General features: G+C 45.6%; 4 protein-coding genes and 1 long non-coding RNA gene across 7 annotated transcripts; 2 read left to right on the top strand and 3 right to left on the bottom strand.

Moving 5' to 3' along the window:
• Window positions 1–2,700: 2,700 nt before the first annotated feature.
• waif2 (Wnt-activated inhibitory factor 2) lies at window positions 2,701–5,245 on the bottom strand. Its single transcript, XM_057054479.1, has one exon. It carries the CDS (start codon window positions 5,015–5,017, stop codon window positions 3,965–3,967), a length of 1,053 nt encoding a protein of 350 aa, XP_056910459.1. The 5' UTR covers window positions 5,018–5,245; the 3' UTR covers window positions 2,701–3,964.
• Window positions 5,246–12,908: 7,663 nt separating this feature from the next.
• smyd4 (SET and MYND domain containing 4) lies at window positions 12,909–16,729 on the bottom strand. 2 transcript variants are annotated; one of them, XM_057054435.1, is made up of 10 exons: window positions 16,505–16,729; window positions 16,286–16,430; window positions 16,070–16,159; window positions 14,846–15,815; window positions 14,450–14,704; window positions 14,173–14,333; window positions 13,943–14,090; window positions 13,737–13,853; window positions 13,458–13,581; window positions 12,909–13,332 (listed from the first exon to the last, which is right to left on the bottom strand). In XM_057054435.1, the coding sequence occupies exons 1-10, from the start codon at window positions 16,636–16,638 to the stop codon at window positions 13,209–13,211; spliced, it is 2,268 nt and encodes a 755-aa protein (XP_056910415.1). In that variant the 5' UTR covers window positions 16,639–16,729; the 3' UTR covers window positions 12,909–13,208. The 2 variants fall into 2 exon arrangements, 1 of the variants encoding a protein (XP_056910415.1); XR_008953648.1 differs by lacking the exon at window positions 12,909–13,332 and having other exon boundaries at window positions 14,016–14,090.
• A 280-nt stretch (window positions 16,730–17,009) lies between these two features.
• On the top strand, window positions 17,010–39,765 carry LOC130537547 (replication protein A 70 kDa DNA-binding subunit-like). Its single transcript, XM_057054446.1, is given in 20 exon segments — window positions 17,010–17,136; window positions 17,520–17,567; window positions 17,665–17,743; window positions 17,867–17,975; window positions 18,059–18,147; window positions 18,232–18,297; window positions 23,829–23,980; window positions 24,011–24,040; window positions 24,131–24,321; window positions 25,290–25,392; window positions 25,483–25,551; window positions 27,453–27,645; window positions 29,652–29,788; window positions 30,234–30,382; window positions 32,217–32,346; window positions 36,473–36,649; window positions 36,800–36,815; window positions 36,818–36,906; window positions 37,035–37,121; window positions 39,476–39,765. Coding segments are annotated over 20 exon segments (2,049 nt in total). The 5' UTR covers window positions 17,010–17,103; the 3' UTR covers window positions 39,578–39,765.
• Window positions 39,766–56,995: 17,230 nt separating this feature from the next.
• On the bottom strand, window positions 56,996–107,168 carry LOC130537558 (reticulon-4 receptor-like 1). Its single transcript, XM_057054466.1, has 3 exons — window positions 106,668–107,168; window positions 60,384–60,838; window positions 56,996–59,815 (listed from the first exon to the last, which is right to left on the bottom strand). The coding sequence occupies exons 1-3, from the start codon at window positions 106,678–106,680 to the stop codon at window positions 58,916–58,918; spliced, it is 1,368 nt and encodes a 455-aa protein (XP_056910446.1). The 5' UTR covers window positions 106,681–107,168; the 3' UTR covers window positions 56,996–58,915.
• On the top strand, window positions 75,366–79,147 carry LOC130537595 (uncharacterized). 2 transcript variants are annotated; one of them, XR_008953653.1, is made up of 3 exons: window positions 75,366–75,895; window positions 75,975–76,093; window positions 78,811–79,147. It is a non-coding gene; the product is annotated as an uncharacterized LOC130537595 (long non-coding RNA). The 2 variants fall into 2 exon arrangements; XR_008953652.1 differs by having other exon boundaries at window positions 75,366–75,871.
• Window positions 107,169–108,035: the final 867 nt, after the last annotated feature.

The following is a 108,035-nucleotide window of genomic DNA, read 5'->3' on the forward strand; positions in this document are numbered from 1 at the left end:
ATTAGCTCCCGTCTATCTCCACAACATTAAAGAGACATTTGTCTATCCTTACTGTTCTTAAAAAGGGAAATTGTTTAAGGAAAAAGGCTGCTCTCTCTTACCCGTTCATCTTTCACAGTTATATGATAAAGATTGTCCGCACACATCTGCCCCCTACTGGATAAAATGAATAATGCACCTCTCTTCCTGCCGTTGTACAAAACTGAAACCACTGAAGTCCAGTGATACAATAATAATATCTCCGGAGGACATTTAGAAATTTTCTCCCTCATATTAGACGTCCTCCCCATTTGGATTTGGGCCGCCCAGACGTTCCCATATAGAGCAAGATGGTGAGTCACTGCTCTGCATAAGCAAAAGGACATTTGCTGTCTGGACTCTAATGAATCTTTTCTCTGCTTCCCTTTGCTTTATCTCTTTTTTCCTGTGTCCACCCTTTTCAATGGGCTTAGCTTAAAGCCTTAGAAAGTCACTCAAGTGGATAAAATCATTTACCTGAATGAAGAGCGAGAGAGAGAAATGAAGTGAGCGAAATAAAAGATTGAGCAAGGAGAGGGTGTTTTTTACTGTTGAAGGATAGAGTAAGAAGAGATAGAGCCGATCTGGGATCACTTGAGACCAAAATAGTCAAAAATCTGAAATTTCCATTCATTTAGATGGTTTTTAGACCAATTTTGTCCTTCAACAGAGCCTTTTAACTGCTTACTAAGCTATACAAATCTGATTTGAAATATCTTGACAGTCACTTTTACCTTTATTCAAGCGAAGAATCAAGATTAAAGTATCACACAAATTTTGCCTCTTCATATGCTTCCCATCCTGTTTGGTTCTGACTTTTCAAGCTTAACTTTCAAGCGTCTCTGTGACACAGGTCAGTCATTTAATTACACACTTCATTAGCATCAATGCTAATGCGATTAGAGTTGCAGCACCTTTCTGTAGTTCAGCGATAATATAATAAACGTCAATCCCTGACTCAAATTCTTCAGCGTTACCCTCAGTTTGAAAGTCGCAACAGCAACAGACTTATTTTCAGCGGGCTTGTGTTTATTGTACCGATCAGCAGAAATGGGCTCCTGAGACGCCAGGTAGAGTTGTGCTGAATTAGTTCTAAACTTCTGTAAATAATGCAGACACATCCGCTATTCAGAGGCAGGGGGGGAAAACGTTACAGTAAGCATGTTGGTGTCGAGCTACACCATGAAATCACCATCAGTGTGAGCGGGATATAAGCGGAATCATTCATTTTTCACCACTAAATACTTTATTTTTCTGCTCTCTGCTGCCCCCCCACCCACCCCACCCCACCCCGTAGGATGTGTCTCTACTTTGTCGCGTCAGCGCTAACCAGTTTTAGCGCACCGTATTTGTGCGGCAGAGGCGGGCCGGAAGGATTTGCTGATGCCTTCACACCGCTAAGCTGACCTTTTCATGACAGAGCGGCGTGCATTCAAACATTAAATATTGTGACTTCTGTGCTGTTGCTTGCTATGATGAAAGTGTGTGAAAACAGAATTAGCTGCAGACCTCACAGTTCACCGCGTTAATGTAAGCCAGCAGCAGCAGCAGCAGCAGCCATGTCGTCGGGGGTTACTGGTGCAGTTCTGTGTGAGGAAACACTCCTGTCGCCCTCTCAAATCCCAGGCTCGTAGGCCTCCACAAGGTCGTTGTGTACCTTGAGACGCCACAACAACTTGTCGTTTACCTCCGAGTGGCCCCAGCCCAGGAAAACCACCCACATCTCACATCAGCTCCAATCATGTCCAAACAGGGGTCGTGTGTGAGGGGACAGAGGTCAATGCTAACCTTTGAGGGCTGAAAACGTGAGAGTGTTTTAGAATGAAAGCACGTAGAAGTAAAGGAAGGAGCTCTGACTGATTTCCTCATAAAATGACGTGAATACCAAAGTCTCCAGGGGCTCCTTCCTCTGCTGAAAATAAAGAAATTCCTATTTTAGCTTCACCACTGGCTGAATGTCAGCTTTTATCATCTCCCAGGAGACTCGCTATTTTTAGCTCAGTGAAAATTCCGCATCTACAACACATCAATACAATAATAACAATGATGAAAACCTCTCGCTTTGGCTCTATGGTCCCATCTCCAATGATGGAGGTCTGGTTGTTGTGGATGTGTGCAGCATCCGAAGGCGGAACCTTGCGGTTAGGCTCCCTCGGGAGGCAAGATCGGCAAGCGAGCCCCGCCAAGAAGTGCTAATAAGTGCAACAAGTCGTGCTTTCACACGTGGTGGCGAGGAGAGGGTGACAGTTCGGAGCTGCGATGTGTGGAGGGGAGGATGGGGCCACACCGCCCGTCTGCCTGGTTGGATGAAATTTCACAGCAGGAGGAACACGTCGCCGCGGGACGCGCTGCATCCTCGCTGCATCCTGGCTCTTCGGGTCCCCTCAGAGGGTCCTGCATTATCCTGCCCAGCATCGGACCCTCGCCGCCCCATCGAGGACAGAGCTGTGGAGTCGGCACATTTCCAAACACCTGCTTCCATCTGCTCGCCATCAGCGGCCTTTTCATCGTTTAAAAATCTGCCCACTGGGTAAATGTGAATGGAAGAACACATTCAGTCCTATTGAAATGATAAATGACACTGACACATTAAAATAGGACACATTTTGCTGAGTGCGTGTTGAAATGATCAAATATCTGATGCTAAACTAAGAATAAATTCAGTCCATGTTCTTATACTGTTTATTTATATCAATATATGCTTTGCCTTTGAAGAACAAAGAAAAGTGAGGAGATCTTTGGTCTCTCTGTCACTCGTGGTGCTGGAGTTGATGTGTGAAAATTCCGATTCTGCTGTATTATTGAATTGTAATTCACATTTTGGGTCTGATTATGAAAACACACAAATTATGTGTTTTTTAATGCCAAAGCTTTATTCTTTTACATGCTGAAATAAATGTGGTTGGAAGCTCTATTTCACATTTATGGAAGGACAGAACTTTACCAGTTTTTCTTTTGGAAATTTCACTTTATACCATTGTTTTTAATCACTGCTGACACTCACTTGATCACTTTGGCCACATTCACCTCATCGGGCTCCCAACAGGCTCACAACCTAATAACAATGGAAACAAATCTTTACAAAAAAAGCGACTAAATAATAAACCCATCGACAAACTCGTGAACTACCTTGTTAATATAGGTTCTGCCACTCATACGTTCTACGTTATTCTCCATTAAGAATTGTTAAGAAACCACTAAATTCTCAAATTTCCTCAGCGGTTCCCTGCACAATGCACATTTCTTTCTACGCCTTTAAACCCTCACATGCTTATTTTATTTACAAAACCCCACCGAGGAGTCGTGCGCTCGTCTATGGCACGGTGATAGATGGAGTCCTGACAGTGATGGTGAAGCGTACTGACAAAAAGAACACTGCTAACGCGCCACTTTCTTCATTATGACCTTTAGCTTCGGGTCGGCTTCGGATGCAGCCGCACTGGGAGGAAGGAAGCATTGCCTTTGAGCACATGCGTCGCTCTTGGAGATCAGTAGCTGCTCCTTAGGAGGAGGTCGATGGTGTGAACCATGTGGTTGACGAGAGGGATGTTTACTCGAGCGTGGCTTCCTTCTGCCAGCCTAAGTCTCTTTCCCTCCCTGCAGGGTTTCCTGGATGAACTACTGCTTTGCAAAGGCTGCAGTTTTCAGCCCTTTTACTGTATGCGGGCCTCTATTAGGATGAATAATACTACGTTAATCTGACAAGCTGCTGCAGACTGTAAGATGACATGATGCCTTCTTGCCTCTAGGATATACGTCTATATACGACACTATATGTGCAGCTGAAGTCTCCTATAGTCCTCTTATGTCTTTGGCTCTGCTTCCACATGTGGGGATACTTGCAGTTTATTGACCAGCTGTTGGAAGTGATCAATCTGGGCTTTAAAACTGGTGATTTGGATCGGGACCCCATCACCAGGTCACTGTCTCCGTTTGCTTGGGCAGGTTAAACAGCCACGTTGGCCAGCCTGGGATCCGAGTCCTGCTCGTAACGGTAATGGTAGACCTCCATGTGGTCTCTGCATGCCTCCCTGATGTTATTCAGCCATCGCTTGATGCCCCCCCGGTTGAGGTAGAGCACCATGAGGAAGACCACGCCGATCAGTGCCAACACAATCCCGAGGAACACGTACGAAACCGTTTCCAGGTTCTCGTTCATGCAGTCCACATCGGCCGGCCGGAGCATCTCCAGTGGAAGACCTTTCTTGGTCTCTGGGTCGCTGCACAGGAGCTGCCCCACGTCTGGACACTGGGAGGAGTTCTTCAACCAGTAATAAAACACCTCCAGGTCACAGGTGCACCTGAACGGGTTAAAGGACAGGTAGACCTGGAGGTTTCTCTGCTGGTACAAGTTGGTGACGTTTTCCCACCCGATGCTCTGTATAGAGTTGTTCACCAAGACCAGCGTGTGCAGGTTGTAGATGTCAAATCTCATCAGAAGCACAGATTTTAACCGGTTTCCCGCCAACTCTAGTCTGCGGAGGTTGCGCAAACTTTGGGTGTTGAGCGCAATAGAGAGCTGCGTCACAGCCGCGGGCGAAACGGTGTCATTCAGGTAAAGAGAGCGCAGCTCGGGTAACCCGTGAAACGCCGTGGCTGAGATAGAGCTCAGCTGATTGTGGCTCAGATCCAGTACGCGCAATCCGGGGAGTCCCAGGAATGCGTAGGGTTCAATGACCTGCATTCCATTGTCGGACAGCGACAGGGTTGCCATGTCTAACTTCGTGCCGTTGTCCACGAACGCACCGCGCTGCAAAGTTGAAATGTTTCTCCCCGTGACTGTCAGGGTGGACGTCCACTCCGGTATGTCACCTGGCGCCTCGGTGTCCTCCCCATCCTGGCAGGTAACCGTCCCCGAGTCTCTGGCACAGATGCAGGATGACGGGCAAGCGTCATCCGTCCTGACAGGAGGAAGGAGCGACCACAGCAGCGCCACACAGCACAAACACCGCGGAATCCAGGAGGGGAAAAGACTCTTGGAAAGGCGGAACAGCCTCATCTTCTCCCCCGAGTTGGTCTCAAGACAAATCTGCGCCTATGCGTCTGGCAAAGAAGGTGGCTGACAGCAATCCTCTCAGGCATTTACAGTCGGATCTGCCCGGTTACTTTGAACAAGAAACGCGCACTTTCCACGGTCATGATGCGCGTCTACGTGTCCCGACAAAAAGAGTTATTTTACCGGCAGACTGCGAGGGAAGCTGCAAAAGCTGGAGCGAGCTGAGCTCCCTTGGTGGTATTTTTGACAACTGTCACAGAGAGAGAGAGGGGGGGAGCGAGGGAGGGGGTGAAGAGGGAGAGAGAGGGGAGGCGAGTATACTCCACCCCTCCACCCCATCCCATTCATCTGATTCATAGGAAAACTTTTGATTACAAGAGTCCACCACACTGGTGTAAGTGCTTAAACCACCATTAACTGTATTAATGGTGACCGGGAAGTAGGCACGAGCTCGTTCATCATCATGACCGTGCAGTCACATGACCTCCCGGACCATTTATCCTCCCGTGTCCACAAGCACACTTTCCATCAGGACCACAAATTACTGACCCGCAGTTTGTTGCAAATCAGCTACATGTAAGTGCGTAAAAGAATGAGTTTGTGTGTGTGTGTGTGTGTGTGGGGGGGGGGGGGGTTAAATGTAAGAAGGTCATCTTTTCGCCTGATGAACTGACTCTGATCCAGAGATTTGCATTCTGATGAGGCGGGATGGTTTCTGAGGGGGACCGACGGCTGATGGTTCAGCACCTCGGACAGCGGCACAAGGCTGTTTTCCAGCTGTCGTAACCCCTGGATGCAGCCTTCTGATGATGGAGATGAAAGGAAAGAAGAAGAGATGATGGAGCGTCTGTGTTTTCAAAAGATGAGTCACGAAAAAAAGGTCCTCTCAGTGGAGCATGAATAGAGGTGGAGTTGTGAGGCCTTGACTGGAAATCCCGATTAAGACGCACGTGGTGCCATGGACACTAGCATAAAAATAACTGTAAGGATGACAAAGCAGCAGATTAACAGAGAACAGATCAGAGTTTATTTAATTGGTGGAGACAAAGAGCAACAGAGCAACGGCGTCTGTTTCATGTCTCACATCAGTAATCTGGTGGTGGCTCATCTTCTTTTTCTTGGGCTCATATTGACGTCTGAGGAATCAAACGGCGCCATGTCAGGAGCCGCCCGCATGCCGCAGCCTCTTCCTGTTTGAGCAGCTGAGTACAACTAAGACCAGAACAAACAGATTAGGAGATGCTTTAAAGCCCCAGAGCCGTGGCCTCCATCAGACCCCAACCTCCCACCGGCAAAGTCAAACATGGGAGTACAAACACAAACAGGACCTGCTGAAATCGATTCTGTGTCACACGTAAACTGCCACCGGTTTCTCCGAATCATTTTTTTGGAGGGGGAGGAAAGTCGATACAACATCCGTTCATGTCTAAAAAGTTAAGCGTTAGCTCCTGAAGGACAGGTGAGGCTTCCTCTGAGGAGGCCGGTCGTATTTTCTAACCACCAAATGTCAAATGATTCATTTTGGGGGACTATTGGAGCTGTAGATGACATTTACGCTTATGGTGTTTGTTAGAATTTATAGGGGACGCGGTAGCGGAGCTGATTGTACTGTCACGCCCAAATACACTAAATCCAGAACGGGCGAAGACAAACGGCTTTGGCGCCGATTGTAAACAGATACCGAGAGATGGAGGGAAAGAGAAACCATCCAGGAAGAGACAGACAATGGTCCCTCTGCTGCCGCTCCTGATAAGCACCAGAGGCCATATTATTAAAGCATATGGGATAGTATTTCTTTCTCTGAACACACAGGAAGATCTCCCCTCCTCCTGTCCTCGTCCCTCCCTCCTCTCAGGACCCGTCTGCCCGGCTCCACAGATGTCCTCTCTATCTGCTGGAGCAGAGTGCTGATTTAGGAGTGGCTCCCGTTCACGGGCCGTTGCCGGGACATTGTTATCACGCCCTCTTGGAGGCCTTCAAATTGACACTGCACCCGGTAATTGATTTTCCCGTGGCTGCCCGTTCCCCTCTCCTGACTTAGCCGCGCGGAAACTTTGGGGAAAGCGTCCAGTCGCCAGCAGCCTTGGCACACTTCCTCCTGCCCTACAGCATATTTTTAATAGTGCAGTCGCAGATGCTAAAATTGCAATTAGCTTAACTGGTATTTACAGAAATGATGATTAATACCCTTGTAAACAGAAATTTCGTCCTCCGTGCTCGCATGCATCATTTATTAACCTTGCTTTAACGTCCGGCCTGACTGGTCTTTCCATCCTCCCTCCAGCTGTTGCATGAATGTCAGATGCTGGATGCACTCGCCGATATGACCCAAGGACACGATTGCACACGCACGGTCCACCACGATGCTACCAGCAGAGAATAACTAGGATCAAAGAGGAAAAATTGGAGGCTGTTTTACATTTTTATAGAATGCCTGACTTAGTGGTGTCCTTCCATCCTCCAAGGACTCGCAGAAACCTCCTCATCTAGTCCCCAAAATAATGGATTGTTCTTTTTCTCCTCCTTTCTAAAACAACGTCTTCTGTATATTTTCTGAGTTTCTGTTTAGCTATGATGGATTACCAATTGGACTCTGTGGGAAGAATTCTCATCTCAGGGAATAACTTTGGTGAAAGAAGAAGTTTGTTTCCCGTCTCAAGGAAGGTTGGGGGCTCACAGTGGGGCTCCATCTAAACTCTCCTGCCATCTATCGCTGCCACGCTGATGTTTGTGTGCATTTGTCTGTTCAGAACCGTCAACAGTGTGTTGCCGGAGGACGCGCACGCCTGCCCGACGCCGTAAATCTGAGCAGCAAACTCTTCGGAGTCACGCGCAGGCAGAGATAAGCGTTCATTTATCTCCGCCCTTTGGACAATCTACAGCGGAAAAGAGCCAAGAGGTCCACACTCCCCCCTCCACCCCCAATCCCTCCACCTCGCTGGCAGCCCAATCATTCATTTGTGGGGCCTCTCAATCTGCCTGCGCGTCTATCTGCAGACCTGCTCCTTAAACAGTACTCCACCGCTGGATGAATAAAAGATAAAGCCGTGAGTGAGGAGAAGAGGGGACGGAGGCGAGGCGGGAGCGAAGACGGCCTCCGCTGCGAGCCTCGTGGTGATGATGAGGGTGTAAATGGATCTTGAGGAGCTGGTGTCACTTGTCTGTGGGGCCATTAATTAGTCATTTAGATTTGTAATGGAGTGAGCCGGAGCCAGACGGACACGGGCGGCCCAACAAAGCCAAGTCACTCAGTCAGAGGAGTTAGCTGTGGGTGATGATCACTGTGTGTGGCCCCAGTGGAAGGCTTGATCATGGAGACAAAAAATAAGGCATTTTAAAAAAGACGACATTGTTTCCTCGTCTTGGTATTGACAACTGAATCTGTTCTTCTCGTCTACGTGATATTCTGCATTTAATAAAAAGTTAATGTAGTGTTTCAAGGTTCGAGATGAAGGATGTCAACCTTTACAGTCCCAGTGAGGCGTAAATTCCTCTCTTCTTTACATTAGCAGAGGGGATGCAGCGTGACTGAGTAAAAAGGCCTGTGGTGGCCCTGGGAAGAGCACACAGATCCTCTGTGTTGCTTTTCTCAGACCATTTAACCACAAGAGACCCCACCAGGAGGCCTGGACTAATTAGGGTCTCTTAAAGGTGGTTGGACAGGAAGCTGCAATGCTGCCTTTTTAGCCAAACGAGTTGTGTTCAGCTGCAATTTAATGATCGACCCCAAGATAAAGTATTTGTTACTAAAATGGACAAATTAATCTATTCAGGAGTGATCTGAGACATGTTAACAGATATCTGTGACCTTTTGCCCACTTTTTAACCCCTGTGAGCCCCGCGACCACACACAGTTTATGTTACATGAGTCATGTGGATTAGATTATGAACTCGGAGTTTCTGATGAGCAATCAGTAAATGATATGGATACTTGGCTTGCATTGTCTGGCTTTGGATTGAGTTACAAAAACACTTGATATCTGATGTTCAGGTGGCCACCGCGCGTCCTCCTGGCTGTCATTGACTGACACTGAGGCCCCCGTGGCGGTTAAGACACTCATGCCGAAGGGCGAAGTGTATCAGTGACACCTTGGAAAGTGAACCAAGTGCATTAGTCCTGCCGGTGGGGGGCTAGAGGGTTCCTGCAGTTGGGCGATTGAGTTTCATATTAACTGCAGGGTTATTATTCCCCTTAATCAAATAATTTTCTCAGTACTGCTTTATGTGTTTGCTCTTTTTCGAATTAAATCTAATTTTCAGAATGAGATTCAGGAGTCCAGAGAGGTCATCAGATAATCAGGCGAGGTCGTGCTGCAACCGGTTAGCTAATCACTAAACACCGGCTCAGAGATGGATAGCATTCAAGGACAAAGTAAAGGTAAAGTCATAAACTTTCTAAAACTCCTCAGAATAATCCACAGTGCTGTCAGGATGTCCCGAAGTGGCAAAATAAGAGGTGATATTTATGATTGGCGACGCCGGGAACTCATGGCGCTTGCACCCTCCATCCATCAGCTCAAGTGTTCATCATTTCCACCCAGTCAGGGTGAACTTTCCAGAGCAAACTGCTGCTATTCTGCTCTGCAGTCAGCCCAGAGGATGGAGGAGCCTGGCGCTCTTGTCTCTCATTTCCTCAATAATTTATGTTTTTCTAAGCTGGCGCGAGTTGTGGGATGATAACGTGACAACTGGGAGGAACCGCTTCCGTAGAGTGGTCGAAGATGTTAACCAGTTTTAGCAGAATGATCCTTCAAGTGTGTTTAAGTACATGTTTGGGAAGTATGGACTAAATTATTCCTATTTATTTATTGATGCTATCTTTATTTACCCGGCATGGATGAGCATTTCCTACGTTAGCATGGCTGCTCGTTAGGGTGAGCAGATGATTTCACATCAGACTGTAGTGCCTGATGTGTTTAAATGTGTTTAGATTCCCAGCGATATCACATCCTGACAGGCCTCTGCACTCCGACTGGAAATCCTTTCCAAAAACTCTGGAGAGGTAAAAAAAAAATGTCGGGAGGTGGGGGGGGACTATAAATGAGCTCATTACACAGATGAGGGAAACATCTTCATCATCCATCCAAAAATTTTGCCACTGTGCTGAAAATACTCCAGCCATTAAGGAGGACATTTGCAGGAAAAAAACGGAAAAGTTGGCATGGATAGATGAACAAGTGGGAGATTTTCTTGCATTTATCATGGCGGAGCTTATTACAAAGAGGTCTTTTCTTTTTTTTGGAGGAGACGAGGAACCTATTCTTAGCTTTTAGCCCCATGGCTCAGGAAGAGAGTCCGAAGGTTGGGGGGGGGGGGGGAATCCAATGCTGACTAACATTTCTTACTGAGAAGCAGGCAGTGATATGACAGATATTAAAAAAGAGAAAGTGAAGATTTTGTGTCATCAGCATTCACTGAAAATATCAGATCAGAAAATTAGCCCCACCCCCACCCACCTCGCCAAGGGCATGTTCCTCCAAAACATTCTTTATTTGCTTTTCCGGGCCAGAAGTGTGTCCCCTGGGTAATCATTCCTCAGAGAAGGATAAATAAAGTCAGCAATATTCAGCTTCCTTATTGACAGCAGTTCCTCAAAGGTTATAACGATGGAGATATTATTTAAAATGATACAAAAATAGCTCCAAATCAATCAACACAAGGTGGCCAGAGTCTGCAGCCATGATGTGACCTGAGCAAAAAGTCATCAGGGGATCAACAAGATACAATAAGTCTGGAGAAAAGGCTGGAAATGGAAGTTTCTGCTATAATGTAGAGTCACATTAGAGTGGCCGTTCCAGCGAGGTGAGCAGTATCAGGAGAGCCATTGCTCATGGGCTGCAGGCACTGACCCCTGCCCTGACCATCAGCATGCACATTTCTCTCCCACCTCTGCCAAATTTAGCTACCCCCTTCCTGCAGCCTAAATTAAGAAGGCATTGAAACTAATTGGCAGCCATTTTAATCAACCCAGTGGAAGTTTCACACTCTTTTAACCATAATTTGGATGTTGAATCTTCAGCCTGAGAGTTCAATGAACTTGCTGTCAGAGACGTTCTGAGATTTTCTCTGTGCCTGTATTTATTTTCATCCTTTTCCACAACAGTCTAATAGCCGTGCCTGTGTAACAGAGCGATGGGCTTTATTTTTACATGAGCTCTGCCCACATTTCCATCGTCTGCATCGAGTATCATCTGTCCTTTGACGTGGCGAGAGGAGGTGAAAAACGGAGCAGCGGGGCGGCTGACTGAAGAAACGGATCCACTTAAAGGCAGAACTTGAGGGGCCCAACTTTTTCTTTCATTAACAGAGGGAGTGGGCTGGTGTGACGACCAAAAGAATGACAGGAAAAAGCAGTAGGAATGGTTTAATTGGCTCCCATTGATCCTAATTTCCTGTTTTATTTTTTAAATCAACATTGAGCTTCAATTGTGTGGGGAATTCCATCCATCCATCCATCCATCCATCCCTCCATCCATCCATCCATCCATCCATTACCTGAAGGTTGTGTGGCTTTTCCCAACAGTCCCAGGCAGGAATACACACCTCAAAAAGCTAATGTTCCTGAAGGAGATGCGCACCACCGCGCTGCTCATGACAAATGCTGTTATTTAGATGCAATGATGCTGATGGTTTGTGTTCAGAGGCAGACTCAAATTCCAAAAAGAAAGTGGCCCCCTCCTAGAGTGAGGCAGGGACTTCTGTTCTATAATATTTAGGGTCAGTCTTTAGTTTTGCTCCATCAGTGTGTAGAAATGGTTAAAACAACCAATCCCAGAAGACACAGTGAGTCAGAACACAACAGTGCATTAGTGTCCTCACAGGAGCTGCAGTGTGTTTGCGGTCGCACTCCTTTTGATTGCATTACAGTTCGTAAAGCAAATTATCTGGGAGGATCAACCACTGGAAATGCTTTTGAATGGCATCAGAGCAAAAGAAGCTGAGATCCGACACCACGCAGCAAGCTCAGTCCTGCACACTGCCTCTATTTATCATAATCAGGTTTTGTTACACTCTAAAAAGCTGAATTTGAAAAAAGAGCGAACATTTAGCCAGTGAAGTGAGCAGAAAGTGTGCTGGGATGCAAATGGAGGCTGATTTTAAATATTTTAATGTTGTTTCTTGAGCCCTCAGTATGGATGGTTGTGTTGGTCACTTTAGAAATGTTCTATCATCAGATAAAATGAGTATAACTTGCTGCCATCACCTCAGAGCAATTTCAAGATGTCTTTGATCCCTTTGATATGCTTTGATTTTCAAAAACTTCACGCTGTCAAAGAAGCCAGCAGAGGCTTTTGAATTCACCGTTTCATGACTCCTCTGTGGGTCTCACCACCAGCTGCCTGCTTTCCTTTTTAGCTTGACCTTGACTTGAAGTGCGCTTCTGTTGTGTTGGCCTTCCTCCAGATCCTGACGTCTAAGCGGCAGCTGGCAGATGCCTCAGAAGATCCAGCTGCGATCGAGATTTGATTGTTTTTCGCTCAGCAGGAGCGTTCCCCGAATCCAATGAAGCCCTATGCTTCCACACCCAACGCGCAGCTTTCGAAGCCCCTGTTTTCTGTTTATAGGACGCAGCAGAAACGATGCTCCCAGGGGGGTTTGAAATGGTTTATAAGTTCAGGGAAATAGTCGTGAAAGTGGTGCTTTAAGATGCTCGCAAAGCTGTTGTACAGTAAATGGAGGGTAGAGAGGTCTTAAAGGACGTGCAGTGGGGTTCAAGAGTCAGAGCCGTTTCTTGCTTTCCAGGCACTGAGGCATGAAATTGAATTTGTCAAGTGGATAACTAGTGCCCCCTAAAGGTCAGAAGACTAACTTTGCCTACTGTACCTGTAGTTGCACTTTGTTTATATTGATCAGCTGTTTGTAGGGCGAGCCCCTCAATAAGAATCAGCTCTAATTAATAAACACACTTCCTCTTTATTTATGCAGTCTGAGAGTACACAGTTGATAAGTCGCTTCATGTCGCGAGACCTCCAGTGGAGCATGAAATTGAAATTATTGATGGATACATTCTGACACCAAGAGGTCAGGCAGCCACAGTCAGCTGTGGAAACACGGCAGCAGAGGTGCGCGTGGCCACAAGAAATCCGACAAAAACACGTCCAGGTTATATACACACGCCTTCAACAGCTGTTTCATTAAAAAAAGAGGCAGGAAAAACTAGATCTCGGGATTGACTTGAAGATTTTGGCTCAGGCTACCCTCGTAGACAATCCTCCATAGCTTGTAGCTCCTGTAGCTCCTGACACTGAGGACCTAAGTGAAGGCAGAGGAGGCGCCTGACCTTGGAGATGACGGAGAGGGCCGGTCCTCTGGCTCCACTAGGAGAGGAGAGAAGAGCTGTTATTTATTTAAACGATGACAGTTTAAGTCACTTCAGGAGACCCTAATTAGTGCATTCATCATTTCAAACAGCATTTTTCTGCACTCTGTATGGCTGTCATACCCGTTAAAGTGTAGCTGAGCTAATTTGAAGAGTTGATGACCCAGTTCAATGCTGTCCTCTCCATACTGGGATGCGGTGGCTAGAGCGCTTCGCTCCAGGTGAGAGGATGCATTTTTCCAGTCGCCTGCATGAACATTAGAGGGAAAAGTTTAAGCAGGGCTGCAGATCATGGTGATTGTTCTAAACCTCTCTTTTAAGTAGAAGTTAAAGTCAGCTTTGTAAACAAACATGCATGATTTGGATGACCAGACCTTCTCTATGTATTAGCCGCGTGCTCACCCATCGTAGCGTACGCTCTGGCCGTAGCATCTGCCAGCTCGCCCTGCAGCGGGTGCGTCTCTGCGAGGATCGCTCCTGACTGACACTGTGTCCGTCTCAGCAGCCTGAGAGCCTCATCTGAGGGAGGACAGAGAGGGAGATTTAACGCGGCCCATCAACAGGGCGGTCTCATGGGGACACATCCATGCTTATGTGATCACAGTCACCAGGCCTCTCGCTCTCCATGAGGTTCACGGCCTTCTCCAGGTCATCTTTAATCCCCTGCAGCCGGCGACTCACTTCTGAAGACGACACGCTGTGACCGCAAGCCGCCCGCACACACATGTACCTGATCCCAGCATCCTCACGGCTTTTCTGGAAAATCACACGAAAACTCGTTAATGAAAGGCCCACAGAAAAGGAATATGCAATTCATTTAATGACAACGATCACCTACTTCAAATTGGCCTTTGCATTTTCCACACTGAAGACCCGAAGGCTGGTCTTGGCCCAGCGGCTCCGTCGGCAGACTGCAGGCTCGGCACTGACAGAGGAAGTAGTACTGCTCCTGCAGGAGCCGCTGGCGGTCTGAGGTGCTCATCCTCCTGCTGTGGGGACCTGAGGGCCACAGTGACAGAACAACACTGCAGTTTATTCTGGTTTATGTTTGAATCATCTTTTCACCTAAAACATCCCTCAAACCCATCTATGGATTGAACTTTTGTTTTTTTTACCATAACAATGCAGGATCTCTTGCCCAGCAGTGATAACTTTGGCGGCTCTGACAGTTACTGTGACGCCACGGGAGGATCTTTCTGCAGATACACCCTCTGGGGATGGCTCTGAAGCAAGAGGAGCGCCACTGGTGCCGGTGCTGAACAACAGGCTGGTGTTCGGACAGCAGGAATGATTGAGAAGACTAAGAGTTGGGAATATCGCAGTGGCGACGCGGATCTCCTGGTTGGCCTGTACTGGAGATTTCTCACTTCCTGTAAAATTCATAAAATATATACATTTATTTAATTCCAATGCCCAAGCCCAGCTACAAATAAATTATATCTTTCTAGTCCAATGCAAAGAATTACTAATGCCTCCTTTATTTTATTAACAGACAGAAAGGTAGTAGTCACCTGACTCTTGCAGCGTGACGACTGCCTGAGCATTACACCTCAGCTGCAGGAGGTGTCTGAGAGCTGCACTTCCAAGAATCCACGACTCCTGGTCCCCATCTGATACCCCTTTCTTCTCCTCTGGTAATTGGCTGTTTAACTGACCTCCTAAGTGTTCGCTGGGGTCCCGGGATGCAAGTGAAGGCACAGCTATGCTGAGCTTTAGGTACAACATTGCAACCGTGAAGGCACACAGGAAACGCAGCCTTGGGCTGTGCAGATTCAGGTGGTGCAACAGGTGGAACACACTCAGGTAAGAACCACCGTCGTGTGAAGTTTGAAAGGAGGGATTGCTAGATTTTGAGTTTGCATGCACCCTCCCTCTTTGGATGTCTTTCTTCCCTGCTTTGAGTGCTACCCTTAAAGCAAGCTGTGACAACACACCCATAACCATCAGCTCAGCTCCCAGAGGACATTCCCAGCGGTGATGCTCTTCCCAGGCTTCTTGCTGGCATGAAGCTGAGCAATAACGGCTGTAACTACACCCATCACAAGGCAAGGGACAGAGTGTTTCAGCCAAGCATCTGTGACAGAGCTTGTGCTCCATTCCAAACAGAACGTCCCCATCGTTGCTGTGCTTTATTTCTTTCCCTTGCACCTCCTTCCTCCCTGGTATGAGCACACAACTATAAGGCCTGTCACGGAGAATTACATCTCCAGCTGCAACTTTTTCTGTAGCCACTAGGTGTCGTCCTTTCTCAGGATTGAAGCCAACAGCAGCTTGAGAACAAATGCCAAAAGTTCCGAATGTGACATTTCCGTCACTAACAGGTTTTGAACCTTTCTTTAAAGCAGGATTAATGTCCACCTTTTTTGCATTTTCACCTAAGGTTAGATGTTTGATGCACTGTGTGCGACGCTGTTCTAATTTGTGTAAAAGATGAGAGGGATAACCGTGGTTGAGAGCCTTGTCCATGTCACCAATGGATTCCTGAGGAGATTTTGAAAGCCATTTTACCTTTTAACTTGTACCAACATTTTAGGTTCAATATGTTAAATCGTGACCGCAGATACAACAGTAATCCCAGGTGTGTTAGTCCAGATAGATGAAGGAGAAAATAACACTGATTTTTGTTGTAGCAGTATTAGTAAATATTAAATTAGTTTAATTCCTTTAGTGAATGAGGATTTGAGGGAAATTTAACAGATTGCATCTCATCTATAATGACAGTGATGCCATTTTACCTGGTACTGCTGCAGGTAGAAGAGTGCAGCCGAGCGGTTGGCATAACACAGAGAGAGCTGCTCAGAACCTGGAGGGGCAGAACACACACCCTGCAATGGCAAAACAGTAGGAAGATGCAGCTGAGGAGTACCTTCCGGTTTGGAACGGCAGTTACAATAATCTGAAATACATGTATCTGTTTTTCGATGGAGACATTACATCCGATATAATGTCACCTGTGAGTAGTGCAGAACTGCTGCGGTATAGTCTCGACTCTTGAAGCTGCAGTTCCCTCTTTCTCTGCATTTTGCTGCTTGATCAGCATCCTTCTGTACAGAGTGATCTGCAGAGAGTGACTGCAAAACATCCAGATCATCTGGGCTATAAAACACACGCAAAGAACATTAAAACACACCACCTGCATGGTCAGCGTAAACTTTCCTTTAGCCACTCACGTTATTAGTGCTCGGGCATAATTGAAAACATCATCTATTTCCTCAAAGGAAATGAACTGCTCCCTTTGTTCAGTCTCCAGTCCAATCCATTTCTGTGCAACATGTTCTTGCCACCGCAGGCACGGAAGATCCATCTGGAGAAACAAAATCGCATCGAATCTGTTTTGAGGTTGTTTTTAGCGTGGAGCCGCGCTTCACGCAAATTTCTCAGCGCACTAAAAGTTTTCGTACATCACAATATTATTTCCGACAATAGCGTTATAACCTTCACAATACAGTATAAAAAATCTTAATGAAAATTTAATTAAGATGGTTTCGCCTCATCCATTGTTCAGAAAACAAATAAGAAAATAAGAAAATCAAATACAATGGAATATTTTGTGTTATTTTAATCTATAAAACGTATAACAAATGTAAACTTGACCATAGTACTACTTTATTTTGAAAGTTACCACGACCATTTCCGTTTTTAGTTCTATTTTGGCAATAAAGAAAGTATCGTTTGTCCCTCTTCTCTCGCGATAATCTCCGTGTTTTTAACTCATGGGCTTTAACTCGAATACGTCTCAGAAAATTCAGACCCACTTTAACAAGTAAACATGGATATAAATCTCACTCAGGGCGCAGTTGAAGTAAGCACAGATATCAGCGGCACTAAAGTGTTTTTTAGAATATGTTATAGTTTTTTAAACTGCCAGTAACGACAATTATCTTCTAGTTGCTGTTGCTAACACCGTGAGCTAACGCAACGATATTATTGAAAGATCTGTAATCAGGAGCTGTCATGAACTGAAAAATGTCAGAAATACTTCGCCTAAGAGTAGCTGACTGTAGCTGGTCAGCTCAATTCAGTCTTTTTGTGGTTGTTGTTTAAATTTTGGATCTTTAAGTAATTTGTTTTGACACACTGTTGGACTATTTCAGCCCTGTTTTTCAGTATCATTTCTGATATGTAATGAACGTGATGAACAGGATAAGATTCCAACAATGGCTGAACCCATGTGTTATTGTCTAGGATCTGGTTGAAGGAAGACCAGTCAATGATCCTGTCCTGCAGCTGGTAGTAAGTGAAATTTAAGGTGTTGGATCACCAGTAGATTGAACCTGTTATGGGTTCCTCTCAAATCTTCTCATCTTTACACTTCCACTGTTTTTTTCAGGACACTCTTCAGATCACCAAGGGATCTGGTCCAACCAGGTACCGTGTCAGAATGAGTGATGGACGGCATTTGTGGTCAGGCAAGTATCTTCATCACTGGCAGTCATTTTGATTCAGAGAATGATTGTGCTTAATTATTTTATTTTCCAAAGATGTACATTAGTGTGTGTGTGTGTGTGTGTGTGTGTGTGTTTTATGTGCAGCGTTCCTGCTCGCCACACAATTAAACCATCTTTCGGAAGAGAACCTGTTGGTTCCACACTGTGTGTGTTTGCTCAAGAAGACCACAACCAACACATTATCAGATGGCAGGTATGTATTTTCATATTTATGTGCCCTCCATCTTCTCTTCTGCCTTTGCAATATGTTTTTGCCACATTTCTGTATCCCTTCAGACGTGTAGTTATCATCTTGGACATGGAAATATTACAGTCGGCTGAGAAAACTGGAGGTTTGATTGGAAATCCCACCACTTATAAAGAAAGTATGATTTTCATTATGTAAATGTAGTAAAGTGATGACCACGGTTGACAACCTTTGTGTTCATATTCTTTCATTTTTTTTAAAGGATCAAAGTCATCCCCTGAAGAGCCTACATCTGCTGCACAACTGGGAAATTCCTCCGACAACAGTAGTAAGCACATATCAATGTTTTTTTAATGGGATTCTCATGACATTAGTTATTATTCTAACACTTAAATGTCATAATGTGCATTTGTTAGTATCTGTTATTGTGATCTGATACATTTAAACAGGTTGATATGTGTTTGTGTGTGTGTGGTATTATCATCATAATTAATAATAAAGTAAATTCTAGCATTATGTTTATTTACAGCAGCAGAGAAAGATGCAGATTTGTGGTAAAAACAGATGTCTGGTCAGATGCCACCAAATGCCTTTTAGATTTCCACCAACAGAGGGAGCCATGTACCTTCAGAAAGAAATTCCTGCAGAGGATTCGAAAGATTTGCAATGCTTGCACTCTTTTCTGCTCTGAACTAGTTCTTTGCTAATACAGTTTGGCACCAGCAGATCTTTTCATGCATTTCAGTGTTTTAAATAAATAAGCTTGAGTTCAGATCTAGATCGAACAGAGGCCACACGTAGCGCCAAATGAATGTCAGTCCCTTTGGCCTCAGTGTGCTATTGTCATATCACAACATGCAATTTTACTTCCTTGATTGTGGAAAAGAAAACCAGCTACTTCAGCCAACCAACTCGCCACCAGTGACAGTTTCAAAACACAATATTTCCTCCAAATTCAAGTTTCAGCCCAAATGTATCATAAGCCAGTTTATTGAATCTTTTTTATTATTAGCTTTGCCTTTGTTCCTCTCAGTTCTGGAATACCACCAACTGTTCTCAGTGCTGACATTGATTTTGTTATTTGGCTGAAACATAGCAGCAGTCCTCCCCAGTGGATCGTGTCACCACGTGGGTGGATAATGAGTGCCTGGTATATACCGTAATGTGTGTTGGGAGGTGTGAGTATAGGTGTTGTGACTGCGTGAGTTTGTGTGGGCTGATAGCTCCTCCAGTTCATGGTTTCATGAATATTTTGTTGTGGACTCAATACCCTTGTAGCGATGCACAGATGGATGCGGGATGTGAAAGGCAACTAATTTGAGTCAGCAAAGACGAGAGGCTGCATTAAATAGTTCATCAGATTCCTTGTTTTCTCACAGATCCCAGCAGATGCAGGAAAAAAAACTGCTGCTCTGTTTTGCTCGACTGTTTCTGAAGAAGCTGAAAGTCTTCTATCAAACATGTCTGAGTTTGTTTTCCAGTGGTTTTGAATGCTGCATTTATAGTAAATTGATTAATGTTTGTTTACAGGATTGCTAAATGTCACAAATTAAGCACTCCCATGAGATGTGGATGGTTAAATTTTGCTGTTTTATTGAAAAATTATACCCGGGCGTAATGGTTTTCCACTATTGAAAGGCGCTCTCTATCCCTGGGTACATGGCTTAAATGATTATATGATTGATGTTTCATCCTGTAACTATATTAATAACATCGAATTAGGGGTAAACCACTGTCGAATATAATTCAGACCATGGCTGCTGTTCTTCATGTAACTCCTGTAACGGTTAATCCATGTGGACCTTTCCTGCATTCAGGTTTGGTTTTGGTTTTGGTTTTTCACTAGTTTTCCTGGTGCGACCCTACGTTACTTTAGTGTCATGGCTCAGTAGGCCACCTAAACCACACCCCAACACAGTGCTTTTTAAAGAGTAAAATGACAGTTAGAGCATAATAGAGAGAGGCATAATTGGTGGGAAAGAGAAAAGTCAAAAGCTGTAGATATAAAAACATGACTAAATTATCTTATTTTATTTCATGACTGCAGCACAGCAGCACTTTCCATGTCACAAACAAAAGGGCAGTGGAGTGAATTAAGGAGGAAGCAGAATGGGCTGGCTATAAATTATACAGTACCAGTTCATATGAAACAGTGGCCTCGGCGCCTGATAGTGGGTAGATGAGATCAGGGATCAGATTATTAAACAAAGGAGTAGAAAGAAGGCATTTTTTAAGTGCTCTAAAGCATGGCTCCTAGGTCTCCAGAGGGAAACTCTGATATATTAACAGTGTTAAAATTCTAAAATAACAATCTTGCACCCGCAGGTGAGGAGTCATGACTCGGGTACTTCTGTATTTCATATGGAATATTAATGAGAAGCTGTCCTTGACTTCCTTCAAACTGTGAGATTTAAAGTCCAAAAAAGAAACATTGTACATTCTAAAGAGCTTTTCTGAAACACAGCATTCATTACTAACTAGTCTCTGGAGGGTTCTTTTATCCTGTTCCTGTTCATTTTTTTAATTTCTTTGCATCGTTGTGTGTTTCTCACATGCAGTCCTCATTTCCTTATCACCACACGCTTCTACAACAACACTTTGTTACCTTCGTGTCCATCTGGACAGTGAAATTAAACCTGGAAAGAAAACACCCAGGCCTCACTGATGAAGACTCTAGGCTTTTCTTTTGCTCAGATCTGTCAATGTCAGCGAAAGGCTTGTGGATGCTTTTTACAAAGGATCCTGGCCAGTGTCCTGTTTTATGCGGTACTTTCTCGGGGGAGGGGGGGGGCAGCATATCAGCTGAAGACAAAAATAGGATCAATAAGATGATCAAAAAGGCCGGACCAGTTATTGGCCTAATCCCAGCGACTCTTGAGGCCACTGTTGAGATGAGAGCCAGATCTAAATTAAAACTGCTCCTAGCTTACAAAAACCATCCATTGCGCAATGTTTTTAAGGGTCTTGGAAGCTCATTCAGTGAGCGACTGGCGATGCCTCAGTGCTCCACTGAACAACTCAGAAAGTTCTTCGTTCCAGCAGCAGTCAGAAATCTTAACAAGCATTGTTAGGCTCAGACCTGGCACTGCTGCCTAGAATTTAGTGCTATTTGTTTGCTATTTATTTACCTTTATCAGACTCTTGTGGTATTTATTATATTCTTCTCCTTTTAATCATATCCTACCTTTTTTGTTTCATTGGCCTTTAATGTGTTTGTTGTGCACCTGGTGTTGTGCTTCTGTTGTGTGATATCTCTGTGGTGTTTGCTGGCTCTGAGTTTTTGTTCTTGACCTGGTAGTAAAATAGTTCCCCCTATGCGGGATCAAGAAGCGAACTTAACATAACCTGCCTAAGCTGTTGCACATGTTTGGCACTGATCTTAATCGCTACAAATGAGAGTCCTGTGAGAAACTGGGAGCCTCTTCATTTCTCTGCTCATCACCCCGCCCGCCGGGTCCCCACCTCTCATCTCTGCTCCCCACCAGCTCCTTCCCTGCACCCCTCCATCCGGCCTGCATGCGTATAAATATTTATGTTAATTACCGCTTGCCTCAAAATCGCTGTTCAATCTGTGATTTCCCTGTGGAATTATCCCCCGACACACACCCGCACGTACACACCTGCAAATTAAGGTATCATAGAAGCGAGTGTTTGTTGTGCTCTAACAGGAGCTAAAACCAGGGGAGTGGTCTCTGTGGAATTGCATCTTTTTAACTTTTAGAATTCCTCCGCGTAAAGGCTGTTTCTCGGCACCGTAGATCATCATTACCAGACTGATGCATTGCACTAATGTGTTTAATAATGTTGCAGCCGACTATTCTAGTCTGATTCACCACTGACAGGACCGGTGCTACTTTATTGTGGGAGGTGAGCTAACGCCACGTGATTGTGTGGGCGAATCTGACCTGATTGTTTGGGCATTGAGTTACAGAAAAAACAGTAAAAGATTATTGATGATGGTGACGATGGTTTATTTATAGACGGGTGACATTTCTAGGAAGATTTTCCTACATTTCGAGACAGGGATTTTTTTTCTGTTATCAATGGCACAGATCCAGTGAAATGTGATGCATTTCAAAGTCCCTTTCATGTTACTTCTCTGCTCACAGGAGTAAAGACATATTTTGCTTTTGCTGATACTAAATATAGAATATCCATCCTTGATGCATCAATTGCTCTCACAGATTCTTGCTAGATTTCTTTCTCCACAACATGGATGCTGTTAGAATCTCTCTTCGTTTTAGTAGAGCTATTCTAAAATGTATTAGTTGATTGACAGTCTGAGAAGAAAAAGACGATTACAGCCGTTGGCACAATGGCGCTAGCCAGGATTTGAGCATCTTTACAGAGTGATCTGTGGGGACAGTTTAGCTTCCTGAGGCTTTTTATCATTTTGGCAGCATCTCATATAATCAGTTAGCAGAACTACTACTGTTGTGTAATTAACATTCTGCTGCCTTGTGTGGCTGACTGGTACTTAACCAGCTTTGTGTTTCCCTGAATAAATCAACTAATTTATTATTTTATACATACATGCATAAAACAAATGAACTAATTACAGATTAGTTAAAGACAAATGAATTAAAGATCACCTCAGGCACATTACAGTGTGTTTACATGGTTCAGAGTGGGAACAAGTGGGATCGAACCATTTGTGGCTCCAGAGGGAACTATATGCAATCTGATGACATCTGATTGTGTCAGGAAAGGAAATGTTTGAGGATGAAACTAAATCTGACCTTACCTGCTGCTCAGTCCTCATCTATAATGTATCATTATGAGGCAAACTGTCAGCTGTTCAGGAGTGGTGTGAATAATCTAGACTGCAGGTTTGGACAAGAACATTATATCATGAAGGATCATTCCCTGCCTTTCATGGCTGGAACAATCATTTCAGTGAAAATCTGTATGTAGAAGGTAATAGAGTCAGGAGAGATTGATGATTTAATATTTAACTGCACAATAAGGGAGATTTTATCCATTCTAAGATGATTTTGACACATTTCTAAAAGGATCCTATACACAGGACACAGTTGAGTGGCAAATTTGTATTGTGATTTTGACAACACGATGACGTACTTATTTCTTCCACCTTTCTCTGAAGCTATAAGGGGTGGTAGGAAAGTTTTCCCACTGGGGTTTCATTCCTACCTGCATAACCTTTGAGGTCGACAGTGTGTAATTTTCACGAATTATTAATGGCTTGAAGGAGAAGTTGATTGTGTGATGAAATATAAAAGTATTTCTGATTAGTAACTTGTTCAGAATTTTGTTCAACAATGCCATTGCAGACACCAAGATTAATTCTGTGAGTTTCTTCTGCAAGTTCTAACTGGTTGTAGTCATCTTCCTTATAAGGGTAATTATTAGTATTGATCTATGATTAAAAAGGAGGGATTTGTGAAGGAAAAATGACTACTTCTCCATAAATTGTCCTATAGATTTTTACTTTATTTATTGTTCTGAAATAGTTTCTGAACACTCAGGGACCATATTTTGTTTTCCATTGTTTCCATAAATTAAACAGTGCTGAAGGCACAAACAGGAGATTCTGTTCTATCCAAGGTTAGCATTTTCTGTTTGGGCTAGCCAAAGACAGACTGGCTTTACACCATACAAGGTGTTGCCCCGCCAGTGACCTTCCTTATGCCTCATATACCTCTCAGTACAAATGTGTCATCAGGATTGATGCTGATGCTGCATGCATGAACTGCTGCTGTGTTGGTGTCACTTCCCCTGATATCAGTAAACTTCATTTCAACACAAATCATCTGATTCTCCTGTGTGTCACTTCCAGCTTCCAGAGAGAATTCCCCCAACAGTTGCTTTATTATTTTATCTCACTATGCTTTTGTCTAGGAGCTGCCTTCTCTCCCCGAGGTGGTGGAACAGCTTCCCCCATGAAAACATCAGCAGAAAAGCCTTCTCCCTCCAAGTTTTCACCCTCTGAGGCTTCATCATCTAAGTTCTCACCTATGAAGGGCTCATCATTTAAATTTTCTCCTGCAAAGGCTTCCTCGTCCACATTTTCTCCTGCAAAGGCTTCGCCGACCACATTTTCTCCTGCAAAGGCTTCGCCATCCACATTTTCTCCTGCAAAGGGATTCCCAGCTAAATTTTCTCCTGCAAAGGCTTCCTCCTCCACATTTTCTCCTGCAAAGGGATCCCCAGCTAAATTTTCTCCTACAAAGGCTTCGCCATCCACATTTTCTCCTGCAAAGGCTTCCACATCGAAATTTTCCCCTGTGAAAGGTTCCCCGTCCAAGTTTTCACCCACCAAGGCTTCCAGCAGTTCTCCAGGCGCTTCGTCAAACATGATCCCTATCGCTCAGCTCAACCCCTACCAAAGCAAGTAAGTTTTTTTTAATGTTGCTTTTATAGATTCTGTTTCCGTGTGGCTTATAGCTCTAAGTGGATTTATTTCAAATATTTAACCTAATATGCATTTGCTTTCCACTGGGCAGGTGACTGTGGCACTCTGATTTCATTTTGATTTGCTTTGCCCCCCGTTATTCATCAGCTAAACCATTTTCTCTCACGCTATTAGTATATTCTGTGTTTGGTGATATTTCTGAGGAGCACTTTAGGTAATGTTTAAAATGTGTGTGCTGGTGTGTGCCTGCGCACGATTCTCGGGGAGAGAGAGAGACAGCGAGAGAGCGCCCTGCTGTGTGTCGCTGTGTGCATTTGAACTGGTGAATTACATCTGCATGGAAATGAAATGACAGCTTTGGCTTTTAGAAATGAGCATTTTAACTGCAGGTACTGCTGGGTCGGTCTGCTGCTGAAGGTTTGACTGTCATTTGTGCTGATAGGAATGTGGTCAAGTTTGTTTCAGCCCCATTTCTAAAGGTTTAACTTCACCAAAGGCTCCATTTTACTGCTGTTTCATCAATTCGTGTCATTTTGAGTTGATTCTGACAAAAAATGAGACTTTGTTCCATGAAATGACAAAAGAATCCTGTCTGAAGTTGCTCATTTAGATAATTAGGTGCATCTCTAATTAGATGAAGCCTACATGCAACTTAAACTCTTTCAAATACAGCTCGTATTATATTGGAGTATACTGCAATAAATCTCAGCGTATTGGATATGTGCCAACGTAAAATGAGTCCACCTGGTTATTTTCCACCTTTATTAAACAATTATTGGAGTATTGATTGATATCAGTAGCAGACTGTAATTGGGTTTTAGCTGCATAACTGTTGGTGAAGCAAGGTTTCCACCTTAAACTGAGATTCAAGGCTCTGCAGCATTTGTTTGGCTTGCACCCCTGCTGCTATGGTGCAAAGTTATTATCACAAGGGTCTTCTCTCCTAGATGGACCATCAGAGCCAGAGTCATGAACAAGTCCAGTATCCGCAACTGGAATAACTCCAGAGGAGAAGGGAAGCTCTTCTCCTTTGAGATAGTAGATGAGAGTGTGAGTATTGGAATTCAAGGCAAAAGTACTTGTTTATCAGTGGACATTCTGTTTATGTTTTCATGTTTCATGGAATCCTCTGATCAACAGGGTGAAATGAAGATTACAGCCTTCAACAAAGAAGTGGATAAGTTCTTCTCTTTAGTGGAGCAAGGAAAGGTGAGCAAGTGCCTTTAAGTACCTGACTTCAAAATGTTAAATCTCATATCTTTCAAAATGTCAGTGGTTTAATACCCTGAAGGAAGCAGTTTGTTCCCAAAAGCCTGTGTTGTTTTGATTGAGCTGACTTTAGTTAAATACAATACCTGAGAAATAAAAAGAACCATAAAACTCTGCAGTTTGACATTTAGACATGCTTTAGTGGTGGCACCAGCATGCCCACTGAGCCCATCCATCAGCACAAGTGATGAGAGTTTGAGCTGCTAAATACCAGCAGGCCTTCTGCAGCTCTGTTGTCCATATGTCTCTTCCCCAAACTTCAGCTCTCTGGCGCGAGGGTTACTTTTATTCGACAGATTGGCTCTCAGTTTAATCATTACAGCTCTCTATACTCCTTTATCTGCTGCTTCATAGTCTTTCAGTGCTTTTTTCAGCTTTGTCTGTCTTTGTTTAACTCATTAAGTCAAAAGCTGACTTTGGATGAGCAATGCACAAACTAGCATTCAACTGTTGTGAAACATTTCATAACTGCATGTCAAGAATGGTGAAAGACTTGGTTTAAATATATTTTGCAAAGATGAATGTAAATGTCTGACTTCAGCTTTAAATGCGGTGTTCAGGCCTAATTAGGAATGTGCTGTATAAATAATCTACATTTTGCAGCCTTGGCAGAGCCGTGCGTGCTGCTGTCTGGACAGTCAGGCACCACACACACACACACACAGATGAGACACACACGCACACACACACACATGCACACACACACAAACACACACAGACACACAAACACACACAGACATGCACCGTTTGTGAATTGCTGACCCACATTTCCCTTAAGGCCCACTGCTGGATTCAGCAATTCTTCAAGTTTATTTTCCAAAATGCAAAGTTGTTTTTGTTGTTTCTTGTTGTGCGACTGTTTGTAACGCATACGGTTGTGTTGGCAATTATACTTTATCAGTAAAAAATAAAGCGAGGCCATGCTGCCATTCCATTTACTCTATTATTTATAAAGGTGATTAAAAAGCATTTTTAATGGCATTAAGGCAGCGTTGAGCGGCTATTAAAATTTAAACAGATCCAGGCCTCAGTCTCTGTCATCTAATTTGTTTGGATGATTGATAAAACAGCATAATTAGCTAAATTTGCATGATTGATAAAACATCGCGAATATGCATGTGTGTATGTGTGTTTGTGTCTGTCCTCAACGTTACCAAATGACAGTGATGTCTATATTTGATGTTGCTTGAGGGATAAAAAGCAGAATTTGAGGCACCAACAGAAGTCTGACAGGATGGGGTTGAGACTGTTGAGACATGGTCCCTTCACTTGTTCTGATTCACCCATGTGATTACATTGAGGCATAACACGTGTTAAAGCTTGTTGTGTCCCAGGGAGCTTGATACCTCAATTAACCTTCAGCCTTATTTTGAGTCCCACCGGCTCCGGTATCAACTACCGGAATTGGATTTCAATATGGCCCCATATCCAATTTATGATGCCTGGCCTCAAAAGCTAAATAAACAGATGAATCCATCCTCCTCCTGTGATTTGAGTATTGACGACCCAGGGAGGGGGTGTGACTGACTCTGAGCAGCCAGGAAGCTTTTTCATTAGATTCAGGTGGATTTAACACAAAGTGAGATACCCGGTGAGACTGAAAGAGCAAGGGATAAGAGGGGTACTGGAGAGTTGGGCAATTCAAGTTTTCCTTGCAGCGGTTGCCTCATTTGCATCTTATCTTCTGGTGAATTAGACAATTGATTGCCGGTATGGCACCACATCTTGGTTGGACTTCCCCATTCTCATTAACATTTAGTCAAATAAGAGCTATAATGTAATCGTGTTTCTCATTGACTCACTTCATAAGTCTAGCTGACTTCACCTTCCACTCTTTGCAGGTTTACTATATCTCCAAGGCTACTCTGAAAGTGGCAAACAAGCAATACAACACTTTAAAGCATGATTACGAGATGACCCTCCACGCTCATTCCTCCATCGTGCCATGTGCTGACGGTCAGGACATCCCAGCAGTGCAGTGTGACTTTGTGCCGATTGCCGAGCTAGAAAACAGAGACAAGGATGCCATCATCGGTAAGAAAAACAAGATTTTAATGGGGCATTAGGAACATCGAGCTTTTAATATGTGACAGGGTTGCAATCACAGGGTCGCAACCGACAGGAACATTTAATCTGAAAACCACAACATTTCACAACTGCAATTTAGAATTTTACTTGGAGAAATGACACACAGTTTTCTATCCTTTTTAAGCTTGAACACAAAGAAGCTGCATAGCTCGTCAGTCTCTCCGTGGCCGCTGAAGGCTGCCTGGGCGTGGGTCGTCAAGGCAGAACATGCTAGTAGTCGTCATTTGACATCATCTGGGTTATCGTCTGGGTCATCTCTCACATCGCAGACAGCTGTACGATACTGACGCACATGTTATGAGCACGCAGAACTGATACGAGACGCACGTGGGTGAATCCTGCAACAGGATAATGTGCATTGATGGGGTCAGAAGAGAGGTTAATTCAGGTGTAGAGGTAAGGGAAGAGATAAAACAACAGGAGGATAATGCTCACACCACTTTTTTTATGAGGTCACTCACCTCTGTGCCTGACAGGAATGCCTTATCTGTGGGACAGGTTAATTGGGATGGTCCAAGTGTAGATTGCAGATGAAAGTGATGATTCAGTGTTTCTGCTTTTAGCAGTCTGGGGAAAAGTATTAGAAATAGACTGCATAGATGGATGAGGATATCTTTTTTGATATGCAAAGCATCAAATGAGAGTCTGACTGTTTGTTGTCATCATTATATAGATACATAGGAGAATATCCAATTTGTTTGACGATGTTGCACGCTAAACCCTCCACCATGCCAGCCTACAGCACACAAAAACATATACAGGGAAGATTTGTAATTGCTTTTTTGTCAGAAAGAAGCAATTAAAGTGGGCAGACACAGAGTTAACCAGGAGGAGGGTGACGGCGCTGGCTGCAGAGGGGTAGCCTTATGTCCAGTGTCTGATGTTGTGTCTTAATTCTCTCCGTCTTTACGCTCCTGTCCCAGTTACTTTGTTGAACAGGGATTACAGCACGATAATGAGAACTGTCGTCCTGTCGCTGCGACGATAATGGAGTTCAGAGATGGATGTCATCATCTCAATCATAATGGAATTAAAGAGGGCGGACAGGGCACAGATTGAAAACAAGACATGGGGTTGGGGGCTTAGATAAAGCTTTACAGAGGGAGCAAAGATTGATGAAGTGCACAGAAAGACTTACTCACTAAACCATAGCCAGAATTCTGGCCAGCTATTAGAATTTAAAGCATGGTGGTTGTGCTTTAACAACATATTTCTGTTCCACTGATGGCCAGATGGAGGCAGTAACATATAAAGTAATTAATGACATTATGCATTAGGCTGCAGTAAAGCTAAATACAATTAGAGATCATTTCATAAATATTGAAATAACAGTACACCAGTGGTCGTAATCCACTCTGCAGAGGTCGTCTGACTCCTTCCAATAATGTGTTATAAAGATGGACTTAATGGTCATATTACAGACTGAAGAGCTTTTAATGAAACTGTTAGCATGCTCACAACAGTTTTTGGTTAGAACTTGCTTTGTTTTCATTAATCTCACAATAATCCTCTTCGCTGTGCAATAAACATACAAATAATCATTTCTTTTGTTCTGATTTAATTAAAATCGGTCGTGGCCAGCCAGACTCTTCACACTGCTGAGTGACGCCGGAGGCTGACACAGAACATGAACGAGGATCAAATGTGTTTGCTTTGTTTTTCATCTGGATGTGGTCCTGAGAGCAAGCCGGCATTTTATGACATTTGTGTCATTCTGCTCCAGTTTGGCAAATTCAGCTCAGGGTTGTTTGCTCTCTGCTCTTGTACCTTTTTACTGCTTATGGTTTCATGCTGCAGCATATTTATGCACCGTGTATCCAGAAAGCCTATTCACACATTATGTCACATTTGAAACTTGAAATATATTGATAACTAAACATGTATTACTTTTATCCGCATCTCTTCTTGTTTTGACTTTAATATTACTCATTATTACCTTCTTCAATCATTAGACGTGATTGGAGTGTGTAAGACTGCTGAGGATGTTTCCCGCATCACCACTAAAAGCAGCAGAGAGGTTTCCAAGAGGACTCTTCACCTAATAGACACTACTGGAAAAATGGTGGCAGCCACACTGTGGGGAGAAGAGGTAATAATTAAAGGCTCTCTTTTTCTTTCTTTTTCTTTTTCAGACTACTGATGGATTTGCAAGTAAAAATGTGAATCTCTACCTCTCATCTAAAGCATTTGAATTTTGTTTTTTGACCTTTGAACAATTATCTTTTCAGTGACCTTCAGAGTAAGTTCCTGATTTTAGACAATAGGCTGAATAACTTTCAAGTCTTTCCATGAAATGGCTATATTCTCTAAGCTTCAGTTTCCTAAAGCTAATCCCTTCTCTCAGAACAAATCCAAAAATGACTTTCTAATTAACTGGTAGGTTGGCCCATTATGAATGTATACTAAACCACATATTAATTTCTTGTCTCTCAATCGGACTGCAGACGGAGCATTTGAAGCGTTGCATCGTCTTTTGTCATCTTTTTCCTTCCTCCCTCTCTTCCTGTCCTCAATTACTGCCTTCTTCTCCTCAGGCGGAGAAGTTTGAAGGCTCTGAACAGCCTGTGGTCGCCATCAAAGGAGCTCGCTTGTCTGATTTTGGAGGCAGATCTCTGTCTGCTTTGTTCAGTTCAACAGTCATGGTCAATCCAGACATACCAGAGGCTTTCAGGCTAAGGGCATGGTGAGTCACGGTGACATACTCATACACACACACACGAACACACACAAACACAATTATACTTGCATATCCAATCATTTTAGTGCCACACAACCCAGTGGATGTTATAAGACATTAGCCGATTGTGTATTGTGATTGCTATGACGCAGGCACACGCAGGGGGACAGGGTAATGCTTTGATAATCATGTGTGAGTAGAAGTAGCCTTATCAGCCCCAGCAGGACTCCCGGGGCCGTATAGAAAGGACTCAATAGATGGAATTTCAGGACTAAAAGAACACTGGTATTTCTGTTCCTGCTATTTTTATACACACAGAAAGATCAAGCTACGTCAAACTGGAACGTTATTAACAGCCTCCGTGGCAGGTTTTATTGTGACTCATTCACTCATTAAATCCAGTCCCAACTCTGACCACCACTAATCCAGATCTGTTTATTTTTAACCATTTTTCAGTTATAATGAAATTCATTTTAAGGCATACACATCAAACAGTCTTGTAAATATGAGGTGTGTGGCTGAATAGAGATGGGCAATTCTGTTTTGGTGAAAGCGAATGGGCAGTCACAATCGCGCCATCTTGGCCATATTAGTCTCCAGTCAATACACCATTTCAGCCTGACATTTCAAGGGCTAAAAATCTAAACACAACAATCCTTTTTCCCCCTCTTATTCCTCCTTTCATTCTGCTGTAATCCCAGGCTTTCCACCCTGATCTCGGCAGCTGTTTGCTCCTCTCACCAGTTTACCTGCTAACAGCACTGAATGACAATGAACATGATTCAAGCAAACGACTGTGCTGCGTTTCATTCCTTTTAGCATTTAGGTCTGCGCTTTACAAAGACAAAGAGAGTCTGTCTGAGGTGAGCTCCCATGGTGACGGGGATCTGTGGGATTGTTGCGACCACGTTTGCATAAATGAAGCAAACTGATGAATTTGGTGGTGTCTTGATTAAATAATTCTTCTCTGTTAGAATACAGAGCAGAGGTCACATGAATATATTAAGGTTTTAATTGAAAAATTTCAAGTGTCAAGTAGATATTGAAATGAGTGCTATAGGAGTTAAATGGTAGAAAGCTGTCGTTTTAATGTATGCAAATAAAGGGGAAAAAAGGATTGACAAAAAAAATCTAATTGTCTATGACAGCCACACTGCAGATAAAACAGATTTAGAATATGGATGATGTGGCTGTAAATCAGTTAAGAGATTATGGGAGTGATTTAGTCATGGATGAGTATATTCTTCTTAAATTGACTCCAGCGCGGTGGCTAATATCATGCAGCATCTTATTCACAGGAATGAAAAAGTCAATTAAAAGATCAAGTCTCCAAAAATTTAAATTCAGTTATCTATTTACCTGTTAAGAGCAATAGTCAGGTAAAGTTCCTTTATCTCTGAAATCCTTCTGGCCAGACTGCATTGCAGCATTCTATGGAGGAATCCAATAAACTGAAGAGTTGTTTTAAAAATGCAAATAAACAGCAAAACTCAAAACCCATGAAATGACTGCATACAACTGCTGATATAATCCTGTGGTGCCCAGAAACTCCTCTATCCAGCCTGAATTTAAAAAAAATTTTAAACTCCTAGTTGTCTCTTTTGGGGGTTTTGCTCGCACTTTGGGCCAAGTTGTGAATATTTCAGCTGATTCAAGGATTTAAGGGTTGTTTTGCCATATCAGCATCAGATCTCAACTCTACCTCGGAGAATCGCCCCAATAATGCTTTCTTTCTGAGGCTACATGTGCTTCCTTTTTATATTTGTCTTTTTGACATTTGACTGTTGCTTTTTCATTCGTACAGTTCCTACATGTGTGTGATTTCCTGTCCAAATTGTAGGTATGACCAGGGAGGCTATGCGCTCGCCAGCCAGTCTCTGAGCGAGACAAAATCAGGGGGGAGCGGCATGAGGATGAACTGGAAAACACTGAGCGACGTCAAAAATGAAAATATGGGACATGGAGAGAAGGTGCAGAACACATACATGCTCTATCCGTCAGTACACACATAAGTTAAGAGTCAGTATGAGAACTGAGCACACGCAGCAGATCACATAGGAATGTAAAGAAAAAATCTAATTTGTCGGGGGGGGGGGGGGTGGTTGGGGTGTTGTGTCTCTGAGGTGGTTCTTTATGGATAGCGCTACTGGAGCAAGACTGATGTGAGAGTCAGGAAATCCTCTTTCTCTGGCAGCTGGCCACTGTTTACTGATAAAGGAGCGGGCGCATCGATGAAACATCAACACAGCAACAGTACAACAGACTTTGATAGAGAAAAATCTCTGCGTTGGAGCAGAAAGACAGAAAGCACCAGGGTTTGCTGTCAGTTGCTCAGCATCAGTGAGGTGGAGTGCCAGCAGAATTTTGCTATCACACAGGGACCAGTCCATCATGTTTACAGACAGTTGACATTACAGATTTGACTATCAACACTAACTTCCTGTCATTTCACTCCAGCTACTAACAGCACAGCTCCACTAACAGTGAGCAGTAGTGTTAATAACAATTCTGGCTGAATGTAGATTCTGTGCAGAGGCGCTGTTTACACGAACTTTACAGTCGGCCTGTGTGAGCCTGACTGAACACAGAAGAACCTCCAGAGTCTTGTGAGCAGCAGCATCTGGGTATGTGGATGACTGGCGCTCATCTTAAATGTCAACAGCAAGCTCATGTCAGACTGGCAAAATGAAGAGTATCTGGTAGTTCGGGGGGACTTTAAAGGGTTAGGTTTATGGGGAGGATACTGCACACAATCATTTGGTGAGTATAGCCTATAGGGACTCTAGGAGGGGGAATATCCTATATTTAGCTACATGTGGGATCAGACACGTGGATTCTCTGGAGAACGTCTGAAATGTTCGTGTGAAAGGGCCTTAACAATAACATGTATCCACTCTTATTCATTGTGAATAATGTATATGCATCCGTGTGGCTTCATAGAATAGACTAATGCTTTTTTGTTTAGCTGTGGGGGGTTAATAGTGAAGCTGATACTGAAAGTATAAGTCTGTGTTATGGTATCTCCTAATAAAAAAAGTATAATGGATGCTAATGATTAGTGTCACTCTAAACTTTCTGCCTAATTAATTGGATTCCCTAGACCACTCTCCCTCTGCTCACAGTTAATTAGAAGCCACTTGTGAATAAACTTCAAGATCAGTTTAGTTTCTGGCAAGAAAATCGGGTCGTATGTCAAAGTTGGAGGAAGGCTGTCGGGCGTAACATTACTGGAAGCACAGCAGCAGGGACAGAGGACAGAGGAGAGTGAGAGGCAGGTCAAAAGGGCCGGGCCAGTCACTTAAGCTTCTCTTTGCTCACAAACTTGAGTTGACAGTCAGAGGGGAAGAAGGGCACAAGGGGAAGAAGAACAAATGACTGAGTGCAGCGACAAGTGACTCGGGTATTAACTTGAGAGGAGGATGCACACTGGGGCATTTCAATAGTGAAAATGTGCCAATAACCCAGGCTCTGTTATTGTCCCACCTTTTTCTATATCATGATAGATGGATTTACCACCAAAGAAGATAAAAACGACATACAAACCTAAATGCATTCAGAGTTTACAGCAGACGACACCAACCTATCTGTATTTTTAATGGTATTTTCAATTAATTTAATAATGTTCCAACTTTTTTCAGAAATCTGTGAAAGACTTTTGCTCCAGTGTGTGTCGGCATGTGCAGCCATATCAATTATGTGAAGTAAATTTCCACTTGGTTGCTCTTCTGTAATTTGTAATTTCATTTAGGTGCCAGAAGGTGACACGGGGATGGGGAGCGATAAGACCAAAGGCTGTTTCCTTATGTTGTGTGCATGTGTGCGTAAACCTGCGTCTGTCTGCGCATGTTTCTCTGTTCCTGTAGGTTTGTGCCACATTACTCATGCTGCTCTTCGAGGTTCTCCTCTGTGTGCTTAAGGTTAAGACTTTGCCCCAAGGCGTCTTTGTACACGGAGGAGAAGGGGAGCAATGATGACACGTGCACTGGGATTTATTTGGAGTGCTCTGATCGTGATGGAATAACGATGGTCTGGATCCTGCTGACCTCTAGCTTCACTTTCCCTCTGTTATGTGCCAGCATCACAGGCCCTTAACAAGCCCTCTGTTTCATCCACCACGTGCACCCTCCCACCACCACCTTCCCCCTCACCCATCACCCTCCCACCTTCTTCTACCCTTCCAGCATTTCAGTCTGCTCAAGTCTGCAAAATGTGATGAGGCAGGCAAGCAGGCGGAAACATGGGAGCGGAGTGTTGAGGGGGATTGTTGCTATCGGGAAAATATGTCCTAATTAAAAAAAATCCCTCCATAGTAAGTGTTTTGGAAGGGGTTCTCGCTGGGTGACATGGGTGCTGGGTGGATGGCTGAGCAGACTGATTATAGAGCAGTGAGTCAGTGTTGGCTAGTGGGGAAGAAGTGTCAGAGAGTGCTAAGTCTGAATGACAGTATCCTCAGAGGTCATTTGGTCTTAGAGAGGTTGCAGGAAACACAATGGCCTTTTCACATTTGGCGTTCTTGCCGAGCATGTTCAGATTGTGTGGGCTGCGTGAAGCAAGAACAGCGCCGCTCAGTCAGTTTGGCTGGCATCCTGGAGAGAGTCTTTGATAGACTCATTTAGGCCAACGTTGGTAATGAGTCTGGCTTGTAGTTGTTATTCAGAATGCATTTTAAAGCATTTCCCTGTTACATTCTGCCTCTAAAGCCAAAATTGGGTTTAAGGCTGCCTCTCCTGGTAACAATATGCCCTCTGGTGAGAGGAAGAAATGGGATGTTTATCACCTCATGCTATATCCACGTGTACGTACAATTCCCACAGTTGATGTGCTGTGTGTTCTTTATTTATATGGAAATCATCTACCGCTCCTCCACACTGTGGAGGAGTGTGTCTGATGCTGAATGACTATTTAACGTGCACATAATTGCAGTTTACTTACAGAAGTGTTGAGGTCAATACAAACGGTGCACGGGCCAGTTAGATGGACTTTTCTGCCAACAGTTTTACAAACAAAGTTTGAGACAACTCAAATAATGGATCAATTCCTTTATTTAATCTCTTTGTGTTCTTATTGTCTCAGTTTTCTTTGATCTGAGCTCAGTTTAAATGCTGGATTTAACCGAGTGCTGCAAAATTAGATCCCTCAAACATCATTTTTTGAAACAAGTAGTTTCATTTTACTTTTGTAAGCATGACGTTAGAATTCAAACAGTGAAGAGGTGGGTTTAAAAGGGAAACAGAGGTCACTTGCTCTTTACAGCTGAACTCGCTCCCCCATCCAGACCCCACCGTTTGTCCTGCCACAGTCTTCTTCATGCCGCAGTACAATATATTTCCACAATTCTCCACCCATGAATGAAAACACACCCTGTCCTTTATTTTACGTTTGACTTTCACTGTCGTCATGGTTAGTCGGCTCTAAAGTGAACAGAAAGTGGAGAAATAGTTTGTCTGTTCTCTAATACACTAGTGTTTAGTCACTTGTAGCCTGAGCCATTCTCAGCCTCCCACACAACACTGGGATGAGATGTCCTGTTCTGGTTCTTGCCGTCTACACCTTTACAAGCTTTTTTCCGCAACGCTCTGACTATTTTTGAATATCCTGCTCAAGAAAGAAGGGACACATTTCATCATTTTTCTTCCACCCTGACATTCTGAATTTCGAACCAAACAAGGCTGTGCGACTGTTATTTTCGGAGCGGAGAGCTGAACAAAGTTGCTCCGTGGCTCTTCTGCAGCAACCATCCCATATGCTGTGATCATGTGCCTTATTTTTTAATGAACTCTTTAATGCCGGTGTAGGTTGGTAAGATGGAACTGTGTATCCCAGAAGCATTTCACTGTCACGGTGATAAATTTAACACAGTGCTCCGTTTGAAAAATGTGTGTTGGCGAGTCTTTGCCAGACTGCATGTGTCGACGGGATTTTTCATTACGGGTTTTGATATGCAGGTTCGACTCCACCTCAGCACATTTCCCAGCACTGCCTGAGGCATCACCTGCAGATTTCCTGCCATCTGATGCACCAGAATACAACAGTTTTATAAGCCGACATGATTTGATCTCGCTGCTCTCCCCTCATTACGGCATCCTCTCCTCTCAGGCGGACTACTTCAGCTGCGTGGCGACACTACTGTACTCTCGGAAGGACACTTGCCTGTACCAGGCATGTCCGTCTGTAGACTGTAACAAGAAGGTCCTGGACCAGCACAACGGCTGGTTCCGCTGTGAAAAGTGTAACCGAGAATTCCCCAACTTTAAATACAGACTCCTGCTTTCTGTAAGTCCACGGAATGTTTAATGTTTGGTTTTCCCGCTCATGTCTGGCTTTGAGAAATACATTCAAATGCACAGGATTACACAGACTCCAATCCACACACACGTGATTAATCCCTCATTTGTTCCCTTCATCTTTGTCTGGCTGTCTCAGGCCAACTTGGCTGACTTAGGGATAACCAGTGGGTGACGTGTTTCCAGGAGACGGCTGAGGCCCTGCTGGGTCACAGTGCAGAAACGCTGGGACAGCTCAGAGATACAGTGAGACTCTCACACACACTCATAATTTGGCTGTTTTGTACCTGTGAGGACTCTAATCTACCTTTGCTGGACTCCTTCCTGTAATCTCCTGACAACGACCTCTATTTTATTATCCTTTGTCTTCCCAGGATGAGGCAGCATTTGATGCTGTCTTCCAAAAAGCCAACTTCACAACTCACATCTTCAAAAACAGAGTCAAGCTGGAGACTTACAACGTAAGTAGCTACGGTTTATGCAAGCACAAAGGAATCCATAAGAGTTTTGTGCACTCGTATGTAGTTTTTTCAGAATAAAAGAGTAGAAAAATGGAACACCAGAAAAATCCAGAAGTAAAGGCCTTGAAATAATCTCTTTATTTGCTGTGATTTCATATGATTTTGAAACAAGCTGCGAAGAGCCTGTGTTTATTTCACTTTTTTTATGCAGATAATGCTGAATTTAAAGTTTTTGTTTACGCTGAGAAACCTAGAGTACATATTCCGTTGTCAAGTGTCTGACTGTTCCAATATTTTGAGTGTTGACTGTTGCTGGTGTACACATGGGAGGCTTTTTTATGAATCTTTTTAGGGCACCCCTGGCGTGAAAGCAGTTTTATGTATTGCAGTGTGATTTATCCTCTCGGTGAACTGAGACTAAATACCGACTCCAACATAATGGCTGCCATCCAACATTAATCTGTAATCACACTGTCCTGTTGCCACGACACTTTGAAAACATAAACAAGTACAACTGTGATTTTATTTCTCTTAATTAGGCACTAATTAGCTTTTAGCTGCTGAATGTTTAAGCCTAATTAGCTCCATTGTTTATATGCTAATGTGTGACTGGAAGCACGTCGTATGATGTGAAATGAACTGTGATCGATCCTGGTCCTGACCTTAAAGGAGAAGTTCTGTCGTCATCGTTTCAGGGCTGGGCCTCGGTCTGATTGGTTCAGCCTTTATTTAGCCCAAGAGTCTCTTTTTGTCAGGATTCAGTCGGTGTTAATCCAGCTTCAGACACAGGAGTGTTTGGTGCGTGTTATCTGGTTCATGCCTGCCAAAGAGCGGTACAAAAAACCACGGCAAACCTCAGGGATGAGGCTCTTTTTCATGTAAAGTTGTTCAGATGTGATGTATTCTATCTGTACACTGTATTCTTGTAATGTCTTGTTTTTAATCTTTGGAATGCTGAATCTCTAATCAGCAGACAGACCCTGGGATGATTACTAATTAATCTGTAGAGTGCTTTTCATCCCATGTCTAGCTGGAGTCTCAGTGATGTTAGGCCGTCCATTAACACTGTATAGCACATTTTTATTAATGCATCAGACTGACCGTAGCTGCTGCTGTTGCTCTTCTAAAAGCATCTGCTCTGTTTTGTATGATGTGCTCTGGACTTTTGAAGTTGTTCCCTACTTAAACTCACCCTCTAAAAACAGCCATCTGCATAAATCCTGATGTATTTAACAAGACCTCTATCATTTTTATAACTTTTCTTTATTTAGAACTCTAGAAGAAGAGATATGTTTGTGTATGTGTGATATCAAAGTTCAGAGTCTTTTAGGAAAAGAACTTCACTACCCACAATCCCACAGTCCCAAACGACAAACATTGAGTCTGTGAGTGCTGGGGCTCAAACTACACGTGAAGGCTGACTGTCTTTAGAATTCGGATCCATCCATCCTGAATTTGGGTGTCTGGAGCTGCTGTTCTGTCGTTGATATAATAATAATAAGCAAGCAACGACAAAGCTGCGACAGAAACTTGACTTTAACTTCACTCAAGTTAGTTCCTCTTCTTAATATGCAGCTGCTGTTTTTATTCAATTCCTTTGTTACTTTTTTTTTTACGTTTTGTTATGAAGCGACCTTTACATGCAAGACTCATCACCAGGGGGAGTCGGTCTGTCTCTGGCACCATTTTAAATCATTCAAGGTTCTTTTTATGAACATACGTGCTCTTGTGTTGCGTTTTTGCCTTGTATATGTGCGATTTATTCAGGATTACCTTTAGAACAGGGTCTCGGAACCATCTGTGTGTTCCATTATTTATAGCTTCATTATCCTCATTGCTCTGCAGGGATCCTCCACTTTTTAATCAGGTTTATTTTCCACTGTCTCATTAATTCTCTATGAAGTTGTGGCATCAGTTAAGAGTTGCGTGTTTGCTCCCTGTCTACCGTTGTAAAGCGTGTGTTAGAACTCTGCTGTGAGGCTGAAACATCCGAACTGTACCGGTGTGACTGTTGGGTCGCTGACTGATCGCTTCCTCTTTACGTGATTAGAATATTTGTGTATGCAGATTCAATTAATAAGCATCCCCGTTTACACTGGTACAGAAGAGTTTGGAAATCAGTTGTCATCAGTTCTAAAGCTTTCGCTCAGCAGTGACGCCCCCCCGCCTGCTTTAATTCACCTTTTGCGCAGACTTTTAAAATAACTCAAATCCTGTATTTGTTTGGCAACGCTGGGTGCGTTTTACACCATTGAACCATGTTTCACACTGCTCAGACAGTGAAGCCAGTGGGCTCCTCTCACCTGAGGTTTGACTCACTCTGTTTTCTTTGTTCTTTTCTTTGTTCTCCTCAGGATGAGAGCCGGGTGAAGGTAACAGTGATGGAGGTCCAGCCGGTGAACCACAGAGAGTACAGCAGGATGCTCCTCAGCAACATCCACAACCTCACCCAATGATCCTGGGGGGGGGCAGTGGGTGAGAGCAGCCTGTCCATCAGAGGGGGCAGATGGACCGACGGACAGCCATTCAACGGGTTGAGTGGCAGCCACGAAGACGTTTAGATGTAGAAATGTGGTGGAGACGGAATCACATTGTAATTTAAGAGAAACTGTCTGAGTGTAAATAGATTTTAAGGTTGTTTTCATTTGGTCGTGTGAAATTTCTTCAACTTTCTATAGAGAGGTTGGTTCTTCTTGTTATTTTAGCACTTTGCATCTTAAAAATTGAAATTTCTGTTCCCAGGATATAAAAGGTTGCACAAGGAAGACTGGAATTAAACGATGTGGGATGAAAGCGGGATGTTCCCCTCGTTAAAAGTAGTGTGCACATCAGCGTCGTGTTCATGTCCTCCTGCTGCTCAGAGAGTCTTTTCTGTCCTAAACAATGTTGACCGTGTGGTTCAGATGTGGCATCTGCCTGCTCGGAACATCAGCACCAGGGCCGGGTCGCCGCCTGCCCCGCTCAGCGCTCTGCTCCTCCTGTTGGGCTCCGTCTCCTCGCTCTCTCCTTAACTTGAATAGAAATGTGAGTCGGGTTTTCAAGCCTTGCTTTGACACTGGCGTCACATGACTGATGCTCTCCGCTGTCCCATCACACGCCCTGACGCCAGCAGGTGCCGGCCCGACCCGTTCACATCCAGAACAAGGACGTTTTCTGACCTCACGCCTACAGGTGACGGCGGTCTGCCACCCCGAGGCATGATGGGACGGAGGAGGACATGGGGAAGAGATTAGGAGAAATCCTTTTTATTATTATTATCCTTGAAGAACTTTATCTGACTGTGACGCCCGCCGCCGTCCTATCGCCTTCCTGGGAATGTGGGACCTTCAGCCCACCGACTCGACGTGCGGGTTGTCTCTATCTGCAGACGGCGTGCGGCGCTACAAGGGCGGCGAATGGAAATGAGCTAGCTGTTATCGCAGAGGTCGCAGCCCTGATCACAGTCTATCTGACCACAGTCTTATCTCAGCTGACTTCATCCTGGGGGAGGTGAGAGGGAGACCTGGCGCTGCTCAAACCTTAATTAGATAATAATTGATTCCGGACAGGTTTGAACTTATTTGAAGAAACTTGCATGAGCATATGCTATCTTGCAAAATCACAATTTGACTCAAAAATAGACCAAGAGCTGCTCGGTGATATTGAATAATTGTGAAGAATTAAATTATAATCGCTGCCGAGTAAGGTGAGAAGAGGTGGTTTAATAAGTAAAATCAAGGTCTGTGTGAATAGGAAAACCCGTTCGTGCAGCAGTGCATCATTTTTAGATGTGTCTCCTCTGCCGGATGAGTTCTGAGCAGTTCAGGTTCTGACACTGTAGGAACAGGCACAACAAGAACAATCAACTAACACCTCGCAGAAAAGGAAAAAGAAATGGGCACCCGGTGCTCTGGGAGGCTGTGAAACACACGCTTGTCTCTTTCAGTGATAGATGACTCGATGACTCGGCCTTAAATAACATAGAAACATGGTTTTAACGATTTGGCTCCACTAAATGCAGCAAACTGGAGAACAATGTTTTGTTCCATTGTTTGCCTAATCAATTATTGTAGTTAAAGATTGATTACAGTCAATAAAGCACAATTTAAAATGGGGGGGAAACGAAAACAACAATAATAGAGGCGCGTTCAGAAGCACAATCGATCAAAGTCGAATGTTTTGCTCCAGTTTTGCATCTTTAATGGAGCTGAAGAACGACCCTGAAGGGCCCTGATCCACCCGGGGCTTCCAGAGAGGGAAAGACCAGGAAAGTGCTGCAGCCTGCCTGGATTGGGGTCCCTAAATCTACATCTGGGCCTCTCGAGAACATCTGCAACATAAAGCGTGGATGTTTATTGATGTTCAAAACCAGCTTAATAACTGAGCATTCTATTCAAACGTTTTTATGACCAAGGATTTTTTTTTTTTAAAAAGGAATATTTGAGTGTTAAGCCTACATCTAACAAAAATATCCAATTATTTCTAAATAAATGAGGGACATGAAGGGCCAGACTGGCTAATTAGCTCCGTGCTAGTTAAATGCAGGTTATGTAAGATTTTAGTCTAATCAACACTCGTCAGGAGAGGGAACGGTGCGTTTAAATGCCAGCGATGACAGTGCACATCACATCTGTGCAGCCTGTACAGACAGAAAGGCTTCCCGCTGGCATCAAGGACGCGCTGTTCTTGCAGGGATATTTATAGTCTGTGTGTGAACGTGGACCAAAGGTGTCACATGACGTGTAACCAGGAAATAGGAGAGTTCCTCAGGTTCTGCAGCTCTCATCCCTTGAGGACTCTGAAGTTTCCACCCTTGTTGGAAACTGTTCTGTCTTTTCCTCTTTCCTTTCTTACATAAACGAAGCCCCCCCCCCCCCCCCCCCCCACACACACACACACACACCCGTTCCACTCTTTGTTCGCTAATAAAACCTGTTGTTTTCATACTGCTTCCACCAGCAGCATCATCTCGCATCGATCCAAGTGTCTCATCTTTTGAAAACCAACACCTCTTGAATGAACCCTCCCCACCACGCACACACACACACACACACACACACACCACACACACACACACACACACACACACACACACACACTATCTCTGCCATGAACAGAACTGGCCAGAAGGCATTTATGTATGTTTTTGTCTGCTACCAGCTCAGTTCTGTGGATGTTCCTATGCAGGATGATGCTTCGGGGGGTGGGGGCGGGGGGGATTTATGGATCGTTATGCATTTAGTGGTCTTTAAGGAAACTTTTATGTGCTTTCAGTTTGACATTGAGGTTTATGTTTGGGATGGCTCTCTTTCTGAAGCTACTTGGGCGACGTTTGCTTTGAGCATTTTTATGGATTTTGACTCGATGCTGCATCATTAGCAGCCATCAGCTGCCTGTTTCCCTGCCATTCTTCCACTCTATTTGAAGGATTCTTTGGGTCAAGAAAACATGGCGTTCGATCGGCGTTTGCATCGTACAAGTGTTGACTTTGAATGTTTGAAGAGGCGACCTCAGTTCAAGTGGGTTGGATTTGGCTGCCATGCCTCCATTGATGGAGAAAGAAAAGCATTTTTGAAATGACTTTCCCTTCATCACTCTGCATCTGATATATTTTAATTGAATGAACTGGATTTCGGCTAAATCGGCTAATTGAGATTTAATCATTAATGAATCAACCAAACTTTAGCCCCCCCAAAAAACCCGTAAAGTTCAGTGAAACAAGTTACAAAACTGAGGAATGGAGAATTTCCTCTTCATATTAATCAGAGCAGCACAGAGGAATCTGTGATCTTAAAGAAGGAAAACAAGTGATAATCTAAGCTAAATCTAATTTGAGTAGATCAGAAAGACAGAAATAATGGTTAAAAATGCCCCATAAAGGCTTTTATGTGTGGATTTATCAAACAAAACGTCGCTCTTTGCTTAATGAACTTCTTGCACTTTGAGAGAAAGATGATGGCAACAACAGAAGATTCATGAATAAGAGAGAAACTGATGGTGGGAGCAGCAGCAGCAGCAGCAGCATCGCTCAAAACACGATCACATTTGCTGCTGTCTCAGGACAAATTGGTGTCTCGCGGCGCTTCTGTGGAGATTTAACGGCGGGCCGATCTAGCAGCGCGTAAATGGCGGATGTCTCACGACCGGAGGCCTAACTGATTATGAGCAACAGATTATTGACAGGATTCATCGGTCAAATTAGCTTTTTGCTGCTTTTTTGTGCTGTCTGCAGATGTCTGTATTGCAGAGCCACTCAATAAAGGTCAAGTCACTGCGGATGAATACGCCAGAAAATAGATCCATTTTAAAGTAGAACCAGCTGATGAGGTTGGATCAGACCGGAGACCAAAACAGCCGGGACAGATCGAGCAGAGTTAAATATTCCACCCATTGTAGTTTATAATTACATCACAGTTAAGAACTCCATGATGTAATTCCTCATTTTTAGGTGGATCTGTGTGGTTCTGTCTCTCTCCAGTGTCCTACGTCTGCAAATGATCTCAATGTCACTTTCTCCCCTCTAATCAGATCCTGAGACACAGTTGTGATCACACCCCCTCGTTTCCTGGGCTTATCTGCAGATAGAAGCGCCTGCTGGGCCACTTCTGCTTCTCATTACTGGGGAGGAACGTTGGGAGATTAGATGAGCTGCCCGTGAATTCTGCGTGTTACCTGGTGGCTCAAAACTATCACCTGGTTCACGCCAACAAGCGTTTATAAAGGGATTTACTGGTAATGAGCCCATTCTCACACTGACGTTGAATAATGGCGTGATCAGCAGATGTGGCGGCCTTTTACCACTTCTGCTCTCGCTAACCCTTCCTGCTAATGTGTTTTTGATGTCTGAGCCCTAAACGTAGCATTAGCATCTTTATCGGGCGCTTCTGCCGAGAAAGACTCACTTAAAAAGAAGTTATGAAACGCTTCAGATTAAAATCGATGTGTCCGCTCACTGCGGGCCAAAGGTCTGATCGGGGGGGTTCTTGCAGGCAGAAAACCTCCCGTCTCCAGGCAAGGAGCGAGATTCTCAGTAGCCAGTTAAGCTAATCTGCATATTTCTATATATACTGTATATATTACAGTATATATACTGTAAATCTCGTTGCACATCAATTAAATTAAACAACTCAGACCTGAGAATAATCTAATGTGCTCTTAAACACGTGTGCACACTCGTGTGCACACTCGCAGCGTGCTGCCTCGGTCTCACCGAGGGTGACGAGCGGGAGGAGGAAGGGTGTCGATGGCTTCCACAGCATATGGTCTGCGGTCGTTACGCTGGCGCGTGTGTTTCTGGGCTGATTTGTTTAGGAATTGAGACGCTGTTTCAGAAGGAGCTTAACCAGATGTGGCTGTGTTGCTGCTCTGCTAACTGTTCTCCAAATTTCCAGCGGAGATGTAAGCGAAGACGCAGCTAATTACCCAGTTTGCACCACAAACATAATTACAGCCCTATGGGATGTTGCAGAGTGTGTGTGCATGTGTGTGTGTAGTAATCACAGGTACAATATCTTTGAGATGTTATTGAGGAGCTCTTAAAGCTTAAATAGAAGGCTATGACTTAATTAGGCATTCAAGCAGGATTAATTAAAAGTAAATGAAAAGTGAACAAAAAGGAACGCTCGTCTTGTTATTGAGCTTTTGAAAGAGGTTTTGGACTTAGAATAAAACAACAGCTATAAGCTCATAAATCTCTCCTCCGCAGGGAAGCAGCTAATCACAAACCCCGCCTGGAGCTCAGCTATTTAACCAGATTATCGGTGCAGGAGGCGCGTTGGCGACAGACAGCACACCTCACCGTGTAACCTCCGGAGGAGGCGACTGCCCGCATTTTTACAACCTCGTAATTAGATCTTACAGCAGAAGTCTTTTATTAGATGGGGGATTGGAGAGTTGAGGTTGTCGGAGCGACGGCAGCGAAATGACCGTTCTCAGCTGTGCTGTGAGAGGAAACCACAATCCAAGAAATGCCTCAGTCGAAATTCCTCCTCCTCCAAAACACAGAAGGAGTTATCTATCCTTGTGGGGACATCTGTCCAAGTTCATGAGTCACATTCCAGGACTGTCCATTATTATTATTATTATTATTATTATTATTATTATTATTATTATTATTATTTACAGACAGTGCTGCCATTGGAGGCCTTTTAGAGAATCTGACTTTACGTTAGTGTGGCTGTAAAAGATGTCAAAATAAAGGGCTGTGTTGTGTTCAGGGGAGCACGGAGCTAAGACTATTGTCTACACCTTTGGAGTCCTGACTGGTAGCACGTTAGCGAGCAGCAGGCTGACTCACTGTCACCGTGTAAAGTTCAGATTAATCCATTATGTTGTCACCTCCTCCTCCTCGTTGACCACACAAAGGCTGGTGTCTTCACTTCTGTGCCTCTTTAGGGACACGACTAAAGCGACGGCTGACGGAGGAACAGGAAGAGCAAAAGTGTTCGAGTACAGTGGCACTTTTTCACCTTTGACCTCCTGATTCCGTCGGTCCATGCTCAGTATTTAGTTTGGATGTCTCAAACACAGTGGTATCTCCCAGGGCTCCATCCTGGGTCAGTTTCTACGCAGATGACCCTCAGCTGTCCATCAGACCTACTACATTTAATCCTTCTCCCTTTCTTGAAGGTGCTTCCATCATTTTATCTACAGTTTTCTCACTTTAACTGACAGGTTGTCGGGACCGTGGAGAACTTCCCCCGTCCTTCCTCCTCCATCCCTCCTTCCCCTCACACTGATGATCTCACGCAGTCCACCACAATTCCAAGATAAAGGGCTAAAACCTTGATCTGACCAGTCATCTATTAAGATTTGATCAGGCCTCAGATATTTATTCCGTCAGAAAGTCAAAAACGTGAGGAAAAAGGTGCAAAACAAACGTGTCGTGACGTTTAAAAACAGGCATCGATGTTCATTAACAGGAGCTCAACGACTCGGAACCTTTGGAATCTCGTGTGAGCAGCATCTTATTTAAATTCATCTTAATTGCAATAAAATAACCAAGCGTGGCCTCGTCTTTGTCTCCTCACTCTAATTAAATTCGCCCTTTGCCCGCTTCTCGATCTTCCGAACCCTCTGCTAACGATCCGGGATTAATCAGGCGTGCCGCTTCGCTTAGCAATCAATGAGAGGTTGCACAGCCTTTCAAAAACAAAGCCGAACCTGGCCGTCCACCTCTGAGGCCACGCTCGCCACAGCTCTCTCTGGCCACGACGGCACGAAGGTTCCAGGTTCGCAAACGTAAAACGCGGATAATTAAGAAGCTGCTTGAGATGTTGCTCCTCTCTCACAATTTTGTCCAGCAATTTCATGCAAAATTAACTCCCTTTAAGTTCATCAGAAGGAAACAGGACCGTGTTTTCGGCTCAGCTGGATCCGGCGCCTCGCGCCGTCGGTTTCACTCACGGGTGTCGTCCGTTAGATTCATCTCGCCGGGTAGCGAAGGAACATCTAAGATGCTGAGCTACAGTCGCTGGCATTTGATGCACTTTAGCTCCCTTTATCACAGCTGGGGGCTTTATTTCATTTGTGAGATGATCCCATTGTTTCCTTCCCGCTCTACCGTGAGACACGGCTTTAATCTGGGATCCAAGTCGTGGTTGTGTCGTGCGCCACCAGTCTGGGTGGAACCTGAAAGAGTTGCTCCCCAGATGCCGTGGAGCCGAGCAGACAATCCCCTGAGAGCATCAACATCTCCCCGCACATCCTCAGTGCTGCTCCTACTTCCTTATTACTTAGCGATCCAGCTAGCCTAATGCTAATTTAAACAACAGAAGAGGTATGTAACCAATAAAAAGACCCGACCTTCATTAACTGAGACCTCGTTAACAACTGTGAGGTTTTAGTTGCAGCGGGTAGGTGTGCTGATGTTAGCTGATGTTAGCTGATGTTAGCGTCCTGTCAAATGTTTTATCTTAAAAACACTCCAAACAATTGGTACACCTAACCTTGTTTTTTATTCAAGTGTGTGGGTAGAGCGTCCTCCCTGCTGTGCATTTTGGTATTTCATAATACTATTAGGCTGCTGTCTGTCACTCTCGCACGCCGCTCGGATCAGTGTCGTGGGCGTTAGCTTTGACGTTAACTGGCACGCTGCCGCCAAACTTATTATGAGCCTTTGAATAAAGTGTGAGGCGAGTTTCAGACAGAAGTTCGGCTTAAAGGACATTCGGAACGCTGCAAAATTGAATTAGGAACCTTCTGGAACTTTAATTTTAATTAAGAGGACAGAATCTGTGCCTGTTTAAAATGTATTTTGGGGACAAACCTTTGAATGAAAGCATGAAAAGAAAGGGGGGGAAGCACAGTTCACACTTCTGAGACTGGACTGTACCGGTTTCACAGAACAGTCCTGTGGAGACTCTGTTCCCACAGCCAAGCCCACTAAAACTAATTAAAAAAAACGATAAAAGAGCGCATCAGCGTTGTCCGAGTTATCCAGACCATCAGGCAGAACTGGGACACCCATGTAGGTTAGCATTTAGGAGCAGATAGGATGATCTGTCTGCGACAATTCAGCAGGGACACAGTCTGATGTAACGTTTCTACGTGAATGTTCTTCCTGCTTCTGAGAAAATTAAAGGTCCTCGGCCCTGTGCAGCGAGGTAGCCGACGGCTGCCTGTGTGGTACTGGCAGGACCCCGGGTGGGCCAGAAGATGGACCAGATGGTGCTTCGCTTCAAAAGGGAATTAAAAGGCAAACCTGGGCCGTTCTAAAGGCAGAACCTTCAAAAGAGTTGGAAATAAAGCAATCTGTGGTCCTGGACGCTCAGTAGATCTGATGTAAAGGAGCCAATTGTTTTTTTGTTGACGTATGTTTGAGGAACAAGCAGCCACGGCTGTGTTTGCCTGCGGTATCCGGTGTGACCAGAGCGCTGGCCCGACGGGCTCCTCGTCTGTGACTTCCTGAAGCCGGAGCTTGCGAACGCACCCCGTTCCGCTGCGTCTGGCAGGACGGGCTGACTGCTTGAGTTTGGGGAGGTTTTTCGTCTGCCAGCGTCGCCGTCAGGGTAGCAGCAATAAACGCCGCCTGATTGCACAATATGTAGGCCGTAAAGGCGGCGGGAACGAGAGCGGCGGCGTGATTGCGGTTACACAGGCGGCGACGCATCTGTGCCGCCATCAGTCAGAGAGACATTTTCTAGCTGCACGAGGCAGAAGATGGAGGACTGTTGTGACTCAACAGGTTGATTCGTCAGACCTTTCTCCTGCTAAATGAGCACGATTTTGTACAGATTTCACTTTAACGCGCTTTAACCAGCTCCCTCTTCTCCTGCTTCACAACTCAACGTGCCTCGGGGCCATTTTCTGCTGCTGTTATTCACCTGAGGTTTCCTGCTGTGTTTTGGGGGGTTGTTAAGTGTCCATTGTGCCTGTGTCGTGTGGTTTCAGCTAGCTTGGCCTCTTACGAAGAGGTGAACTCCGGTGTTGGAGTACAATTTGCATTTTATTTTCTTACTATATGTGACAGACCCATTTTATGCATAATTCCCCACTAAACTGCACTTTGTAGCTCAGACTTTAACCATTTTTTATTGCTTTCTCACCCTGCAGGCAGCCTTTATTAGCTTTGTTTGTTGCACAGAAGTGTTTCTGGCTTATTTTTAGCATTTTTGTGCATTTCTGCTGGTTAGTATAGACTCAATCTAGCAGGACGCGTTCCTCTCATTCAGATGTTTGAAATATTTGACTAATGATTCCTGACTGGATTCAGAATCCCAGAATGGAATTCTCTTTGGCTCATCAACAGGAACGTATCCACGTTTCCTGCGTCTCCTCCAGCAGCTCCTCCTCTGTGATCCATTGTCCGATCTCCTCGCTAGCCTCCGCAGAATATTGTGAGTTGGAATTTTATAATGTTGCTGCACTTTTCTGCTGACCACACATCTGCGTCGGACCAATTTTCAATATCTCCTCCTGGTGCTGCGAGATGCCGGAACTGAATTATGAATGAGACACTTCAGGGGGGAGATCATCAGTCCTTCAGTGCTCAGCTAAAAATCAGAAAGAAGAAAAAAAAGACCATAAAATAATAGCACAGTGGTCAAATATATACTATATACTCAATAGTTTTTCAACCAGATGTCTCTGTGCAAGTTTACCTGTTGATCTGTTTGATTTTATTCTTTCTATTTGTGAGTTAGCTCATTAGCTTCATTAGCTAAGGCTGTAGAAAAACAGGATTTTTGACTCTTAAGTCTCTTAATACTTATGTATTCTAAACTAAGTCTGATTAATGGACTGAAACGCGTAATTCAGAGTTTTTTTACGGATCGTGGACAGTTATAGGATGTTTATGGTCTGGGAAACAGGTCAAAATTCATCACAATAGTTTCTGAAAAATCTGGTAGTCGTTCACCTGGGAAAGGGGGCGTGGCTTCAGCGTTCCGTTACCACGGATGCAGATATCACACAGGAACAGCAGCTCCATGGTCTTCCACCGGGGTCGTTAAGATAAGCTTCTGAGACGACTTTGTCACGGTGGAACAAAGGAGCAGCCCCCCCACGGAGGGGAGGGAGGGGGCGACTGATGTGCTGGGGCTGGAGGAAGTGATGGATGTGCTCAAGCTCAGGCAGATGAGAGGACGGAGGGACAGGTGGAGGTGAAGTAATGAGGTAATGTGGATGCACGTGTCGCACCACAACTCTTATCCGCGGTGTGAGTGGAGGGGGGGGGGGGAGAAGGGGGGGGGGGGGGATAATGGGAGGAAACGAGATGGAGGGAAACAAGGAGGATGTGAGAGAAAAGAGAGAAACAGCAGGAGGGAAAAAACTCTTCAGATAATGAACTTGGGCACGGGGGGGTGGACGGAGACGTGAGACAAAAGGGGACGTGAAAGAGTCTCGGAGTGAGTGATGGAACTGGTAGAGTGACGGAGGAGAGGAAGAGAAGTGAAATGTGACCAATCTTATCCCCCCCCCTTCCCTTACATTCTGCTGACAGCTGTCCTGTAAAATAAATAATCCCAAATACAGATTAGAGCCCAGCCTTCTCCCGCAGACGCTAATAGGCTCTCCGCCCGGGGAGCCGGGACACGCAGGGGGAAACAGGAAGTGACAGCGAGCATTTTGCATGAGTAATCGCTTTCTAGTGGGAGTCTTTGCAGAGCAGCCGTGCTCTTCATTAGCGAGCGCGTCGTGCACACGTTCATGCGTTCATCGGCGCTCCTGGTGGACCCTCGGAGGCTGAGAGGGGCGGAGGCAACCCAGCCCGGCTCCTGGAACACGTGAGAGCTGCTGCCCGTGTTCCAGGACCGGGACTGGGGGGGGGGGGGGGCTGGAGTGTTGGCGGCCCCCTGCTGACTCGGCTCCTGACAACTGTTTGAACTCGCTCATTATCTCAACTTGAACAAAGTCTCCGAAAATTCCCGGTTTTGAGAGAACGTTGACCTTCCCGTTAATGTTTCCATGGTTATCTGAGGTCTTCCACCCCTCTTGTATGTTTATATTCCTATAAGACACATATTTACATTCTACTCACTCACCGTTAACCGCTGCTCCTTCCTGTGTGGGGTCACAGAGGTGCTGGGTCTCTGGGGTCACCCTCCAGGGGTCACCAGAAGGGTCACTGGTTTCCAGTAAAGCTGATGTTCCTCCTTGGATGGTGGGAGGGAACCAGGGTACGCAAACAGACCCTGAGGCTCTGGATCATATACGTTGCATCGCTGCTCTCTAAACATTCATAAAGATGCATTTTTGAGTTCTCCATGTGCTGCGGGGGCCTCTGGGACCTCGGAGAGTGAAGTCGTGTTTCTACGTCCGGAAAATCCTAAATGTGCGAGTTTAAGCCTGGAACAGTTGACAGAGACCCTGAAGTCTCCACTTTAAAGTAAATCTCATGAATTTTAATGCCCGCCACGGCAGAAATGAGAAAAATCCCAACATCCAGCTCCCGTATCATGTTTAAGCTCATCAGATCACTTCCTCGCTTTGTTGGGCACCAGGAAAATGTAAATATGCTAATGAGGGGAGTCGGGAGGGGAGGTTGCGTAATCAGCCAGTCTGGTTCAAGCGAATCTGAAGGCAGAGCTGAAACACTGAGTTGAGCACCTCTTTACTGTCAGCGTGCGTTTCTGCTGCTTTGATGACGAATTATTGAGGCTTTTGTGTTTGAAATGGGCTTATTGGTCCCTCTGCTCCTCACGTGCGTGCTGAAGCTGTCGCCTTCTTCGCACCTTTAGGAGGCGTTTTGCTCATTATCTAGATGACAGAACCCCAAGAAAGACCTAAAAATGTGCAGCGCTAGCAGGAACAAGCAGAAGATGAGGGCACCACCGTCTTGTTTGGTTTTCATTTTCGGAGTGCGGCTCCCTCCCCCTGATTGTGTTTGCCAGCAACAGCGTGCACATGAAAAGCCCAAGGCAGGAGCCACCTACACCCCGTGTTCTCAGGCTCTCTCTGCCCGTGTGGCTGTAATTTTCCAAAAACCTCGGCTTTAATTAATAAGGGAAGGCGCCGAGCCCGTAATTGAAAGCGTTGCTGAGAATATCAACGTCTCCTCCTGAGGACTGTTCCATTTCCTCTGTACGCTCCTCCTGCTACATCAGCGCCGCGCCACCTCCAGACCTTCCAACACCTCCTTCAAATGAAACAATATTTTTGAAAATGACACTTCTGTGGGACTCAATTGATTCAAATGAGCACTTGCCTGGATTACGGCTCTTTATTGCGCCGCTCTGCCTTAAAAAGGGCAAAATGATTGAGCTTTATTCATTGGAGAGTTCACTGGTGATTTCGCCTCTTCTGTTTTATTGGATCGGCTTAATGCGAACATCACTCTTGGAGAGCTGATGCCGCCTACACTTCACACGTGCTAATAGGCTAAATTAGCAATTAACAGTTGTCTGCTGTAGATCAGGTTGAATTAAACCGCACCCTGACATCTTTCCATGGAAGCGTCCTGCAGCCCAGTGATGTAACACGTGCACTGAAGCCTGTATTTGCACGTAAATCGCCCTCACAGAAGCTTTCTGAAGCAGGCGATCAAAGCAGAGCAGCGCGGGTTGAAACCTGCACTCCGGGCTAAGAGGATCATCCAGTGTCCACGGCCTGATGAAAGTCATTCGCGACTTGAAGAAGGACGGGCTCACTGCTGAGCACTCCGCAGGCCCGGCTGACCCTGTTCCGCTCTCCAAAGCCACACCGGGAAGCAAACATTTTACCCATAATCCCTCCTTTGTGCTTTTTTGAAATACTTCTGTCCGATTGATTTGATTTTAAACCCGCGCATTGTCGGTAATCTGCCTCCAGGTGAAGGTTTTTATTCGCATGTTGATGCCGCTTTTTTCAGTGTTTCACAAGCGGCCTCCTGACAGAGGAGGTAGAGCTCCAGCTGCAGGCGAGGACGCAGCCAGGAGACGAAGGAGCTGAGGCAACACAGCAGAACTTTACCAGTGGGAAATCCATTTTCACGGGTCTGAGCCAACAGGGCCCACACGGATAAAAGAAGATATTATTATATAAGTCGGAGCCTTTTCAGTTAAACTGGACTCATATATCCAATCTGAGTTTGTATACGTTCACTACGATCATTTCTGGGAGTCTTTTTTAAAGTTACAGATTATGTGGAGAGAGTGAGAACATCTTTCTGTTCCCAACAGCCATTTCCTGCCTCCAGAACTCCGCGCACGCTGAGCTCTAATGAGGCCTCTTTCCTCGTTTCGCGTTGTTTCCACAGGATTTACTGTACACGCTTGTTTTGGCTCGAGCAGCTGTTTCATGTTTAAAATCATGTTTAAGTTTTCCGCTGCTGCTGGTTGGAGGAAGTTTTTAACCACAAACCTGACACGCAATCGACGCTCACACCCCAGAGCGGCAGCAGCTCCAGCCCCTCCCCCTCACTGGCTAATAATAAAAACATATTAAGCTGGGATAATTGACAGTTGCATAATTTTAGGAGGCAGCATTTTCAACAGCGACGCTCTTGAACTTCATCCCCGGCCCTCCACTTCCTCTTCCTCCTCCTCCTCCTCCTCATTTTGCTGCTGCCAGCTGTTAACTAATACCTGCGCCCTTTTTTGAAAAATATTTTTTTATATTTTTTGATGCTCCGCAGCCGCCTGGCTGCAGGAGGGAAACATGCAGCGCATCAGGTCGGCCTGACTCACAGGGCGGCCGTGGAGCACTGACTCACTGCATAATGGTGCGGCTAACGTTAACCATGCAGGGTGGATTCCTTCTCTTTTTTAATGCTTGTGGGACTTTGAGGCTGCGTTTAAATGCTTCACTTATGGGCTCTTCATCTGCAGGAAGGAGGTTGTGCCCGCTCACATTTTCAGCAGCAATCACAACGTGTGTTTGCTTCAAAACTGGGAGTTAAAGTCAATAATTAGTTGATTTCTGCTTGAACAGTTGGTGCGTAAGTCTTGAACCCCACTTTAATGGATCACAACCTTTCTGTTATGTCAGCAGCTACAAAAAAGCTCAGTTTTGGTTTCCATTTTCACCTTCCTTGTTTGGTATTGATGTAAATATCTGGCATCCATGAATAATCCGCTCCACCAAAGCTTGGTTATGTAACGGGTTTTCTGGCAGAAGTTAGCTGTGTTTTATTCAAGGTTGGCCATCGTTCATTGTCAGTCTTAGGCTTGTTCTCGTGTCCTGATGGCCATCTGCTCGTCCTCCTCTGATTCAGCGTTTTTTTCCACCCGTGTTCTCGTTGAGCGAAGCTGACGTGCAGGACGTACTTTGGCCTGTGAAATATGGAGATCGTTGTGCCACCAGCCCGTCGGTCCACTTTTCTGTTTAACTAAGGCACTTTAGATCCATCTGTCACTTCCCCTCGAAGCTCAAATGCAAACAATCAATTTGCTTCTGCTGCTTTGGAGGTAAATGGATTCTATTTTAATGTGCCACAAAGCTGTCCGGAAAAAGCCATTTCCCACGCCAGGAATGAGTCGGAATGCCAAATTCCACTCTAGTTCACAAATTTGCCAAACGGAAGCTTGTAAAACTCCTCCTGTCGCCGCGTGCACGCCCGGCGTTCTGCTCTGCTGAGGATATTAGGCCAGAAAGTGGGACATAAATAGTAATGACGACGAATTAAAAGCTGCAGATGATTAATAATGAAGCGGTATTTATGGTATTTGGACTGGGCTCTGGATCAGCAGGCGTAACGACAGGTTGAGGACGGAAAAGCGAGACGCCGTTTCCTCCAGGAATGGTTTCAACACAGCAGAACACTCAGCAATAATAGATAGGAGCCCATTAGCGAGCCAGCTATATGGTATTTTTAACTCTCTTAGATGGAAACGCGCCTACAAAACTACGGGAGACTTTCTGAGAAAGTTTTTGTGACTTGAAGAGGTTCACTCCCCAAACAGAACTTCATAATTATCATTCCGAGTTACGTCTGCTCTGGGTTGTCATGGTCACCGCTGCTGTGCTCCCACATGTGATTTGAATGATGTGTATGAATCTGCTCTGACATCTGTTTATATTTGGCCAGGAGAGCATTAAAAATGTACTTGGAAACGCGCTTAATGTGCAGATTCAGACACTTTGCTTATTGAAACATTAATCCAGGGTGATGAAACTTTAAATAAAACTACAGCAAGACTCGGAGAAGTGATGAAAACACGCTGACGTGTGATTGGCCACGCTGCTGAGGGAAACAGCCGGCGCCGAGGCCTCAAACTTTGATCATTATTTTGTTCCCAAACTTTTGCTGAGGGCTAAACTTTGGGAGTGGCATTGATAAAAGGCATTTCTAATAAGAAACATCACTAAAATATAAGTTGAATCTCCAGGTTGCCAGTAAGTATCAAAACATCAAATTTGAGTAAATATGTTCAACACACATTGGTGTTTGAGTCAAAATCCTAATGCATCTTATATTGAGGGCACTTCTGAGGGGGAAATAAAGCCCCTGACGAGCTGGGGTCAAAGTTCATATCAAACGTGGCAAATATTTCTGCCCAAATGCTTCGGTTTGATCAAAAACATTTGCATTTCACTTTTCTTCATCTGACAAGATGAACTTCTCCGGCGGAGCTTTATTTTGTTTCCAGTCTGGGCTTTTTCTTCAGCTTCTGCTCTTGGGGGATCCACACGGAGAAATCAATTTTGCTCGGCCTCGTTGCCTTTGGAGGAGAACTTCGACATGTATAAATATTCACACGCGGCTATTTCAGATGCTCAGCTGAGGGACCGGAGCGCTGGATGAGCTGCGCGGTGTTTGATCATCGGGCCTGTATACACACGTCTCACTGGATCGCTCCTCCACACCCATTTCCATACCACCTTGTTGGCTAATTCCTTCCGTTCTTTGAGCCTTTCCTTCAGCTCGTTAATGTCTTTCGTGCGTTGGGACTTTCTCTCTCTCACCTCTTTTCCTTCTGTCATGAATTCTGTTTGTTTGTCCTTCCTTCCCTCATTTGTTTTCCTTTTATTTTCTATTATTTATTTGCATTTTGTGGGTAGATTCTTGAATTTACTTTGTGACTTTGAGTCCTCCTGCTTGCCAAAGTTTGTCTTTCACAGTCCTTTTCCACAACAGTTGCACATCCGTTTACATTTATATACCTCCTTTTAAAAGGCATTCCAGCCATATGAGGTTAATTTAGGTACTTTTCTGTAGTGTAAGTAGACTGTGTAAAAAAATCTTTGCACTTTTTTAAAACGTTTAATGTTTAAGTCATGAGTTTCCTGTTAAATTTTAGTTAAATGTTTCTTCATTTTGATCTAATTGAGGTTATCTTTGCATTTTCTTTACATTTCATGAACAACTGAAGTCAGATGTTGAGATGAAGGCAAGGAGCGGATGGTGGGCGGAGCTACACACGCTGCCGTCAGCTGATTGGTGGACAGAGCTTCATCACCTGTGAGTCACATCCTGACATACATGCTTCTTCCTCTCATTCCTGCTCCTCATCCTCCTCAGCCTAACTTGTCCACATTAACTACATTATTGCACTCTGTCGTATGTTTTATTTTGGATTCGGGTTAAATCAGTCGCTGCGTCTAGACAGTAAATCCTTTTATAGATAGCACGGGCCTTTAGCCGTCTCATTGTTTTCCTTTATTTATAAGCCAGAATTTCAAATTTCGCTGGCATAAAGTGTTGCTACATGAGCAAACACATGTAAACTGGAGCCTGGGCTTCAATTAAGGACACGTTTCCTAGCAGAACCCAGAGCTGGGCTGCTCAGCTGATACCTTCTCCCCCAATGTTGCCTGTGTCTGTTTTGCACTGATAAGGTTGTCGTGGATTCCTTTCCCAGATATCTCCACTCTTTTAATCCTGTTTTTTGCTTTTGTTTTTTTCTTTTCTCTGCTTCTTTCGTTCTCTCCCAGTTGTCAGTTTAGTTTTGCAGCACGGTCACTGATAGTGTTCTCTCTGAAGCACACCTTTTCCCCCGTGCCCTGGTCCTCCTGTCAGACTGGATCTGCCATGAGAGTGGGCGTCGCTGACACACACACACACACACGCACACACGCACACCTCACAGGAACTCTGCAAACACTGCAAGCAATCAGAGCAGACAGAGCATCGGCATTTTTGACTGACCTCACCTTGACCTGACATGTGACCTCTTCCTCACAGTCGATTGGCTAACACACCCAGACAGGTGTGTGTCGGAGCGTCTATCCTAATGCATATTTTATATGCAGCTGCTAAGTGTAAGAGTGAAACTAGGACACAAAGGAGGCCAAAATACATCCTTGTTAAATGTGGCTGTGTTTGTCTCCCAGTGGCAGATGAATTTGTGAACTTATTTTATTACCTCTCCTGCTTTTTTAACCGTTTTTCCGTTCCTTTCATTGCCTTATCATTCAGCCCCAGGGCTCATTACGGAGGCCTTCTATTAGCCACGCTGGCGCACATTAACTTACAGGCGGGTGGGCAGCTGCACATCCGCGAGAGCACCAAAGGCAAACAAACACGAACCACCTCAGCCATTTGAGGACGCTTTCTGTTTAATGTTATTTATAAAGAGCTTTTGAGTCTGGCATTGTTTGATAACCACATACAAAACATTTGTTTTGCACAAATGAAAAGAATAAGGAAATGGAGGAGCAGGAAGGGAGTGATGAGGGTGGAAGAGAAGGAAGGTGGAGGGGGGGGGGGGGTGAGTGAACAATTGAGCAAAACGAACAAAGGGACCAAACCGCAAAAAATTATAATAATCATAAGAAATCAAAAATACCTTGTGCCTCAACATCTTTTTCCCTTTCTTTTTTTTGCCTGTCTTCTTTATTACAAAAGAAAGAAAATAAACTCACAGGAATAGACACATGATTTACATCACCTCCGAGTTCACAGCAGCACAGATGAGTTCAGCAACAGGGGTCTCTAATCCTACACGTCACGAGAGCAGACGTCCACTTTTTGCCTCCAACAGTTAGATAGATAGACAGAGATGGAGAGGCAGAGCGCGACAGGGCAGCGGGCGGCTGACACGGGCCACCGCTCCAAGATGTTGTGCTTTTCTTTTTTCAACGTAATTCTTCTTTGCATACAAGGCTTTCAGAGTAGGAGCCATTACATTGTAACGCTGCGTGGAATAAAGGGGCCTTTTCGTAACCACTAGGTAGTTTAGTTGCCTGAAGGTCCCGCGAGTCTCTGTACAGGGCTGGAACTGCATCAACTCGGACAAAGTGAACGATCCTGCGGGAGCTCCAGGGTGGCAGCCTGGACGGCTGCTGCGGTGCTCCGTTTGCAGTGAGACGAGAAGGCTGTGAAAGTGTTCAGAGTTTATTAACGTGTGTGTTTGTGTGCTTCAACCACTGCAGTCCGTAGAGGGCGCTGCCTCCCCCGTGTGCTCCTTTTATTTCCTGAAGAAGAATCCCAACCCTCAGAGGACAGTCTCTTTGTCCTTCCATTATGAGCTGCTTCTGTTTTCCAGTGTCAGCAACTGATTAAATCACAATAGGGGATATTCTGAGACGCTGCCATGATCTCCGGCATCTACCCCTCCTCTTTATAATCATTATTCAATGTTCCGTATAATATCCCAGAGGAACGTGCAGAGGAGTTCATGTCAGACAGGTGTGATAGTGGTGCTCCGTTGAGGTCGACTGATGCCGATACCCCTCCTCAGGTCCATCACGGGTCCTGATTAGCCACTGGCTCGTTAGGCACTCTTGCGATGAGCTGTAATGTTCCTTCATGGCTTTAGAGTCTGGGCCTTTGTTCTGTTTGGGTCCACGTGGCGCTCTCTCATTTACAGTGGATATTGGCTGATGGGTCTCTGCAGAATGGCTTGTAAAGTGGTTTTTAAATTGCCCAAAAAACGTTTCTGAAAGAAGCCTTATTTCTGAACTGCTGAGCATTACTGCCCGCAGATCTTCCCATCACTCTGGATTTTGGTGTTTTGTTTCTAAATCTTCGGGGTCGCCGGATGTCTGGAGACAAAGGCAGTTTTGCCTTTGTCTCCAGACTTGAATGGCACTTGAATGGCAGATGGTCGGGGCCCTGAGAGAGAACGATTGTGCCAAGAGGGCTGCACAGACAGAGTAAGCGACCGGTCGTTTCCTCTTCACTTTCAACTGATCGTTGGCTTAAAAGTGGCTGTACAGTTTTTATAAGTACATAAATTTGGTGGAAAGACTGACACCGTAAAGACGCTTGATGTGGGGGTTTTCCTGCTGTGTCCCTTTTTGACATCATCGAAGCTGTGGGATCAGTTGACTTCCCTGACTTCCGTGTCTTGGATATGACTTAAAGATTCCTGCACTAGTAAAGCAGGGGTACTTCAACATTAGATATTTGGAAAGGTTCTGTACAGACACTGTTATGCACATACGCCTCGTGTCATGAGCCAGGGCAGGGTGGTCCAGAAGCATGGGTTTGAAGAAGGTTCTGTGCTCTGAGCTCAGCGCAGAATCATAGACACAAATGGCAGTAGCAGAGCTGGTATTAAGCAGACGGTCAAGTGTTGGAGGTGCGAGTCTGCTTTGTTATTGACTCTCTGGACCCCACTGGGTGGGCCGACAGAAGTTCTGGGGATGCACTTGTTCTTCCTCCTGGCAGTGGCAGATAGGTCGTATTTCCCCCCATCAGGAGAATAGTCTTTTTCCCCCTCCTCTCGCAGAACTTGCACATCGTTGAGCCCACCTTTTGCTTTGCGCCCCCTGCGGGTACAGTTTCTGCGGCCGGCTTTAGGGGGCCGCGGCAGAGGCGAGGGTGAAGGCAAGTTGTGCTGGTCCCCGTGTGGTAAATATGGCCGCTGATGGTGGTTGTGATGATTTCTGTGACGATTCAGGTGGTTCAATGATTCTCCATGGTCCAAATCCCCGGCCTGGGCACCGCGGACGTGACCCTCCCCTGACATACAACTGGGAAGCTCCTCTTTCTTCAGAGTTTTCAGGTCCTTGCCCGCCATGTCAGGTGGTGAAACACATACAAGTGAGGATGTGGAACCCCTGAATCTTCTCAGCCAGTCCCAAAGAGACAGAGCCTTGCAGTCGCACTCCCAGGGGTTGTCGTTGAGTCGTAGGTACTCCAGGGCGGGCAGCAGGGTTAGGCTGCCCCCGGACAGCTCCGTCAGGGAGTTGTTGAAAAGGTAAAGGGTGGTGAGGCGGCGCAAGTCATGGAAAGCTAAACGGTCGATCCACTGAATCCGGTTCTGGTGAAGAAGCAGGCGGTCCAACACGCCCAAGCCGCGGAAGGTGTTTTGGCGAAGGCTCCACAGTCGATTGCCATGTAGGAAGAGGTGACTGAGGTTCAGGAGGTCGATAAAGAGATCATCCTCCAGGAACTCTAACTGGTTGTCCTGCAACAATGAAGCAGAAGGGAAAAAAAGAAGCTTTTGATGATTGAGGAACTCAGCTTTCAGGGGTAACTTTCACTTTGGTTTGAGCGATTCGAATTATGTGGTAAGACAGAGAGGGGTGGATGAACTCTGGGTCACTGCCGAGGAAACCTGCAGATGATGCAGCAACACATGACAGCTGCGCTCGTATCTGGGGCAGCGTAATGGGACGGGCATTGATGGGTATTCTTCCAGTTAGGATGGCGAGGACTGACCTACGACACTGATATATAAAGTGATGACTTTTGTCCAAACGGATGCAGCCACACATGACTGGGAACCGTTACGGCACTAAGTTGTCAATCCCTGCAGGTTCCCCGTAAACACTGACTGCAGAAGCTATGCAGTAGATTACTTTAGTGTTTTGTTGAATTTTCCCTGCACTCTGGATAACAGCTAACATTTGATCAGCATCCAATTCATATGCAGTAAGTGCTGAGCCAGGCTGATGGACAGATTACAGCATAATGCGATTGTGGCGGCAGATGGAACATACAGAAGAGATAAAAGAGGGCTATTATCTGTGTACCTGTAAATAGAGATACTGAAGATTATGGAGGCCTGCAAAGATCCCCGGAGGCAGGCTGATCAAGCCGCAGTGGTACAGGTGCAGGGCGTGGAGCCTCCCTAGACCCATGAAGGTGTCTGAAGCAACGGCCTTCAAGTGCTTGTTGTCCCCCAGGTCGAGTTCCTCCAGGCGGTCGAAGCCGAGGAAGGTGGACGGCTGGATGTAGGAGATGTTGTTGGAGTACAGCCACAGCATGGTGGTGGTGGGCGAGAAGTGGCCGCGGAGCAGTCGCTGGATCTTGTTGTTCTGCAGGAAGACGCGTTCGCTCTGGGCGGGAATCCCTTCGGGCACGGCGTGGAAGTTGTGGGCCTGACAAGAGACGGTGCTGGGAGAGGTGTAGCAGATGCAGTGGCGAGGGCACGGCAGAGAGAGATCCAGGCCACACAGCACCAAGAATAATTCCACCCCGCCATATCCTGGAAGACAAATCACCACAAATACATTAGATGTAAAATGATGGCGGGAAAGAGAGCCTGAAAAGAGGAAGAGAAGGAGGATTAATTGAATTCAGAGGGCATAGCTACTCTCATCAGATTCAACCTAGCTGAAAAAACCCATTGCTCTCAGTTTACAAGGACAACAAAAGACACGGTTGAGTGCAGACAAATTACCAAGCTGACACAAATCCCATGCAAACACACACGCGCGCCTAAATCTATTGTTTTTCCAGCTCACTCTCCTCACATTCCCAGACTGATTATCCTTAACCTCAATCTCATTTCCCCTTAACTGAAACATCATAATATTCTGCAGAACCCCAAACAGCACACGGGCATTAAAAACCCCTTCTGGAGCGGCGCTGCCTGTGGTGTCACGCAGGTGTGCACATTTTTATTCATGCCCTTCTCACACCGAACGCGATGGTTCGGAACAGACACAGGGGGGAGCGCAGCACCCTGTCACGCTACATCCTTTGGTTATCTTCTAAAGATGTCAGAAAATCAATGATTCTCCTGCTTTTACAAGTGAGGCTGCAGCACACCTGTAATACATTCCCACAATAAGAGAGGAAGGAGAGAAAAAGAATAGGGGGGGTGAGGGAATGCTGATAATGTAGCAGGAATCATCTGCAGGGTCTATGAAGTGGGTATTTCTTTTTTGTTTCCAGAGTTCCCTCATCTTAGACCTCCTATGATATAGTTTCCCATCCTTGGATCACTCCTTGGTTTTTGATGTATTGTAAGGCCTGCGAGGGTGGGGGCGATAAAAGAATATAAATTGAAGGCAAAGACGGTCAAGCTGAGCTAACAGGAAGATGGAGCGTGTGGTGACATGTGTCCAACCTTGTGCATTTGTGTGTCAGTGAACTGGGCAGATGTGATGGACAGATGTCAGGTCAACCAGGACACAGATGATCCATAAAGAACAACATGTCCTGAAATGAGTGATGCAGACCCACGTTATCCTGCGTGGAACACGTGTTTGTATAGTTATGTGTAACCAGGTTGTGTTTGTGTGACTGTTTGTGGGTTTTTAGTTATTTGTCAGTAACATGGCGAGGCTGTGTGTTTTTCCATCCATCCAGCACTGATATGCTAACAGCAAGTCAATCCTTTGCTGGAAAATCCTCACACATGTTGTAAACATGATTAAAAGCAAATGGCTGCAGCTTTTAGCTGTTCTGTATCGATACCCTGATTAAACAACACCAGCAGCGTGAAAACCGTTTCCAACTTGATATCTTTGAGACTCAGTGACCACATAAAAAGGAGGTTTTCCCTCAGATGATTTTAATTTGACAGGATTGTTGCAGCAATGGTCAAAGAAATCTCTGAGGAAAGGAGACACACTATCATCTGAAGGACAGCAAAAGGGTGCCCAGTTCAGGGAGAGAAAAGGCTAATCTAATTTGGTGGAGAGGAGAGAGGTGTTGGACCTGAACCCAAAGCAATCAGAGCTGGCCCCTCTGCCTCCTTAACAGGTCTACACACTGTGCAGCCAAAAACCTCAATAATAAATAAATAATTCCCTGCGAACTCTGGCACCGCACATCCCAGTCAAACAATGATTCAGCGAAAAAAAACTAAAATAATGATGGCGAAGCTCACGTCGTCACATCCCATCAACAAGGGTTGACGTGATCGAGCACATTTCAGGCTTTAAGAGGCTGCTGTGTCAACGAGGGCTTAGAATCCCAACAAGCAATTAATTCATCAGTGCTCAGAGTGCCTCATTCAGCCTGCTTAGCAGCGATGCAGGAGGTGATTCATGATGAGCACTTTCTGATGGAATTCTGGACAAAGAGAGACCGGCTTTCACATAAGCCAAGTGACGATATGAAGACCTTAAGACGATTAGCACACATCCAGATATCACCATTAATATTTGACTATAAACACAAAGCTAGCTAAAGCCAAAAGAGTGAATGATGAGGCAGCGATTCTGTCGAAATCAAGGAGCTCAGTCGAGCACAAACATCGATCTTCACAAGAAAATACAAACACGCCAGGACACAAAGCCACAGAAATAGACAGGCTGTTCATATTTCCACTCAGTCCGTGCTGAATATAGCAAGTAGCTGTTTAATATTTAATTAACAGACACAGCGGGCAGCAAATAAAACAACAGAGGAGGGATAAATGCAAACATCGTGGAGGCAGAGAAGCAGAAAGATGGACAGAATAAACAGAGGGGAAGAGAACAGAGAGATCAAATCGCTCGCGTCCCAGGGGCAGGAATACACTCTGCAGCTTCCAGCTTAGAACAACAACATTTGACCAATTAAAGCTCTGGGGCAAACAGAGGGGAAGAAATGGGTGTGAAATGGGTAACGGAGCAAGATAGAGGACGGAGGTAGAGACACATCACCGAGGGCCACCGGAGGGAGCGGCTGTAAAGCTTGACGCTGCTGCCTAAATGTCAATAATAAATTAGCATCAATCGGGCTTTATTATTTATTTCACCTTTTATTTCACGTGCAGGTTATATATGATGCGATGCTACAAACATGTACACTTGCACACAAAGCAAACAGCCCACACTGACAAGATTAGAGTCTGAATGATTGATATCTGTGCACGCTTACTGTTGCTAATCAGCCTTCATGCAGTTTTATGGGCTAAAATAAAAAAAATGCTTATTTTAACTCAGTAAAATGTGGGCTTTATCCAAAACATAAAAAATTTAAAAAACTCAAACGCGATTTACTTTTATTGCATCTATTTTCCCTCACATATTTCTACTTTAAGTAGAGGTTGATTCCAAGTGTTCCAAGAGAGAATGGAATAAAATAAACATCAGCTGGTCTAAGGTTCTGGATGTTAAAATAGATACAATTAAACTCAGGTTCAGTGGACTGGATGGTATTTACAAAAATCCTCTCTGTCTCTGTCATTTTCTCATTTACTCTCGGTGTCCCTGCATCGGTTTCCCGCTGCTTGTTTGTCTAAATTCTCATTTTAGCCTCTTTTGTTGGATGTTTGGCAGAAGCATCATCAAGCACAGCCAGCGCTCAATTACAAGAGACATTTTGTGTCTCAGCCGTTCCTCTGCAGCGGCCTCCGCGTGTGCACACTCGCACGGAAAATTGAGAAAAAAATAAAATAAAGCGCTCAGCACACACACGCTGTGTGTCAAGCCGTCGTCACATCTGCCTCCCGTCCTGCCCGACGTCTGAAAAAGACACCTGTCAATCACAAAGAGAAGCCGGGGTGGAGGGAGGAGGGCAGGAACTGGCGATATTAGATTCAAAGAGGAAGAGCAGCTCGCATGACATCAAAGAGCAGGAGAGGGAGGGAGGGAGGAGAGAAGTCAGACTGGAGCTGAAAACAGATGATGGGGATGACAGAGAATGTGAAGCAAAGACTCTTATAGGAGGGTAAATGTCTGTCTGCCGGGCGCAGAACACAGCCGTGACTCCTGATGAATTCCAAACTAATTCTGTGACCCTCTGCGAGGTAAGCCAGAAGAACACTTGCAAATTGATTAGACATGAAAGAGACCAGCACGTGGGGGGGTTCTAGTGCAACCCCGGTGCGTCCAGGCTGCAGGCTGGCGCGCCCACGCGGAGGCTCCGATACCCAGCCCTAATTAACGGCGTTGGATGGATTTTGCCCGAGAAAATGGAATCCCGAATAAAATGCAAACAGAAACTGAGAGGGAGGAGAGGAAGGGGAGGAAAGAGTGAGGGAGGGGTGACAGCAATAGCTCAGACGCTCAATGCCGCTGCTGCTCCTCCCTTGTTGGTGGTTGATTTAGTCTCACATAATCCCAAAGATCATTTAGTGTTGCTTATTCAAATGGTGATAAATCTCAGGCAGAGTTAATGAGAGACTTAAACGGCGGCGTCGCCTCGGAGAGACAGCTGAAATATCTCTGCTCTATATAATCCTCCCCTCTCATCCAGGGCATCACCATCACATCTATCTTCATATCAGAGTCGGCCCGGGTCAATATTTCCAGGCCTGCATCCTCTGAGGACAAACATTTCTTCAAGTTTTACTCCTGTGAACATCATTTTTCTGCCACTCAGGACTCATTCTCTAAAGGATCCCATAAATCCAGTCTGGATTTCATGCAGTTGTTTACTTAAATGAGTGCTGCCTCAGCAGAGGGGAGAATGCTCCCAATCTTTCAGACGTTTAATACAATTTGTGGGTTGCAGGAGCTGCAGCACAGAGGTGTTTCCCCATTTATCCAGCAGGGAGGCAGAGCATTAAAAACTAAATGTAAAAATAATGTAAGAATCATCCTCATGAAGTAAGTGTTACCTAATCAACTAATCTGAGAAAGTCGTTGTGACGCTCATTTTTCAAAGCGTCTACTAATTAGATCGAGCTTTGTGCTATCTCCCAATCCCCCCCCCCCCCCAACCCGCCTCAGCAGCCTGGATCTCTCTGTCTGTCCCCTCGGCCTCTGACCCCCACACTGATGACCCATTAGAGTAACAGGGATTCTACTCTGACCAAGTGTCTGTGTGTATTTGGCACTGAGACAGCGAGAAAAAGATACTGACAGGGAGAGAGAGCGCAAAAATAACCTCTACCCTCTTTGCATGAAGTAATTGGGTCATTTGAAAGGCTAAGCATATCTCAACACTAATCAAGCTCCAATTAGACTCTGAAAAACTGCCCAGCCCTCTCACTCCGTCACTCTCTCTCTCTCTTTCTCACACACACATACAGACGCACACACACACAAACATCATGCATAATCGAAGAGCAAAGGCCACAGCTTCCTTGTTTATTCTTTGCAGCTGCTCTGCCTCACTGAAACCCCGATGGTTAACGCAGTCTGACGGGGTGACACAGATCTACGGGGGAAGGGGTCGTGGTTGACCGGGATTGGGGGGGTGGCTGGCACCTCCTCTTCAGGTGTCAAACGTTAATTCATGCAGGCGTGTGAGGTTGCAGAGCCGCGGCCTCTTCTGCTCCTCTTCATCAGCTCGGAAAGGCGCCTCTGAAAACAATCTCAGTGTGTTTAAAGATGCCGCTGCTGTACAAAGAGCTGTGGGCTATTTTATCAGCTCGTCCCTCAAGTGTGCGATCAGCTCTTCATCAGCACCATCTTTCTTTTCATTTACTCTCCCCGAAGGCTCGAGTGTCCCAAAGTATTGAAAGAGAACATTGTTTACTGTAAACTCTGTGTGTGTGTGTGTGTGTGGGGGGGGGGGGGGGGGCTCGAGTATCGTCCCATCACTAGCTCTGCAGACAAAGTCAGTGGTGAGAAATGAGCCCATCAATTGGAGGAAGAGAAGGGGAGGAAGCAGAGAAAATGCAGGATCTTCTCTCCTCTCGGAGCCTGTTTGTCCGGTTCTCCTCAACACCGAGGACGCTGCTGCAGCTGCTGCTGGTTTCTCTACGTTCTGTGATGCTCTGCCACTTAAATATCAGACAGGCGCTGATTCGGGATCAGCCAGAAGGCAGAAGGGTTGCAAATCCTAACGGCGAACATGATGTTCAAGCACCTGCATTGTCAATTAATCTCAGTTTATCTTATTAACGGGTCCAGACGCGATGGGGCTTGATGTGCGGACCTCCAAACTGAGTTTTCCAGACTGAGAAATGTGAGTCTGAGAGCAAGAGAAAGATTATTCTCATGAGAATCCGGCTGCACCTACAGCACAGTGCAACTCGCAGGAACCAAAACATTGAACTGACAGCATTTCAGGCATGAACACGAGAATATGTGCACAATATTAGTGGCGTGCATGTCCTCCCCGCTCTGATTCTTCACATTTCTCACGGATGAAAACATCAACAGAGGAATAATGAGGACAAGAGATCGGTCATGGAATGTGAGAAGGCCAGTGGAAAGAGAGGCGGAAGGATGCCTGATGGGAGAGAGGGAGACGTGGCAGCTTCTCTCCATCCGTTCCAGAGAGATGGATGGAGCGGCGAAAGTCCCTCATCAGACTCTGGCTGGTTAACGTGAAGGTTGTCGGTTAAAAACGTCGCCATCAGTCATCGGCGTCGGGCCTCTGCGAAGGTTAGAATCCTTTGAAACGTCTCGTTCTGCCCCTCATTTGCTCGCACGCACTACTTTCTAACCCCCCTGGCACCCCCCCCCCCCCCACACACACACACACACACACCACCACCACCTTCCTATAAACATTTTCCCAGCACCCACTTTCTCTATTGTTCCTCAAACAACTATTTCCATCCTGTTTGAGAGCAGCACCGTGAACGCCTCTGGGGAGCTGGTTTAGTACGCCGTTACCCGCTGAACGACTGCCATGTCCCGCTGCACAAAAGCCAGCGCGTTGCTGTCGGGCACAGTTTTCCAGCACGCCCGTGCCAACTTTACTGCTCTGGAGGCCTCGCTCTGTCAACAAAACAGCCTTGTTTTTACACTAAAGACCTATGAAGCTGTAACCCAAACAGGGCTTTGAGGCATAAATCTAAATAGAGAGACTTGGATATAAAGTTTGTCACCTGCACCTACGTGCGCGCTGAGCAGGCAGGCGGTTTTTGGGCTTGCACTCAAGCTTAAATGCAGATTTTTGTCTCTGTTGCACCTGAGGCAAAAACAGGAAAAGGGAAGAGGAAATGCAAGAAAGCACGCCTTCATTTACGGACGGCTTGATCTTCTAGACTCCCCCAACACTAAAAGAGAGGCTTAAATCACATTGCACCTTTAAAAAAAATATATTCTATTGGAACATATTTCGACATGTTGATATAACAGCAAGCCCGACCCTGCTTAAATGGTGTTTTTGTGGATGTGGCAGATAAATCTCCCACTCCTTCCTGCCTAACCTCAAACAGCCTGAACACTGAAGGCAGACTTTGGTATCTGTTGAATTCCTTTACTAAGCAGGAAACAAGTAATTCCCACACACGCACACACACACACACACACACACACGCACACACACACACACACACCACATTTGCATGCATAGTAACACACACTTTTGTGGAAAGGTTTGTACTTTCCACACACCCTCCCACACATACACAATAGAAAGCAACTCACACTCAAACATCAACGGAGGATCAGTCCTGGTCTTAGAAATGCTCCAAATTTCTTCTCTACATTTTTCATCTGTTTTATCGGCACCTCTCGCTGCCCCCCCCCCATCCTTCACTCCACTCCTCTGTTCCTCCTCCGCATCTTCCTCTTCCTCCTCTGATCCTCCACCTCCCACTCGTGTCTGAATTGGGACTGACCTGTGCAGTGTGTGCATGTGTGCGTCTGTGTGTGCGTGCGTGAGGCGTCATTCCTGAAACACACTACAGTGGGACCTCTACTTACGAAATTAATTGGTTCCGGGAGTTTCGTGACCTGAAAATTACGTAAGTAGAGACGCGTTTTCCATGTAAATGCCCTAATCCGTTCCAAGCCCCCAAAAATTCGGACATTTTTTTTTTTTATAAACCATAAAAATGCATCAAAATATGTAACAAATACATGTTACAATTAGATTAACCCACAATAAATGTAGGAATTCAGTGCAAGGCTTCTCCAAAATGAACTTTATTACAGGCTAATCTTACATTAGCTGTCATTACTAGCAACGGACATTAACACTTGTGGTAACACCGCCATCTAATGGACAAACATACAAACACCCACAATAAATCCCGAAGACGACGAAGAAGACGCTGGGATACACACAAACTTGTACATATTGAGGTCCCTCCTAGCCAATGGGATGACAGGAAGATGCTAGGCGATAGCCAATGGCAGAGCAGCTACAAGCATGTTTGCGTTCGCTAAACTCCGCAAGCTGCGAGTAGCAGCGGTAGCGTATTTTTGACCTTTGTATTTTCTTTCGTAACAAGAGGAAATATTTTCCCGTTGAGACGTTTCGTAACCTGAAAATTTCGCATGTAGAGACGTTCGTAAGTAGAGGTCCCACTGTATTAAAGCATGATACGTTTGTTACCTGGCACACATCTGAATCCACATTGCGGAGCAGCTGGAATGGAACCATTTTTCACCCCTTTTTTTTTAGCTGAGATAACCAAAGATGCACGTTCCCTCCTGCTCTCCAAGACCTCCAACACTGGAACAGCCGTTTTCATGCTGCAGCTGTTCTCCAAAAACCACCAGCGTGTTGTGTCGATCACACTTATGTGTCATAATCACCAATGAATGGCAGGGCCTGCACGTGAAATATATATAATGACTTTCAAAATTGGCATTTTTCTTCTTGTCAGCCACTGAGCGCTTGCTGTCTGTAGCTGGCACGGTGAAAGCTGAAATCATTGGTTCAGCCAGTTGACAAAGCAATTACTGCCACAATTTTGCCAAAATGTGCGGATTACTTTCTCCGTTTTGCTCTAAAACATTAATAACTGAATCTGACTGGATGTTTTGGAGCTCAAATGAGCAAAGTCCGGTCAGATAATGTAGTTTTTTGTGCGTAAGAATCTTCAGCAGGAGGCATTGGTTTCTTTGTTTTGCTACAGGAAAGTGTTTTTTTATTGTTTTATTCTATCTCTCTCTTAGTATTGAATTATTTTTGGATGTATATCTGAGGCATTCTTTTTAGCCATGTAAAACTAGCATGAGGAATATCACAGTTGCACAAAACTCAAGTGATAATTCTCTATTTGCAACCCTGAATAAACAAAGTTTGATCTAAATTTAATCTTACTGCTAGCACTGGGCCTTGATCGCTGTTTAAACTGGCACAGAGTGATTCAAGGATAATCCTTCCAAACCCTTGTTAATGGAATCAAGTCATTGAGGGGCAGACAGCCAACCACACTTGTGTTACTAACTGGCAATCACCCTTTGGCAAGCACTGATGTTAAACGGCAGTGGCCTTAATGTGGAGCCGGTCGGGAGTCTGACTGGGTCCTGTTGTTGATATTACATCTAGTTCTCTGACATTTAATCAAGTCCCACACCAACAGACAGCACTAACATTATCAGCGTAACTGACCAGACGGGGGCCTGAAATGAGAAGATTGTTTTTCTATCTGATGGTGGTTTGATGGTTTGACAGTCCCGCTTCGGTTGTCTCATCTGGGACAATAAGTGACGAGTTGCCATGGTGACATGTTCTGAAATCATGACTGATATGTGCCTGTACTGATGCCCAGGAGATGCATCATTACTGGTAATTATAAACTACTGATTAGCTGATTTCTCTTATAAGCATCATTTGACAAGAATGTGGTGTTTTTCCTGTTTCGCCAATATCTGTAAGAAATCTGTATATATATTTGTATTTATACTCAAACTTGGTAATGATTCTCTATTGCAAGCACATACAGACATTTATCCTAATGGCTAATGGGGACTATAAAGCTGTTCCCTGTTGTGTATCCACAGCCCAACACAACTAAATAAAACCTTACCTTAAATCTCTCAACCTATCAGTGGAGGGCATGTAGACCAGCCGAATTGCCCTTACTTTGCTAGGTAATTATGTATTCTTGAGGACACTTTGTTGCATTTTCAAGAAAACACACACACACACACACACTCAATCATTCTCTGCTGCAGGGATTTTGTAAGATGGTAAGTGCTTTGAGGTAAACTCAATGCCAGCATCATTTCAACCCTTCAACTCTTAACTCTCTCTCTCTCTCTCTCTCTCTCTCTCTCTCTCAGACACACATGCGCACACACACACAAAAACCTAATTTTTCTCTCTTTATCTCCACATTTGTCTGTCTTTCCTTCAATTAAAGCCCATATGCTAGACGCCCCCCAGCTCTCTCCATCTGCCTCTTTGAAGTGAAGTAGATTATGAAAAAAAACAAACATTTGGAAAACCATAAATGAGCATTTGCAGTCCTGAGAATATGGAAACAAACATGCTCTCGAGAATACACCCACTTATTCAGCTATAAAAAATATAAATTAATACAAATTACAAGGACTTTTTTTAATTAACATGCACGTGCATGTGTGTGTGTGTGTGTGTGTGTGTGTGTGGTGAATACGACACACACAAAACCCACAAAAGTCTTCCCAATCCCAATGGCTCACATGAATTCATTCACAGCTGCTTTCAGCCACAACAAGACACTGGTGGCAGAATAAAATCCTCTTTCTGCCCCCCCCCCAGTCCCTCGTCTGGTCCCGCACATGCATTAAACGCTGCTGACCAACTCACGGACCTCTTGCTGTGTTCATCTGGTGTTTACATCCCACCTCCTGAGGTGCTGGCATTCGCACTCCTCTTTTAACAACAAGTCCATTAACGGTAATGATTCTCCCCTGACAGGGTCAACAAACCACATGCTCACTGTTTCATCCATTAGCTTTACCAAAATTTAAATTTCAGGGACTAGAACCGACGTTCGCTGGACGCCCTCGAACCTTCAGCTCCTCCACAAACGACAGAACCGCTGAGAAGCTCTCCACATCCACTCAGACAATATTGCAACACATAACCGAAACCCCCAAAACTGTCACATGAACTTAGAATATTTCAGAGGGATGAAAAAAACCCCGACTCCAGTATGAAATAAACCAACTTTTTGCCACCGCAGTGACTGTAGTGATAAGACAGAGTCTGACAGCCCTTCCAGGGGAGGAAGGAGAGTGTTTTCTCTTGTTTCTCTTTCATTCTCCAGGGATTCGACTGTGTGTTCCGTGCATTTTAGAGGCATTTAGCCCCGCGGCCATTGTGTAACGGCTTAAACCGTGACCAGAAGGAGAGATGGGTAACGTGGGATTTGCGAGGCCAAGGTGTGTTTGCATGTAGACTCCATGTGAGCAGACATGTAATCGGTGAGTCACGGTCTGTTTTTACACTGATTACATTCACACGCGGAGATGATTTAACGAATAAATCACTTGTAATCTCATTTGTTTTATGCACTTAATTTAATAACTAAACGAGCTAATGCGATAATGAGGTTGTTTCCTTTTCTTTTTTAATAAAAATCTATAAGCGTTTCTTGCTTATGTTCAGATATACACTAAAGCAGGAAGATGCTGATGCGTTTGGCCACTGCAGTGTGTAAACACGTGGCAGTGGGCGACATTCAAGGGCCGATCACGTTTAACACATCCTCTAACATAAATTTAGATCTAATGAACATTTGCACTGCAGGTATAAGGGATAGTTTGATTGGACAGTGAAAACCTAGCATACAAGCATGATTTAAAGTATTGCCAACATCCCAGAATAGCCGCACACACGCATACGTGCGCCTTTAAACTGCAGAATTGGCGTGATGTCTGCGGTAAATATGTTTACCAGCTGGATTCAGTGAATCAGTGAGTGTGTGGTTTGTTTTAAAAGCTCTCTTCTGCGTGTGTGTTGGCACCGCGCTGCCTGTACAGGAGCCTAAAATACTTTTCTACCTAGAGACAGACGCGGATGAAAGAGGCAGAACAGCAAAGCTCAGGCTGGTCGGGCCTGAATGAATAATAGGAAATCTATAATGGATGACAAGTTGACCAAGTTCTTCCTCCCTCTCACTGTCTCTGCTTTTCTTCCTCCCTCCTCCTGTCTTCTAAGCCTCCTCCGCTTCCTCTCCATGCTCCACTCTCTCTGTGATACCGTGTCACTGCTTTGAGGCACATGTTTCTGGAAGAAGGCTGCGACTGCCGTCCTCCCCTGAGCCTCTTAGCTGCCTTTGGACGAGAGCCACTTTACTTTATGGGCTTCTCAAATCTCCTGGAGACATTCTGTCCTCTCCCTGCATTTCTCTGAAAGAAAAGTCTGATTAGAGCACGAGGGATGTAGAGCAAGGAGAGGAGAGGGAAAACCGGCTGTGGAACCGAGCTACGACTGATGTCATTATCCACCAAAACGGCCTAGAAGCTCTGAAATTATAAAATGTTTTACATCTTTAATGATCAGCACGAGTGTTCCGTGTAATCGAACATCTCCTGAGCTTGAGCAGAAGTGTTTTTTTAGTACAACAATGTAAAATTAAATTTTAACTGGACCTTCTTGGATTCAACATGGGGCGTTTATGTTTATTATTCTGTTGTGGGACCGTGTCGGAGTCCCACAAGTTTTCCCACGGAGTTTTAATTTTGATGGCATCTTTAGGGGGCCGTGTAACATTACTAAACACACATCACACTGACATCTCAGGTGCTGCAGCCAAGCGAGAACTACTTTTCTGTCCTAGTAAGACATCTTAAAATGATGCTACTCACAAGATTCCACATGGAGAATAAAAGCTCAGGCTGAGCAGCATCAGTCCTCTTGGGCTGCATCAGTTTAATGTGTCTGAGTGCAGTTGATGGAAGGTGAGCAAAGCGGTCTCTGCCTCCCTTCTTAAGCTGTGAACTGCTTCGCTAGACAGACTCCAAGCTTCCATCAGTCCCAGAAACTGGGTAAAAAAAAACCTTGTTGTCAATCCCCTGAATGTTCTGACAGATGTAATTGCATCAATCCCAGGAATGATGTGACATTTACCCCGTTATCAACACCAGTGTTTGCTGCAGATGTGACAAATTTCCACTGAGGTGGTCCTGAGATTTGATTTATGCCGCCTAAAAACAAGAACCTGACGGCATAAACAGACAGCGGCAGAGGATCTGTCACCTCTCACAATGCCTCTCCGCACTTTGTTTATTTCTTTATTCATTTCCTGTCAGTTTGGAACAGCTGCTTCTGTTATGAGACAGGAAAGTGCGGCCTGATTTATTGCGTTTGGCAGCAGGCGGGTGCGGACGGGAGCGGCTCCTTGCTGTTGTTTCTAGCAGCTGTATTGGTTGTCCATAAGCTCCTAAGCTGCCTTCCCCACTGCGCCACTCCCAGTGCCGCTCAGACCTCCTGCGGTGATCCTCTGGTCGGTGCATTGTTCACATCAAAACAAAGCGCCGGGCATATTACAGCACAGAAGGAGCTGGAAATAATCCCCATGTTGTGTTTGAATGAATGTGGATCCCAGCACAGAGGTGGGAACATTCCTGTATTCCTGCATCAGATTCCAGCGAGTGGAGACTTGCAACAGGAGAGAGGTTAGACCAGAAGACATAGAGGAGGGTTTTTTAGTCCAGGTCCAAATGCTTCACCTGCACATGCATCTAAAAAATGCCTTGTTTCCACTTGTTCTCTCTGTGCGGCGGCGTGTCGGCAGGATTAGCCTCAGAACGTGTTTTTAAAGTCGGGTCTTGTATCATCATGCAAAAGCTCCAGCAGTGTTGGGTTTACAAGGTCAGAGCTTGATTTAAAATGGGCTTGAGTTTTCTGTTTACTGCACAAGCTCAAGACAAGCTGAGACCAGGATATAATTTCACATAATGTATTTGACACATGAGGCTTATTGACAATATAATTATATCACACATGCATCCTGGTGGGGAAAATGAGGCACCTGTCACTGTTCTAAGAACCGTTTTAAGAAAAATATTAATAATTGTTCTTGGCAGAAAGTTATTAGTGTGTTTTGCCTTTTCATGCTAATGACAATTGGAATGGTTTTATATGCCAAATAATGACATTTTAACGGCGCAATTTTCTGCTTGATAGATGTTTTTTTGGTGAGTGACAGCAGATTTTTCACAATCTCTTTAGAAACGGAGGCGTGGGGTTTTTAATTTCATTGTGCATTTCTCATTTACTGTTGTCATACCCCACAGACGCCTCTATTTATATTCCAACATTAAGTTAAAAAAAACAAATCCCTGGCCCTGCTTTCATTCCGTAGTACGCCCACCGTGATCCCTGCGCAGAAATCCTCCATGAAAAAACATCTAAACCTCCTAATTATCTCAGTATTTTCTAGATATCTGTAGGTTTCCTCAAGCGACACATTCACATGCAGAACACGCAGCCACCAAATGTGACCTTTGGCGAGCTCAAAGAATCTTCGGAGTGAGTCAGCAGGGATGAAAACTGCCCCACGGACACGCGGGCGTGCGGTGAGCAGAAGACTCCGAAACTTAAGCAGCTCAATGCGCGTGTACACACAGCGGAGTGCGACTATCTGCTTGTGCATTTGCGCACCAGGACCTTCTCGAGCCTGGTAATATGGCGCCTTTGTTAGCGGCGGAGCCGTGGCGGTGACAGGTTGATGAGCAGCCTCAGAGCGCTGCGTAATATCCAAACACACAGATGAATTTCTCCTGACCTCACAGGAGCCTATAGGTGTGTGAGAGCCTGCAAGCCTGTTTCTGGATGTGCTGCTGTTTGACCGACAGCTGAGGTAATTATAGTTCCAGTGTGGCGGTAACCTTCGCCAACCTCCCAGGCTGAATCCTCGCACCCCGGCACCGACCATCCCCAGAAAGGGTTCCGCTGCCAAAAAATTACGCTAAAAATATGCCTTATTAAATGATCAGCGGAGACACGGGGAGGGCGGGGCGGACGTTAGCCTGCAGTGGGATGGAGGCCGATCAAAAGAAAGGATAAAATGATTGAAGGGAGCAGGGAGGAGGGAGGGGGGCAGAGCACCGGTGGGTAAGCCTGACACCCACAACGCTCCACTGAGCTAACAGGTACAGGCCCCAAAATAAATCTCCAAGGCTGAGCCAAGGTGAGAAAGGGCAACCTTTTTTAACTAGAAAGCAGCTTGGTTTAAAAAGAAGAAGAAGAAGAAGAGAGGGAGGCTGGGAGGTAGAGGAAAACCTCTTGAAATGTAGAGCTGCTCTGAAATCAAGAGGCAAAAGAAATGGGTGGAATGCACACCAGCAAAAGCAAAACAAGAAAATCCTTCGGCTGTGCTGCCGTGTATTTTCTTATTTCGTATTTTCGTATTTTCTCATTCTGTAGGCTCAGTTTCTGTCTTCTCCCTATTTCAGAGGTTGTTTTTTGTAATGCCGGTTTTATTTTGTAGTTCACGACTTCTGTCTAAATTTAAACTTCCTGTCCCCCTTAATTGGCTGCTTACTTGCACCTGTGTTCAGGGGGCTCCACCTCTCAGCCCTGCATGTCTTGTTGTGTCAGGAAAGCAGCAGGAGGACTCTTCCTTAACGACAGAATATATAAAGATAAAAAAAAGATTGCCTGGCAGGAAAACAGTGAAGAAGCTCCGGAGGATTTGCAGCGACGTGCGTGACACCCTCCTGCTGGCCCCAACACTACAGAGGGCAACAGCGACGGTAACCAACGCCACCCCACGGTGTTCCTCCAGGTTTCTGAGCTTTGCTTGATTCCGGTTTGTTTGGGACGTCAGATTTGTGCTTCGGCCTGTGGGGATTATGTGGCTCCTGACCTGCTTGCTTTCACCTCATTAGGCAATAATGGGCCAACGTTAACCCCCTGTCGTCTGAGCTTTGGACCCATCTGGACTTGGGCCGCACTGACCGTGCCGTCCCGATATGTGTTCTGTGTGGGGGTGCCACGGATGTCGCAGGTATTGTGTGGTTGCATTTGAGGATTTATGCTCGGTGTGTGTGGAAACCTGCAGATCTGGACATGCTCTCGTCCAGCCCCCCCCCCCCCCCCCAGTTAATGGAATGGTGACCTATTGCTGATGTGGCTTTGCTCCTTTTCCCTGCACCTCTTTCACTCTCTGCCTCGTCTGTCATTCCATTTCATCTGCTTCCTCGTGCCAGATCCATCTGCGCATCACCTCGTCTCTCCGTGACTCACTTCCATTACTTCCTCCAACGCTCTTGTCTGTCTTCTGTCATTTTTTTTAATCTAACAATTGCAAAAACCTCTCTAATCTGTGGCTTTAGTCTGTGCTCCAGCTGTAATGTAAATGTAAAGGATGAGCGGGGGATTATAGAAGTTGTAATGTACAGTAAAAGAACGCAGATTCTAACATCCATCCTCAGACTTGCAGGGGAAATTTTGAAAAAAGAATGATGGGTAGCCTGGACCTGAAGGTCACTTAATTTTCGCTGAAAGTTTAAATCAACCATTTGTGTGACAGAGCCGAACAAGCAGGACGGAAAAGAAAATTTCATCGGCGATGGTATTAGAGAGTTCTCAGCACATCGTTCAGCAGAAATGATTTCCACTGAGATCTCGCAGTGCAGCGTTGCACCTTTTGGACGTCTGTGCCACGCAGGCTGCCGACGGGGAATCGAAACGAACAATAACACCGACGCAGGAGAGGAGGCCGAGGAGGCTCAGCGGGGAGTCTGCAGTCTCCCGTTTGTGCTGCGGCGGGACGGAGCAGCAAAAGATGGAGACGCCTCGCCTGGCACGTGACTTCAGGGGTTTAGAGCCCGTTCACACCCTCCATCCATCATCTATTCAAGCATCTGCAGATGTTAGAGAGAAAAGGTCTAGAAAAAGGGGCTCAAATGCAAGAAGTGAAGGGAAGAGGTGGGGAAAATGAAACGATCCCTGCAGCGATGATCCCAACACGTAAGCGTGGAGCTGAATCAGTGAATTCAGTGTGATGAAATGGGGATTTTCTAGTTTTACTCTTGGGATGTGTGTAGTTGGTCAGGGAGACCAACAACAGAGATGTCATGTGTGCTTTTGAATCACACCAGACACAGGCCCCTGTCTCCCTCTCTCCTCTTCTCCTCTCCTCTCTCTCCTCCTCTCCTCTCCTCTCCTCTCCTCTCTCTCTCCCTCTCCTCTCTCCTCTCCTCTCCTCTCCCTCTCCTCTCCTCTCCTCTCTCTCTCCTCCTCTCCTCTCTCCTCTCCTCTCTCTCCTCTCCTCTCCTCTCCTCTCTCCTCTCTCTCTCTCCTCTTCTCCTCTCCTCCTCTCTCTCTCTCCTCCCTCTCCTCTCCTCTCCTCTCCTCTCTCCTCTCTCCTCTCCTCTCCTCTCCTCTCCTCTCCTCTCTCTCTCCTCTCCCTCTCCTCTCCTCTCTCCTCCTCTCTCCTCTCCCCTCTCTCTCTCTCCCTCTCTCTCCTCTCTCTCTCCTCCCTCTCCTCTCTCTCTCTCTCTCTCTCCTCCTCTCTCTCTCCCTCTTTCCCCTCTCTCTCCTCTCCCTCTCCTCTCTCTCTCCTCTCCTCTCCCCTCTCTCTCTCTCTCTCCTCTCTCCCCTCTCTCCTCTCCCTCTCTCTCTCCTCCTCTCCTCTCCCTCTCTCTCTCCTCTCTCCTCTCTCCTCTCTCCTCTCCTCTCTCCTCTCTCTCTCTCCTCTCCAAACACACACACACACACACACACACTCGTATTGAGGCAAAACCGCTGACAACTGTCTCTGGATTATCCCTGAGCTCCGCCATCCTCCCAGATTCACATCCTTCTCTCCTCCACTCCTAAACATTCCTTTGTCTACTCTGCTCGACGCATCATCCTGCCACCTTCACATATCACCTCCATCTACGTTAACACATGCTCAGTCGGCGCCCGCGTGCTCCAAGATCCGATCTGACGACTTGATTAGTCACACCCCAGTCATCGCCTTTTTCATAACAGAATGTCAAACAAATGTTGTTCCTTTGGGTTGGAGCTTCTAAACAGAACGCTGGTGACTTTCAGAGTGTCCCGCACGACGTAACTCGTGTCTAGAAAGAGGGCTGAAATATGCATGTGGCCGCCGTGACTGTCAGGTGCATCATTCATGGTGTTGAATGAGGGCAGGAGGTGCACGAGGAAAAAAGACCCACAAGCAGCAGTTAATGAGGTGTGTTCAGCACGCCGGCGTTCTCCCCATTATGGAGCATACGGGGGGACAAAGCCACGGGAGTCTATTGATTATCTATTTGACAGGTCGCTGAAGCCAGGAGGGTGAGAATAACAGGGACGAGGACAGAGGGGACAAAGAGGCGTCCAGACTGATAAATAGGTGCAATGATGGAGAGAGAGGGAGCAATCAGAAATGCAGAGTAAACTGGGATAAAGCTGGACGTGATAATGGTCACTTGCTAACGATGGTGGTCTATAGCGGGCTTTTATTGGGCCCCATTTTGAGCTTGTTTAGTCTTTCAGCCATCAGAGCTGAAAGACTAAACGTTACTATCAGCGTGTGATGAGTGATGAGTGATGTCAGATGTTATTGGTAAACATCATTTTGTCTCCCGCTCTTAGAAAATGAAAACATCAAAATTAAGCTTTTTGCCTAATCAAAACTCGCGCTGCAAAAAGTGTTTGCGTATCTGGGAATTTCTAATTGACTCGGAACATATTAGCATTAACGCTGCGAACATTTCTCACCCACAGCTACGCGGCCAAGGGCTTTGTAAAGAAACGCTGCGTAATCTGTGCTGCAATTCAGCCCTGACGGAGCAGGTCTGAGTGCACATCACTCATTATTCTGCCCAACGTCTGCAGATTACTTGGCAGGTGGACAATGAAGCTGGGACACATGTGGACACTGATAGCATTTTTCCACATCTTGCCTGGATCTTGGAGATGCTAATAAATGCTCGTTATTTGTTACCCTGAGCATTTTCCCTCCAGTGGTCATATTTAATAGACCGGTGCACATTTTGCTGTTTATAGCACAAATCAAATAAAAGCGATCAACATTGATGTGGCAGGAAGAACAAGTAGAAAAGAGCATCATTATACATTCTCAAAAATCTCACATATTCCCACAGATGTGTCATTTGAAATGGCGCTCAGTCATTTTCTAAATTGTGTGTGTGTGTGTGTGTGTGTGTGTGTGTGTGTGCGTGCATCACAGCTGGAAACTGGAAAATCAAGACTTTATTTGATGGATTTATGCTGATTTATCTCCTGTTGGTGTTCAGTTTCCTGTTAATCAGAGACTGAAATTGTGTATCCATGATTGGAATATCATTTTTGGATTTAAAATACATCTAAATAACTTTTTCTGCTCCCCTGTAATCATTTCTGGGGAGGGGGACGCAACAAATTCCATCTTAAAATGCACCAATTGAGTGCTGCAGCTGAAGGTTGGTTGGTGTTTTTGTTTGTTGTTAGGGGTTTTTTCTTCAGTTTTTTCACTTTTTGGATTGTGATGCAAATTCCTTTTGTTGTTTGGCTCAAAGTGTTCAGCACGCTGCTTTTTTAGTCACTTCCTGCAGTGATTACAGACCTTTCCCTCACTTTGCTGCTTCAGAACTGCTCTGCTAAACACTCAGCTGAGGTGAGGAAAGAGGGACTGACTGACTTCTGCATTTCAGGAAACTTTTCTAGACGGCGGCGGATGCGGCGCTCTTGTCGCCGTGGGGGACGGGGAGGCATTAGTGGAAAGGTCACTTGGATGCCATCACTAAAAACTGTTGTGTTTCTGCCCAACGCAGCACAAAGTGACACACCATCCATCCCCCCTCAGAATAACTGCTCCCTTGGGCTCGGATCCCCTCCCAGGTCTTCTTCATGGGCTCTCCATTATCACAGTCACCCACTAAGGCTCCACATCAATAAGTACGACTGCCTGCGGACGTCAGAGCGCAGGCGTGTTACTTCAGGGTCACACCATCATCTTCATGTTAAATGTTCAGTCTTCTAATAATTCAGTTGTATGGGTCGGTGCTCCCGTACGCCCGGCTGCGCCTGCACGAGCTCGTCTCTGTGTTAGCGCGAATGCATCTGTGGAGAAAAGGCGTCAAATAACCGCTTTGTGTTCCTCTGGGGATTTACTGTGGCTTAGGCGAGGTTAGAGGTCGTCCAGGAAAGAGAAAAATGGGATTTAGCATGCCTTCTTTTCTAGCTTCACTCAGGTACAGGCTGAAACTAAATTGGGATTAGAATGTAGACGGCGGCGTGCAGGTTGTAGCCCTCAGAAAGCAAACGAAGCCACCATGTAAACAGCGATTCTACCAAACCTAACGGGCCAATGGCACCGCTCTTAAGATGGAGCAAGCTTCCAAACATCCGCAAATGTTCCCGACGTTTAGAGGGATATTCCCTCTTAATGTCGGATCTGTGTAAGTCAAAGGTCATCTCTTGTTTTAGACACCTTGTCTCCGCTTGTTATATCTAGCGTGTTCTGTGGGTATTACAGTGTGATTTAGTGCCGTACTAAAATATTAAATAATGAGTCATAAATTAGGACGCCTGCCTGAAGCACGTAGTAACATTCTGATTGATTTCGCTCACAGTTAACAGATGATGAGCCTCAGAGTGTTATAATGAAGTTATTTTGTGTGTGTTGATGAAACGAGGTAATAGGCGTCGCGCTAACAGCTAAAACTGGCTACGCTGTTGATGAGCTTCTTTCAGTGGTGTGGAGTTATTGGATTTTTTCCCCCAAGTTCAAAACAATTAAAATAAATGGTTCTGATGTGTGACGAAGAAAAACAGTCGTGTTTTTGGACGGCTGACTTTATAGTGGAGCTTTTGAGAGTGACTCATGAAAACGCCGGCTTTGGAAACGTAGTTCTGTTTACTTGCTTTGCTTTAACTTCATCACCTCTGCGGCGGATGCCCTGATCAAGAACAAACGCAGCAGATCATCAGTCCACCCGACCTCGGCGTCATTACTGCAACCCTGCGGGGATTCATGGAGCACTAAAACGTCACCTCCCAACGATGGCCGATGTCTGAAAATCACATCTCCCAAAAAATCCATCCCTCACTCCGAGCTCATTAGACTGAAAATGCTGCAACCTTAGACCTCGCAGAGGTCGCGACTAATGATTGTGGAGGAACAAGACATGATTCTTCGCACACTCACATGATCAGGTAATGACGCGTGCTATTGGATAGCGCTCCTGCAGTGAAAAAGGGGTGAGCGAGGAGAAAGAGGGCGGAGTCAAAGTAATGATCCGGTGGTGATGAAAGACGAGAAAAGGGAGACGGGGAAAAGGGGTTAGAGTATCAAACCAGGCGAGTGTGCAGCGATTAATTGATCGAATCATATGCAGTTTCACATGCCGGCTGACATTGAGCTAGCGGTGGGGGCCAGGCCGAACAGGTGGCCAGAAGCGTGACCTCTTCATCAGAGCGCGCCGGTTGGTAGATGGCTGCCTTGAGAAAATGTGCTAGAGTAGTTATTAAAGCAATGCCAGTCGAGCAAGGCTGCACAGCACACGCACACACACACACACACACCACACACACACACACGCACACACACACACACACATCCAGGTTACATCAACATCAAGAGTATGGATACAATGCATGTAACACACAGTGAACAGCTGCTTCTGTCTCGAGAACCTGAGACCAACACACACCTACAAATGACAGTTCTATCCCATAATAATGAGAATGTACAGGAACCACCAAAGGAATCAATGCAACTGTACATCAGGCAGAAGTTGATGCAGTAGAAGAATCGAAGGAGCGGCTTCTGAATTACGAGCAAGAACGTGTTATGAACAGTGATATTCCATAATATTTCTCTCTTAACAGGCTGCATATTGCAATTCTAGGTTTCTTAGTAACGGGGTGTTTTGACTGAAAAACAAGGCTTCTTCTGTGCTGAAAACCAACAAAATCCACGATTCCAAAGCGCAGCAGCTCTGCAGCAGGAGGCGTTTTGGGTTGTTGTTTTGGGTTTTTTTAACGAAGGGGTAAAATAAATGGCCCATTTTCCGCTTTAGTAGTAACCAGCATGAATCACCATTTTTAATTTGAGCTGTTTGGAGGGTTTGTGTGAGCCTCTGAAATTAGGCCCCTGGATCTTTTGAGCCCCCCCCCCCCCCACACACACACACCCCTTTCACACTGAAGAGCATATTGTATGTACCAATACTCCTAAAGTAGGGTAAGTGTACCTCCAGGAGGTTTGGAGCTCTGCAGAGGAGCACCAGAGAAAAGTCTAAATTTGGCATCAAATTATTAACAAAAGACCTTGTTAACTTCTGCTTATCATCCACTTCCACGAACGCGGGAGCCCCCCCACGCTACGATCCTTAAATGGTTTGTTAATATAAAGTTAAGTTGAGAATTCCAGTAAATCCATTCCTTCCCTCTTCCGGATCAACTTTTGCTTTAGCTTTAGCTTCTTCTGGCTTCATTTCTGTGTCCTTCAGAGTTTGGCCCCTGAACTTCGGTGTCTCCTCGTGTCGGGCCTGGAAGACGCACCGTTCCCAACTGTCACTCCGTCGGGACATGATGGTATTTTTACAAGGGGTCCAAATGAGAAGTCGCGAGCAATCTTGTTTGGAATCTTGTCGCGGCGTCGCGCATTAGCGCGCTCTTTGATCCGCTGCTGCTTCTGCGCGGGCCCGAGGCAACAGACGGATGCGGAGCAGCAGGCAAACGGCAGCTCGCTCGGGCGGGACGCGGAAATTTGATGCTACTGGATTTCAGAACTTCTTTTCAGGGCCTCATGCAGCTTCTGCATCCCATCTCTTCCTAAATGGAACAAACCAACTGTAAAAACAGCTGCACATCCGAGGGGGGGGGGGCGGGCTTTGCTTCCTGTCGGCGCGTTAACTGGGACCGAGCCCCGACCTGCTCACTTACTGGCAGCAAATGAGAGCTTAGACATGAAAGCTTCAGCTAAAGCTTCCACAGCGTCATTAAGTTAATTAACTTCATCTGCAAACTACAAATCATCCGTCCTGGTAATTACAGTGGAATAATGAACGGTTTTATCAATATAATCCACACAAACACATTTAGTGTGTAAAATAACCCGGATTCAGGAGGATCAAAGGTCAACAGTTTGTCTCTTTTACATAAGTTCTGCTTCTTTTATCTTGCGTATGTGCACATGATGGTTTTCATGGAAAAACAAGTCTAATAAACAATTGTCCCTCGTTTTTCCTGTCAGGATTTGGTGAATGGTGATGGTGGTGGTGGTGATGATGGTGATGATGATGGTGGTGACAATAGTGACGGTGATGGTGATGGTGGTGGTGGTGGTGATGGTGGTGGTGATGATGATGATAGTGATGGTGATGGTGATGGTGGTGGTGGTGATGATGATGGTGGTGGTGGTGATGATGATGGTGGTGGTGATGATGGTGATGATGATGGTGGTGATGGTGGTGATGATGGTGATGATGATGGTGGTGGTGATGGTGGTGGTGTGATGATGGTGATGATGATGATGGTGGTGATGGTGGTGGTGATGATGGTGGTGGTGGTGATGATGGTGATGATGATAGTGGTGATGATGATGATGGTGGTGGTGCTGATGATGGTGATAGTGATGGTGGTGATGATGTTAGTGATGGTGGTAATGATGATGATGATGATAGTGATGGTGATGATGATGATGATGATGGTGGTGTTGTACTGATCCACTTGGGGCTCAATAACGAAACATTTTCTGGGAACAGCGGGACGTCGGTGTGAAAACGACCTTTCGGATGTAAATTGTCATCATTGATCTCTTTAACGAACATTTATCATAATTACATGGATTCATGTTCGGAATCATTCCTGACCCATCGATGGCCGTGGAGATGAAGCGTCCTCCGGAGGACCGGGGACAGAACATCCTCGGAATAGACCTGATGGCGACGGCGCCTGTGTTTGAACTGAAGCCATCTGCCTCCCTTGTTTGCTCTTCTCACAATCGCTGCTGTCAGCTCAGCTTTCCGTCACCTGGACTTGACGTTTAACGTTATTTTTCCCGGGGAAACGGTCCAGCGAGAGCATAGATGTGAGAGCATAGATGTGATCCCTCGAAATCTTTCACTAAATGTTAACGCATTAAATAAATATCTGATCAGCTACGACTCCTAGTTTCCTGGTCCCACACGTCCAGTCCAAGATGTTTACGTACATGTACATGTATATGTGCTGTTAATGCACAGCTGCAGCTATGACAGCTCTTCTTTTAAGACTTCCCCACCTGCACGATCTCACTGGTGCTTTATCAGAAAAGGTCTAAATGTATGGAGCTGATATTGCAGAAGCATTCTATCCTGCCACTTGAGCTGGAAGCATAAACAGTTTTCAGGCTTCTTTGGAAGAGTAGAAACTCCGTCAGAATCTCTCCTGAGTTGTGTTTGAATTTTCCTTCCGGCTGTGTGTTTCTTTATTAAAAAAATCCATCGCTGAATTCAATATCAAAGGCTCGATTTTCATTTGATTCTCTTTGTGGGAACTCTTTCGCTGCGCGATGGGACTGCATCACATATAACCTCTGCTAATCTTACCTCTGTGTGGGGGAGGGGCCACCACGCGTTGTTCATATATGCCTGGAAATATATCTACACGGGGAGTGGGCGCCCATCCGTATAAACGCGCACACAGGGTGGGTAAACTGTGTGATTGAAAGCGCTTTCAGGGGGTAATTAAATTTCCCAATGATCCGGCTGAGGCCCTCAGAGAACCGACACACACACACCCACACACACACGTAAAAAACAGACTAGAAACACGCAGCAAGGTTATATTTCATGTTGACAAAGACAAGATAAACACTTTGGCCTGTATAGATCATTAGCTCTTCACAACCCTCCTTCAACACTCCTGTCATTTCAACATCCCAAAACACACACACACACACACACACACACACACACACACACACGCACACACACACAAGTTTGTTCTTCCAGGTGCAGCTTCTGTTTTTCTAAGAGCTTATAGATTTCTTTCACTCAGAACTCTGTGTTCAAACGCAGACACGATGATGTAAGAAGAAACAGAATCCTTCAGAATCTCTGTGTGGGCTGATAATGGTAGAAAAAACACACTTGTTCTGTTAAGTGCTTATTTGTGCCATTCTTAGGAGTTGAATCCACATTTAGGGCTGGATTCCCTTAATAATGATCTTAGTTCAACCCAGAACTCGGGGTAATATTTTCTAAAACGATAATGCACACTTTATAAACATTTAATTTAAAATCCAAAGCGAAGAGCACAGTAGCATCTGCGCTCATGGAGGCCGTTGCAGGTTCTGCTCAGGTGGCCGCCGTCAGTGGCAGCGTGAAAATAAATGAGCAACGTTATTGAGACACATGATGTCTCTTTCAAATTTAATCGAGGCAACCAAACACAATAAGGGCCACCCACCCTGGCTAAATGGAGTGCAGCAGCTGCACTGAGGGAAAGAAAGCGGAGGTCATGAAAGGTCCAGTTCGGTTCGATCTCCGATTGGCACGGCAGCCCATCTGGGCCAGCTTAAATGAAGTGCGGTCTCCCATGTGAGACAAAGGCCGAGCTAATCGAGTGGCTCAGGTCCAGTCGAGCTCAAGCGCCTCTATCTGCTGATGTCAGACAAAAGTTGCTCCTGTGTGGAGTCAAGAGGACCTCCAACGTTCATTTAGGCCATAACCTGTGCAATAACCTCCTTGGAGCTGCAGCCTTTTCCCCTCTTCTTTTGTTTTATTTTTGCCACCTTGCCTGTAACTAGACAGGTGTTTTTGAGCTAAACGGTCGGTGCAGGGCGGGAAGGATTAGTCAGGCAGAAGTCAGATCGGAGCCTGGGAGAAGAAAACAACTGCAGCTGATGACAAAGTGTGTGAAAAACAGAGGAAGGGAGGATGGCAAATGGAGGGCAGACACAGAAAATGAGATCAATGAAGTCACACGTTCAGCAGACCAGGGGCGCCGTCACGTGCACAAAATGGAAGAGGCTCTAATTGAGAACATGTGACTGATGGAAAGTTGTGATTATGGACATTGTGTTTGAGGTGGGTACTGCGGCACGGCCTGAAGCTGTAACATATACATTTTTTTAGAATAATCTCTTTGTTATTAGTTTTGCTTCATGAATTATTCAGGATGTCCAGAGTCAGAATATACAGAAAACATAAGCTAAAAGCTCTCAGCCTCTGTCCTCAGGCACAATGGTGCTCTGGGCTGAATGCTAATGTCTGCGTGTTCATGGAGACAATGCTAACCCTCGCACACATTTATTAGGTCATATTTATTAGCGCTGTGTAAAACAGTAATTTTCGAAAAACCAGAAAAATCTTAATTTCTTAGTGCTAATTTATTAAAGTTAAACCAGCAGGATTATTCAGTGACCAGTAGTTGTAAATGACCTTTTAAAGAGACAGTTCAACAGGCGTATAAGCTGGTAGATGCTATAATAGCCAAACACGTACGAACGGCTGCTGTGGCAACTGCAGATACGGATCTAAGGAAGGGAAATGGATCCCCACTGGTGCTGGCAAGAGAGCGTGACACCAGTATGAGCCAAATCCAAAACCGTTCTGCTCTCACAACATATTATTCTACCACGTAGAGACGGAGCCGGTGCTGCATGAGTGCAAATGTGGCATAAGTGATGCATTTTTGTGATCATACGAGCAAACGGTGACAAATTTGTCGAGTTTAGATGCCATGAGAAAACATGTGTTGGACTCTTTCCTGCGTGTGCGGCTCCAGAAGCCCGTGTGGGAATGAAAGCAGCAGTTTTTCAGCGTGCCCGTCAAACCCTGCAGGAAATGCCCCCGCGATGCTTTTCGGTGATCTGACAGTCATTTGTATTCAGACGTGAGTTTGTCAGCCTGATGAGCAGATCATCACCTAAAATCTAAAATCTATACAAGGTTCTCCGTCTTTGACATGACAACAGGATCAGTGGGACTCGCTCAGGCGTCAACGATTCACTGACGGCGGCATTGACAAGCTGCCGGCTCTGACTTATAGCTCCGTTTTATCGCTGTTATCTGGCAGAGGTCTGCAACTGGAGGAACCTCTGGTTGCACCTCAAAGATGGATCCACTGGGGGGGGGTTCGGGGTGGTGGCGGTGGAGGCTGTCAAGCCACTCATGTATGAACAATGGTGGCCTTTTCCACAGTGCTGGGTGCTGCTGATGTGCCCGGGCGAGAATACTTTCTTTTGTTTTGCAAATTCTGGATTTGTCTGACGGGATTTATGCCCGCGTGCTGCTCAGCGCTGACGTTTTTCAACTTTCCAACACTTTGCAGAGACTTTGAAAGGAAACAGTGTTGTGCAAAAGCGTCTCACGGCGAACCGTAGACAAACGTCCCTGCATGTACGTGTGACTCCTATTCAGGCCTGCAATGCACACGCCAATTATTAATGCAAGCCCAGCAGCATGTGGCAGAGTGACACATCGGAGCCTTTTTAAAGATGTCAGTCCCAGTTGTTGTGGCACAGTCAGACACTGCAGGCCACGGTTCCTCCATCAGATGGAGAGAGTCTGTGCGTAGATTAATGGGAGCAGAATACCAATAGGAGGCACGCTGACATCCAGCTTCCAATCTTAGTCTCTTTCAGAGTTGCTGTAAACTGTGATGCACCGCGGACCATTAGCTGCCAACACAGATGGATGTCACATCTTCGGGGGTTTTGCAGATGATGTCAGTATTTAACCATGTGAAAATATAGATTCAAACCTACACGCGGGCTCTGAAAGCTTACGCAGCGCATCCTTCCTTTCACACTCGAGCACCAGAAAAGTCTATCAGGCAATGTCACTTTGATTAAACCTTCCTCTCCGGTTTTGACGTCTGCGTTCTGAGCTGAATCCGCTCTGGCCGTACAGCATAAATAAAACCAGCGACTCCTAAACATGCGTGATTTGAATAAGATCTTTGATGTCACATGTTGATGACCCCGAGTGTTTCCGCTTCACGCACCGCTTAGTCCGAGACAATCACCCCTAAACTTCTGAGCAGCAGCTGCAGCGTAATGGCTTTCACTTCTGTGTGCACGTGAAGATGAGCACTGTTACACAGCTGCCTCCTTCCTCCGCCTTCATGCCTCTTTGTGTGTTGCTACCTTTCCTTTGTATTGCGGCTGCGGCCATCTTTCAGGCAAAGGTCATTTATTTTATTTTTATTTTTTTGAACCTGTCAGATTGTGGGACTAGTTTGGCCTTGTGCAAAACCCTTTTGGGTGTTGAAACATCTATATCAGAGGGAATTGTCTCCTGCAGTGTAAACTCTTCTATCCAGAAGACGTGTGCTACAAAGTGCAAGACGTTTGTGGGCATTAGTCGGGCTGCCCGTTGTTATTTGTAGTCTTCCTGTTCTGTCTTAATACAGTTCATCTTTTATTACCAATAGAGGAGCATCACCATCAAGTGGGGGTTCTGGAATTTAAATGTAAGTTTTAAAGCACCAGTGTTGAGATTTATGATATTTATGGGCTGGAAATGTTTGTTCTACAGCACAGCTGGTGCAACCTCCCATATTTTAGCATCAGCTAAACACAGCTGCCTCCCTTTGTGACGCTTGTTTTCCTTCCATTTCTTTTACCGAAATGAACCCCATCACCACAACAGCCCTCGCAGTTTAAGCAGCTTGTTAGTTTGGGAACAAAACCTTCTTTAATTTGCCGTGTATTTGTGCTGCCTTTGAAAAAGCCAGCAGACAAATGGAGTCCAGGAGTCTAATGTGTCGGGGAAGTGAATATTTCATAGGGTAGAAACTGCTCAACGCTGTGTGAAAATGCAAAATCTTGGTGGAGGAATTCCACCAGTCGCATCGAGGCTAAATTGTTCTTTTATGGACAGTTTCTTCTGAGCAGATCTGGGGGGGTGGGATAGGGGTTTGGACTAAAACCTCTGAGGTTGGCATCATCTTAAATTCGCTGCAACCAGTCCAGCATGGTCACTGACCGAGAAGACGGAGGAGACCAGCATTTGGTGGGGGGAGGGGGGGGGGGCATGATTGCATTATATTTTGTCATTCTGTTGGTACTCAGTGATGTGCAGAAATAGACAGAGCTGCCACCACTGATGGCGTCCTGGTATATTTGTCAAGTGACACGAGTATGTCGCCATATGTGTAACACATTAGAGACGGTAGCTTCTTTCATCAAATAGACTGATGAGGTGAAACCAAGGAAAGCCATTATCTCTTATAGGGTTCCTTACTAAATATCAGTCACAAAGTTAAACACACACACACACACACACACACACACACACACGAGCAGAAGGCGTCCCTGATGTGTTGTACCTTCAGCAGAAGCTGCTGCTCATTTCCTAGTTGAGATGGTGGCCCCACCTCACACATTCTCTCTACTACATTCTAATCTGTGAACAATCCTCCTCTTCCACGCGCGTGCACGCGTATTCTGGCGCCCAGGCAGCAGAGTTTACAGATCCCAACGTGCCGAGGTGAGGCGTTGCGCTGCCGCAGCTGCCTCACTGTTTCCTGTTTGCGTAGATTATTTATGTTGCCTCTTATAATTTGTCAACAACGACATCCCGCCGTGCTCGAACATGTCTGGCGGCATGACAAAGGAACCGGGTAATCACACTGTGGTGAAGAAAAAAAATGTTTTCAAAGAAAGTCAGAATCCCATGCGGTGGCAGCGGCGACGTCTCTGCTTATATTGGTGTAATTGTCATGTTTCCATCTGGGGCGTAAATGCCCGTGCATGCGTGGATACACACAAACGTGTGTCAGTGTTTGTCAAATTGGTGTCCTGGTCCAATCCTGGATGAGGGAGGAAGATAAGAATGATGATTACGGTATATTATTTGAACGATGGGATACTTGCTTTAAATAAAGATGAGGACAGAGGTGATTGTAAAATGACTGTTTCTGGGGTGATAATCCTTGGAAGGGGGATCAGACTGTTAAATATGACACCAGAGCAATATTCACCTATGTTTCCATGCTGCGCCTCATCCTGCTTTTGTCTTTACAGGATTATAGGCGTGTTGTCACATCACATAGATAACCCTCTTACTTAAAACTCCATAAGAACTGCTTTAAATCCCTATCTGATGTAAACATTGGCAGCAGGATTGGCCTCCCCAGATGTGCGGGTCCTTAACAGTAAAAACAGAAAGTCGTGGTGACTTGGACCAATATGTCCAGTAAAAGCTCTCCTCTTCCTCTTCCTCGTGTCCAACGCAGGTCAGACACGTCTTCATCTACTCTGTGTTGTCGTGCAGTGAGGCTGACACAGATTAGGGCGAAATAAGAAACGCGATTTCATAAGGCCGATCCGGTCCGCCGCCGAAAGCTCAGCTGTTAAGCATCTGTGTACAAGAAAACACTCTCACAGAGACTGTCCTCGCTAAAACGAGGCTTTTCACAGACCTGTTGAATGCTTTTTTACATCACAACATTTTTTTCCATTTCGATTACGTGATTTCAGGATTGGGGAAGCTGGAAAAATGAAGGTGGCACATTTAGAGCACTTAAACGGATTGCAGCTAATCTTTGCTCCTCGGGCCTCAGGATACAAGCTTGACAGACTTTCTGGTAATTTTATATATTATTTTTGCTGAAGAGCATTGCAAAAATCACATTCCTGTGTAATCCTGTGTACACACAATAAACTGGCAACTGCATTCCTTCAAAAGGCAGTTTATGGGTAAAGATTAAGGTGCGAGTGCTATGGAAGACTCGGCAAATCCATCTTTGTCCGATTTTTCCTCTGAGTAGTTTCAGAGTGTGTCATTCTATCCACAATACTGTTTATGGAGTTTATTTTCCACGGCACGCTGCACATGAGCAAAGATTCATCAGAGTGAAGGGTAACTATAATGTAGAGGCAGAGGAAAAATAAAATGTTAACAGCATAAAAGCCACTGGGGAATGCAGTGGTGTTTCTCAGCTACTTAATATGCTGGGAGATTGTTAAAGTGATGTAAACAAATACTAATACTCTTCGGATATGAACACATGGATGAACTGCGTAATGTGTGTCAACAGCTGCTCACACTCAGTGCAGCATCTCAACAGGAGTTCCCAGATTTAAGTTCAATATTTAGACCCTCATTTTAGCTTCCCGCCCGCGTTAGCTAGGCACTCACCACATCATTCACTTAAATAATGGGAAATTTGTCCTGCTCCTATTGAAGTGTAGCTGTCAGGGATGATGTGTGGAAACATCAAAGCTTCTGCAGCCCCATTTTCTTTTTACACCTCATCAATTCTGCTCCAAATCCCCCCCCCCTTCACTTGCTGTGGTTTTAAATTCAGCGTCTACTTAGCCTCAGTAACAAAGATAAATTGAGTTTGGTCTTTCTGTGCGTGAGGTGCACGTACAGATGATGTGTGCAGCATGGTGTGTTTAAGATGGGATGGGATTAAAGCAAATACCTGAAAATAACTGAAAAATTATTTCAGGGATTTAATTAACAGGCTGAACTTGCACATTTTGCCATCGACTCTATATAATTATCTGTGAATATGCTGGAACTGTGACTGGTTTTTTTCAGGCTTTTTGTGACTGATCCCCCTCCCTGGTTGAGAACAACCCCTCAGCGTGTGTAAGTTCATCAAATCAATAGTGTAGGATCATGACCTCACTCCAGGACCACAGGTGAAATGAACACTTGTAACTATCTGCCTGTACTGCTGGATACTTGACCAGCGGGGGAGGATGAGATGAACATGTCTGTATGTGAGCATCTGTAGGCACAGGTTCCAGAATAAGCCTGAACAGAAGAATTGCTGGTTGAGGCGGTAGATTATTGAATTTGATCTCAGTAACAGAATCAAAGCACTTGTAGAGAGAAGTCGTGTGGTTAGGAACTGGGTCGGCCTATCGGTCTGGATGCACCAACGAGCCAATGGGTTTTTGTGCTTTATCCACAACTCTGAGCTTGGGCAGGAAGCTTAAGGTTGGGGATACAGGAAAGTAAAGAGATAATAGTCTCAAGGATAAGTGATATCGGAGTACAGAGTAGTAATCTTAGCCAAGGTGGGCTAACCTTAGCAAGTACAGAAGGCTCCAAAGGTGATCCAGGCAACAGTAGCTCATTCGGGTACCGCTGGTACAACAGCATTTTCAGGTGAAAAACGCAACTCGGAAAACACTAGCTTCACTTTCAGCACATTTGAGAGAGAAGAGGAAGCAGCCACTTTAGCTCCCTGGGGAGGAGGGCAGAGGAAAGGCAGCCTTTGCCTGAAAGGAAAGAGGAATGTTGTCATTTGGAACCACTTTGGCTTTGAACAACCAGGCGGACAAACTAAAATTAGTTGTAAGGTTTGTAACGCAGTGGCCGAAACCTCACGGCAACACGACCATGCTGGTGAGCTTCCGCTCTGTGCTGCAGAGCCCGGAGAGTAGCGCTTCTACAAGAGCATGGAGCGCAAGGTCGGCCGTATGGCTCACAGAGGAGCGTTGTCCTTCCTCAAGTGGTGCAACAACTCAAACTCGCCTTGTCAGGAGACACTCCCCCTGCAGACTGAGCAGCAACGCCTTGAGCAAATCAACAGAGGTGTCGGCACCACTACGGCCACCCAAGAAGCACCTTTGCTGTTCACTCTGCTGCAGGCAACCACTAGAGGAAAAGGCATGTCTCCGTCTTCCAGATACCATTGTCCCTCCCCGAGTGCCTCCTCTTGGAGGCACTGTCCTTCCGTGGATTGATCGTCCAGCAGTTTACACTTCACGTCAGCTTGAGCCTGTTTAATCAGGTGGAGAATATCTTCCAGCTCCATCTGCTTTATTATCTCTTCCATGGCTGCAGCTCGGAGATCCTCAGTGGGATTTGTGCCAACAGAGCAACATGTTTGCCTACTGGTTCCACTACGGGCGAGTAAATTCCTGCGGGACGACCGACTCAGTTTGCTGCTTTGATGGCTGCTAGAGCGGGGAAGGGTAGCAGGTGGAGTTGGGTGCACATATGGCTGCACTCCAACATGGTAGACCTCCAGATGGGCAGGTAGGCGGTGCTGGGTCTGTGGGCGGCTCCGACACTCGACTGTGTCTGATGCCGCATCGACCGTGATCATCTTAGGTTGCAGTAAAACTGCCTCGAAGGACCAGTGTTCAAGAGTAAGCCTCGGCAGAATCCCTGGTTGAGTTAGCAGATTATGGGCTATGGTTCCAGTTAGAAAATGAAGGAGCTTGTAGAGACGTCCAGACTTGCCTGCTTAGCACAATCTGGGTCGGTCTGTTGGTCAGAATGGATCTACAAGCCAGTGGGTTTTCATGCTAGTTTCGCAACTCAGAGGTTGGGCAGGAAGCATAAGGTTGCTGTTACAGGAAGGCAGAGATAACAGAGATAACAGTCTCGAGGATGAGAACAGATTACCGTTAGTATCTAGTTAGTTGATACATTAGTACGGTACAGGTTACAAAGTCTAATGGTTCTTTGTGGTCAAAGCCCTTTAGCCTTGCTCATTTAAAAAGATCGGGTTAATGTCTCGCAACTCCCTATCAGTGTATGAACGTAATTATGCGAGAACCTGGCATGACCAGACTGGTTGAGCTGGTCCTCAACTGCAGCTCTGTCTGCACCAATAGGCGGTGCCAATGGACCAGAACCTGTGTGGATTTCTTACTGTGCGTGAGGCATCAGCATATTTCTAGGAAAGCTCAGGGCAGATTAAAGTTTTGGTTTCATTTTTCATGTCGTTTTTTCTTTTATTAAAGCAGAACTTGTGTAAAAGTCCTTATTGCGTAATGTTGCTCTATTTGACTCCTTTGCTAAAGGGGAAATTCCCCCCAAAATTAAAGTTCTCATCCCTGGCAAGAAGAGCTCAAATTTATGGTGAGCTATCTATCTAAATGACAGCCAACATGTTTTCTTTTGTCTCATTTCCCTCCCCCCAGTAGATCTTCTTAACTATTAACATTACACTAGAGTGTTGATATTTCCTTTTTGATCCTGATACATTCAGCCCGGAAAGATTGATGTCGGGCCAAAGTCAGCCGTCAGCAAACGCGTAATAATGAATTTCTTCTGACGTTTACGTGAAATGAAAGCATTTTCCCCTTTGTTTCAAGTTTTCTCTCTTCTTTTCAAGGTCACAGGGATGGCCCCGCACGTACTAGCGGGCCCATTAACTTTGTAGTCTTGCATTTCTTTGATGTCCTTCCCTCTCGCCATCTTCTCAGGCTGCCCCTCAATCCCTGCAACACTTGAAGCTTCTTTTTTTTTTTTTCTCACGGCAGTGCTGCTCTACTCTGCCCAAACAAGTGGTAATGAGGCCAAGCCTCCATTTTCAAGACGTGCTCCCGCATGCTCATCCACACCCCGACCACTCTTGGGACGGCGACCCCAGAATTCCCCGTCTCATTCCCTCTTCTTTCCAATCTAAAAAGTGGGTCGTTGACACGGATCACGGATGACACATTTGCCGAAAAGTAAAAGGTTCCATGCCCAGAATCTACTGGTGTTTTCCAGCAGCCTGCCCTACCTGGCCTCGGAGCAGCAGATGTTCGGGAGTTAAGCTGTAATCATTCCGCTTAAGCTTCAGGCAACAGCTGTGCTCATGTGCTCTGAAACAGCTGAGTCTATTTCTGCGTCCACACTGGGGGAGTTTTCGGGGCTCGGCCTCCATTCCTGCGAAAACACTCCCGTCGCTCCGATACTCCTCCGACTGCTCATTTGCATCCATCACTGTCAGCCGGCATGACGGCGAACATCCGTTTTCATCTCTTCAGATCATCCCCTTTTTTTCCCTCTTTTCTTTGTTCGACACCATCAATCTTACTTTACTCTCAGCCCCTCCGAGAAGGCGTCTTTCCACATTTTGGTTTTTACCCATAGCGTCTGTCTCCGTGCATTAATTGGTTTGTCCATAATGCATAATTCGACTGCAAGCTTCCCAAGCTTCTGCTCAGAAGAACTGATTGTTTTGGGGGGGCTCCCCCCCCACAGACACCATGGTGACGGGCTCAATCACCAGACGCAGGAACATTTCATATGAATACTCGCTTATTTCTTCATAGAGAATAAATCTGCAGTGAAGTTTAAAAGACTAAAAATACATGACTACTTTTTGGGATCCCTTCTGTTTTATGACAAAGAGATGCAGTGATTTTCTTTTTTTTCCTCAGAATACTTTACGTCATTTAGTATTTATTATGATGGCGCCGTTACACCGACTACTTAGCATTTAGCTCCACGCTCGAGTGAGCATGTGTTTATGCACCAGCGGCTAAAAAACCCAGGATAGAACAGTTTCAGTGTTTCTGAGTGTAAAAGCAGACGCAGGTCTTGGATAACAGACTTCCCGAAGTGGATCAATGATGTAACCTTTCCTGCTCGAAAATATAGCTCAAATGACCTTCAACTCCAGTAAGGACAACAATAGTTCTGACACTAATTAATCTTTAAAAGCAATTCAATCATATTCTCTATCTTTTTTTCTTAACATTATCATTAATTGGAAATATACACAAGAATAATAAACAAATAGAAATAATAATTGTGGTGATTGTATCATGAAGTACCATAAAATTAGGTTATATTAAATTGTACTTCATGACACAATCACCACAATTATTCTTTCCGTTGTTTATTATTCTTCAGTATATTTCCAATTAATGATAATGTTAACAAAACGTAAGTGGTTTTGAAATACTAAGACGCACAAATGCTGATTATAAGTTGCTAAATTGGACTGTTGTCTTTGTATACAGGATGAAACATCCAGTCGGTGTAAAGTTTGACTGTTTACCACTCCTCTGTTGCATCCAGCTGTGTGTTTCTGGAACATGAAACATTCTGCAGCCAGTGGTTATAAACATTGTTTTTCTCATAATAATCCAAAGCCCTTAAATCTTTCGCACGTCAAATTAACATTATGCAACTGTGACTAAATGAGCAACGATCAAAGCTGCAGCCAGCGTGACCGTAACATGCACAACCCTCATCAAAACGGAGCACGAAACGCACGGCCCCTCATTACACCAGCGAGAAAACAAATGTGAGATAAGCAGGAAACATTTAGAACGCCAAGTCGAGGGTATTTGCACAAATTCTGAGGAGAAATGGCCTCATCCAGTCTGGTGAACGTGCGCTTTACATATTAACGACTCGTTTAGAAATAAACTGATGCTCGTTTTCAGATAAGAAGCTTATTGTTGAGTCAAACCATCTCATAATTAAAGCGAATACGAATAATCCCTCGAAAGCAAATAGTATTACTGCAATCTCACTAATGCTTTTACTCTTTTACATATGCAACCCTCCCTTTGTCATCCTCTGATATCTCTTTCAGGCTGGAAAAACAATCCTAATCAGATAATCCAGCCATGAAACATCCCAAATGCAACCTGAAGCGAACAGTGTCACACATTCAAGGAAAGGGAACTGCGGAGCAGCGTCTACCAAAATGGATTGACTTTCTCTGCCCCGTGGAGAAACATTCAATTAAAAAATACAAGTCTTAGTGGAGAAAGCCGAGCGTGAATCAGCCTGAACAAAGTGGAATGGATAAACAATAAGCTGTCAAAGTGATGAAACATGCCTGTCGGGGGGGGGGGAAGTTGGCACAAATGGACCAAAGTACTCACAGGTATACACACACATACACACACCCACACACACCCCAGGAAGTGATGAGACAGCTCCCGTTTTGAATTGGAACTGTCCATCTTAGGTAGGGCCATAAAATTCCCCTCAGAATCACAAGTCTGGACCATAAAATTCCCTGTGATAAAGGCAATATATGACAGCCCGCCACCTCTCCCGACCCCCCTCACCCATCTACCCTCTCTCCGGCTCTTTCTGGGAGATTACAGTGGATGGCGTCCCATCCGCTTTGATGTGAGCAGAGCGGGGGCTTAACTTTGCTCCAGCCTGGCTGACTGACTCCGATTGCGGAAGGTATTACCATGCTAACCCTTTAAGGTAAGTCTGCGCTGCCCTCGCCCCCGGACCACAGGGGCTTGCAGGCTAACAGGGAGGAAGGTTGGCAGAAAGGATTAATTTAAATGCTGCTGCAGTGTGATTGTGAGGTTGTGTGTTAGCATCTTTACATGCTTAATCCAATTTATTCGACCCTTTTTGTTAAATGCCTTGTAGTTATTAAAACGCCAAATTGGCAGCATAACAACTTTCATGGGACTGTTGAGGAGAATTGCATGTTATTGCTGCCCTAATCACTATGGAGACGTGCAGTGACCCATCACTTCGACACTAAGCTCATACGTGCGAGTTTTAATTGATTAATAATCTGGCTGATTTGAATCGAAGTGGCATCTTCAGCGATATGGGTAGGAGGGTAAATACACACGTGACTACACGGGAAGCCTTTTCATCAATGTCTGGGGAAATGCTTGTGAATTGGTATCTGCCGAGGATGTATGTGTTTTGATTTATCGGCGTACCGAGCGCATGAGGTCCCAGAGACAATCAGAGGAGACAGATGGGTAGAAAACGGGGCAGGTTTGAGGAGGCAGAGGAAAATACGGACCAAAATGTAGCAGGGGCGGTGAGCGAGAGGCCTGACATTCTCTATTAGTGTCGCATTTATGACACTTTCAAGCCTGTGAGAGAGGAGCAATAACTACGGCCTTACATTTATTGTGTTTCCAGCACTGTTTTAGTGAATAAGACCAACTTGTACTTTTGTTTTGTGTTAGTTACGGGGGGGGTCACAATCAATGTTGCTTTCTCGGAGGCTGCACATACACGGGGTAAATTTCCATGTATATGAGGGAGTCTATAGCGGCTCCTGGGGCTTGTCCAGAGAAATTAGTTTTTGCAAGTTCTGAGTTAAGTTCTGCGTCAGCGAATGTCTGCCAGCGATTCTGTTCAACCCAAATATAAAGCTTTTGGGATTTCATAGGAGCTGAGCGCATTTTAAACTTGAACAAGAAATAAGTGCAGTTCCATTTGACTGAATGGTGCCGCGTCCTGTCCAGCTGATCCAGGGACTGTTGAGTGAGCACAGTCGCATCACTCCAGGTGATACCAACAAAATGGCCGCTCTTTTGGGGGGGGCAGGGACCATTTCTCAAAGTTCATCACAGGAATGCAGAAATGGAGGCGTTAGACGAATATGGCTGCTAGATATTGTGGTCAGGCTGTAGCACCCGAGAGAACAACACAGATGTGCACAGTAATGGTGTTTGTTTTATTAAGAAAGGTCAGCTAACTCATCCTGATTGTAATGTTTCCTCTGGCATTTGATCTAGTCAATTAGGAGGTGTTAACCACCGACCCGAAGGCCGTGTGCATGTGCTGGCTGCTCCAAGCCTTTCACAGGTTACTCTGATTAATACTGGTTGAGACTGGTTGTGACAGTATTGATCTCGATCTGTTGAGTAATCAACCAATTTGAGATCATCTTTTCCTCCAGCTTTTTCTATCGCCCTCCGCCATCACTTTTAATGAGCCAGCACCTTCTCCTCACCCTGGAGCTCACTAATCAGCTCCTCTCTTCTCCCCACTTCTTGCATTTTCCTGCTTTACTTCTACTACTTCACTGGTCAAAATTGTAAAATCGTTTTTCAGTTTTTATGGTAGCTTTTTAGAAATCATGTGATTCTAGACATTCAGTATCGACTATTTCTGTTGCAAGAACATAACAAAAGAATGTTTCTGCCGAGTCACCACAGCAACAATGGGACGGTTTTGACAGTTCTTTTTTTTTCCATATTTCCAACTCCTATCTAACTTTCTCACCCTTGCTTTCTTTTTTAACCTCACAGCACATCTTCCATGCCCCCTCCTCACCCCCCGCGGTGATTAAGTGATGGTTGGGCTGGCACAGCTGGTGCAGCCGGGCAGGCATCCCGTCTTTATGACAGCTGTACTGCAGCGCAGCCAGAACCTCACTGGGGCAGGGGCATTGTTGTAATCAGAACAAATACCCGGGTCGTACGAGCTCTCAGGAAGCCTTAGCTAGGCGTCGCATGATTAGCTCCTAAACCACATCGCGAAATATCAGGGAGAAAGGGTTCTGTCCTCGGAATCTCAGGTGCATTCTCGCATCTTTGCGCCTCCTCTGCACGCATGCCCTCCGTTAACCCACACCTGCAGCGACCACGTGACTGTCGTCTGTTGTGTGTGGAGCCATCTGCTACATCTGCACATCTGCTGGGAATTAAAGTTCCCAAAGGACACATCCCAGTTCACAGGGCACCAAAACACAAACACGCACTTATCAGGTGGGGTGTTGCCGCCAGCCACGGGCGAGCAGACACATCTGAGGTGAGCAGTTTTCTCAAATGAATTTCACCAAGGTGAAGGCGCAGTGCTACAGCTCTGTTATGAGCTTGGTGAACACTGCTAATATCGCTATTAGCCACTGACTTGGCGGGAGCGTTTTCTCCTCTGCTCTGTGTACTTGTGCATCAGTTTTAGGTCATGCTGGCAGCTTAAGAGGATTAATGCGGAGGGTGACATCTTCACCCTTTCCTCCTACTCTCTGTGAGACGAGCAAACATGGGTCTCTGAGTTGTACTTACTGTCCTTTTAATAGGCCCTCACCCTCCATGTTAACTGCATGATCCAGATGCTGCAGGGAAGGGTCTCCAGTAAACACCAATTACATGAGCGGCAGCACGCCCATAAACCAGCTCCACCAGCGACGGCTGCACCATCTCCCAGCAAACACTGTCACTCTGAGCGTAATATCGACCCTCAACCACTCATGAGTCAACGGCAACGGTGCTGCACAACTGTGAGTCTGACATAAATGAGGTTTATTCCCAGATGATGGAAAACTCAGTCTGGATTATTACAGCTACAACCTTGAACCTACTATTTCTGAATTACTGGACACGGAATAATGGTGTCAGGGATGGTTGAAACCCTGCCCTCTGCTCTCTCTCGCTGGTGCTACACAAACAAGAATGATGGCTGCAGGTTTTTGCTTGTTAATTACTACAAAAATATCTGCTTTTCTGTCCACACCAGCTTAGTTTGTTTAACATTGTCCTGCTCCACAGCCGGACCAAAAGGTCATCCTGGGCTTCCTCTACAGAGTCCCCAGCTAAACATGATTGTTATATAAGGCTGAAGTGTCACACACATACACACACACATTAATATACAACCCACATTTGTACAGTAGATTTTAAAATTAATGAGACTCACGATACAAACAAGCTGTGGCAGCAGACAAACAACCTGTCCCTCATCGCTCCATCTTCAGCTCCTGTCGAGCACGCATCAAACACAGACTCCCACATAAGAGACGGCTCTCCCACTTCCAACCATTTCATGCATCAGTCTTTTTCTAACGCGGTGTGCCGGGGCACCCGTGCGTGGGCTTATTTTGGGATGTGAAGTCATCTTTGTCCCTGCTTGGTTGAGGGCTAATTTTGGAACTTGGATTTAACAAATTTAAAAATGGAGCAGGGTGAACTTTAATAAACCCCCGGTGGGATCTATTAAATGCTTGTGAGCGTGAGCGTGTGTGTGTGTGTGTGTGTGTGTGTGTGTGTGTGTCTGTGTGTGTTGACATTGCATTTTACTCACAATCGATAATAGTGCCCATTGTTTCAGCAGCTGTTGTCCATTTGAGCTGGTTAACTGGACTGTTTGCTTGTCTTGGAGTGTCGTGATTGTTTAAATCAGTCCATCAGATACAATGGTCAGCGATTTGCATTCTTTCAATGTCCAGTTAACTTGACATCACAAAGCACAACGATATTCAATAGGAAGCTAAGAAATTAGCAACCCAGAGGTCAAATAGCATGACTCTGACCAACACTGCAAATGTAGACATTCAGACTGGTTCTGCTAGCAAAGGGCGGGACAGGATTTCTTCTGACGACTCCTGAAGCCGGCGTTTCCTGTCTAATCTGCAAAGGTCTGCACTACTACTTCGAGTTGTCTGTGACTTCCTTGATGTCAGATCCTCATCACGCCGAAATGCTTTTGCTTGGCCCTCCTATCGTGCCTCTGTGATTCAGTCTGTGGGGCAGCTCAGGGGCTCGTGTGTTGTAAAGCTAAGAGCTGCAACTCTGGGTGTAAGCACCAGTCAGGCAGATGGGCTTGTTAATGCAGTGATGGAGTTATGTAAGACCTGCTATTGCAGCCACTCCTGTCTGTCTGTACGGTTGCGCAGGGAGGGCCAAAAAGTGCAAACGGGAGGCGGTGAGAAAGCCACAGTGTTAGAGGAGATGGTGTAAGTCCTGTTTTTCGTTGTGATTAATTAGAAGGAATTATCAGCGGTGCCATTCCAAGCCAGTATTGTCCTCATGCTCCAGTAAGCGTCTCTATAAATTAATGGTAACGTTTATTATGGGCTTAATGGAAGTACAAGTACCGAAGTGAGTGCCTCTGACGGTAAGGCGGCCCTGAAAGATCACTTTCCCGACAGCCTGAAAATCTTCAGTACCAACCGGGTTTAGTGTGCTTTAAAACCCAACTGAAGGTCACACGCTGACCTAAAAGTGATGCCAGGAACACAGCAAAATGAGCCAGTTTATTGGGGCGAGGATAAAAACCTCTATGTGCATGTTTTATCTGCACAAATCCTGTTTCCATGGTAATATTCACTTGTATTTATATTTTCAAGGTTGACGAGACTCAAAACCCAGAAAAAGAGCTTTGCGGTAACCATGTGCAAAGATGTGCGAGACGAGTGTGCAGGCGGGGTTTTGGGTGGAAAAGCAACAAGCAACTGTACTGCTGAGAGCCCAGGACCACAAATGCCTCATCAAAAACCAAAACAGCCATCAATTATTCAACAGGTACAGAGTGAAGCAGCGAGAGGAGAAGACATGGGAGGGGAGAGATGGATCCTGCATGGAACAGTGTGCAGAAACATGTGATACGGAGCACGTTTGATGACCGTGCAGTCTGTGCAGTGGAAAAAGAACGACCCCGAGTCGATGCTGAGGTCACCTAAAGCTGCGTTTAGAAAGGCTGCAACAGCTCAAATAAAACACACGTAGGTTACTTAAATTTTCCTGACTGAGCCTGACAGTAGTGGGACTGTTTTGTCTCCGTCCCCCCCTCTTTCTGGAGGCGAGAAAATAGTTCCTGGGCAAGAGAGCTAAGAGAAACTGTAAATCTGTCCTACACACACGCGCTCACACACACAATCAGCCGCTGTCAACTCAGTTTTCACTCACCACTACCTCTCTCTCCCTCTGCATTCTCTTATCCTCAAGGTGAAGTCTGTTTGCAGATAGTCGCTCAGTTCCCTCCCGTATCCATGGCTCTGTACCTGTCTCACATTCCTCTCGTGCTTGTGCATCACACTGTAGCTCTGAGAGTCCGTCGTCTTCCAGCTCTGACATTTACACTAATGAAACGCATGCAAACACACAGCCGCAACCTCAACTTTCACATCAGCGCTTCAACCTAAAGATTAATGAGTTACATCAAGGCGCCTTCCATTTCCCCCCAAATGTGACACCCCCCTCCACAATTAAGCAATTTGAAATCCAGTGCTGGGAGCAGGAATGATTAACGTTCTTTTCACGATAAGCTCGCGCTACACGAGGTTTCTGTAAGCTGTGCACATGGGCTCGTGTGCACATGCATGTAATGTTTGCAGACCTGGCTACAGCTGAAGGAGACCCTCAGAAGTCTCCAGTTTGGGATTAATGTCCCATCAGACCCAACGCTCGACCCACCCAGACGCGTTCTGCTGCGTCAGCATCAGACTGGTTTCAAGGTCTTCCTTGGTTTTTCTTTTTTTTGCACCTTAGTGGACACGTGTCATCTGATTTCACTGTTACCAAAACATCGGTCACATGAACATCCGGGTCAAGTCAAGAGAAAAGACGAGCAGAGAACCTTCTGAGCTTGGTTGGTGCAGGAGATTGAACAGCATGTTTGCAAGACTGTACAATGCACCGTTGTGCTGTAGGGAGCCGATCACACTGAGCGCTTGATAGGGCAGAAGAAAGGAGTTCTCTGTGACTGACCTTGATCAGGCTGGAGGAGCGGCTGCAAAGGTCATTGGTATGCACGGCCCACTCCGCTGTGTGCGGCGATAAAGGCGGCGATGTGGTTCATCGCAGTGACCCGAGGTCTAAACTGGAGTCGGTATCATGTGAACTCCGCTCCTGTCATCAAGTCCCAAGTGGATTTAATTGTTGCCTATATCCACGGAATCCCCACAAAGTAGCTCTATTGTGCGCCGCTGCCTAATCTCTATAATCTGCCGCTGCCGCGGGATGGAGGGAATGCGAAATTTGGATCAATCTCTGCACTGTTATCTCACAATTTGGTGATTCACGAGCTAAATAAACATTTTGTTGCTAATCCACGCGTCACGATTATCCACCGAGGCAATCGAAGACGCATGACCGCAAATAAAACATTTAAAACGCTCAAAAAAAAAATCCCCTTCCACAATAGAGCTCGAAGTTTTCGTAATTAAGTCAGACAAAGAAAAAGCATCGGTCTTTGGTGAGATTAGGGCTCCACCGGGATGAACAGCGACTCTTCATTATACCGGCATCCATTGATATAGATCGGTGAACTTTCTGAAGCCATATCGAGTTTGCACAAAGCTCAAAGTCACATCAGAACATTTCTCGACTTCACATTTTGCACATTTTCATGGATTACAGTCCATTCTTGGCAGGACTGAGAGAGAAGGCGAGAGGATGAAATCAAATTAAGAAGCCACGATAAGGAGAGAAGATGAAACAGCGCGGTGCCTTTAGGAGTTCACATTTAAGTGTGTGTGTGTGTGGGGGGGGGGTTCTACTTTTGGTAGAAGTGTTTTAAAACTATTTCATGACACTGTTCCTCAAAAAATGTCAAAATCTGCAGTGCAATTGTGAAGCTAACGTGAAACTCAGCTGTTCCGTGTGAATTAAACTGGAGTGAACTTGAGATTAAGCGGATCAGATAAATCTCTCTGCAACGGTTCTGAGCAAAGATTGAGCGTCCAGAAAAGGATGGACGAGCATAGAACGGATTAGAATTTGAAACGTAGCAGCAGCTCCAAATATGTCAATGGTGTAAATACTTTGACTGGCAAAAGAGAGCAAAGTTGCGCATTGTGGATTATGCACAAGTAATGCTGAGGACCCTGAGGAATAATTAACACATTCATGCGATTATTTCCATATGATAACCACCGGATGCTTGGTATTGGAATAAAAGCAGCAACTTGGAGAGTTGAGCTGTGGGAAATTATATTGGCATTTCATTAATCAATTAGTGGTTGCAGCTCTTGCTGGTAACAAAAGGAACCATATGCCACTGTGTTGCAGAGTGCCCCTTACACGCTGCGACAGAGCATAATTAAGCCTTTTCTTTTGTGGCGTTTGTAATAAAAGAGCTTTTCATGAAGAATTTTCCGGATTTGGCATGTGAGTTTTTGTTCTCACGGCAGCCCACGTGCGACTGAGGAAGTGCAGATAGCACAGGAGATGACTGAAGAGCCAGAAACAGAGGCAAAGTCAAGGAAGGGTAACAAATCCGGCTTCGTGCGCACCGGGAAACAAAGCTTCGGCAGCTGCCCAAACCGGCTAGCTGGTAGCCAACCAGCCTGCCAGGCCGCGCCGCTCCGCCTTTAGGATGAGGCTGGCAGGCGAAGCCCAGCCAGGTGCCGAGATGGAGAAAACGAAAGAGACACGGAGAGAAAAGGCGTTTTCATTACACAGTAAAACGCCTATCACCCCCCCCCCCCCCTCTCTCCGATGTCTCATTCCACAACGCAGCGATACGGTGGCTAAAGGTGACAGACGTTGATAACTTTTTCTCAGGCCGCCTGAACACCTGTGGATTTTTGTTGCTGCCGCTGTGCTGCGAACATGTGGTGGGAGATAAAGAGCAGTGGGGGGGGGCTGTCACCATCACGTACATGTAGAGGGGTGGAGAGTGCCAGTCATTGGCAATGATGGAAACATTCAAACGAAAACTTGTACCCCATCTACACACACACACACACACACACCAACAATGACAGCAATAATGAGTATCCTGTCAAGCCCATTTAGGTCCCACCCTTAACGAGAACATAGTCCATCTTGGGTTCTGACGCGAGTCCACCCTGAGAGCTAATGGATGATGATGTGCGCTGGTGTACAAGGCGTGTTCCAGTCCTCAGCATCTGGCCGCATCGAGATGACAAATGACAGGCTTCAGCCTCGCTATCAAGGAATGTTTTCTATTATGTTCGCAGGGCTTAGTCATCCATGAGCTCCACTCTTTACGAAGTATTGTAAAAATCTCACCATAAAAATCTCATTTTTAGGTTTTGGAGTGAAGGAGTAGAAACAAATAGGTGCTTTTTAAAATGTGCATTTTTACTTTCTTATTTGTTTACTTTCTCCTGTTTTTGCAGTCTCCTGCTTCACACAGGAGGGTGCTTTTAGTTCCTCTGTGCACAGTGGGGAGGATGGAGGCTCAGCAGTCAACACACACTGACAGAAAATAAAGCTGGTGATGCTTTGACTGTACCTTAAAAAATAAAATAAGAAAATAAGCACTGCAGGAGATTTGCTGTTCTCTGCAGCCAGACTGGAATTGGAGGTCCTGCCCCTTCACCCAGACAACCAATCTTTATCAAAGCTCTCTTCAATCAGGATGCCTCCCCCCATTGGTGGTACAGCGTAATTCACAAAGCAATGCTACTGCTGCCTACCACCAGGGGGCAACAGTGCCCCTGCAGGCTGTTGTTTAGCATTAACATAAATTTTGACTTTGATTGATTAAGCAATTTAACCAAAAGCAGGGCTTCTGTGACTAAACTGGGCTTGGACAAGGCCTTATCCATCAGACTGGTACCACGGTTACTTGGGAACCAACATTTGTTATGCTCAAATGAGCCAGTGCTTCAGCAACTTTGGTCCTGATTGGTTGGGATGCTTGTCAAATTGTTTAAAGCAATAAATGCAGCTGCCAATAACGGGATGAAGCGCCCTGTTTTTGTGATTCCGGACATCTGGATTAATTTACCCTGGATTAATTTTTTTTCAAGCAAGGATTATATTTTTGATCCGTGTGTTTCCTATTGTCGCACCACTTGTATATTGATGATGACGGAGCATCACTGCCAACGCGCGCGCACACACGCACGCACAAACACCCCATGGTATCGTGAAACTTTACGCATTTGCTCAGGGTCGTGTTAAACCGCCCGGTGCTGGGCGCGCTCCCGTGGAGCCACCCTCTCCTTCTCCATGTGCAGCCAAAATAAACCCCGCGCTTTTTCTGGCAGCCCTCCACGCGCCATCAAACCCGCGCTCACTCGAGCCGCGCACGCGGACCAACGCAACAAACCAGCAACTTTTCCGACAACAAACGCATCAACAACTCCAGTTATCCGGCTCTCGCGCGCCAAGTCCCCCCCCCCCCCACCCCCCCCGCGCGAGCGCACAGACACGCGCAGTGCCACGGCACCATCCGTCCTCGTGCTGGTAAACGGAACAAACTGCAGTGCGGCACTGATCCGCTATTTTAAGGGGAATTTTAAGAAGTGGGTATGGATGAATATTTAATTGCTTTTCCATCCCAGCTGTCAGGACGGATAAAGAGCCGCGTGTTAAGTTGTTCCAAAGCAGCACGAAGGGTCCACGCTGGCGACCTAATTTACAGGGAAAAGAACCAAAACTCCACATATCTGTTCCAATTCGCGCTGACACGAACGCAGGAAGCCACGGCACGACAACAGCAATTAAAGCCTCTTGTTTTTCCTCTTACCTCGCCGGAACATATTGGCAGCGGCTGTTTGGACCGTTTAGTGGTCTAGCATCCTTGTGAGGGTCCAGTTCTGTCCTGTTGGGAACTAAATCGTTATTTGGCTTCCTGCTGGCAGCGGGGCAGCTTTCGGCGACGTCGTCTCCCCGGCGGCGGCTGTCGCGAGTGAAGGCGGCTGGAGGGGGAGAAGGATGGGAGCTGTCCTGGAGGAGGCTCTGGTGGTGGTTTCAGGGCGAAGGCAGGAATCAAGTTTGCTCATCCGCGGGTGGAAGCACGACGGGGGGCGGGGGACCTTGTCCGGGTTCAGCACGCACGGAGGCTGTTGGAGCGACGCTTCAAGTCATCGCCACCTGGTGTTGAATAAGTAGGAAACTTCACCGCTTTGATGAAGTAAAACACGCAGCTAAGATCGTGTTAAAACGGCCCAGAAAACAAAGGAAAGTTCCAGAGCGTCCTGATCATCTTCCTCCAAGTCCTAAATGCGCCGTTCACCGTCTGAGCGCGATCTCTCTCTCTCTCTCTCTCTATGTCTCTCTCTCCATCTAACTCCCCGTGTCTCTCACTCCCTCCTCTCTTCCTTTCTCTGTCGGTCTGTATGTATGTCTCCTCTCCTCTCCTCTCTCCTCCTCTCCTCTCCTCTCCTCTCCTCTCTCTCCTCTCCCCTCCTCTCCTCTCCTCTCCTCTCCCTCCTCTTCTCTACTCTCCTCTCCTCCTCTCCTCTCCTCTCCTCTCCTCTCTCCCTCCTCTCCTCTCCTCTCCTCTCCTCTGTATCCCTCCCTCCTCCTCTGCCTCCTCTCCTCTCTTCTCCTCTCACCTTCCTTCTCCTCTCACCTCCTCTTCTCTCCTCTCCTCTCCTCTCCTCTCCTCTCCTCTCCTCTCCTCTCCGCTCCTCTCCTCTCCTCTCCTCTTGTATCCCCTCCTCTCCTCCTCTGCCTCCTCTCCTCTCTTCTCCTCTCCTTCCCTCCTCTTCCTCCTCTCCTCTCTTCTCCCCTCTCCTCTCCTCTTGTATCCTCCTCCTCTCCTCTCCTCTCGTATCCCCTCCTCTCCCCTCTCTCCTCTCCTCTCCTCTCCTCCCTCTCCCCTCCCCTCCCCTCCTCTCCTCTCCTCTCCTCTCCTCTCCTCTCCTCTCCTCCTCTCTCCTCCTCTCCTCTCCTCTCCTCGCCTCTCCTCTCATATCCCCTCCTCTCCTCCTCCTCTCCTCTCCCCTTCCTCTCCCCTCTCCTTCTCTCCTCTCCTCTCCCCTCCTCTCCCCTTCCTCTCTCCTCTCCTCTCCTCCTCCTCTCCCCTTCTCATCCTCTCCTCCTCCTCTCCCCTCCCCTCCCCCTCCTCTCCTCTCCTCTCCTCTCCCCTCCCCTCCCCTCCTCTCGCTCC

Source organism: Takifugu flavidus, chromosome 14, assembly GCF_003711565.1.
Source record: "Takifugu flavidus isolate HTHZ2018 chromosome 14, ASM371156v2, whole genome shotgun sequence".
Classification (NCBI taxonomy): Eukaryota; Metazoa; Chordata; class Actinopteri; order Tetraodontiformes; family Tetraodontidae; genus Takifugu; species Takifugu flavidus.

Excerpts from the sequence above, each read along its gene's own strand:
- waif2 (XM_057054479.1), bottom strand. The coding sequence starts at position 5,017 with ATGAGGCTGTTCCGCCTTTCCAAGAGTCTTTTCCCCTCCTGGATTCCG.
- smyd4 (XM_057054435.1), bottom strand. The coding sequence starts at position 16,638 with ATGGATCTTCCGTGCCTGCGGTGGCAAGAACATGTTGCACAGAAATGG. Across the intron at positions 14,705-14,845 it reads CGTCACGCTGCAAGAGTCAG|GAAGTGAGAAATCTCCAGTA; the intron begins GTGACTACTACC and ends TGAATTTTACAG. Across the intron at positions 14,091-14,172 it reads AATGCAAAGGCCAATTTGAA|AAAAGCCGTGAGGATGCTGG; the intron begins GTAGGTGATCGT and ends GTGATTTTCCAG.
- LOC130537558 (XM_057054466.1), bottom strand. Across the intron at positions 59,816-60,383 it reads TTCAGTATCTCTATTTACAG|GACAACCAGTTAGAGTTCCT; the intron begins GTACACAGATAA and ends TCATTGTTGCAG.